This window comes from Thunnus albacares, chromosome 12 (assembly GCF_914725855.1).
Source record: "Thunnus albacares chromosome 12, fThuAlb1.1, whole genome shotgun sequence".
NCBI classification, from domain to species: domain Eukaryota; kingdom Metazoa; phylum Chordata; class Actinopteri; order Scombriformes; family Scombridae; genus Thunnus; species Thunnus albacares.
Genome location: NC_058117.1, coordinates 28,538,554 through 28,656,638, shown reverse-complemented (window position 1 = coordinate 28,656,638; position 118,085 = coordinate 28,538,554). Strand labels below are relative to the sequence as shown.

The following is a 118,085-nucleotide window of genomic DNA, read 5'->3' as shown; positions in this document are numbered from 1 at the left end:
TTATTACATACTCTAATTGGAACTTGGGCTCGAAGAAGCCAAATTTCATTGACTTCAATGTTGCCATCTGCTGTGTTGTTGAGCATGTGACAATAAAATCTCTTGAATCTTTGAATCTTGAATCCTAACACTGTTATACTACTACTACTACTAATAATAATAATAATAATAATAATAATAATAATAATAATAATAACGACTAGAAATGCATTTCCTGTGGAAATGTGTGTGAATGCTAACAGCTGAAATAATGTGCAAAGCATTGCTGCAAATACAACACACTTGTTCAGCATCCCCATCTGTACAACTCTGCAGAATTTGGTTACCATGGTATATTCCATTTAACAGATATGGCAGTTAATAAGTAGTGTGGTGTTTTATTCATGACCACAGGGTGGGGTGCCATGATTCGGTATGTCATGCAGATTCTCATGGAGAACTTGTGGGCCAAGTTTCATTTTATTAAAGACAACAGAATTGCAGAAATATCATGTTATAATGTTACTTTACTGTGGGTAGAATTACTTGTACAGTGTGGCTTTATGTACAACATTCCCAAATTTGGTTGCAATCCAATATAGCATTGAGAGTTCTGGCCCATTAAGGGCATCATCCACTCCTTCAACAATTTGCATTTAACATTGTTAGCCCTGCCCTGCTCTGTGTGTCCCACACCTGCCTTGTATCATAAATAAACCTTTGAAGAACAATAGTGTGCGTATCTTTTGAGAACCACACGGTTCTCAGGGCATGTTGACTTGGGAGTACTGGTCAGGCACCTGGGACCAGCTGCAACTAGCTGCTGCCTTCCGAGTGCCCTGGCCACCGTTCCCACACTCCCCCCAGTACCTCCCCAGAAGAAAATTGGGACCAGCTGCAGTGAACTGCTGCCTTCCCCATTTCCCCCGGGTAAGGGGTATCCTGGACCAGCTGCAGTGAACTGCCGTCTTCCGGGACCCCCCAAGTATTACTTATCAAATGCAGGGTTGCCATTAATTTACTGCAAAATGAACAGTGTCATGCTGTTGCTGAATTTAACAGTTTGTTGCTGCTTTTATAAATACAGCATAAAACTGTAAAACTCTCTACTTTTGCAGCAAAATACTGCCAAATCGCTGTTAATTTGCACTTTTCACAAGTGGCATACTTACAGATTTTTACTATAAACTGCAAAATGTACGACATACTACTCGACACACTATTGTGTAACTAACTACTAACAGTGAGGACTACAGTTTGAATATTGAATTATTGAATATATATACAATTTTGAATATTTTCTTCCACAAACCTTTTTATTTGACATAACTCGTCGACAGTATTTACAACAGTGAATAAACAGCCATTTGAATTGTGACTTAAAATGTTAAGACAAGTTATATAACTTCAAAGTGTTTCTTTCAAACCATGTCTCACTTTATTAACATTTAAATGAATGATGCTAAACATTTGTACACAATTAAAAGTAATAGAAAAAACTAAACATGGAGCTCATTCAGGTAATTAATCATTCAAAAGTCATTTAAAAATTAAATACTGAAACAAGCAGTGCAGTCTGTTCACTGACTTATACAAAACCCACTCAAAAGTCCATTAGTTTCTTTAGTAGACTTAAAACACAAGAGCTGACTGAGGTCACCTTTTTATGTATGATTTTCTGTGTCTTTGGTGACTGGACTTTGTCCCGTCCTGCCGGGGTGCCTCTCTTAGAGTTTATCCCTATGAACCACCTGAAAATTTTTTTTAAAAGTGTGTTCAAAGACGGTGTGAAAAGAGACAGCAATGGAACATTATCTAAATAAAATGAAGTCGTTTGAAGTAGTTGGCATATAAAATAAAGTAAAATGAATCTCACCGTGTAATTTGGAGCATCAGAATCACAGGTCCAGCTCCGCTCTCATAAATGTTGACTTGCCACTGAAACAAGACATTATTTTTAGCAACAGTACAGATGTAGCTAGTTAGCAAGACTGATTTCAAAACTTAATTCAAGTCCAATGCTTTTCACATTTCATCAGAATAAAATTCACTGCAGGAAAACAATTTGAGCAAAAACTCCAAATAGTCAAGATTGGTCAGTAAATCAGAAAGAATCTCAAACAATAGAACACAAGCTTAACAAAAAATATATACTAGTAAAACAATGTTTTGTTTGATGTTGTGATCAGATGGCATTGTATCAAATCATCATCATGACAAAAGCAAGGGCATGTAGCACAATTCAAATTGATGTTTCATGTAATGTTTTTTTCTCTATGCTGCCAAGCAAAGCTGCTGCCAGCTGCTGCTACAATACTGTGATTGCTTGCAGTAATCACAGTAATTATCAGCCTTGACCTACAGTATTACATACACACATGCTGACACTCACACAGTTTAAACCTGGGGATGAAAAGATTGTTTTGAGCACAATCCCAAAAGTTAAGAGACATTACAGCACCGTAATGTAAAGCTGTCCGTTCTCTTTTACTCTGAATCTATTGATCATTACTGTCTGTCTCTCACCCCTCCTCTCCCTCATTTGGTGATGCACTAATGTTCAGTTCATTTTCTTATATGAATAGATAATGATCAAAAAGCAAGTCTCTTCATTTGCATGTCATACAATTAAGACCTTTTAAAAACAATGACAAATGGAGGGAGCGGTGACATGTCAGTCAGCCTCATCAGTGAGAAGGCAAAGAGCGCATTGGTGAACCTTACTGTTTTAACGAAAAGTAATAAAACCTTCAAATGGAATTTTCTTGCTGCCATCTGGAATAACAATCACTGATACACTCCTGGACTGTGGCTCTCAAATAAAATTAGAATTCTCATAAATTTGAACTCATAACGAGGATGTGAAGCCACCGATGTACCTCTATACCCCAAAAACCTAAAAGATTTTGGGTCGAAAAGACTGTTGATGAGATAGGAAAGAAGAAAAATGAAACATTTCTGCAACCCTTTCAGGCCTTTTACAAATATTTGCTGTTTTACTATAAAATAAAATTTTATCTGTGCGGAAGCTTGGCCGGAGTGTCAAGGAAGGTGATAAGAGACAGACTCAGAGACGACCAAATGAAATCAAGCATAATCGAACTTACCTTAACACAGCTACACTGACATCCTCTTTTGTTTCTGCTCTTTCTCTAACTAACATCTCTCCCCTTAAATAGGCTCTTCAATCTATCTAGGCCGAACCATATTTCTATCAGGGGTGTCCTTTCCCTTATATCAACAACTGGTGAATGACAATGTCGCTAGTATCAGTTGACATTGTTTACACACACATCACCCACAGCATTGTTCCTTACCATAAACCAAATAAGTACAAATAACATAAATACAAAACCAAACATTTAACTAAATAAAATAAATGCCCTCATACTTGGTCTAACCCATGACATCACTGGTGATGTAAGCAAGATCTTAAAATCAGGAAGTGGTTCAGTGCCTCCCATGGATGTATAATAAGAGCTGGATAGGGCGCCGCCACTCAGCCTTGCAGCCAATTTTTCCCAGTGGCCACTTGTGGTATTGCAGCAAAAAATCCCCCTGCGGCCCATTAAGCATATTCCCCATAGACCACCATTGTAAAAGAGACGTCTGTAAAACTGTTGACAGCACATCTCAAACTGCAAACAATGTCAATTATGACTCTTTCTATTATAAATTTTTGATCCATGGAGGTTTTGTATTTGTAAAACTTTCCTTGAGCTGAGAAAAGCAACTTAAAAATCTGTGACATCATCACAATGTAAAGTCTATGGGCCGAGCAGGAACTCGTGGGGGGCCAACAAGGAAAACACTACTGCGCATATTCAATGGGCCGCACAATACGGAAGCAAACCCGGAAGCAAGAAACTTTTTTTGGCGTATGCGCCAGCCGAGCAATTCCTATGGGACTGAATGGGCGCCATTTTTAGTCCAGTATCCAGCTCTTATAAAACATCCATGGTGCCTCCCCCTTTTTGTCTCCTGGAAAGCATGGTGGGTATATGATAAGTTACAACCCAAGTTAATCTGTAACTCAAGAAACTCAGTACTTAAATCAATAAACAATAAATAATGACCCTAAACATTTTTCTGTCTCGATTAAACCATAAATGCAGATGTAAATGTAACAATAAAATGCTAAACACAAACAAAACCCAGGATAGTATGTGACTGGCTAAACAAACAAATGACAAGTATGGCAAGAAATACAAAGTGTAATGGGGACAAAATGGTGGTCTCACCCACTTTTTCACAGCCTCTAAAAGCTATTCAGTTAAAACGATCCTAGAACTACTTTCATCCTCTGATCTTAAGATCAGATACTGAAAAAGTCAAAACTTTGTTGTCCTTATAATCAGTAGGTATAATTCATAGGTAGTGAACACAGAATACTGATGATGATGATGACTCACTGACTGTGTCTACATTGTAAACCTACTGATGAGTTAGTAGGGAAGCAAATAACATATAATTTACATAATACATTAGCAACTGAATACCATATTTTGAATTTGAATCACTACTGAATAGTTAATGTTGAAATTTAAATACCATTGAACTTATCGCGCTGAAATATTTGACTTTGAAAACCATCTTTGTGAAATTCTCAGTAGTCACTTTCAAGTTACGCAGTTTCAAAAACTTTATTTCCAGTATGTATTTGTTTTAGGGTTCTCAAATTCAGATAGAAAATTCCTGTGCCTACTGTTCAAAGGCTATAGTCAAGTTGCTATATTTCAATAAACTCAATTCAGATCTAAAAATCAAAACTCTGGTTGCTCAAATATGCTCAGTAAAAATAAAATTCAAGATGTAAAATTCAGATCTGAACGTAATCGAACCTAAATGGAATCAATCTGACCTCTGGTTTCAGTATAAAATTAATAAATAAAGTATATAAATAAAATATAAATATTTTCACATCATATTTTCTGTTGTGTATCAATTTGTATCTTTTACATCAGATCAAGTATTGATTAAATCTCAAAATTTGGTATTCGGTTATTGATATTATTCAAATGACTATGGCAAGGATTTAGATTTTAAATAAGTGAAAGCAAAAAAAGGTGAGTCGAGTCGTGCGGTACCACGCAGAGGGAAAAGCGGCATTAGTAGTGCTGTTTTTAACACAACACAGTCTGTCTGCTGCACATTCACTGCTCATTCTGTGTATTTACTTCACATTCCCATAGGAAGTGAGTGGAGCTGCTCTCAGCCAATCAGAATCGCGGATCACGCTCCGACAACAAACAAAAGATCGAGGTTAGCAGAGCTGGTTATACTTTGTCCCCCAGCAACAACGACCCGCTCCTCTGTCTTTTAACTACTTTATTCCGATCCCGTGCGACAGACAGCCTTCTTCTAGTGTCTCTATTTATGGCTTTGTGTCGGCTGATGTCAACCTGAGACATTTCAGCGATCGCTTTGCCTTCGCTGGCCAAGCTAACCGCGTTAGCTGCTCGGCTAGCTGTGCTAACCCTCCTCTTCCTCTCTCCTCTCCCTCTTTAAAAACTTGACACTGACTGACACAAGTGGCGCTGGCTTGTTGCTGACAAGCCACTTTACTGAAACTCGTGTCATAGCCATGTCTGGACAGTCGTCGGGCTGTGGGTTTCTGATGTCGGTTGTTGTCCACGGAGACTCGGCTCTGAACGAGCAGGAAAAGGAGCTCAACCAGCGGCTCCGGCGGCTCTATCCAGCCGTTAATGAGAACGAGACTCCGCTTCCTCGCTCCTGGAGCCCGAAGGACAAGTTCAGCTATATCGGGCTCTCACAGAACAATCTCCGTGTTCACTATAAAGGTATGACACGAACACACAAACAATAGTTTAGCACTTTTATCAGCCCGGTGCTAACGCCAAGTTGTTAGCTTAGCTTGACGGTTAGCGGATCAACGCCAGCTGCCGTTGAGGCTAAAAACAAAGTCGGCTCGTAGCTTCATCAACAACAAGGCAGAGGACATCTTGCAACCCCGACCAGCTGGCGAGGTGTATCCACAGCCAAAAATTGACCTAACTAGCTCGCTAGCTTCCCTGCTAACTATCCTGTCAACCAGCTAAATGAACTGTCACCAATCAAGCTTTCACAGCGGATAACCCGTATATAAAAATTAACATTTCAAATGTAGAATCATCGTTTAACAAAGTCCATCAAAGGCTCGATGTGACTATCAAAACCATACCGTTTATCGTTAGCCAAAACGGATAAGGCTAGACAGCCCCCCAGGAAGGCTAATGTAGCATTATTAGGTAATTTATATGACAGGAAATACACAGTCAAATATCATGATTTGTCCCCTGATTAGTTACTCAGAGGAACAAGTGTTAGGCCTCCAGTGAAGTACTTATTGATGACAAGATAGGTATAAGTGGTACACTGCTGCTGAGGGTTTAATAAGTGTCTTGCCTGACATTCAGGTTAGACTAGTTGCTTAGCAAAGCTATCAAGAGGGTTTTTGGTGCAGGCCTACAAGAAAAGGCTACTGTAAAAAAGAAAAAGGTGTAACTATGCTTCCTGGGTGTGTTCTACTATTCTGGGTTTGACCGGCCCTCTACACACACACACACACACACACACACACACACACACACACACACACACACACTCAAACATGCTTCCTTGTTAAAACCAGAATATTCTGTCTCCCCAATACAAATCCTACTGCATCTCTTGTTGCAGGTATGCAAATGTGGAGTAACTTTACCATGCAGATGTTGGAAACTTATATGTGAACCACCTCCAGTGAGCAGAGCACTTGAAAAAGCCAGACTGTAATCCCACAGCAGTGTTAAGTAGAAAATATCAGGCGATCTATGATTACTGTGTTGAATGTTCTTAGTAATTTGGCATTCATTTGGATAGAATTTAAATAATTTTGACACAAATAGACTGAATATTGACTTAATTAAATTTTTTGGAAGATAGACCTGACCTCATCATCTATATCTATCTATCAATCATTAAATGCCTTGTTATCTAAAACCCACTGAACTGAATAATCCTTTGGTTATTTTTGCAAAAACAAATTGTCAGTTGTGTCCAAATGCCAAGGCCTGTTAAAAAAAAATCACAAGTAGAAGAGATGAAATGATTAGTTGATCGAATCAGTAACTATTTTGATAGTCATTGTAATAATCTGTTAAGTGCTTGAGTCAGCTTTTAAAGAAAAACACATAAAGTCATTCCAGCTTGCTTGAATGAAAATATTTGCTGGTTTACTATGAGAATAAACGGAATATCTTTGGTGCCGGAGCTGTTATTTGGACAAAACAAGGCATTTGAATATGTCAAGTTGTGTTTCGGGAAGTTCCAGCGAACATTTTCCTCTATTTTCTGACATTTTGTGGGTCAAACAGTTGATTAATCAGCAAAACAATCCCCAGATTAATAAATAATTATGAGTAGAGCCCCAGCAAGGATGACATCAATGCAGAATCTTGAGACGTTTGTTTAACAATGCTAGTTTATAGTGATGTCACACATCTGAACGTTTACAGTATGTTGTTTAAACATCCTGGAGCAACTAAAACATGTCACTAAAGTGAAGTAAACTGTATGGCAGAAAGTAGGAGTAAGAATTATTATGAAATGTTCAGATAACACAACACCACCCACTTGAATTTGGGAACATCGTCTTTCAAATAAACAAACAAACAAGCAAAAGGTCAAAGTAAATTAATAATGGCAGTAATGTTCCTCACTTTATCCCTGCAGGTAATTAGTAATCATCAGACTTCATGATCACCACAAAGAGCTTTTTAGTAGAGGTTGAGACAATTAGTCAATTATTAGACATGATATGAATTGAAAACCATTTTGATTATCAATCATTCAAGTCATTAATCGAGCACAAATCGTGAGAATTTGTTGCTTTCTTGTGTTTTTATGTTGTAAAATCTTTGGGTTTTGGACTGTTTGTCGAACATAAGAAACATGAAGATGTTATCTTGTATTCTGGGTAACTATGATGAGCATCTCTTTTCTTTTCTCAAACATTTTTTTTTTGTTAAATAGATGAAACAAGCATCAATTATTGAAAAAAAACCGGATTCATCAATAATGAAAAAAGTCCTTAGTGGCAGCTTTAGTTTTGATTTGGCAGCCTTTATGGGTGATAATTGTATTTCTTGTGATTTCCTTATTGGAACGGTGTATTCACATGGCAACCATTTTGTCAAGATAACAAATGAAAATGGAGGTGAAAAGTTTCATTTTAGTCAGTCTACATCAGTACATCTTCCAGATTTGAGTGTCCTAGATATTCCTGAGAAATATTACCCAGATCATCTATTAACAGACAGCTTCACAATTTCTCGAGTGTGTCTTAAAACAACAGTCAGGAGACCAAATGAACAGTAATCATTCCTCCTGTTCATACTGACCATTAGATCCCTTCATAATGCACTTACAATGGAAGTGATGAGGGCCAAAATCCACAGTCCTCCTCCTGTGCTGAAATGTATTTAAAAGTTTATCTGAAGCTAATATGAAGCTTCAGCGTCCAAATGAGTCAAATCAAGTAGATATCTTTCAACGTTACAGTCTTTTTAGTGCCAAAGTCTCTCTTTTTGTTACTATTCTTCCACCTGCAGCTCAACAGGGAAACACTGTCACACAAAGAGGCAATTTGATGCTATAAAGACTGTAAATGTGTCAGATATCCACTTGATATGACAAACTCAGACTGCTGAAGTCTCATATAAGCTTCACATCAACTTTTAAATGCGTTTTTGCACAAAAATGACTGTGTGGACACACTGTGGATTTTGAAGGGGGATCTCTTAACGGCCAGTATGAACAGGAGGAATGATTACAACAAGGAAAACCTCTTTCACTGTTCATATGTGCGCCTGACTGAAAAAAATGTGAACCTTTACTTTAAACCAATTAAACCTTCTTCTTGGAAAAGACTCATTGTAAGATGTCTTAACACTGTCAGTTAACCAGCAATCATTTAAACATCCCTTGACATAAGAAAAGCCTCCTCTCAGGGCTGAACATTTGAGGAAAATATCTGTTTTTTTTTCTACCAATATTGTGATTAACTTATTATTTCCTACAGATGAAACTATCTGACAGCATAAACGATATTTAAGCATTAAACGATGCCGTTGACAGCCGTGTATGGTAGCTGCTCGAGCTAACGTTAGCTTTAAAGACTGACAGAAAAAGCCGTTTCTCAGCCCTAAATCCTGGAGGTTTGGATTCAGAGCTTGTAAGATGATAGGCTTAAAACAGCTGAAGCATCTTGAGCTCAAGGGCATTCATAAAAATGCCATCTAATAGAACATCATCATATATTTCGGGACAACTCCTCCATTTAAACCTAGATGTGTATTTTCAAAATTTCAAAGCGGATCATTCCTCAGCAGTCTGATTCATGTGGAAATGTCAAAGTGTGGAAGAAAGGTGCAACATCACAGGCGTTTAATAAGACCCTGAGATATTCACTAAACCTAGTGGGGTGGTGATATTGTGAAAGTGGCTGCTGACGGTCAGTCGAAAGGTCAAAGGTCTGGCTGTACAATGCGGGGCCCACAGGACCTTTTTCTTTTTTTTAGACTTAGAAAACAGAGCAGCCTGCCGTGTTTTTATGCTGTTTGCTACAGGACTAGAAAATACAAAATAAATAAATAAAAATAGTACTTATCTTTATTTAATTGATACACTTTTATGTCCAATATGTCTTATCTGTTTTATTGTTTTTCTCTTTCTTTTTGTTGTTTTTTAATCTTATATTAGGGGCATTTTGTTCTGGTTTTACTGGCTAATTGTGTTACTTCCATTTTTAACCATGTGAAATACTTTAACTTCACTTACCTGAGAAAACGTGGGACTACCAGTAACTTACCCTCAGGCGGTTTTCCTTTTAGACTGTAACTTAGGTTGTAAAACTTTTATGGTGTAGAGTAACTGCAGAAGTCGCACCTCTCCCTTGATCCAATTTTACAACAACTTTGAAATTATCTGCTCAGTGTAGTATTATTAGTATCACTTCTTAAACCCGCTGTTTGATCTCGCCGTGAAGGACAGCTTCACACTTTTTAACGTCTTAAAACAACAGTCAGGAGCCCAAATTAACATTTAAAATAGGTTTTTCTTCCTGTTAATACTGGCCGTTAGAAGATCCCTTCATAATGCATTTAAAATGTAAGTGAAACTGTGCTCTAACGTTTTCAGGGTTTGGTTTTTAATCTCCTCCACAGCCACCGGTGCTAAAAAATCCACATCCTGCATTGTGCTTTGAATTAAACTTCCTATGAAATGGATGATTAATATAAAGATCTTTTATACAGAGAATCCCTCTTTATAGCCATCATTAAGCTGCTTTTTTTACACCGAACCAAACAAAGCTGGTACACGCTGCCCCCGTATGTGCCCCCCCCCTTCCACTCCGTGTCCGTACCTTTTTATACAGAAACGGTGAGGCGGAATAAAGGCGCAGCATTCCCGCCTTGAACCCTTCACGATAATGGAATGAACCAGTATCTGTTCCTACTAACCAGACCTCGTCGCTCTTGTCTCCCCTCACCTGAAGGTCATGGCAAAACCCCTAAAGATGCAGCGTCTGTACGGGCCACTCACCCAATCCCAGCCGCCTGCGGGGTCTACTACTTCGAGGTTAAGATCATCAGCAAAGGCCGAGATGGGTAAGAAAACAGAACAAGGCACCAACGTTTCAGAAAGACGACAACACCGCATTTACATTGTAATTTTAGCTGAGCTAGAAGGATGGCGGTGTCTGTCTGTCTGTCTGTTGCTCTTACGTTTTGGTAGAAAGTGAAATATCTTGACGAGTATTTAATGGACCGCCATGAAATTTGGTACAAATGTTCATGATCCCTTGAGGAGGTGTCCTAATTATTTTGGTGACCTGCTGACTTGTCATCCAGCGCCACCAGAAGGTCAGAATTTCAACTTGTCCAGCAATTCAGTTCGATAGCATGCTATGCTAACATGCAAAATATTTGTTTACATGTACTAAATGTACAATTTGCATGGTAGTTGTAATGTAAATTGTGTTGTTTTTTATATTCTGGGTCTGAGAAAAACAATATTTTTTTGGCACATTTTACGGTGTATCGATAACTTAATGGTTGAAATGACAATATAAACTTGAAATGCTACATGTCAAACGTTAGCACGTTAACATGGGGCTGTGATGTTTATCTCACACACTGGAAAACAAAATCAGTGGATGAAAAATGGGGGCGAAACCTTTTTTATCTGGTGTACAATAAAAGTGTGGCAATTACGTCAATCCTATAAATGGCATACAAACACAACTATCATAACCAATAAGCTGCTCATGTGCTGGGTGATGTACAATAACCCATTATGGATGCAAAATGGCTGCAAGGTGGGGAGCTGCTCAAAGCTTCAAAAAAAATTTGGTAACAATGAAAGTCCACACAATTGACTAGTCTAATCTGGATTTACATGAATTTTAACCCTGCAGCGCTGTGACTCACTGTAGCAGCTTGTTGTGATTAAAGACCTCATCCTGCGTCTGCATTTCAACCATATCGTCGTTCAGTTACAGCCGTATACTGAAGCGTAATAGTTGCTCTGAACGTGGACCTATTAATTGGCGAGCAGACGTAGAACTAACACAGTTTACAGTTTGTCTCCAGCAGGAAACCCTCATTTATTGATGTATTGTATTTTTGTTGCAGGTCAGAAATCCTTTTTAAAGAAAAGATGATGATAGCCTACAGGAAATTACAGTCTCTTACTATTCTCCTTCTCTTCATACCTTTTAGATTCCCATAAAGTGTGTGAGCATGCTGCCATGTCATGATCATATCAATACTTCATCTATCAAGCAAGCTCTCGGACATATTTGGTTATTTGAGGCTCCTATATGAATGCTGATTCAATGCTTTGCTAGCTGGGTAGAGCCCCAAACTGTTAACCATTATGAATCATTTGGTTACGTTCATGTATTATGATGAAGTCATTAGCATTTACTTAATACACGCCCTGTAAAGTTCATATCAGGAGACTGTATGACACACAGAAATCTGATGAAGTGAAAGCATGATTCAAGTCTTCATGAGGTCAATTCATAGTGTAAAAACCACGAGTCACATGACTTCACTGGTTATTTTCAAGCAATTGATAAGATGTCCTTGACTTTCATAGTCCAGAATAAAAAAAGACAGCTATGATACACACTTTTGAAATTGACAGATTCAAACTTCCAAGATCAATAACTCATAAGCGAAACATTGTTAAAACACAAATGATACCTCTTTCCTACTGCAGGAAAAAAATGTTTAAATCAAAAATTGAATGGAATTGTGACCTTTTTTAATATCGAAAGTCAAATCAAATTGTGGATTTGGAGAATTGTGACACCCATGGTGTCAAAGTTGGACAACTTATCAAGAGGTGCAGGGCATGTGGCATTTAAAATTCATAGCATGCTAACATGCTAACTATAAGCACCGTCGGTGATAAAGATTTAAGAATAGCAACGTTGGCCTTCTGTCTTTCATCCATTAAACATTTTTTCTTTGTCTGTAATGAGTCTTAACAGCCTCACAGGACTGTAAGTCTTTCTTTAATCTGTCAGTTAAATTGGTGATGGGCTAATAATCCTAAAATCAGTCATCAGTGATCGGCTCAACATGATCGGCGGCCGATCAATGACTCACTCTTCAGTCCATTATTATGTCTTTGTGTCTTTTTTTTTTTTCCTCTTTATGCACAACTAAACTCTCACCTGTCTGCTCCACAGGTACATGGGCATCGGCCTGTCAGCTCAGGGTGTAAACATGAACAGACTCCCCGGTAAGATGACACACTGTGTGTTTGTTTCTTGTCAGTGTTTATTTCTGCTGCTACGCTTTGGGTGCGGTGAGAAGAATTTGACGGTTGCGCCTGTCTGCGTCTTCCGTGTAGTGTCGGATCTTTTTTTGACTGTATGTGTGAGGATGTATTTTTTCTTGCCTTCGATACACTCGCTGTAGGTGTGACTGTGAGTGAGAGACTGTTCTTTTCAAAATCAGTCACTTTTACATGATTGCGTATTTACTTTTTCCTGTTGTTTGAGAGGAGGATTTCAACATGTGTGTGATAAGCGTGGAGAGGTGTAGGGGGAAAAAAAAAGTGTTAAATGTCCCACCATGTGCGTATAGATGTCCTGTAGCAGTGGGCTGCCTGCTCATTATGAGCATTTGGGTCAACTTCGTCAAAAAAAACCAAAAAAACTACTTTGAATTATAGTGAATTTCTGGAACAATGCTTTTATTTTGAAGCACATTTCCTGCTTCCTTGTTAGTTGAGGCACTACAACGTGGGACTTTACAGCACCAGTAACCTATCGAAGCCGGCTTTGCGGGTCATGTGACCCTTGCTTTGCACATCCACTGACTGTTGACGTCTTTACCGGAGACGGAGAAGAAGTTTTGATCCGCAACAGGTCGAACAAGATTGTCACAGAATATATTCAGCTCAGTTTTACTGACACTGAACACACAAATAATAAGAAAAAAAACAACTTTCCTTCCATCACTCTGAGCATTGCAGCTGTTTTATTTCCCTGTTCTTTGCATTGGAGCTGTTTACATGTTCTGCTGTAATTATGACTTTTGAATATGACTTAATTAGTTGCAACGGTTCTTGCAATGCTTCTAAAAAAACAAAACAAAAAAATCTTTCCAGGGATTCATAACCAATGAAATTACCTGTGAAATTACCCAATCAGTACATTATTCTGATTAATATCTTCTAGCAGTAGAAGTAACATCCTATCAACAAATGGAGATGTGGAGATAAGAACATTTAAAGCAGCTCTGCACAATATTAGTGGTATATCTGTGTGTGTTTTGAGGTTTGTCTCAGTAAGAGGGCTACTGGGTCAAAATATCCGAAACTTTAACCTACAAAGTGGCATCTGGAGAGAACGATAGTGATATTGATATTTTGTGGAACTCAGTAACTTAAAGATTTCAGGCGGAAACAATTCTAGGTTAAGCTAACGACACCGACTATTTAGGACAACACACACCGGCGGCTTGTGACACACATATCGGCGTATATGTCAGCTGATGTAACAAGACATCGCAGCACAGAAATGCCAAAGCTATAGTTAACTTGGACACAGTCTCACCACCACCACCGCTGTTGTTTATCTGTCAGAAAGCTCTAAGATTATTTTTCAATTTGGTCACAATTCTTTAATAAGCAAATTAAAGGGATCCTTATCAAAAATGGCAACAATATATTAGCCTTTTTTTTGTAAGTCTTCAATATTAATACAGTGTTTTGTTTTCTCTCCATCATCAACATGTTTTTGTACATGTATTACTTGAAGATACATGTTTTGTAAAATAGTGGTGTCATTTAATCATGTGGGATGAAAATAATATTAAAACTAAACTAAAACTGAACTAATACAAGTATTGGCCTCAAAAATCCAGTATCAGCCAGGCTTTAGATATTATAATGAGCAGATTTTCTTCCAGATTTTAGTGCATATATTAAAAAAGTGGTCTTTTAGTTTCTTTAGGAAAGCACATGATGAAAAATACTTCAAAGAAAATCTTCTACCACATGAAGGAATGCAGTGTGTCTAGATTAACAAGATGGGCACAGTTTCCAAACTGGTATTAACTACTTGTCAGTATGAAAACATGTTCTCTGACCCAGCAGCGCTAGCAGAAGCCGCTGAACTCCATGAAGGTTATCAGGCCTAACACTCCTTCACCAGTCCGAGAACCGGACCCACCCAGCAGCTCCTGTGTCTCCACAGAAAGATAACAAGAGGCCACCGAGCAAACCGCACCGTCCCGTCTGATGGATATATGCTAATGAAAACTCACTAATTGAAAGAACCTGATGCCAAACTGCTGCAGGGTTGAGTGCTTTCTCCCGGTGATGAACGAGGCAACCGCAGGATTAATTCTGCACCTCAGCAGTAACTCACAGGATCCCGCCACTTGGTTTTATAACGTTAAAACAACCCCGAGGCCGTCCGTCCGTCCGTGCTGCAGCAGAGACTGTTTCTTCCTTCCTCTCCATGAGAAATAACAAATGGATAAATGACTCCCATTCCACACATGGGATTGCTCGTGTGTTTACCTCTCTTAAAAGTTTACATGTCACCGATATGTTGAATGAACCTGTGGCCTTTTGGTGCTTGACAGCTGTTTGAAAGGGGTCAAATATTTCAAAAATTCATAGGAAACAAGACAAAGACAAAGGTAGGGTTAGTTTAATATTGGAACTGATCTATTTTATGCTCACCAGAGGCAATATAGATACTCAGGTTAGGTAAAAGGTGGTAAAGTGAAGAGTAATAACACCAGTCTGTAGTCTGGAGAAACTTGAATCAAAAGCCAAAGAAAGAAATGAAGGTCAAAACGCTGAAAAACCTCAAAATCTCCAATTTCTGGGAGAATTTCCAGCTTTCTGGAAAAACCGAATGAGCCGTGTCCTTCTGCGGTCAGCCAGTTGTTGTTTTTGGAAGCGTGTGTCAGTGTTTTTGGAAGACTGATTTTTCTCAGGTTCAATTCCCAGAGAGCGCCCATCAGTCATGTATCCTCGAGCAAGGCAGTAAATCCTCCTCCGCTCGCTGGCTTGTAGTCGGTTGCTCAGGTTGAGGATGTGGTGATATTCATGTTTTTAATTTAAGAAGAAGAAAAAAAAAAAAAAAAAAAAGTTAAAAATTTCAGCTTCACAGCCCTCATAAGTGACCGTTTCTAGTTGCAGGTCTCTGTTACCAAAACACACCAGTATTTACTGAAACTGTGGAATAATGACACAGCGTTTTCTATTTTTGGCTGTTTATGTTTCCAAGTTTTTTAAAAAGCAAAGCATAAATTTCTAACATGGGCTGTGTTTGCCCTTATGCACTTTTTTCTCCTCCAAAACAGAAGTTGCATAATTAAAAAAAAAAAAAAAAAAAATGAAGTGCACTTTTAGTTAAAAAGAAACGGGAATTGCAGCGTTGAGTCGCTTTGGTTGCTGTGATGTTGTCGGACATGCGATGTGATTTAGTCCAGCTGTTTTTTATTTATTTATTTTGTTTTTGTTGACTTTTTTCTTGAGGAGACTAGTTGCAACTCTTCTTCAGTATTATTTTGTTTATTCATGCATGCACATGGCCCAGACTGAAGTCCTCATCCTGAGTCTATTGGTCACAAATGTCTGGAGATTTGAAAACACAAAATGGAAAAAAAAAACAGTATTGATGTGCTGCCTTCATGCATTTTCACAGCATATTTGTTAGTATATGTGTGTGTTTTTGTTTTAATACAGTCACAGAACGAACCATCCGTTGTGTTTTTACACCTCTTCGTCGCCTGCTCGGCGTTCCTGCTCTGACGCTTTCCGCGTTTTCATCCCTCAGGTTGGGACAAGCACTCGTATGGTTACCACGGAGACGACGGCCACTCCTTCTGCTCATCCGGCACCGGGCAACCTTACGGACCCACGTTTACAACGGGAGATGTGATTGGCTGCTGCGTTAACCTCATCAACAACACCTGCTTCTACACAAAGAACGGTCACAGCCTAGGTAAGCAGCTCCGAAACCGTAGCAACAGTAATAATGTATCTGTATTTACTACTGAACTAGATCTCACACCTGAATGTGTGACCTGCACATCACTGCTGGCCCCCGTCCAGGCACTACAGATGGATGGAAATGAGCTATTAGTTATATCTGGAACAATAAATGTAGTGTGCTTTGTCCTTGTTAAATAAACAATAAAGGAACACTTGAATACAAGTGAAACACTCCTGAACCTTTGTACACTTACTGCTGGTGGATTTCATGGTTGTATATATTATATATCTGATGAAATAAACCAGCTATAAGCAAGACAGCGTGCAAATACTTCTGCTTAGAGCCACCGTGTGTTCTTACCCGGCCCACCACGCTGCTGCTTCAGCGTCCGAAGACTTCTTCATGCACATACTGGCATGTAAAAACACAGGTGGAAACATCTGGCCAAGATATATCCAGTAAAAATCAAGTCATATGAGCCAGTTTTACCCCGATCAAGGGAACCTTCATTCTGGTTTACATTACGTTTAAGAAATCTGGTTGCTGACACTAACCAGGTTACTTCAGCACATGTAAACATACTGACTGTGGCCTCCCCGGTGTGTGCAGAAATATATCGGACTCCTCTAATTCATGCTGACGCTCTTATTTCTCTCTCTCTCTGCAGGTATCGCCTTCACAGACCTACCAGTAAGTACCCACATTTTGTTCACTCCTTTTTGTTGTAATTTTTTTTTTTTTTTTAGTTTCCATAATTAATCAGGACCGTAGGGCACGGGTCTATTTATAGAAACGAAACGTTACGTATCCTGCAGAATGTCGACTCCAGTCAGAATGTTTACGCTGTGTAAAATGGATCGGAGGCTGGAAAACTTGCGCACTTCAGATGTTGATGTTCAGGGAGTTTGGGGGGGCTTTTTGGATTTATAAAAAAATAGGACATGTAGTAATCATTAGGGGGGAGAAACAAGATCTGACACACTTTAAAAGTCAGTTTAAAATGTCTGTGTTCAAAGTCTTACAACAGCTGAAGTTAAGATGAGATATTACTAATAATAATTGCTAATACTACTAATAAATAATACTAATTGGATGTGTTAGATCACATGATTTGAGTCCATATTATGCCTGGCAACAACACGTAAAGGCCTTGCAAAGTCTAAATCTTTAACACAGCTTTCTGTTTAAATCCATATTATATTTCCACACACAAATGTGTTTTAACAGATAAAGTGTAAGAGGTTGAAATGTTTATGGATGGATCGACACATTGGACGTCACTGTTAGCTGGCACGGATAAGGATGACTGATAATAAGGATCATATGAGGTGGAAGACCTTATCTCCGTCTTAATTCTGGCAATAATTAGCTTGAAGATCACCGAGGGCCTGAGTCTTTCCTCTGGTCTACTACGCCTGGTCTTATAGGCGCCGAGGTCTCAGAGAAGACAGGAAATATCAGGGAACGGTACAAACAGGGCTTGACATTAACACCCGCCCGCCTGCCAAATGCGGGTAGAATTCGGCAGTGGCGTGTAACTCAGTCACTCTTAGTAGCCACTTTGACTTTGCTTTTCCTAAAGCATCTCAGAGAGCCTCTGACCCTCTGACCCTCGCTCCTGCCCGCCTGCTGCAGCTACGAGAGCATGGCCAGGTCACTCACACACACACACACTCACACACACAATTACCGCTGCATCTACACTACACGCAGTTCACATTCACTTGTGAGGACACACACACACACACACACAGCTAGCAAGAGGAAACATTAGGAGTTTACAATTCTGTTATTTTGAATCAGGAAACAATTGAATTGATTAGATAAAAATAATTTGTTCTTTACTGCAGAGATTTCTTCTACTTTCTATTATTTACTGTTAATAAATATTTGCATAGACAATATTTTTGTCTTGCTAGGTTTATTTCAGTGTAGGTTTTATTTTTTGAATCATCTACACTCCTGCACCACTTTTATTATATGCAGTGAGAAGCTGCTCTTTTTATGTCTTTGCACGTTTTCATACAAAAGGTGTTTTACACACAACTTGATCAGAGCTGAATATTTGATGACTAATGTTATAAATTGCATGTAGTCTTGATTTGGGTGTTAACAGTGGTCATTTACATTTAAAGGGTTGTAAATCTAGTTCCTCAAATAAATTGTAGCCCACAATAGTCAACTGTAATCAAATAAAACGTCATTTCCCAACAGCAATATTGCGGTTAGTGAAAATGCTGAGTGGCTGGTGAGCAGAAGAGTTAAAGTCAGGCCCCCTTAGCTAAGATGATGAGAGTATAACACCAAAAATATGTGAATATTAGCTACCCAGACGACTGCCTGTTGACGTTCTGAGTGGAAACTGTGCCAGCCAGTGTTCTGCTTTTTTTCTACTCAGTGTAGCAACTGTTGTATTTGTTGGACCAACAAACAGCATGAATACCAGAACCTCTGCTGTTGCACTTCCTCTTTAAGGTTTTTGTGGCTGTTGAGCTTCTTTTGATGACACTTGAAGTTTCTTCTGAAGGAGAACGCCTCTCCTCTCTTTATATCTACCATTGAATGATGTTTTTTTTTTTTTGTTAGGAAAAACTGTTGTTTTGTGATGCGATGGGCTGTTGGTGCTTAGATGACTAGGGTTGCTTTGTGCTATTGTGGCTCATTTTCAGGCCAGTCTCACTCCGTAGGCTCTCATGCTTCATTATGTGAACGACTCCCACACCGAACGGACATTAATTCTAATGGGATTCATGCATGTATTAACCGCATCGAGATGTGAGGGAGACACTTGTTTTGAAGGTTTTTTTTTTTTTTTTTTTTTTTCCCCTTTTCTTGCTCTGTAGCAAATGAAAATGGGGCCGACTGTTTTTGTAGGGAGAAGAAAAATAAGAGTCTTAGCCACAACAATAATCCATTGAGCAGCAAAACAGGCTTGGCTGTGAGCCAGACATTCATGTTCCTCCAGAGTTGTGCGCTGAAGTGCGTCACCTCGGAACAGCTGACCTTTGTGGTTATTGGACCATGACAAAGACAACTCTGAGAGAGAGAGAGAGAGAGAGAGAGAGAGAAAGAGACACATGCACCCTTGTATTAATTTATGGGGACTTTGATCAGCTACATTATCCCTAATCTGTAATCCTAACTCTAATTTAAACCAGTGTATTTACACTGAAATATCAGTAAGATTTAAGACCAGATCTAGGACTAATTCCTCTAATTTGACCCTAGTTTGTCATCTAATCCACTTTTATGACTTTTTTAACTTCTTTTATGGAACTTCAGTGATACTGTCAGGTCGGTTTGGGTTTATTTTTTTCTTTCCCAATTGGACTCTTACACAGATAAAGAAACCTCTCACACACACACGGTGCGCACCTCATCTTAGTCACCACCTTCTCTGATCAAATCAAGGCTGTGATTAGGTTTGTAGGACGGTAGAACAATGTACCCACACACACACACACACACACACACACACACACACACACACACACACACACACACACCTCCTTACCTCATATTTCTGTTTATATCTCCTCATCCTGTCATCACAGATGTCATCAGGGACTTACAAAAAAAAAGAAAAAAAGAAAGCAGAATGCCTGTTCCAAAGAAAAATAAATTGACATGTACTTAACCTTCGTGCACTGGCATGCAACATGTGAAGAACTGGCTGTACTGTAACTCAATGCAAAGAATGTTTGAAACGAGTCACATCCCACAGCTGGTGTCAGGATACATTTATACTATTGCTATTAATAAGAGGAAGGGAATGAAATATGTCATTTAAATGTTCCAGAAATGAAAATACCAAGTTTTAAGGATTTCAGTGATGTTTGAGTGCAGAGTGTTCCTTTTTTTTATGTCCAAGTGTATTTTTAGGTCTTTGCTCTTCTGTGGTGTTACTACCAGCAGAGTCTGGTTGCTGTTTACACCGGCTTTGTTTACAGTTTTGTCTGACACTGTCTTAGCCTTTAAAGGGATATGGCTCATGATAGTCTGTATTTTTTTTCATTGACAACAATGAAAACCCTGGCCCTAACACTGACCCTAACCCGTGCCCTAACCCTAACCATATCCAATGAAAACACTAAAACCAACAATCACTCAATCCTACTTACAAGTATTGTGTGTGTGTACCCGAGGCCTGATATGTCTTCCTCTGTGCCATAGAGCTCTGCTGTTGCCTCAGAAACTATTAAAAGCACATCATGGAGCCACTGGATGACATGTTTCCTCATTACCATGAACACACACACACACTGTAGTTTATTTTGAGTCATTTCCAAATAGTGTAAATGAGATCGACACAGCTGTACGAGCTGTTTTTCAAGTTGACTAACGATTTAAAAAAAAAAAAAACAACAACTTTTAGCTTAATGTATTTCATTAGTGGACATGACAAATGTTAACCGCTCCCAGCAACTGTTAACCTCTTCTGTGAAAGGCGGATTAATGTCAGTCAAGACTGATCGGTCAGAGCGAAACGCCCCGGCTAATATGAAGAAAATGTTAGATTGAATTTAAAAAAAGTGATATAGAAATGGCAATTCAGTGTCATTATCAGGCAAACATACTCCATCCTGGTGCCAAAAATACTCACTAGTGCTCTCTATTGTGTCCACAGCTTCAATGCGTCCTCAACAAATACTTTATTTCTTCCTGTTATTTAAAAAGTACAGTGGTCAGCAGCTGTTTTTTTGTTTTTTGGAAATGATGAAATGACCAAGCCTTTTTTATAAAAAATAAAACTACATATTCATAGTTTTTAAATCTTCAGTAGGAAGTAATGTGCGACAGACAGGGGAGGGACTTACATATTGTTGATTTTTGGTCTTTTAATGGTATTAGCTGACAATAAGAATAATATAAAATAACAGCCTCCTTATCTTTTGTATTCAGAAGCACTGAGCAACAGAAGGAAGGGAGACGAAACTTTGATTCAGCTAAATGCTGTTCTGTTTACCTGCATCATGTACAGTATGTTACCAAGCTGGAGACAGCATTGATCCCTCATGGAGACATTTATTTGGAAGCTTAGAGGTAGTATTGACTGGGAATTTTATAAAACAGTAGATTGTAAAGCTGAGTGCCAAAATGGTACGGGCCAGAAAGTGAGTCCTGGCACCTGGCGGTATAATCACTGAGTCACTGGTACATCGATCAGACTGATAGATATCTTATTGTCATTCTGTACCATAAAAATCAAACTTATTGCCCCTTTAATGTCGCAGGAGTTGAACCCGAGCTCTCTTGTTAAAAGATGGCCCGTCAGCCTGCTACTGCAAGTTTATTGTATGATCTTTGTCTAGCTAGTAAAATTGAGTTTTATGGGGTAATTGTAGACAAAAGCTTATTTCCTGAGATTTTCTGTTTCCTGTTTTTCCTCTCATTGTTTCCTGTTTTGATTTATTGCCCAGATTACATTCCCAAACTCCCTTTTCCTCCTCATTCTTTTCCTCACCGTGTATCTCTCTCTCTCTCTCTCTCTCTCTCTCTCTGCGCCGCAGCCTAACTTGTACCCGACCGTGGGTCTCCAGACCCCAGGGGAGGTGGTGGATGCAAACTTCGGCCAGCACCCCTTCGTGTTCGACATCGAGGACTACATGCGTGAGTGGAGGACAAAGATCCAGGCCCAGATCGACCGCTTCCCCATTGGAGAGCGTGAGGGCGAGTGGCAGTCCATGATCCAGAAGTAAGAGGATTGAGGACGTTGTAAAACCGAGCTATTCTAGTTGTATGATGATATGAAACATAAGGTTTAGATGAGAGGAACAGCAGTATTCATTTCTTTAAGCCTTTTTAGAGAATGCATCTTAGTTTTAGTCACATTTTAGCAATTTGATAATTATTACTTTTAGTCATTTACAGTTTTAGTCACGTTTTCATAATTTCTGACTTCTAAGCATTGTGAGACTTCTCACCATCTTTGTGCACAGTTACCATGGATACAGGTGTCATTCTCTCTATCACAAGGCTGTATTTACTTGTTTTTTTTTTTTTTTACCAGTGTAATAGGTCACACACACACACACATCTCTTATGTCCATCTGCTCTGCAGTGATACAACAGACTGCCTCTCCTCAGTAAATCCAGTCGTCGTTACAAACTCAGGTGGTTTTAAACGGAACCGAACCCTCTCTCTGTCGTTCTCGCCGTCTCGGTTTTACCTTCGCTCTCCGCTGCAGAGCAGCTCGATCATTCAGAAGTTGTTTTCATTCAGTCACTTGTTTATTAAATACTATTCACTAGCTCCAGACAAGCAGCTAAACTGTTGATATAAGGATAAAAATCACATTAATCCTCTACTCTCTCCTACCGATATAAACGTGGCAGTAGCCGACTGAAATTAATCCGTGAATACATCCACGTCTACAGCTCTTATAAGAAGTTAGCTTTTATTAATGTCGGTGTACTGTCCTGCATTTTTTTTTTTCTCCGGGTATGTAGTTGCTGCTACTTGTCTACTTTTCAGTGGGACTGTCGGTGAATTTAGTCTAGAAATCTGTTTTTCTCTTTTCCCTCTAAGACTTTGTAACATAACTGACATTACCAGCAGAGATAGAACTTTTACCAACATGCTGCTTATTAGTGCAAAAAGTCAAGTTGTGTATTTAAATTTTATTCAGTGATGAAAACGAATGCCTTTTGCCATAATTTTAGATTTTAATGGTTACTTTTTTATTTAGTTTTAATCTTGTCTTTGTTGTGGAAAAAGGGTCGTCGTCAAATAGTTTTTATCATAGTTTTTGTTGACATTCATTTTAACATTGTATACAAGGTCACTTAAGATATGTGGAACATATGTTGAACTGGAGATACTGGATATAATAAATATTCAATTTATGATATATTTTTTTGGAACGCACCTCTTCATGGTATTTATTATCATGTCAGTGATCATCATGTTGAAGCTGATTGTTCCAAATATGGGATACTGTAGGCTAGAGATGCGCCTTTATACCGTTTTTATAACATTCTGATGGTAAAATACCGCCAATCATTTCCATTACCACCATTACCTTGATTATCACTGTTTTCAGAGGATACCATGAACGCAACACAGCTCTCCTGCCTTTACTAGCAATTTTATTTTAATAAACTACAAAAAAAACAGTCAGTTTTTTACCAGTCAAATAGTGACACAGCAGGACAGTTAAGTGAGTACCGGAGTTTTTGGTTATTTCACAACTATTAACACCCGAAAACAAATCAGAACATAGAGAACGTAAGAGATAGAGACACTGAGCCGCATTTAAAGTCATTTCCTGTCAACTGTCTTAAACTTTAAACAACCGATCTGCTTTTGTTTGTGGTGTTTTTTGATGTGCGTCCATTTGCAGCATACAGCAAAATAAAGTTGTTACATTACTATACTAATACATTGTGTAGCTTGTTTGCTTTGATTAAATTCAAGCCAATCGCGGTGTGAAGTAATTTTACTGTATAGTAGTGTTTCAGAAAAGTTTGATGATTATCGTGATGATACCGTTTACCGTGATATTTTTGGCCACAATAATCGTAGCATGAAAATTTGATCCTGGCACATCCCAACTGTAGGCGACAGGAAATGACTGCTGACATGACCGGGGGGGATCAAGGCCCAGATGGACCACTTCCCCATCAGAGAGCAGGAGCCCTGATCCAGAAGTAAAAGCTCTGGGACTGGGTTTCTCTTCATGCCATGCCCTGATGGGATTAGCTCTCTGTTGCTGTGATTACTTGTCCTGAATGGATTTAATCTCCATATGATGGGGATTGGAGTCGAGGGTGGGGTAGAGTGGAGGGAGTCTTTATCCGGAAGAGTCTCCTCACAGCCCGGGATTGAAAACAGGAAGTTTTTTTAAGCTCACGTCAGATTGGTGGATGGGAAGCGTTATTGTCTTTTATAGAGAGAAGTGGTAACATAATAATCAGGCAGCGAGAGCGAAGGATTTAGAAGCAGAAATCTCTCCGGCTGGCAACGTCATGAAAGTTTGTTTGTAGAAGTGACTACTGTGGAGAAATGACGACCGGTCAAGAAGAGGATTCCTTCTTGGGGGGAAAAAAGCACTCGTGCATACTTGTCATTTTTGTACTCTTAGGGGGGAGGATAGCTTCCATGTCATCTGCCCAGTCAAATGTCAAACACATCAGTCTGTTATCTAATACTAAAAGGATAATCCCACTTTATTACAATTTGTGTCCTACTGTAAATTCTCAAACAGCGACTCTGTTTAGCTCAGCAGGTTTATATTGGAGACAGGGTGCTTTTCTCTAATTTCCCCCCTGTTCCCTAGTTAATCCAAACTCAAAACTTCCTCCATGATGAGCTTGTTGCCTTGTTAAACTCAGTATATTGTCAATTTCCACAACACTTTTCCAACAATATAGCAGGAGTAATGTCAGGTGTTTCATTTTTGCCTTTTCTTGAAACTCAACACATCCTCCAGAATGTTCACAGTGAACGTTTTGCAGCCTTCCCTCTAATAGTTTTTTTTAAAGGATACATTCACAATTTTTCCAAGTCTGTCTTAAAACAACAAGAAGAAAGTGAAAGAGGTTTTTCCTCGCTGTAATCATTCGTCCTGTTGGCTATTAAAAGATCCCCTTCAAATGCAAAAAAAATGCATTTAACAGTTGATGTGAAGCTTATATTCAGCTTCAGCAGTCTGAGTTAGTCATATCAAGTGGATATCTGACACATTTACAGTCTTTTTAGCATCAACAACAATCAGGAGTCCAGCAAAGAAGAATATCAATACATCATTTCTGTTTTTAAAAAAAGAGAAAGCAGAGAAGTGGTGAATTAGTGCTGTGGAAATGGACACGTTACTAAATTTACCATGTTAACGGTTGTAATTCCACCCCTTCAATGTTTTTTTCCTTCTTATTTGTTCGAGCCTGGCGACGCTCCAGGCTATTGTTGAATACCGTTTATTATAGAAAGTTTTATGGTGTTTTCATAATTTTGATCATCATTTTATATCAGTAATAATAACATTGTACTTGCCAAGATAATTCCTGAGATCTGGGAACATGGCAATTATTGCTGCAAAACAAGTCCTAACCGGGCAAAAAAAAACATGAGAAGTCAGATGATGAGATAGATTGTAAACGCACCTTCGGGTGAAACGAACTTATCTGGAAGAGAAAACAAAGGTGAACAATAAAACGATTACCCCAACTGTCCTCACCACAGTTTACGGAGCAACTTCCTGCTTCAACTTTGACCTACAGTATTTATTGTAGTTTTATGCACAGTTTTCCTGTAAAAATGAGGGATTCTTACCATTTCGGGTGTAGTTTTCCCTCCAAATTTGTGGTTTAGATAATCTGTCTTGTTTACAACCCGTCTGACTGCTTGTGTTTGTTGCCTTTTTGAGACTTTGTCGTACAGTAGCAACCGTCGCCGTGTTACCATAAATGTTATCATAACTGATAAAACCCAACCAGAATTGATTGACTTAAACCGAAAGGTGCACAATCCTAATAACACCAACTATATCTGCACTCAAACACTCAAACTACAACACTACATACAGAAGTATTTCCCCTGTTTAAAATCTATCTGAGGATAGCTGTTTTTTATTTAGTCTGCACAGGAAAAGCATGTTTAAATATTATCTCTGCTTGTCCCAGTTTGACACGAATCAACACATCGTATTTACACAATGTTTTGTTTGCAGTTATGTTTTAAAGTATTGTAGCATTAAAGCACTTTCACAAACAAATCATGAGAATAGAAGTAAAGAAAATATAAAATGTACATTAAAGACCAGAAAAGACATTTTGGCTCAAGTCTCTACTAGAGATTTAAGTGTGTGTGATAAGTGTCTTTACATTTGGCTGAACAGACAATTAGTGGTTATCTAGCTATCAATAAAATCTTACAAAATCCAACAAAAACAAAATACAAACTAGTCGGATATATCTATAATGAAAGTATCATTTCCCAGTCAAATAAAGCACATCAATGATGTGTTGGTTATATTTCATAAAGACAGATGGATTGCAGCTCTGGTTAGTGGATCTGTCGTCTCTGACCAGATGAAGAGCAGATCTCGCATAACTTAACATCATCGTTTCTCCTGCTGCTGCATCTAATCGGTGTGTTTTGTTTTGTTTTGTTTTGCTCTTGTCTCATCAGGATGGTGGCTTCCTACCTTGTGCACCACAGCTATTGTGCCACAGCTGAAGCCTTTGCCAAATCCACTGACCAGGCCGTTCACGAGGAGCTGGCCTCCATCAAAAACCGACAGAGTGAGTCCTCCTGTCTCTGTTGTCTAAAAATACAGTTTCTTAACACTATGAATCTGATATTGATGCTAGGACGGCACAGAAACTACATTAAGTTAAATTAATTAATTCCAATAAGTGTTTATTTCCTGTAAACATGTTGACTGTTTGGTTTACAGAGATCCAGAAGCTGGTGTTGTCAGGTAGAATGGGCGAGGCCATCGAAACCACCCAGCAGCTCTACCCCAGCCTCCTGGAGAGGAACCCAGACCTTCTCTTCATGCTCAAGTACGACCAAAGCTTCATTTAGATGTTTTTGCAATATGAAATACATAAAATCACATATCCTCTGTTCAGGGTCCTGCATGAATCATTTTAAAATAAAGAAGAGAGTGCGGTGCCCCTTTTTGATACTTTAAAGTAGTAAAGATGCAGGTTTCTTGCTTTATTCTGAAAGGAGCTTCATTCACAGTTTGATGGTGAACTTCTAGCTAGACTCTGAGAATCCACATAGAAAGCCAGACGTGAGCGAGCTCTGTCCGTTCAGTCCACGCCGACTCTGACCGGCGTTCAGCGTCTCTGTCGACAGAAGCAGCCGTCTATCCCGACAGCGGCTGCACAGACTGCCTTCATCAGGCCGACCGACATCAGAAACGTACTCAACCAAAATAGTTTTAACGTTGGCTCCGAGAGAAGAAATGGACAGTGTTTGTATTTATTGATTCATTAATTTTTATTTCATATTCCACCCACTGTAGTGAGTGAGTGAGAGGAATCTGCCTGTAGTGAAACAGACAAGCTCATAGACAGACCGGGGGCCGATCAATCAATAGAGTTACCATGATGTAATAAATGATACGTTCAAAACATATAAACAGCAGGAGTTTTGTGTGATTTTTTTTTTTTTAAACAGCTGTCTTTACAGACACACTTCACTAAACGCGACGGGGAGTCTTGGTCTGATGGGCGTCATTCAAACGTCTCTCAGATTCAGTGTGAATTGATACATTAAAAAAAAAACCCCAGAAGTGTATCTGTTCCTTGAGATGCGTGAGTGATGAACTCTTCTAAAACCATTTTCTATGTGGATGCCCGTAAATCAGCAGATTATTCTGTTAAGTAGGTTTTATTACAGTTTTTTTATTATCAGTCGGCGTCTCGCCCACAAGTGGCAACAATCTTTGTTTTTTTTTGTTCTGCTACAGTTTTTTTTGTGGATGTCTTGATACCTTAATATTCCAATTTATTAATTATTTTTGTTCTGTTTCTTTCATTCCTTCTTTTTCTTTCTTTCTTGTTTCTGCTCCTTTTCACTTGTTCAACCATTTCCTTTCTTTACACCGTTTGTTTAATTCCTCACTTTTTTCTGTTTGTCCTTCCATGTCATATTTAATTCATATTTTCTGTATTTCTCCTTTTTCTGACTTTTAATCTTTCCCTGCTTTTTCGCTGCCTTCCTTCTACCTTTCACATGCTTTCCTCCTGTCCTGTTTTCTTGTCCTCCCTCCCCTCCTTCCGTCCGTCCTCAGGGTGAGACAGTTCATAGAGATGGTGAATGGGACGGACAGCGAGGTGAGGTGTCTCGGAGGTCGCAGCCCAAAGTCTCAGGACAGTTACCCCGGCTCCCCCCGGCCCTTCAGCAGCCCCAGCCACAAAGCCAGCAGCTCCCAGTCCTACCTCACAGGTACTGTACAGCTGTGCTCGGGTATCTTCACATCTGGAGAGTCTCATCTGAGTAAAAAAAAAAAAAAGGGGCTCCATTTTGCATCTTTTTACAGCCTCAGCATCTGTTCTTAGTATTGTCACATCCGACAGATTGACGTCTTCCTTTTAATTGGCTGAAACGTGTATTATATCTGGATGGACAGCTGTGCAGGTATTCACCGGATTAGCATTTATCTTTTAGGTGGGCTGTAAAAGTGAAGTTAACGTTGGGGTCACAGACCTGCCTCTTAATTAAAGGTTGCAACAAAAACACTGTCATCATGCCTACGAGTCTAGACATTCTGGACACCGTTTAAGTAATTATCACGTCAAACCACCAGATTAAAAAAAAAAACAAAAACATCACCGCTCCAGTTAGGTTGAGTTAATAATCAGTTTGACATGTTCTTGCTTTGCTGTGTGGAAAGAGCAGCACCCTTTTTATTTTATAAGTAGGAAAGAAAACACTTAAAACTTAATGTCATGTCCAGTTAGAGGCGAGGCAAATGGATTTGTAAAAAGGTAAAAAGAAATACAGAAAGTAATGAACAGAGACATAAACACAGGGTAGGTATAAATGTATTAATACTTGAGGTTCAGTCAAAAGCAGCACAGAACATAACAGTTTTTATCCTGGATTTAACTCTGTGCTGCACAGTAACTGAATGCTGCTTCTCCACGTTTAGTTTGCGCTCTGGCAACAGTTAACAGCTCTCTACCCGATGACCTGACAGGCCGAGAGGGTTCATACGGTAAAAGATATGCAGAAATGTATTTTGGTCCGATGCTGCTGAGACATTTATAGACAAGCAGCACTATTTTTAAACTCTATACACACTGGAAGGCGATGCAGAGACCTGGGCCTTGTTCTTCAAATACGACTCGACTAATTCAGGTTAACACGCTGCTATCGAGCTAAAATAATCCTTTATCATCCAGCTCATTTGGTTCTTTCGAAGGCGGTTTGAGGATCGATGAAGTTGTCTCGAATAACGAGGGCAAAATGAGCAGAGAGTTGAAACCATGATCGGCGTTCATAGGATTGGCTGAATGCTCATCATGTGATTGCAGTTAAATGAGGTAGATGTGTTGGGAACGCTTCCAGCATGCACTGAGGCGATAGATTTATAGACACATCTTTGTGTGTTTATGTGTGTTCCTGCTGTTGTTTTGTTCTACAATGTTTCTACTGTTTCCACACATTCATCACAGAATAAAACTGTTTTAAAAACGGTTAAAAAAAGCTGTTTACATAAACAGCTTTCAGCAAAGTGAGTCCTGCAGTTAATCATTTAATCGTTCAAATGTCTAATTAAATGTTAAATGTCGTGGCTCCGTTGGTCTTGTAACAATCAGAATCTAATAGGTGAGTTTCAGAGTTTCATGCATAAACTTTAATTTCATTGTATTCCAAGCACTTCATTGTATATTTATCAAGTCTTCATTATCTCATCTAAAATCATAAATATATCAACATTTTTTCATTATAAATCTGAAAAAGTGAGACATTTGTATCTGAAAACGAGTTCATGTATGTGGTTCACTCTCAGACGTCTCGGTCACGATCAGCTGTCGACTCCTCCGTTGTGTATGTCGCTCAGAAACAGTTAACAAAAGTCCGTCTTACTGTGTTGTTGTTGTTGTTGTTGTTGTTGTTGTTCTAGGGTTCGACAGCAACTGCTGTAACGGTGTGACGTCTAATAAGAGCCACAGCTCCTCCCCTCACAGTCATAAGCCCTGCCCTCCAGCCTCTGGCTCCATCCTCCCTGCGTCTGACATTAGCCTCAACGGGAGCCGCAGCCAACAGCCCCTAACAAGGTACTGAGAAAAACCTCAACTAACACAAACAGCATTTCATTTATTCATAAATAGACCCTGATGGCCCATAAACTGTATATCTGAGTATCATGTTATCACAGTATAGTGGTGTTTAGTTAAGTAACAAGAAACGTCAGTGCAGAAATACTAAAGATATGTTTCAGCTATGTCTCCATCACATTGTTTGTCCACTGACACAACTCAGTATGTATCTCGCTCACAATTCTTTAATAGCCAAATTTAATACTTGTTCATTTCAATTGTTTAAGAAACTAATTCCAGCTGATTTATCCTTACCAGATTTTTTTACAAAGTCTCAAATATATATATCTGCCATGAAAATCCAATATTATAGCTGGTTATAGTTATAAAGCCGGACTGATGCTGTGCTTTGTAGCTATAGGCACCGTAATATAACTGTAAATCTGTTGATTGTCCCAGCGTGTCAACAGCAGCAGATGTGTCGTGTAGTCACTATATAAATAAAGTAAATTGTGAATGAGTGATGTTTGTCTCAAGGATATGCTTTACATTCAAAGCGGTCTAGATAGATTTAAAAAAAAAAAAAAACAACAGCACCTACATGCAGCACATAAGTGTAACAACACAAGCAATAATCTGCTTCAACTCCACACAGCTGGAAAAAAAAAGCACCATATAAATAACAAGAATTTGATTGACCTTATTGCTTTGCTTAGATTTACTCCCAACTAAGCAACATAGAAAAACCGTCTTGTATTTGGCTCCATTTCACAGTATAAATTAAGCGCAAGCTCAATTTTTAAGAGGCAATACATCAGAACACTAATAGAACTTTAACTCCGACTGCAACACTTTTTGCTTTGATAATTAGGTTTCCAGCAGGCTAAGGAACCATTATTTTTCTTCATTGAATGCATCATTTAGCTACAAAATAAGAACTGTTAATTACAACAGTCACTTGTGCGAATAAGTCAGTAATTATTAACTGATCAAATCACATATTTAGGAAATTAACCATTATCTGGACACAAAGTCAAATCGATTTTATAAATACTGTCAGTTTTTCTCAGGGACTGAGTGTTTTACATCAGAGAATACTGTTTCTCGTTTCAACATCCTTCATTCGCTGAGTATGAATAACTCACACGTTTCCTCCCGTCTCCCCTCAGTAACGACGTGGACATGGAGGTCGACCACTTCACCAATGGAGTGACAGAATCGTCCTCCAATGGTTTCCTCAACGGCAGCTCCAAACACACCGCCGAGCCCGACGACTGCGACGCAGACATGGGTACGTTCAGTGTTTGTGTGTGTGTGAGATAGTAGTGAATTGAACAAGCATTTATCAGTGTGGCAACGTATCTCCGGTTGCCTTTAAACACATTAGTGCCCTGGTTGATGAGCAGCCTCTTTGACAGGAGTCCTGCTAATAGCCTGTAGATAAAGATGGACGTAGCGAGGTGTGACGTCACCCGTTGGTTTCATCGGAGCCCAGAGTTGCAGCTTATGGTCGGCGCCGTCTTTTCCGTTTGGAGCCAGGACCTTCCAAATAAAGGAGTGCTGGGTGTTGCCTTTTCACGCTCTGGAAACACGTCCCGCTACCTCGGACCCAAGCTAACGCTAGCTTACTGGGAACACAGAGTGATGTTACTTTGGCTAAATTGTACTAACAGGGCAGGTATTGTAATTAAGTAACATTAAACTTAGTGAAATAATCCAACAATAGTCCGATTCAGTGTCAATCAAGGCCCACATGGCAGACATCAAAGCTACAATAAGAAATCTTATTAATGCAGCAATAATTTCAAAAATGACCGCAGGCACACTTAGTGGAGGGCCTGAATTGAGCAATTGAGACCATAATGACGTAGCATTTCTAGACAGAAGTCGAGGCTTTTTGAATGAGAGTCAGTTGGAGCATCTCATGGCTGTTGGTGGCACTTTAAGGTGCTTCCACATTGGCTTCAGCCTCAAGCTGTGGTAGTTGCTGCTCTTTTCTAAAATCTAGTGGGCTGCGAGAACTCTGGGATGAAGCATTGGTGAGCAGCTTAAGACTTTCTGCCCTTTCTTTTCTGTTAGAAAAAACAAAAACAAAACACTGACAGTATTGTATAAAAGTTCTTGTTTTGAACTCTTTGTGGTAATCAAAGCTCGGAGGCTTATTCAGCTGTTGCTGTGGTTGTAAGTCACCGGGTAAGTGCTTCAGATAAATATTGTAAATTTGTTATCATATTCAGTCTACATTAAAACATGTTCATTTTGCATGCTGAACCGGCCGCGGCTCTGCAGAGGTGGAGTCTGCTCAGTCCAAGAGGCAGCTGTGCGGCGGGAGCCAGGCGGCCATCGAGAGAATGATCCATTTCGGCAGGGAGCTCCAGAGCATGAGCGAACACCTCCGCCGCGAGTGTGGCAAGAACTCAGCCAACAAGAAGATGCTCAAGGTAACAAAGTATCCACAAAGCTTACCGGACCCACAATGTGTTTAACTTATTGTTTTACAGTGCTGAAACATGAACTTCAGTATTTTACTTATTTAAATGACAGATTTTTTTGTTGAAAAAGTAGCTAATTAAATTAATAACAGAGGTTATTTTTATGTTTGTCCATGTTATTATATAAGTACAATATTATGAAGCCAGTTAGGAGTACTCCAGCACTTTAGTACTTTACTTCTGTAAAGTTGGGGGACTCATAAGATACTGATTTAAAGAAAAGAAGAGTAATGAAAATAAATTCACAATATCCAAGAGCACAAAGTGAAGTCGTCACATGTCTTGTTTTGTCCAAAACTGTTTATATTCCATTTACTTTAATGTAAGACCAAGAAAAGGAGCAAATTCTGATATTTAAGAACCTGAATCCATCAAATCTTCTGTACTTTTGCTTGAAAAATAACTGAAATGATGATAAATGTATTATTAAGAGTTGCCAATTAATTGTCTGTTGATCGACTAATTGATTAAGATAAGACTTAATCGTCCCAGAGGGAAATTTGCCTTTGACACACACTGCTGCTGCCGTGCAGTAACACATAATTCACCAGTACTAAACATCATACATCTCATAAATACCATGATAAAAAGTAGATTAAATTACTCAGGATAAAAACTAATAATCAATAAATACTCAGAATTCTGAATTAGATTAATCAACTAATCGTTGCAGTTTTAATGAAAATTGAAGCAGCAGAGGCTCTAACACCATTACTGGATCCTACAAATCCCACAATGCAACTCAACCAAGTCTTTTTTGTTAAAGTCTTTCCTAAATCCCTCGTCATTCAAACTCCACACATCCAGTTTATAACGCAGGTTTTCTGTAAAATGTTTGTCATCTTAAAGCTCAGGCTAAGATTTCCTCAGACTTAACAAAACTCCTCCAGATATCCAGAAGATATTAAACAAACACTGAGGAGGACTAACCATGACTAGCAAACTGATTGTGATGTGTAAAATTGGAGTTCACCATTAACTGTGAAACGCTACAAGTACACTTATAACTTGTGATGCTGGCATCTGCTGAACTCAGCATCATTGACGGACTGATGAGAATAAGAACGTGTGCACATTGTGCTGTAGTGTGATCGGTATCTGTTTGTGTTGGTCTCCTGCTGCAGGATGCGTTCAGCCTGCTTGCCTACTCAGACCCCTGGAACAGCCCCGTCGGCTACCAGCTGGACTCCATTCAGAGAGAGCCGGTCTGCTCCACTCTCAACAGTGCAATATTAGGTAGGTCAGCTGACGGTTCTGTCCAACAAAAAATATTATCATAGACTGTATTTTGCTGCAGGCTTCCAATAATATGGATTTAAAGTAGTTTTGTAAGGAAGCTGTTGGTATTAAATATCTTTTAATGATGTGTTTAAATTGTATCCAATGACATATTGGTATTGACACCATAACTGAGCGACTGTTACTTGAGCAGCCTCTACATGTTGAGCCACCTGGTTTTGGGGTTTGGAGCATAGACTGTAAAAAAATGGACGTAGCCACAGTGACGTTATCGGTTTGTAGACTCCAGTTTTGAAGCCTCGGGTTTGGATTTCTATCGTTGCCATCTTGGATTTTTGGAGCCAGAAGACACCATATTTAGGCGAGATGGTGGAGCTAACCCTAACACTAGATGCTAGCTGAACATCTGACTTCTAAGAGGGTCTTTTAGTGCAAACAAATGCTGAACAAGCCTTGTTTTAGGCAACCAAAATGTTACGATTAACTTACATGAACTGAAAACTGAAATAGTGATGGCTATGCCTGTACTCACAGGATCTGGGGTTATGCCATGGTTACATTATCTAATCAGTGTTGTCGTTGTGGTAGCTACTTGTCAATCACAACTTAGCCACGCCCTAAGGCAAACCCTGCTTTATCGCCTGTTTTACTCTAAATGGGACCATAATTTATAAAATGAACATCATTACGTATTAGAGAGGACTAGAAACTAGCGATTGAGACTCATTGGGAAACTGTTTACTGAGGTAATAAATTAAGTGACAAGTCGGGTCATTTTCTCATAGACTTCTGTATAATCTGACTTCTTTTTGGAGCCAGTGGTCGATAAGGAGACAGAAGATCACTCACCACATGGTCAAAGCTGTTAGTGAATTATCTCAGTTTCACTCAGGTGTTAGACGCAGATACCCATGGCAGGAAAACAAAACCCTACTCAACCGGTTAGACTGAGTGTTATTTGGACCAGATCTGATTCAGGTCCCCGGTTGAGTCATGGTTCCTCAGAGCTGAGTTGACCCATGAAATGTTTTCTTTGGGACTGTTTTGTTGTTAAAGAGAAGTTTTAGTTGAAGAACAATCTGTTCACAGTGAGGTAGATTATTCAGAGTAACTGGGACATTGTTTCCAGAAAAAAAAATCCGCTGTTGAGTTTTTAAAATGTAATTTTTTGCTGTTTGGCACCAAAAATGAAACTTCACTTTCCTCTATTAGGTTGGTAACAGAAATCTAGGTTTATGTGTAGAAGTGTCTTGGTTTTAATTTGGGGGAAGTGACCCTTTTTTAAAGAAAACACTCCAGTTCTTTGCTGTCTGCAGTCCTGATGTTGTTCCTCCTCTTCTTCCTTCTTCTCTCCAGAGACTCACAACCTGCCGAAGCAGCCCCCTCTGGCCCAGGCCGTGGGCCAGGCCGCCCAGTGCCTCGCCATCATGGCACGGACTGGCAGCGGCTCCTGCGCCTTTGCCTCTGTGGACGATTACCTGCACTAGCCCCGTATAAATACACACACACGCACACACATATATACATATATATATATATATACACACACACACACATTCTCTGAAGACCTGTCCAGAATCGACTCCTTCCACCTCCTCCATCAGTGTAGTCTTATTAGCTGAGGAGACGCTCCTCTGCACGATTATAAGTAGTAGAAAATTAACCATCTCACTCGCTTCCTGTTCAGCTTTTACAGACACGAACACCAAGGGGTCAGGAGTCATTTCTGGGCAGAGCTTTAGAACCGCTAACACACACACACACACACACACACACACACACCACATACATTTAAATAAGCAGACAAACACACACACACACACACACACACACACACACACGCCACTTCCCTTTCCATCGTAAATATTAAAATAATGCCTCCACCTTGGTTGGCTTGCAAACCCCCCCCACCTCCAGACCATCGAGGCCGCGTCTGCATCACTCTGACAGCGGGGCGGGGGAGACGCCAACCAAGAGTAGCCAACTTGAAAATACTCGGAGAGCCGAACTCGTGTGGATCCACAGCCCCTGTGTGTACCATGGGGGGGGGGGCGGGGGCGGGGGTGGGGGGGCCCTCTAACTGGGGGCGGACAGACTGGCAACCCCTTCCCTTCTCCCCCCTCCTCCCCCGGGTCAAAGAAAAATGTAAAAACCGGAAAAAACAACAAAAAAAAAAAAAAAAAAAGAAAAAGACGAGTGACCGCCATGGCTGACCACCCTTTAACGTGGTCCCTGTAATCCTGGCTTACCAGGCAAACGCGCGCACACACACACAACACATATAACACACACGCAAGCAAGCGAACACGGAGGCAAGTGTGACGCTGAAAACAAGGATTGAAAAAAAAAAAATCCATCTCCTTCACCGAGGCTTGCTGAGTGCTCAAACTCCAGCCAACGCAAAGGCTCCGTTACAGACAGCCTACCCTCCCCTCCACCGACCCCGTCCCCCCTGTCCCCTCAACCCCCTCACCCTCACTTCCCCCCCTTGCCCTCCACTGACTTCAGGACATTGGCGGAGATGTGTGTGACGCATGTGGACTCGGGACTTCGAAGAAGCCAGAGAGGATCTACAGTCTCGACTCAACGTTCCCTATTTTTAAAAAAAAAAAACAACTTTTCTTTTTTTTTTTTTTTTTTTTTTTTTGTTTTGTTTTTGTTTTTGATGGGAAAAGTAGGGGGGGGGAGTGGGGGAGGCGTGGTTACCTGGCTCTTATTTTATTTTTAGTTTTTCCAGGTTTACAAGGCATGGTGCAGACGACAATGATGATTATTATTCTAATTATTATTCTAATTATCATTCTATTAATTATTGTTACTTGCATTCACAGTATATTTGTTGAGCGCCAGCAAGAGCAAGTTCCACCAACTTATTATTATTATTATAATAAAGGTCCCGATTCCACCGATTACCAGTGACAAGAGTGTGTACATGTTAACGTTTATATATGAATTTAACAAAATGGAATTATATCAATAGAGCGAGATATTTAGTTATCAAATGAAAGGAAATCATTGAGAAAAAAAAAACAAAAAAACAAAAAACAATCCTTTTAGTTCTTTGTACTGACACCAGTGACTGCTGAAGCGTGCTGGTTGTTCCCAGTCTGTACACGTTTTTTTTTTTTTTTTCTATGTTTCTCCTTTTGTTGACTCCGGGGTTCCTACACAGGTGGAAAGCCGATTAAATCTGACCGTTTCCAGGTCTGTAAAATGTTGGAAAACTGCTCTTCAGTCGTGAAACACTGAGTTTTAGAACTTAAAAATTGACACATGGTGGTACTTGATGTTAAGTAATGTGTGAGCTTACATTTGTTGATTGTCGGCGTCAAACTGAAAAGATCCTTCTGGACAAAGTCTGGAACTTCTGACATTGAAACCCTGTTTAGGAACCCTGTGATGGTCCTTGATCCTCTTTTTACTTGTAACCCTCCCAGACCCCCCAGCTGCACAGCAGGTTTGATGCAAACATTGTTAATCTTTATTTTCGTATCGATGTCTATGCTAATCCTTAACCCACAAAGAACTCAGGAGCCAAAATGTCCCTTTGTTCCTCCGTTTCGGTTTAGAATAGTAAAGTCCAACCGAGCGGCGACTGACCCCAGGCCTCGATTTACAAGTTGTTGTTTTGGTTTTTTTTGTTGTTTTTTTTTTTTTTTTTTTTTTGGAGTGGCACAGGCTTTTCAGACTCGAACACGGAGCAGAAAACAGAGCTGGTATAAAGTCGACCTCTAAATAAACTGTGCGTTTAATTTAAAGTCGAACTTAAATTCAAACTCTCCTCACTTTTTGTGTAAGGAAATAAACTATAATACTGCAGATATTGTGCATATTTTTCCCTTTTTTTTTTTAAAAGTGGATGCAACAGTTTTTTTTAACATATTTGTGGAAACATCGTCTTCGCCTCGAGCCTTTTGAGTTGGTGTTTCCTCTGGCGGCGGTCGAGTGACGACAGAGAGCCGGTGTGACTACGAGACACGCTGTCAACTTTGTGGCTTTAACGCTACGTGGTTTTGAAACAGGACGTTTTATTCCCACTTTTCAAGCGCACATGTTTGTGCGGTTAAAAGTTTGTATTGCAATCAGAAAATGAAAGCTAGTTAGCCTAGCTTGGTAATGCTAGGCTTGTGCCGACCGGCGATTAGATCGTATATCAATGATTGAAGGGATGATTGACGATTGGTTTTTCCCACTAACTTACCATCAGAACTAAAATGTTATAAAATAATCTCTAGAATCTGCACTCTGCTGTGCATTTAGAGACGTTTCTGGTGGATTGGCATGTCCGCCCGTTAAACCCCGCTAATCAGCACGAGTACATTTCTAAATCCTTAATTACAAACCAGTTTGCCGCCACCTAGCGATGTTGAGTTACCACGATTAGACAATATGAAAATAGAAACGATCCTTAATTCCCACAAGATGCTACTTTTTCGTTCATGTTGTTTCCGAGTGATCGGCAGCTCCGGCACACTTTAGTGCTGTGTTCGTCCCGCGTTCTACAAATGAAGGGTTGAGCTAGCGTTGCTTTCAGAGGTCCAGGTGTGGCGATGACGATGACCACCAGACCCACAGTAATGATAGATAGTAACCTCAGCACCTCCTGTGTTACTGATTCGAACCACGACAGGGAGAGTAAATATATGAAGGGCTCAAATAAGAGATGGAGAGTAAACCAGTGGTTCCCAAACTTTTTATTTAAGCCACGGCGCCCCTTCATAGTCATTTTTCTATAACATTCTCATGAAAAGCGAAGTAGCTTTCACTGTACAGATTTTTGTTGGGTCTTTTTGGTTTTTTGTTTTTGGGAGGGGTCGGCTCAGGTTCTGTTTGTCTCAGCAAATCTGGCAGCACCTTTTGGTTTGTCCTTAAAGATCCCCTCTAGATATGTATTAAGATATATGAAAATACTCTGCTTGGAACAATAATGTGTGTCTGATTGTTTTTTTTTCCACCAAAAAAAGAAGTATAATTACAATGTTCAAATTCTTAAAATGACTTCTAGTCCTTCTCCCTCTTTACAAAATCCAGAATCTATGAATATGCAAATATATTTCATTTCAGAAGTTGAACTGTTGGACACTGTAAAGTCTGAGTGTCTCTTACTTTCCTCCTTCAGCAGATGAATATAAAAATTAACTCTGCACAGTGAAACTCAAACATCCAACTGAAGGAACAAGAAAAACAGATTTTTGATTTTTTTTTTTTTTGTTGTTGTTTTTTTTGGAGGGGGGCTTTAACGTTTACCTGCCTGTGCTGCCATTGATAATGAACTTTTAATTTAAGTGGCCGCCCCTCTCAAAACATTTCCTCTTTTTTTTGGCAACTACAATTCTGATCGAATAAGCACACAAGTCAAGTCAAACCAGGAAGATAACACGCTGATTTCTTAGCAAAAAAAAAAAAAAAAAATTAGTTCGACTTTAATATTGGGTAGCGGAAGTCAAATTTATTGCTAGTTTTGTTTTAACCTTTGACCGATCATTAACCCCAAACTGCTGCGGTTGAAAGCGCATTCAGGTATGAAAAGCCCTCAAAGTCTGCCGGTCTCTAAGCAACCATGTCTACCCATCATCCCTCAGAGGTGAACTTCCTGTACTCACGAGGTTTCAGTTATGTTCACCAGATCCGTCTCTTGCCTCTTACTTTTCTTAGTGCTCAAAGCATTGACGGGGAGAAAATAAGAAAAACAAAACACAAAAAAAAGAAATAAAAACAAAAAAAATTATCCAGTATTGTCAACTGCACTGTGGCTACCACATCTACAAAAAAAAAACAAAGAACCAAATACTTTAGGAAGACAACATTGTAGCTGTGTTTTGAAGCCTGTGTGTTCGTGTTCGCCCACTTGCAGAGAAACAGGAATGCCGAGGCTTTTCGCTAGACACCACATCCGATCTTTTTCCCTCTAGATTTTTTTCCCCAGGGGTCCGGAGTTGACATTTCTCTTCACGGTGGAACCGAGCTTTTCTGTACCTTTGGTTTGTTTCTCTCTTTTTTTTTCGGATCGCAAAGCAGTCACGGCATCGTTTAGAAAACTTCTTAGACAAAGTGTCTGTTGTCTCTTTTATGAGTAAAAGGTCTGAAACCTATGCATGCCATAGTAAAGTGGTGGTAAGATCAAGTTAGATGTCTCTTATTTTATTCTTTTTTTTTGTTTTTGTTTCTCCTTCTTTTAGCCAGTTCACGGTGTATAAGGAAGATGTCAACCAGTAAGTTGTCCACTGCTGACCTGTGTGTCCATTTGGAGACAAAAAAAAAAAAAAAAAAAAAAATGTGCAATTTGTGTGAGGGTGAAAAAGATTTATATTAAAAATGACAAATGATGATAGTACTTGTCTGGATGCTGCATGACACCCGGAGCTGAAGTCTCCTGCCTCCAACCAGTTCTGTCCTGCTTTCCAGAGACCAGTCGAGGCTGCACAGAGTTCAGTTTAATCCTAAATGACGTGTTGTCCAAAGATAATCCTCCTCATGTTTGTTTGTTTTTTCCTTTCTCAACACATTCACACACACACACGAAACCTGAAAGGAAGAAGTCCACCTTAAAACTACTGCTGTAGTTTCTGGGCCTTTTTAAGTTGTCAGGTTTTTTTATTATTATTATTATTATTATTCATGACGCTTTCTATGAATATTCAGCCAAACACAGATAATGTAGAGCTGCAGCTATTTTCATAACTGATTCATCTTTTGGCCTGTAATGTGAAGAAATGGTGAAAGATGCTCATTACAACTTTTATTTTCCTTCCAAAACAGGATTTATGAGGCCAAAATTCATGTTTGGTGTCTTAAAGAAACAATCTCTATTTTTTATTTATTATTAAATACACAAAGCACCCTTAAGTTGCTTAATCTTGCCAAAATATGTACTAAACAGGAAGTTTTACAGTAAACTAAACATGTCAGTGCCCTCTGGTGGACAAACTGAGTAATTGCGACAGTTTTTAAATAACTGTAAACAGATCTTTGGTTTGGATGTTGACGTCACAAGCCAAACATGTTGAGAATGATTGATCGATTAGGTCCAGATGTTTCCGACAGGTACAACAGAGTCTGAAAGCAGAGAAAATGTTTCAAACAAATAGCGTTAAATTGATCCAATCCTTCATAGTCTTCCTCAGCAGACTGAAATAGCTATGAAGTGGACCTTGAGTCAAGATATCTTTGATAAACTACTGCTTCCGTGATCAAGATTGAACTTCTACCATTAATATTTTAAATGTTCTTTGCTATCAGACTTCATACCATTTGCTGGAAATATCTGAATGTAATTTATCATTGACAAAGTGCTGAGTTGAGCAGTTTAATATACAGAGAAGAAAACCGTCTCACCGTAAGGTCTGATTGCAGTAAAGCTTTTTAAGAGGGTGAAAACTCAGTCCTGGTTTTGTTTTTAAGGATATTTAAAAAGAACAGATGTGAGAACAAGCATTTATTAATAATAATTTTACAGAAAAATAACAGTTTGTCTGATTTACAGATCTCAGCTCATTATTTTAACAGTATATTTACATATTCTGCTGCTTGAGAACACAGTCCAGTCCCTCCGTGTGTCTGAATCTCCTTTTTTAAAAAGACATTTCAACAACAAATGAACTGCCAGGTTTCTAACAGCTCTTTTCCACTGCAGGAATTTTAACAAAACATGATGTAATGTGAACCAATTGTTGTGTTTTATGCTTTTTTTTTTTTGTTTCCACTGTTCTTCATCCACTTTGAGGGAAGGGTTCCTGCAACTAATTTTTGCTAAAGATTTGATACTAATCCAGGGGTCTCAAACCCCAAATTCCTTCAGGCCTCTTAAATATTTTGTTTTTCTTGTCATTGAGACAAGAACAAATTCTTCTTCCCTCTCCTCTCTCGTACTTCTCGGATGTTCAGAGGAGTGTTGCTGCTTCAGATTGTATTACTGGACAACTGCAGCTTTCTGCTGGCAGATGAGACATGGAGCAGATGCATTAAAGAGAAATTGGGCATGAAGAGTAAAAACGCTCATGGTAAGACATTTTTGACCTAATGAGTCGAAATGAATTAAATATGAGATTATAACTTCTAAAATAAGCCTCAAAATATTGAGTCAGTATATCTTTTTCAAACATTTTTCATGTATTTTATTTCTTTTCTTGGCAGAAATGGGCTTTAATACTTAATGCCTTTTGAAGGACATTTTGGTGTCGGCTGAATAATAAAAAGGCGGGGAAATTAATTTGTTGGCGAGTCGGATAAATTAAAAATCTAAGCAGGTGGGGAGTTTGTGACGTTGTCTCATGGGCCAGCAGTAGAGACTCCAGCACTGGGCAGGGAAACATTTTAATGAATAGAAACCAGTCCCTCCAGGAAATTGTGATTTTGTGAGCACGATAATTAGCGCAAACTCAAGAAATCTGCGACAGTTTGCAATTTTGTCTTTTTCACATGAAATGACCAAATCAACGGATCGCTTGTGATTTCAACCAATTGTCACATTTCGTGTTCTGGTAACTTGTGTAATTACAGTGCAAACGAAGTGATTAAATATGACTCTTCATTGGTAGCTCGCAATTTTAATGCAAAGTGTACAAAACGTTGCAAACTGTGGCGCAATTTTTGAAAAAAGGCGCAGCAAAATCAAACGTTTTTGGCCGCAATAATCACAAAAAAAACTCAACAAAATCGTGGAGGGACTGAGAAACATAAAAAATCAAAATATATGCAGTGCAGCAAATGGAAAATCTACAAAGTAGCTTGACAAACTTTTGTCAGCAGGGATCTGGATTCTCCGTTGGCCAATAAAGTTGTGTTTCATGTTCACGAATCAATAACAATATCAGCTACACGTCCTCTATCGTCTGTCCCACAACTGTTTACGTCACTCATCCACCAAACATTGCATAAAAATGATGTAGTCCTTCCTTCCTGCTGTCGTCTTTTTAATGATGTACGTCAGAAACACTATGTAGACACTGGAAACATGAGGAAGAACCTTACAAGCTTCATAAAAAGGTCAGATTATGAGAAACCGCAGCTAACAGGTTGTTCAGTTCCTGAAGTGGAAAAGAGCTTTAATTCAGTCCATCTGTTTTAGGATTTTTACTGTGGCCTTCAAATGCACATTTCCCTCCTCAACATTTCCATCTTTTGCCTGAATCTCTGTGATGAAATGAAGGATTCAGTTTGATTTAAGCCCGGAGCTTTAAACAACACCTTCGCCCATGTTTCTGACGCTCGGCCCTGATTGGTGTCCATTTAAAGTCAGTGTGAGCGGCTGCTGCTCAGGCTGGTGCAGAGGAGGTCCGCTGGCCCGGCTGGAGGTTTTCAGAGACGTCCGATCAGCAGGAAGGAACCTGCTGCTTGTGGATCCACCTCTTATTCAGCTTCTCTGCTTTAGCTTTTTCCTTAGAGGCTGAAAGACCAAACAGAAGACATGAATGTGAGTGATTAGTGATGCTCAATTCTTAAAGCCAACAACAATATTTGATGTGTATTGAGTGAGACGTTGTACATTTGAAAAATGAACATATCCATGCTCTCTGGTGGAAAAACAATGGAATGAAAAGTTTCTAAATAACCTCAGACATGTCTTGTTACCCGTCCAACAACATATGTGCTGATTGTGAAATCTGTAATAAGCTGAAGAGAAGAAGAGGAGGGGATCACAACATCTTCCTTCATTTGACAACCTTTCTTTAGCTTCAGTGTTAGCATAACATTTAAGTCACAGTGATTAAGCATCCGTATTTTTGGGAATTACCTGGTGATGTTTTAAAAACCCATTAGCAACACTTTCTGCTGTTCTGAAAGTTTTTCCAGGAACCTGCTCAAAGAACCTGCTGACTGTCTGGATGAATAAATATTACATCTGTTTCCTGATTAAGGTTGTCACCATACTAGAATTTTACATACAATACTAATATAAAAAAAAGAAAAAGATACTCGATACCTCTTTTGATACCACGGCAAAAAGAAAAGAAAAATTATAAACACACAAAATAGGATAGAATATATATTATATATATAGTTTGTTTGACTGGTGGGTCACATGGTGGGTTGCTGGAGCTGCAGGTTGAGGACCGGTTGATTTTCTTCCCTGTTGTTTAATCTTTGCAGTTTAGGGTTGAAAATCTGATAATAGATCTGTTTTTTTTTCTTTTATAGCTTTGGTACTTTTGATACTGTGAATGTAAAATTAATAAAGACACATGGTATCAAAAAAGTATAGAGTAATGATACTAACCCCAATAAAACTTTCTTTTTTCTCAAGTTTTCTATCCAGGTAACTACCAGCTACCTTTTTTGGTTGGATTAGGAAACAGAGAAACACGTTAAAAATTATTATTATTGTTTAAATCACGCTGCAGCCTTTCTGTCTTAACACAGAACTTCTCTCCTGAGACTGAAAACATGATCGCTGTTATTAGTCTTTGGAGCCATTTCTAAACAAACTAATGTGACCAAACTCTTCATAATAAAGGAAAATGTCTCTCAGTGCAGAGACTCATTGACATGTTTTAATAGTTTTTGGACAACAACATCAGGCTTTGATTGCACACACAATACCTGGAAGGAAAGTTTTGGCAATTTTCCAGTATGCAAACACAACTTATTCAAACCTGTTGAGCTGGACCAGATGATAAAATATCAAGTATCAACAATCAAAAGTCTGTTTATTCTACTGAACTTACCCCAGTCTTTCTTAACAAACTGCACCGCTGCACTTTTAGTCGTCCCTTTCTTGTTCTGGAGGGAGAGCAGCTCGTTACCTAAAAGCAGAAAGACACGAAGAGTTTAAATACGTTCAGCTGGACGACTGGCGTGAAAATTGAAACTGAAAAGCTGTTAATGTAGCCGTCGTCTCCGCAGCAGGAGTCCCAGGAGAGCGGACACCTCAGTGGGACGAGGCGGCGTGTCACTGTAGCAAAGCTCAAATTGAGACAGATCATCGTCTTTACAGACTACTGCCACAGAGTGTAGCCTGCAGGGATTTTTTTATATTAAATATTGAAAGCAAACAGCAGCTTTAACTGAAAGGGGTTCAGGTTTCCACAACAAATATCATTCCATTATATGTAAAAATATTAAAAGCTTAAAGCTGGTGTTACTCTATATTTTTATTTCAAAAAATTCCATGAAAAGACCAAAACCAACTCTGTCTCTCAATACTTTTTGACTTCTCTACTGTGTCCACTGGTTCCTACTGAAGATGTAACTCTTTCAAAACATCACAAAATATATAGTAGCTGTAAAGTTGGGCATTTTAACATGGGGGTCTATGGGGATTGACTCGCTTTTAGAGCCTCAAGTGGCCGTTCAAGGAACTGCAGTTTTTGGCACTTCTGCATTGGCTTCATTTTACAGCCCCGGAGGTTGCTGCTTGGGTCTAAATCTGGTTCCAGGGAGACTGTTTTACCCCCCCAAAAAAGTCCCTGCTGGGGGTTTTACTTTCCAAAAATACAGGAACTTTGTGGGCTGAGTTTGTATGAATGACTGTTGCTGATTGGTCAAACACACACTGAGCAGCTGCTTGTGTACCGCTTCATTCATAAAACAGGAAAGTACTCTAGTATTGATTTAGGACGAGGGGAGAACATTTCTTTCCATTTGTTTATGTTAAAAGTAAAGTTCGGCTTTGTTGTTGACTTACAAAAAAAGAGAAAAAGAGATAAGGTGGTGGTCGAGCGAGCTAGAGACTGAATGAAGAGAGGGAGCGGAGACACGGAGAATAAATCCAGTAAAAGAGAGAAATAAATTATTTTCTGATTGTTTCTTTTACGTTCTAAAGCAGAAATAAAACCATCAAACACTCTGCAAATGATTCACTGTGGAGACAGACAAAATTAAAGTGTTGAGAAAACTGATTTTACAAACTACAGAGTGAATCAATTCACTTTTGATTTTTGGGTCACTTTTGAGTGAGTTCAGCAAATATGGCGCCACATTATATTTACTTCCTATTTCTCAGAAACAAAGTGGAAATAATTTAAAACTGGTGGTCAGAATATAAACCTGCAGGATCGTCCTGGGTTTCTATTTTCAGTAACATTGACGATGTTTTTTACAGAGAATTCTGATATAAGAATACAGAACGGGCAAAAACACTTCTGCGGCTCCTCACACAGTCTTTTCATGTGATTCGTCGACTAGACAGATTGATAGAATTTCTATTGACCATTCATTTAGACAGAATCTCCATTGAAAATGTTCATGCAACAAGATTATATGTATTGGTTTTCCTTCCATGTTAATGTAGATCAGATTAAATGGCTCTTAAATCATCAAATACAATTAGCTGGAAAGCCTCATTCTACCATCACCACATATCTGAGCTGCAGCGGGAACGCCGCCCTCTTACTTGTGGTCCGGCAGCTTCCTGGTCCGTACAGTCTGGACTGGATGAAATCCTCGGCCATCTGCTGCTGGAAGGACGCTGACGCTCGCTCCTTCACTGTCGTCACCGTGTATTTTCCCTTCAGACTGACAGACAGGAAGCAGAAGAGTTCACGCTTGAATCAAAACCTCTCGTTGACATTTCAGTTACTGGTTGGTTAAATCTGGAGACGGTATTTCTCATTTAATGCCATCTTTCCCGTCAGTTATCCTAAAGCACAATATGGCCAAAAGTATGTGGCCACCTGAACGTACACCCATATTTGTTTATTGAACATGTGATTCCAAAGCTTTGTCATGATAAAAACAGGAAAGGACTTTCCCCACGTTGGAAGCACACCATTTAAAATACAATTATATACCGTAGAACTAAGATTTACCTTCATTGGAACTAAGAGTCTTTGATTAAACCATGAAAAACAGCCCCAGACCAAAAGTATACACACAAGTGTCCACATACTTTTGGCCACGTATTGTATTTTACTCATCTGTGGAGTCCAACAAGGCAGGAACACAAACCAGTGATCACAATTATATGTTATCATTTTAACTGCTGATAATTAATCTACAGTCTTTAAAACCCTAAAATAACAAAATGAACCCTGACTAGAACTCATCTAACTATTATTTTCATTATCGATTGATTGATTCATGGATCGTTTGTGTGTTTAAAACATGAAAAAAAAAGACAAAATTGAATTCCTAGAGCCCGTGGTGATGTCATCAAATATCCTTTTTTATACTTTCAGCAGTCACAAACATCAGGAAATTAAATTTACTGTGATGTAAGACGAAGAAAAGCACCACATACAATATTTTGTTAATGTGACCCATCAAATATCTGGCACTGTTGTTGACCTAAACAATTAATCGATTATTGAAATTGAAACTCTTCATAAATATTCTGTCTATCGACTTATACCATGTGTTTAAATTCTAACCCAAAAACAATCAACTCAAGGTCCACTTACTAACATTTTAAACATTTTTTCGGCTTCCTCTGTTAGACGAGATCGTGAGATACAGTTGAAAGCTCTGTAAAAAGCTAGTAAGTAAGTAAGTAAATACACTTAATTGTTGTTAAACTACTATTTCCAAGATCATGAATGTACTTGAGCTAGATCTGGGCGTGTTTTGTACCAAAGCGGGAGGTAAAATATGAGCTGCTTGAGAAAAACCACTTATGTAAAGCAGCCAGTGTATCGATAGCTGCCATAAAATAATTATAATTGCTGACAAAAAAAAAAAAAAGTGTATTTACATACGTTCGCTTATGTGCCGATTTCCCACTCCTCTTCTTTTTCTTCTTATTCCTCTCATCCTCTCCTTCCATTTCCTCTCCTTCTTCTTCCTCCTGCTGCTCCTCCTCCTCTTCAGCTGAGTGAAGACAGGTTGAATTGGAAAAAAACAAACAAACAAAAAAAAACCAACATCAGCCATGTCTGTAGTTCTGGACATCAGATAAATATTTCAGATCTGACAGAAGGAGCGGAAGTTTATTTACCTTCATCTTCAGACTGTTTCTGCTTCCTGTAACACAGAATTAAAGTCTGAGTTCGTGTTGGCTGAGCAGAGATGGAGCAGAAAACGTTTGATATGACAGAGCTGCAGAATGAGTCCGACCGGCAAACTTACTTTGACGGAGCTGAACCGATTTCCTCCAACACTTCAGCTGGCAAGAGTTTCCTTTTCTGTGAGAAAAAAGAAATAGCACACACAGCTTTATTTAACAGTGAAAACAAATGGAAATCATGACTGGCTGCTGCATTCAGTCAGTTTGGTTTGTTTGAAAATGGAAGAAGTTGAATCAAAAACTTTTTTAAATACAGCTGTATTTATCCCGGCAGACGTATGCAAACATTTGCCGATTCCAGCTTGTAAAATCTGAGAATTTACTGCTTTTCTCATGCAACATAGTAAATCGATGACAGCACGTTGGGCTCTGTGATGAACAGTTTAAACATGTTTTCTGATGTACTGTAGATCCTACGATTAATAAGGAAAACTTCCAAGAAGACTATTAAAAGTCCAATTGAGACTGCAATAGCCTATTTATAGTTGCAGTAAGTGAAATCACAGTTCTGTAATCATTATGTAGTTGCAATGAACTGCACCAAACTAATATGTGGACATTCACGAGGGACTAGGATGTAACAGTCTTACTAAACGTTATAACAAACACACACAAACAGACAGACCTTCTGTTCCTGGAAAAGCTCTTGTCTCCTCCTTCTCTTCTCTTTCAGCAGCTCCTTCTCTCTGCAAACATGAAAAATGTTTCGTTACCTAATATGGCTTTTATCCTGGTTTAAAAGGACAGGTTCACAATTGTTCAAATGTGTCTTGAAACAGCAGTCAGGTGTCCATATGAACACTGAAAGAGGTTTTCCTGGCTGTAATCATTCCTCCTGTTCATACTGGCTATTAAAAGATCAAGATCCTTCAAATGTGCTTTCAATGTAAGTGATGGAGGCAAAAATCCACAGTTTGTCCACACAGTCATTTAAAAGTTGATGTGAAGCTTATATGAGGCTTCATCAGTCTGAGTTAGTCATATCAAGTGGATATCTGACACATTTACAGTCTTTTTGACATCAAATTCCCTCTTTGTGTTTCCTCGGACAGTGTTTCCCTGTTGAGCTGCGGTGGAAGTATAGTAACTTTGGCTCTAAAAAGACTTTAACATTGAAAGATATCTAGTTAATTTGACTCATTTGGATGCTGAAGCTTCATATTAGCTTCAGATAAACTTTTAAATACAATTTTGCACAGAGGGAGGACTGTGGATTTTGTCCTCCATCACTTCCATTGTAAGTACATTATGAAGGGATCTTCTAATGGTCAGTATGAACAGGAGGAATGATTACAGCAAGAAAAACATGTTTCAATGTTCATTTGGGCTCCTGACTGTTGTTTTAAGACAGACTTAAAAAACTGTGAGCCTATCCTTTAATATTAAAATGTTTGAGACGTTGTGGCAACAGGCAGCTTTCTCGGACATAGTGTCACACCAAATTCAATTTAACAAATTATGATATGCGGCGTTTCTTTACTTATACACAAACATGCATGTCCCAAAATTTGACATTATATAAATTAAGAATTGTTGCAAAACACTCTTTATATCAGCATTGATATAGTCCAAAAACAACTCATGCACACACGTTGTTGTAGATAGCCAGCGGTGTTGTGAACCATTTTCAATTACTCATAACGTTATTTTGTTGTATTAATAGCTGGTCAAGGCTCAATAAGCATGCCGAGGAGAAATGTGCCACAGCAGGAATCAGAATATGCGATGAATAACTCGCTGTGGTGTATTTATTCATTCTATTAGCACGAAAACACCTGAACACAGAGTATCCTGAACGGACTTTGGTTAACCTCGTTAGCTAGCTGTTAGCTACCTTCTGGCCGTGTCCAGCGCCTGTTTCATGCTCCGTAAAGCCTGAGTCTTGGAGTCTTCAAAGGTCACCTCTTCGGGCGCTTCATCGTCGCTGGACTCAAGCGCTAAGCTGAAATTCTCCATCGGTTTTTCACTGTCCGCCGCTTTTAACGACGACGCCGTTTTCCCACGTTGTTTCTTCACCACCATGTTGGCTGGTTTGGAGACGTCATCATCCCGCGCAGGCGCAGCATGGCGCCATCTGATGGCAGAGAGGAGAATTACAATTAAAGAAATAATCAATTACAAATTCTGTATTGATCCTCGAGAGGAAATTGGTTACAGTTGCTCAATTCAAGAAGAGAAATATATACAAGCATAGAGAAATTATAAGAACAATAGAAATAGGAAATGTGTAAAATACGTGTATTATACTACAACATGTAACAACAATATATATATATATAAACAATATAGTTAAATGTTTGAGCTTCACTGTGCAGAATGATGTATGTGCCGAGTTTGTTTTCATATTCATCTTCTGAAGGCGGAAAGTTTGAATACAGATGTGGAGGGCTTTAATACAGGTGTGGAGGGGACTTTAATTTCTGGCAAAAAAAAATAAAAACAAATAAATAAAATTAAATTAAATTAAAAGTTGAAAGCGTCATTCAAGCTTTTATTTTGAAACCCAGAACCGGAAACCCTTCTACGTGTGACTGTAGCTTGTCTGCAGCAGGTGCGGCCCGTTATCAACAACAACACCAGTACCGGTTAACGGGACTCCGGTATATCCAAAACGCCATGCACCGACTGTTGTTCGTGCTCCTGGCCGCTGCCGGGGCGTCTGCTCTCGGCCTCCCAAGGCTGGATGCCTTCCAACCGGCTGCCGGGCCCTGCCTCGCCCCGCTGCAGTGGGAGGGCAGGTGGGTCCTGTATGACCATAGCACCGGGAGGAACAGCCGAGCCGCCGTCTCCTACGACGGCCAGAACCAGAGGATCCGAGTCCTGCAGCAGCACAAGAAACACACGCCCTGTCAGAGGTAAGACCACTGGGCTTTTGACTGCCCAATACGCCCAGATTTACTGTAAAAGTGTGTGAAATAAATAATAAATAATAATGCTGTAGGAAACAACAACAACAACAGCAATGAAGGTTCCACTTTCTAGTAAGGCACCTTTTATCCAGAGTTTATAAAGGCTTTATGGTAATTAAATCATTTACAGATGCTTTATGGATCCTAAAAGCCATTACTGAGAACTACTTTGTAAGGTTGTCCAAATGACTGACTGAACAACATGACCACTTACTTTCTGGAAAAGGGCCAAAAATAAATTTATTAGCAATTAACTTATTAAGCATTTATTAAAGCTCTAATATGTAACTATTCCGCATTAAAATGCTATTTTATATGTTTTGTTGAGTTGTGTACTTACATTAACCTAAATGTTTCCAACAATTTTCAAACCCAGAGAAATCTGTAATTTTAATCAAGGTAACGGTCCGTTTCATTTTGTCGCCTGTCAATGGCGTCATACCCCCTCTACCAAAGAGTATGTGCGCACAAGATGCATGCTTAGGCACTGTGTTTGTCCACTACAATTGCGTAAGAGTATACAACTACAAGATAATACATTGGTGTTGTGGTTGTTTGACAGAAACTGTCATAAATTTACTTTTATTCAGTTTTAAGTGACATTTTTATGATAAACTTTTTAGATCTTGGTGGTTTTCAACCATGTATTTTAACCAGATGAAGGATTTTAGTCATCGGACATCTGGATCTTAAGTTATCAGAGAAAGGAGCTGAGCAAATGTTAGCAGCAGCTCAGCTAGCAGTCCCTCCCATACGTTCAGTGCCAGCTGAACAGTGTCAGAGAAACACTGATTTTTTTTTACATGAAACTGTTTTATTCAGTGTTTTCACCTGTTTTAATCACCAGGCGTCTTTGTTCTGGAGAGGAGGAGACCTCTGCGGATAATTCGGCTCTTGGTAAAAACCTTCTGAATGTCTGTATCTTAAGAAACAAGCTGAGCAAATGTTAGCAGCAGCTCGGCTCGCAGCCCCTACTGGACGTCCTGTCCCTGATGCATGTCCATCCTGAACGATGAACGCTGGAGTAATCCTACCCTGGAGAAGCTGGTTGTTTAACAATGAAGAAAACAACTCCCATGATCCCATGCTACTTCACACCGTCATCACACTCCGTCTTTTGTTATTGTTTTGATTGAGAGACCCCTAGTGGCTGAAATTACATATTGTGCGTTTAACGGATCGCCAACATTTATAATTGCGTTATTACCAAGCAGAAAGGATGAACACCAACCAAATGGATTTTTCACAACCTGGAAGATCCAAAAAGTGTTTTTATTATAGGCTTATAACTCATCTATTATTACTTATTATCCATTTATAGAGCCCTTATTAACTCTTTATAAAGGGAGCCTAATTAGAAAGTAGAGCTGCAGCAATTACTTAATTAAACGGTTGACAGAAAACTATTTGATAACTGATTAATCATTTTTGTTAATTTTTTATAAGGAACATTTCCAAATATTTGCTGCTTGTAGATTATGAGATGCGAGGCTTTGAAACTTTTCTGTGTCATACATGACATTAAACTGAATATCGTTGGGTTTGCACAGTTAATCAGACAAAACAAGATATTTGAAGATGTCAGAAATTATAACTGTCATTTTTATACTTTTTTCTGACAATGTGAGTAAGAAACTATATGCTATAAAATGTAACTATTTAATTAACTCTGCTTTAATAGCTTGTAATATCCCTGCAGCACACTTTGTTAGCTGCACACTGAGGTGTGTTGACTGCAGCAGTGTTGCAAGAATAAACCAACACAGAGTCTTTGCCAGGACTGAAGTCCGGAGTTGAGAAATAATCTCTGACTGGTAAACAACAACAAATCCTGTTGATAGACTGGTTTGTTGAGCTTGCAGTATGGTTTTAGCTCTGCGTCATGTTTCACACAATGCAAAATACAGTATCTGTACATACTATATTGTACTATACTATACTATATATGTGATATATGTTGCCTGCTGCTTTCTCTCCACCTGCTCCAGGTTCTTTGAATACATCTACTTGTACCCGAGCATGGTGATGTTCCAGATCGACCAGAAGACCAAGGAGTGTTCAAAGATCGCTCTGACGGAGGCCTGGGATCCCTTCGACATCCCAAACAACTCCACCTTCGAGGACCAGTACGTCATCGGAGGCCCCGGGGACAACGTGGAGGTTCAGGAGTGGTCAGACAGGAAGCCGGCACGCCAACGTAAGTCTGGTTTTTAATGCAAAGGCTTTGTGCATAGAGGTAGGTTTTTTATGTGCTAATAAACAAAGAAGTAGATTAGAGCTGCAACGATTAGTCGATCAAACGATTAGGTGTCAACTATTAAATTGATTGCCAACTTTTTTGATAATCAATTAATCATTTTGGCTCATTTTTAAAGAAGAAAATGTCCAAATTCTCTGATTCTAGTTTTTTTTTTGTCTTCTACAACAGTAAACTGAATATCTTTGGGTTATGAACTGTTGGATGGGACAAAACAAGACATTTGAAGACATAACCTGGGACTCTGGGAAACTGTGATTGACATTTTTCACAATTTTCTGCATTTTATGGACCAAACAGCTAATTAATTAATCAAGAAAATAATCAACAGATTATTAGATAATGAAAATAATCGTTAGTTGCAGCCCTACACAGTATTTTGATCACTGTCAATAAAAAAAATAAAAAAGTGCCCATTGTGTGGCAGTTAATTTGTGGTAATTTATCTGATTAATATAAACTTAAATGGAAATTGCCTTATGTGCATTTAACCTCATCTTTAGGCCCTGTCTTATAGAGGGACCATGTGTAAAAACTCTAGTTTACATATGTTTAATATTCTGGTTGATATTATGCTTACATGGTTCTTATTATTAAAGAAATTTACATGTAATCAATAAATATATACTTTGGTAGTATGGTTATTAAACCCATTTTTTGCTTTCCTTGCTTCCAGCGAGGTTCCTTCTCTCAATGCCAGACAGGTTTTACCAGATTTGAATACCATTTGTTGGTGGAATAAAACCCTTCAGTTCTTCTGTAAACTGAGTCTGTCATTAATCAGTTATAATATTACATTCATGTCTCCACCAGATGAGACCTGGGTGGGCGTTTACACCCTCAAGGACTGCTACCCGGTGCAGGAGACCTACACCAGGAACAGCAGCGTCACCACCTCCACCCGCTTCTTCAACCTCCAGCTCGGCATCAGCGACCCCAGTGTCTTCACCCCGCCCAGCACCTGTCAATCAGCCAGGCCCGAGAGGATGGCTGAGTCCGACTGCTGAGGCCCCACAGGATTCTGAGTCAAGTGATTTTATTTTAATCAGCTGTGTGTTTGTTAATTTGCTGCTAATTTGCTAAAATTGGTAGTTATCAGGATCAACGAGTCCTGCTAACTGCAAATTAACAAACTAGATTACAGCTAATGGTACCAACTGGTTATATTGGGTTTACTAAATGATTTGCTTAATGCTGTTGTTGGTGCTCTTTATTGCAACCAGTTGATAAAATTAACCTCCAAGCTACCAACCTAGCTTACAGCAATGAAGTACTGTGACTAAACGCTAATGAGTGTCATGATAAACATGAGTGGACACAATAGTATGAAGTCAAGCTCACAAGTTTTAAGTTATTTCAGAAGCAGACAGATTTTTCTCAGAAATGCAGGGATCTGTTTTAGTTAATAGTTGTGTTTCCTGTTAAGCTGGTAGAAATTCATTGCCATAATGTCAGGATAGCTTATATTTAGACATTTTCACTATTTAGCAATTAAGCGACTTGCAAGGAATTAGTAAAATTACTGTCCTTGCATTTCCACAATTTTTTTTTTTTTACCTAACAGACTACACAAAAGTAGCTCTACAGGCAGTGAGAAATGACCTGTGTGTGTCCCAAACCAACATCTGGTGACAGGGGTTAAAAGGACTGAAGCTCCCCCTCACACATATTAAAAATATATTTAATTCCTGCCTTTTATTTGCAGCACAAGTTAAGAGCACAGAACTGCCATTCAATCATTCTGGTTATTATATTTGTTATATAAGACTGTAAGAATGCCCTCCAGTTTACCATCAGAACATACTAGACACTGTGTATGCAGACAACCAAAGCTTCACTCATAAGAAACTGTCAGGATCATGAAAAATATACTCTGAACACCATTTCCACCTCAATCAGCTGTCACCAGGTGACAAACTGATCACCAAAGTATTGATCATAGAGCCTGATAAGTGCTCGGACAATCCACGGACATTTCTGTGCAAAACTATCCTCCACCTTTTTAAAATCAAGAGGTTCTTACAAGATCGCTACATGCTAACAGCTAATTCTGCTCTCTGAACTGAAATGGAAGTCTCCTTCTTGGGATACTGAACATTCACCACCTTTTAATTTTGTGATTTTGTGCAGTTTTTGGCACAAAAACAAGTCCTCATGGCCATCACACCGTAAACTTTTTTGCGATTGATAATTATGGACCAAGACCCATATTTATCAATCACATCAGAGAAGAATGATTGCTCTCATTGGTCCAAAATTCACATATTCGGTCTTAGAGTAAAGTAGTGAAGGCATTTTATTGACTTTCTTAACCAAGAATGTTCAACCAGGATTTAGTTCCAGGTCTAAAAATGCCCTCAAAAAGCAAACTATATAACAAACCTGCATACGCAATGTAACTGTGGAAATTGGAGAGTAGAAAGAATGTACAAACTGGATTAAAACATCTTGCAAACTTTTGACAAAATCAATTTATCACATTATCGCAGGTAAAATTACTGCAGTATGCACAGTAAACAAATATTTGTATTTTAATGCCAACACAATAATGCTGCATTCACTCAAATGGGATGAAGCAGAGAAATACTTGACATCAAAAAGCAACAAGATGTTCAGACTACTTTGATTTCAACACACCATAATAAATCTTTGGTGGAGAGTTATGTTTTTCCTAAAAACCCAGTGAGTGACACGGTTTTTACAAATGCACACTGGATGTCAAGAACAACTGAAAATGTGGATCCTGTTGATTTCTGTCAGGGTATCTCTATCATCTTTCCCATTTGACTTGAAAGCAGCATCAGTATCTCCTTTTAGTTTGACAAGGCATTGTGGGATTTGTGAATAAAATGACAAAGAGTGATATTACAGGCTGCACTGAATCTCTCTTTACTGCTTATTTGAAGCGAGCAAAGGCCCAGTAAAAGTTTCTACATGTCTTCCTGCAGTGAACATCACAGCAGGTTAACAACTGAAATCTGAAAACTGATGCATGACAGAAGAGGGCGCCTTCATCCTGCTAACCAGGGATGTAGTGGAAAGCTCCTCAACTCAGTTTGTCTACAGTTTTACTTAACGACATGTTTTAGGGCGATAACATGTTGGTATGAAATTGCTGCAGGTCATTAGGAATGCATATATGCATATGCATGAAGTTAAATAAAGTGCAGAAATGATTGCTTTTCTTCTGGTTTTGTTATTTTTGTTTTAGTTTATGTTAAAAGATGTTCCTGTTAATTTTTTGCAAGTTTTTGTTTGTGCTCACAGCTACTGGAGTTCAGTTTATCGTGGTGTGTTTGGGTTGTTTTTATGAGAAAGTTTCTCTTTACAAAGATGCTTTTGTGTGGAAAAATTGTCTTGACACTGATCAATAAAACTTAGATCCTTCACTGATGTGATGAGAAGTCATTTCAGTCTCCAGTTTAACTGCAGAACCAAAAAATCTGATGAGTTCATGTCCGGTGGGATTCAGAGCTGCAATAACAACTTACTTTTTGTATTTTTAGATCTAACATTAGAATATATCTTCTAGTTAATTATCTTAAACCAGTTCCCAGTTGAAAATAATCAGAGGATTTATGTCTAACATTTGATTAGATTTCAAAAAATTCAGTATTTCATGATCGTTCTTTATCTGTTGTGTTTGAAATGTAATTAAGAAAAAGTTGAATTGAGCTGGATTTTAGGAGAATACAGGAATTCAGATAAATGGACATTTTTATGATTACTTTACCACCAGATAGCAGGTGACCAGTGTTTTCAAATGAGACGTGAGCCTCATTGTAAATAAAGGATTAAATACAGTATCTCTCTCAAACTGCTCCTCTTCCTGGAATGAATCATAGCTTGATAACTCCTCCCTCTTCTTCCTGCTCTCAAACACAACAAGCTCCAGTCTGTCCACATATTTCCTTGTTCCCTCCCCTTCAGATCTACAGTTTGAAGATGGGTGTAACCAACATGTAAAAGAGCTGCAGCCTCCATTCACTGCAGAAACACATGCTGTTTAGATCAGAGCTCAAACTACTTTAAGCTTTAGGAAAATCAAACTCAGACAGTTATTTCCACTGAGAGGTGAAATGGCGCAGCAAGGAGCTCAGCTGGACGGAGAAAAATTCTGCTGTTCGATCTGTCTGGATCTACTGAAGGATCCGGTGACTATTCCCTGTGGACACAGCTACTGCATGAGCTGTATTAAAAGCTTTTGGGATGAAGAGGATGAGAAGAAAAGCCACAGCTGCCCTCAGTGCAGACAGACCTTCACACCGAGGCCTGTCCTGGTGAAAAACACCATGTTAGCAGATTTAATGGAGGAGCTGAAGAAGACTGGACTCCAAGCTGCTCCTGCTGATCACTGCTATGCTGGACCTGAAGATGTGGCCTGTGATGTCTGCACTGGGAGGAAGCTGAAAGCCCTCAAGTCCTGTCTGGTATGTCTCGTCTCTTATTGTCAGAAACACCTCCAGCTTCATTATGAATCTGCTGCATTTGAAAAACACAAGCTGGTCAACCCCTCCAAGAAGCTCCAGGAGAACATCTGCTCTCGTCATGATGAGGTGATGAAGATGTTCTGTCGTACTGATCAGCAGAGTATCTGTTATCTCTGCTCTGTGGATGAACATAAAGGCCACGACACAGTCTCAGCTGCAGCAGAAAGGACTGAGAGGCAGAGAGAGCTCGAGGTGAGTCGACAAAACATCCAGCAAAGAATCCAGGACAGAGAGAAAGATGTGAAGCTGCTTCAACAGGAGGTGGAGGCCGTCAGTCGCTCTGCTGATAAAGCAGTGGAGGACAGTGAGAGGGTTTTCACTGAGCTGATCCGTCTCATCCAGAAAAGAAGCTCTGATGTGAAGCGGCAGATCAGATCCCAGCAGGAAACTGAAGTGAGTCGAGTCGAAGATCTTCAGGAGAAGCTGGAGCAGGAGATCACTGAGCTGAAGAGGAAAGACGCTGAACTGAAGCAGCTCTCACACACAGAGGATCACAACCAGTTTCTACACAACTACCCCTCACTGTCACAACTCAGTGAACCTACAGACTCATCCAGCATCAATATCCATCCTCTGAGCTACTTTGAGGATGTGACAGCAGCTGCATCAGAGCTCAGAGATCAACTACAGGACATCCTGAGGGAGAAATGGACAAACATCTCATCACGACAACATCACATTTCGCTGCCACAAGCAGAGCCCAAGACAAGAGCTGAATTCTTAAAATATGCGCGTGAAATTACACTGGATCCAAACACGGCAAACACATGTGTGTTATTATCTGAAGGGAACAGAAAAGCAGCACTAACAAGTCCACAATCTTATTCTAGTCACCCAGACAGATTCACTGGATATTTGCAGGTCATGAGTAGAGAGAGTCTGACTGGACGTTGTTACTGGGAGGTGGAGTGGAGAGGAGGAGGAGTTTATGTAGCAGTTGCATACAAGAATATAAGAAGAGCAGGGAGGTCAGATGAATGTGGATTTGGACACAATGAGAAATCTTGGGCTTTAGATTGTTACACTGATGGTTATAATTTTGTGTTCAACAGTGTCTCAACTCTTGTCTCAGATCCTTGTTCCTCCAGAGTAGGAGTGTACCTGGATCACAGTGCAGGTACTCTGTCCTTCTACAGCGTCTCTGAAACCATGACTCTCCTCCACAGAGTCCAGACCACATTCACTCAGCCTCTCTATGCTGGACTTTGGGTTTATTATATTGGAACCACAGCTGAGTTCTGTAAACTCAAATAGACAGAAGTCATTTTAGACTTAATGTGTCAGATTCTGTGTCGTAATTCTTCATTTTGTTTGTCTCCATTGTTTCTGAGAGCTCGTTGCTGTGGTGTTTCTGAACTGCACAGAGATCAGCTGTCAATCAAACTGAGATTGTCAACGCTTTTTTTCTCTTCTTTATTTTTTTCTGATGATGTTTTGTGTTTCACCAAATTCTGCTTTCTTCTGTGTATTTTTATCCATGGAGGCTATCACTGCTCATGACAATTTTTTTAACCTTTAATCACATTTCTTGATATGAAAATGTAAACTTCTCTTTGTTCTAAATGTTAGTTTAATATTTGTATTGATATATTTGCATGTTGTCGATCATTTAGTCAATAAAGTAGATTTGTTAAGCAGGCTGGAAAATCTGGTAAAATAGTAAGAATTAATTTCTTTAAATTTGGGTGTGAAGACGTTTTGTTGAGTCCTGACTGTGTAGTTGTGAATAGGAGGATATTTCATTCATGTTTGAGTTGATTTTCATGAAGATGAAAGTTCAGAATGAGGCTGTCATGTTGGTTCAGTGTTTAGCTCTGTCACCTCACAGTCAGACGCTTCTGGGTTGTAAAATTTGAATCCAGACTTGATTCAAACTTCTTGTGACTCATTTTGTTCGGGGTTTAATCTCTCAATCCACAAAACTGCCTGCTGTGCTGAAGAGTTTCTGTTATTTATGCTTAATAAGCAACAAACAAATGCATTTAAAACTGTCATGATTAGTGTTTCTGACAACTGTGATTGATTTATTGCACCATCACAGGTAAAGTTACTCCACCTTTTCTAGTGCAGATGTAATTTAGGAATCATTTTATCATAATAACACACAAATGAAAAGCGGCATTCAGTCTAATCAGAATAATTTGACATGTTCATTCTAGTTTTATGTCATTAAGAGTTCATAACACACGTTTGGTGAATATTATGTTGTTTCTAAGTTTATTCAGTCGTCACTAAAACTCAGTTTTGACAAAAAAGACCCTAATATTTTAACAGCAAATGAAACCTGTTTAAACTCTATCAGGACTGGTCATTAAATTATTGAATCTGAAATTTGATGCTCAACACAAGAGGGCGCCTTCATCCTGCTAACCAGGGATGTAGTGGAGGTTAAAGCTCCTCAACTCTGTCTACAGTTTCAGTTAACATGTTTTATACTACACACAAATGATAAAAATGCATTGTGTAGCACATCATAGCTAATAGTGACAAATGTTGAAGGGGCACTAGCATTTTTTAAGTAAAAAAAAAAATTACATGAATACAATTCATAGATATTTCAAAACACTGTGTACATTGTCTTTCTGCCATATTTCATTCACTGTTTTCCAATAAATGTTTAAATATATACCTGATCGTGATCACAATAAAATTCCAGATGTTTAACATGTATCTTTCATTATAATACAAGAAAGGATTTTAAAGACTCAAACGATTTTCCAGGTTCAAGTCATCTAATATAGCATTTACTTTGCTCACGAACACAATAGACAATTTTATAAATAGTGTAAAGACAGCAGAGGAAGCAGCACTTTAGTGAGAGTGATGTGGCTCTGAAAAGAGCCGTTATTGGTTTGTGGAGCAGCAGACAGTTTAAGCTCTCTCTCCACGGATACGACGGGCCAGCTGGATGTCTTTGGGCATGATGGTGACCCTCTTGGCGTGGATGGCGCACAGGTTGGTGTCCTCGAACAGGCCGACCAGGTAAGCCTCGCTGGCCTCCTGCAGAGCCATGACAGCTGAGCTCTGGAAGCGCAGGTCGGTCTTGAAATCCTGAGCGATTTCTCTGACCAGGCGCTGGAAGGGCAGCTTGCGGATCAGCAGCTCGGTAGATTTCTGGTAGCGACGGATCTCTCTGAGAGCCACGGTACCGGGCCTGTAACGGTGAGGCTTCTTGACGCCGCCGGTTGCCGGGGCGCTCTTACGAGCAGCCTTGGTAGCCAGCTGCTTTCTGGGGGCTTTGCCTCCGGTGGATTTACGGGCGGTCTGCTTGGTTCTTGCCATCTCGTCTTCTTTCTCTGATCAGGAGAAAATAGTAGCGAGAAAGGAGACACGCTGCTCTTAAAGTGTCGGAGCGGCTGTGTAAGTGTGACGCTGCTTCAGACCTCCGGGTCCTGATTGGTGAGCGGCTCCTCCTGGAGCTCAGCACCGCCTACAGGAGCCTGAACCTCCGCTGCTTATTGGACATGAGTCGTTTGAAAAAGTCCGCCAAAATGAGAGCGAGTCTCCTTCTGCTGGAGCCTCTTTTCTGGTGGGTGGAGACATCAGCCCTCCTGCCTGCCCGCGGAGATATAAAGGAGGGTTTGCTATATTTTGGCCACACTTTCTTTGAGTCCGCACTCTAGAAAATAACCGAAAAATGAGTGGAAGAGGCAAAACCGGAGGCAAAGCCCGCGCTAAGGCAAAGACCCGCTCTTCTCGTGCCGGGCTCCAGTTCCCAGTCGGCCGTGTTCACAGGCTGCTGCGCAAAGGCAACTATGCGGAGCGTGTGGGTGCCGGCGCCCCCGTCTACCTGGCGGCTGTGCTGGAGTACCTGACCGCTGAAATCCTGGAGCTGGCTGGAAACGCTGCCCGCGACAACAAGAAGACCAGGATCATCCCCCGTCACCTGCAGCTGGCTGTCCGCAACGACGAGGAGCTCAACAAACTGCTGGGCGGAGTAACCATCGCTCAGGGCGGCGTGTTGCCCAACATCCAGGCTGTCCTGCTGCCCAAGAAGACCGAGAAGCCCGCCAAGAAGTAAACCTGGTGCCCGGCTGACTGCTGGAAACCAAGCAAAGGCTCTTTTAAGAGCCACACACTCCTGATAAAGAGAACAGATCCTCATGTTTCTATCATACACCGTAGTTAAGACACAAATTACGTTCACAATGTATCAAACATTGATTGTCAATGTTACAATATGTGATAACTGCATTGAAGTCATAGTGACTGTTGCTGGTTGTGTTGCCTAAAATATCAGCAATCAACATTTAAAAGTACATAATCTTGTTTTTAGGTGTAGGAATCACACATATATGGTTAGTCTATATATTGACCTATATGAAATGTTATTTTAAGCCAATTAAACTAGTTATCATTCCTTATAGTTACCAGTAATTATTAACCTGGAGATTTGCAGACTACTGGTAAATTAATTTATTTATTTTAGAAAGGAGGAGGTAGTTGTACAGTCATAGATGTCATATTCATGTTAAACATTTTGAGGGGCTCTACTGTAAGACACATTAAGAGGAAATCTTTGATTTGTTTCCACATCGAGAGAATGACTATGAACTGATAACATTAACAACTGCAGCCACTAATCATTTTCAAACATAACTTCCTATAAGAGGTACTGGGAGGAACAAAGGAGATCCCTCTCCCACTAAACTAACTTCATGTTCATATTTTATCTCTAACATAAGTTTACTTTGTTGAATAAAAAAAAAAAGTCACTTTCTTCAATTCATGCAGGTTATGAGAAACACTGTATAGTTCAAACATATTATAATTAGGATTATGCTCTTAAGTTAAAGATGTGTGGCTCTGAAAAGAGCCTTTGATCAGGTTGAGATGTTGAGACTGATGACAGCTCACTTCTTCTTGGGTGCTGCCTTCTTGGCTTTGGGTTTGGCCACCTTCTTGGCGGGGGCTTTCTTGGCTGCAGGGGCCTTTTTGGCCACTTTCTTGGGACTCTTGGTGGCCTTCTTGGGGCTCTTGGCTGCTTTCTTGGCCGCTGCGGGCTTCTTGACCTTCTTGGGGGATTTCTTAGCAGCTGCTGTCTTCTTGGCTGCCGCTGTCTTGGGCTTCTTAGCCGCTGCGGGTTTCTTGGCGGCGGGCTTCTTGGCTTTAGGAGCGGCTTTCTTTACGGGCTTCTTGGCCTTGGTTTCAACCTTCTTGTTCATCTTGAAGGAGCCGGAGGCCCCGGTCCCCTTGGTCTGGACCAGAGTCCCCTTGGCCACCAGGCTCTTGATGGCGGTCTTGACGCGGGCCTTGTTCTTCTCCACATCGTAACCTCCGGCAGCCAGAGCCTTTTTGAGGGCGGCTGCAGACACGCCGCTCCGCTCCTTGGATGCGGCCACAGCCTTAACAATGAGCTCACTGACGCTGGGGCCAGTCTTCTTCGGCTTGGAAACCTTCTTCTTGGCGGCTTTAGCCGGGGCGGCGGCGGGAGCTGGAGCTACTTCTGCCATTGTTTTCTACAAGATTTGATCCGACACGGAACAGAGTCTGAGTAGACTGATGGACGGTCAGAAGCAGGAGGCTGCACTTAAACACACCATGAGAACCGTGGAGACTCAGTCCAGCTGCTGCCTCCTCTGTGCAGTGTGAGTGTCTGACACTTGTGTTTTCTCTTAGTAATAAAAGAGTGAAAACTGAGTGTGTGACAAGTGCTAAGGGCTGACAGTGAAGGCAGCAGATAGCGGACTTGTGTCTCTTCATATTGAAGTCATGTAGAGCTCTGATGTTCTCTGATTTTTCTTTGTGGAGCAAACAAACCTCACCTGTTCACCGTCGTCAACAGCACTGCTCAGCGGCTTTTCTCTCTCATTTCTCTCCTAAAATGCTGTAAAATACATCAGAGCTCCACCAAAAGCACTTTTCCAGCTGGTTTACATGTTTGTTCACAGACTCAAAGTAAAAACATTCACCTGTTGGTGATCAGTTTGTAATAATATGAAGTGATTCTGGTCGCAGCAAACACACTGATGAGGCTCATGATGCAGTTAAGCCAGACTCCCTGTTAGAGCTTCTCTGTGACTGTGAACATTTCTAATGTTATTCTGAGCACTATTTAATATAAATAATAAATAAATAATCTGCAACACTGTTCCCACCAGCCGCAGACGCAGCAGAGGAAAGAAAAGAAAAGAAAAGAAAAGAAAAGAAAAGAAAAGAGACTAAGCGAAAAACGGCACAAGGAACTGACACCTGGAGAGCTTAAAATGATAGAGAAAGAGAAGGATGAGATTAATACAAAAAAGGCAAAATATGGGCAGTTAATATACTGAGAGACTTTCTCTACCACAACCAATAGAACATTGATTTGGATACAAACTCTGCGGTTGTGCTTAATGACACTTTACGTGAATTTTATGTCTCGGTTCAGGCTGGCGGCGAGTACAGTGTGGCAAGTTGTCACGACAACGATAAACTGCTGCTTCATAACCTTTCGATTTTGAGGGGACAAACTCTCACCAAAAGTCTGCAAATGCTTTTATTTCATATTGTTGGCAAATTACCATACTACATACATACAATTACCAGTACTGAATGTACTAATTAAAAATATATACATTCATCTTCTGTCTGTGGGAGTGTGATAAAAAGTGCATTATTACACTGATTGAAGAAAATAAGTATGGTTCAGTTTTGCTTTGCTGCAGTATTTCAGTTACAGTTATTTTGTCTGTTCTGCTGACGGATTTTCACTGACATTCAGGTTACGACTTCTTCAGAGTTAAAAGAAGCCTTTTTACAGAGAAAAACAAAATGGCATTGACATCCATATAAAACCTTTTGATTAGAAAAAAACGTGTAATATTAAAAGCTTTCTTGAGGACAGTGGACAAAATAACATATGGGCCTCAGGCCCTATGAGATTAAACAGGGGACATACATTAAGTGAATTTTAATAAAGCAGCACTGTTTATATGTTGATATAAGTTATATATATATATATATATATATATATATATATATACTAATTAGAAGCTTTAAGATTTTTCTTTTTAGTGTTGATGTGATTCAGACGACTAGGGAGATTAATTTAGTTCCTCTGCTGGAAAAAACAAAAACAAAAGTCATTAGTTCTGTTCAGGACTGTCTCATCCCTAACAGTACTGTTAGTGTCTGACACTGACTTATTTATTTGTTCATTAGCAATGATTAACTGAGTTGTTGTTCTGCTGACATGCAGGATTGACATGTTTATATAAAAACATAATAAAATGACTAAATAAATATAAATTCAATCCATAGCTCCTTTAGTGTTACTTTTCCTATTGTTGAGTCATATTCAAGACTTTGTGGAGCTGTGAACTACAGACTCCACTCTGCTCTCAATCATCTATTCAGAGCATTTAGAATAATAAATCCTGTAAAACATGGGATTTATATTTGATTATAAATTCAACATTGACATGACAAATCTGAATCATTGTTGCTCACTTGTTTATAGCGTTGAAATCTAGAATCAGATGTGCAACCAGAGAAATAAAGGACTCAAATCCATCCAATGAACTCAGCCTTCAAAGCATTTCATCATCATTGACCTAATGTTTTTTTGTGTCTCTTTACTGATAGACTATTATAACAACGTGGTTGTTGCAAGCTGTATATTTATCAACATTTAACATTTTAACATTTAAGATATATCCATTCTAAAACATTGAAGCACATTTGATTACTGGATGTAGAAGCTCTTTTAGAGTAAGTGTACGGCCCTTAAAAGGAACTTTGGTTTGTTGTAATGATCAGATGAAGTTAACCTCTGAAGCTGTACAGGTTGCATCTCTGCCTCTTCAGACCATACACCTTTGGTAGTTGTTTGTCAGGAAATGTGTCTTAATGGACACAAAATATAGTGTCAAATTCAGCTTCTTTTCATGTGCAGCAAGAACAATACAAATACTACAGCTGAGGGTCTGTTTCCAACCAACAGCAGAATGTTAGCTGTCAGGTTAACCTGCCAAATATCTCAGAAAAAGATACAAAATGGAGCAAAAACAATCAAAAAGGAGGGAAGAGATCAGCCTGCTTTGGAAAAACGAGGTGGGCTGAGCTGCTGAATTTGGCACCGCCCAGCAAATTTCGCGCCAACAATCCTCTTTTACGTCCGCAGACAGGCTTTAAAAATAGAAGCACTGACCATTTTTCTCACATTCGACTTTAACTTGTTTAAAGGAAGAACAGTAAAAATGAGTGGTAGAGGCAAAGGCGGTAAGGGACTCGGTAAAGGAGGCGCTAAGCGTCACCGTAAAGTTCTCCGTGATAACATCCAGGGAATCACCAAGCCCGCCATCCGCCGTCTGGCTCGCCGTGGCGGTGTGAAGCGTATCTCCGGTCTGATCTACGAGGAGACCCGCGGAGTGTTGAAGGTGTTCCTGGAGAATGTGATCCGTGATGCCGTCACCTACACCGAGCATGCCAAGAGAAAGACCGTGACCGCCATGGATGTGGTTTATGCTCTGAAGAGGCAGGGACGCACTCTGTACGGCTTCGGAGGTTAAATCTGATCTTGACCTGCTGATCTCCAAACACAAAGGCTCTTTTAAGAGCCACCCACCTCCTCTTAAGAGCTATCCTTATATTGATGTCACTTGATAACTGGTATATTGTCACGAATATTCAAGCTACTATGTCTGTAAAATGATGTAAAAGTTTTCCCTTATGTTTTCAAGCTACATCTCATGGTAATGAGGGATACTATATAAGAATTATGGGCTTAATAATTACTTATTAATGCTTTGCCTATAATTATAAGCCAATAATGGGGTCATAGCAAAATTCTGCTACACATTTGTACTTTTGGACTTTGTAACATCTGAACCCAATGTTTAGGTCTTAAACAAGAATTGTATCTCAAACTTAAGGTAAGCAAATAACTTGGCATACATGTGGAGTAAAAGCACAATATTCACATGATAAACACAATAGTAGCATTAAAGGAAAATATTGAATAAGTACTTCACAATTGTGTTAAAGTACACTAATGTATTTACTTTAATGTAGTGACTTTCTATCTCTGAGAATAGGGCTAGACATATATATGTCATATATTAGTATAATATTAGTATATTATACATATAACTAGCTAGTCTGTTTATGAAATGATTAGAACAATGCTTCCTTCAACTTGTGTTAAAAGTTTCAGCTCACAATAAAGATAAGACACATTTCATAAACATTAATGGTTATTATTATCATTTACTGATGCTTTGTACATCATTTATAAGAAAGACTGAAGGAATCACTGTTATTCTTTTGTGGAGCAGAGAAACATGATCTTCATGTGTCAGTTGGGTCCAAACATGGGAGAATCAGTAAAACTCATATTAACATCATTTTTGAAAGGTATTGTTATTTTAGAAGGAATAGCACACAAATTGCGGATTAAAGATTGATTAAATAAATCCATGGATTGTTTTAATGTTTTATCATAGATCAGTAAAACATATCAGCTTGTGGAATGCTAAATCTAAATACAATATGTTTATTTCTCTATAGTTATGGATTTTTGGACAGTATGTTATATTATAAACAGTGGAGACTCTTCAGATGAGGTGGGCGACTAAGTAAAAAGGCGGTCAGATTGTTCATCAAAATTTGAGCGGCGTTTGTGTTGCGCATGCTCAGTCTCACTAACAAGAATTCAACCAATCCTGTGTGAGCAACAGCGCACTTAAATTTGCATCAGATGGATATATAGAGGCTGTTTGGCTCTGTGAGAATTATTCGTTTGAGAAAATCCAGCGAACTAACCATGCCTGATCCAGTGAAGGCCCCGAAGAAAGGCTCCAAGAAGGCCGTGTCTAAAGCCACCAAGACCGGCAAGAAGAAGAGAAAGACTAGGAAGGAGAGCTACGCCATCTACGTGTACAAAGTGCTGAAGCAGGTCCACCCCGATACCGGCATCTCCTCCAAGGCCATGGGCATCATGAACTCCTTTGTTGGGGACATCTTTGAGCGCATCGCTGGTGAGGCTTCCCGCCTTGCTCACTACAACAAGCGCTCCACCATCACCTCCAGGGAGATCCAGACCGCCGTCCGCCTGCTGCTGCCCGGTGAGCTGGCCAAACACGCCGTGTCTGAGGGCACCAAGGCCGTCACCAAGTACACCAGCTCCAAGTAAATCTGCTGTCTGTACCAACAACTCAAAGGTCCTTTTCAGGACCACCCACACCTTCACCTGAGAGCTTGATTCCTTCATAATGTGTCACATTTTCTCATACTTCATATTGATTGTGTTGTTTCTATTGAAAGACTTAAAGATAATTCATGTTTAAATTTAAAGGTTACAATTCCTTCCCATATTATTAGTTGAACATTACGAGAACGTGTTGTCTACTATAGTTAATTATTTTAAGTGTTAAAATATAAATCTGCAATTAAATCTCCCACTGACAACAGTAACGAGGGTCAATGAAAACACAAAAGAGAGACTGACTTTCATCCCCTACCGGAGTTTATTGACCTAAATACGATTGCACTGTATATTTTGGCCACAAGGCGTCACTGCTGCTACATTAAAGTTTGCATGTAATACTCCAGAGGTTCTCCTGACAAATACTCATAATAATCCACGTTGATATTTACAGCACAATGAATATACAATAAATACATTGAGACTGAGTGAAGGTATGAGTTTAATTTCTACCTTAAAATCTGATTTACTGTCTAAAATGTTTTAATTTAAGAAGCAAATGTTCCCTTATATATATTAGTTCACATGTTTAAAACACACTGAAACATTAATCACAACAGTTTTAGATGCATTTCTTTGTTGCCAATTAAGCATGAATACCAAAAACTCTTCAGCACAGCAGGCAGTTTTGTGGATTGAGGACTTTCTTAGAAACTTCTAGGGAAGTTTCTAAGGAAGTGAAACTAGTTTGAGCTCTGATCTAAACAGCATGTGTTTCTACAGCTCTTGCACTTCATGTGTTGGTTACACCCATCTTCAAACTGTAGATCTGAAGGGGAGGGAACAAGGAAATATGTGGACAGAGTGGAGCTTGTTGTGTTTGAGAGCAGGATGACGAAGGAGTCATCAAGCTATGATTCATTCCAAGAAGAGGAGCAGTTTGAGAGAGATACTATGTGTTCAACCCTTTTTTAATAATAAAGGTCATGTCTCATTTGAAAACACTTGTGACTTACTTTCTGGTGGCAAAGTAATCTTGGGACTTTGGGAACGATCTACAGGTGGCTCCTCATTTCTCTGAATTCCTGTATTCTCCTAAAATCCAGCTCAATTCAACTTTTTCTTAAATACAAAATTTTTAACACAACAGATAAAGAATGAAGACATCAAACACTGTTGTAAAATACTAAAATTCCCAAAATGTGACCAAATAATATTTGCTTTAAGACCTTTTAACATTTTAAATTCTGAACTGTTTTAGGATAATTAAATAGAAGCTATATTCAAATGTTAGACTTAAAAAAATACAAAAAGTAAGTTATGTTGTTGCAGCTCTGAATCCCACAGGACATGAATTCATCAGATTATTTGGTTCTGCAGTTAGAGTGGAGACTGTAATGACTTCTCATCACATCAGTAAAGGATCTAAGTTTAATTAATCAATGTCAAGAATTTTTTTTACAGAAAAGCATCTTTGTAAAGGGAAACTCTCTCATAAAAACAACCCAAACAAATCATGGTAAACTGAAGTTCAGTAGCTGGAACCAATACTGGCAAACAGTCTATATAAGAGAAGTTTTTCTTAATGTTTCCCTGAATATATTTTTTAATCGTTACCACAGTATTTCCTTAACATCAATCTCAAGAGTTTCACAACAGAGGCCATGTTATTCTCTCATTGTAAATTATTTTGCTATGTGGGCCTATCTGATTTAGAACAGGTGAATTACCACAGGCGTCTGGTCAGAGATGAGAATATAGTGAACTAGTGCAGTGCCCATTCAAAATGTGCCTGTTCAGAACGGGATGCTTTCTCGATACCTAGAGAGAGTTGTGCCTGTCCCCTAAATGCCTCTCATGCAGACTATTGGTAGACGCTACGATTTACCAATGCTCCCTAAACGCCTGAGATACAGGCTATCAGTAGACTCTACAATTTATCAATGTTCCCTAAATGCTTCACCTGCAGGCTATCGTTAGACGCTACAATTTACCGATGTTCCATAAACACCTCACACGCAGAATATCTGGAGATTAAAATTTTGAGTTGAACTGAAGTTCAACAACAAAACGTGCCTGAGAGATCCTGCACTATGTCTTGAACATACATACAATGTTCCCGCGCATAAGTAACAAGAATATAAACTTTTTCAATGAATTCTCTACATGGATGTATAAAGAGAACTGGATACAGCGTCGGAGGCGGGGCCCCGTTCATTCTTATGAAAGTTGCTCAATGGCGCATGAAGCCAAAAAAAATCGACTTCCCGGTATGAAAGTACCCGGAACAGCATATCTACATATCTTACAACACACACATCAGTAGCACACCACACCTACTACAACTATTACTACCACCACTGTTCTAAACACAATAACAATAAATTAGACATGTTGTCCAAACTGTACATGAAGACATTAACACACGGCAAGGACAAAGTACTGACATCATCAATCAATTAAGGAGGAAACCGCACTGGTGACACCAAGTAACCAGAAAACTACCAAAACAGCTTAAAGTGAAATTGAGACATATAATAACTATTAGCTGTAACGGTAGATTTTACAAGAATATGGTATTTAATTTTACTAATAAAGATAACATGCACACTAAGCCTTTATTGGTAACACTTGCATGTCGTACAGCTCCTTGCCTCACCATTCACCACATCATAATAGTTTTGTGCAATCATGGCAATTAACAGCAAATCAGTTCCAATAACTTCATTATATACATAAAAGTACTTCCAAATCTGTAGCTACCAAAACATTGTGATTTAAAGACGATCAAAAGCTTACAGCGACTGTGTTTACTTAAACTGGTAATTAATAACTTTTCTCTCTCAAACTCTATAAACAGAAATAACAGAAAGACTATTTATCACCTACTTTTGTTGTACTCAAACAATGAAATACCAACAATAAAATTTGGCAACTTAAGTCCCAAAGCAAAGGGGTAACCGATAAATGTCAACTTTTGATAAATAAGTTTCCAGGTAAGAGATTAAGACATGACAGAAGAGCAGCGTGACTGACAAAACAGGAAGTGGAGTAAGAAAACATTTTACCTTTTAAATATCAAATAATATAATGAGATAAATGCACATCTTGCTTTTCAGTCCAGAGTGAAATTAAATAATTGATGACAATATCAATCTGATGGGTTGTAAAGTTAGTGCACTCATTTTAGTCATGCAAGTGTTTTATACAATAAATTGTTATTTTAGACTGACTTTTACAACTTGATGTTTAATTCAGAGTGATTGTTGTACAATTTCTTATGACCTTTTTGTGCTTTTCATGCCTGTGCTTCTGTTTTGCAAGTTTATATTTGTTTCTAAATTTCTATAAACATTAAAGGTGCAACAAACCACAATCAGCCTCACTTAATGTCAGTAAACAACCATTTGCTATGTAAAGATATAGTGAGTTAATTGCGACCTGAGCAGAGAATGAAGTCACACTCCCTCTGTGTGTGTTGTTGTTTGAGCTTCTCTGTTCTTTGTTTTGATAGCTGGCCCGGCCGCATGTGTGAGTCCCTCCATGTCCATTTCTAAGATGGAGGCCGTGTTACAAATTTTCTCAAATAACAGATAAACAGTAAACTGAAATATGTTTATGAAAACATTTGAGGCGAGAAATGGGTAATGCAGTACCAGAATCTTGATTCATATTTAATCAGCACTGCCTCATTTGACAGTTTGATCTGAGTTTCGTAAGCTGTCAGTTCAAGGACCGCTTTCCTTTTTTTTCTCCAACTTTATTGAGTGAACAACACGCACATTTGTTTTGGTCTGACATGTTGGTGCTATAATGCGACATCTAAATTGGCTATTTTATATTTGCTAAAAGGTCAATTATTACTGTGGATGTAAAAAAAGGGTGTGTTTGGGTGTTTTTTATGAGACAGCTTGTAATTACAAAATAAGTGAAGTCAGGGAAATTGTCATCTAAAATGAGAAATTATCGATAGCAATATAATCTTAGAGATAGGATAAAATTATAACTACATCACATTTTATCCTCACATTCCCAAATTTTATTTACCTGCTGAAAGCTGATGTGAATAAAATTTGTAAACTGGAAATTCTTTAATTTTAATCGATTTATTGAACAGGACAGTGTGCAGTATTAAGCATAAATGATGCACTGCACCAGATTTAGCTTGAAGCTAATTTGCATCTGTAGTCCATCTTCCCATCTTCCCCATGTGGCCTGAATGCAGCATCGGTGTTACAGGGTGTCACTTCTATGAACAAACTGACACAGTATGATATTGTATATATTTGAATCTCTCTTTATTGATATTGTTTGAAGCTGCCAAAGGCTCAGTGAAGTTTTTACATGTCTTCCTGCAGTGAACATCACAGCCGGTTAACAAGTGAAATCTGAAAACTGATGCACGACACAAGAGGGCCCCTTCATCCTGCTGACCAGGGATGTAATGGAGGTTAAAGCTCCTCAACTCAGTTTGTCTACAGTTTTAGTGAAGAACATGTTTTCAGGACGATAAGATGCTGGTATGAAATTGCTACAGGTCATTAGGAATGAATATTTTAAGTGCAAGTGCAGCAAATTATACTAGTGGGTTTAAATTGGCTATTTTATATTTGCTAAAAAAAAAAAAGAGTGTTCAGGCTTATTTTCCACAAATTTTTGTTTGTGCCACCAGCTACTAAAATTCACTTTACCAGGGTGTCTTTGGGTGGTATTTATGAGAAAGTTTCTCTTTACAAAGATGCTTTTGTGTAAAATAAATTGTCTTGACATTGATTAATTAAACTTAGATCCTTTACTGGTATAATGAGAAGTCATTACAGTCTCCAGTTTAACTGCAGAACCAAATAATCTGATGAATTCATGTCCTGTGGGATTCAGAGCTGCAACAACATAACTTACTTTTTGTATTCTTTAAATCTAACATTAGAATATATCTTCTAGTTAATTATCTTAAAACAGTGCTTAATTAAAAATACCAAAATGACTTATGTCAAATATTATTTAATTACATTTTGGGGGTTCTATTATTTTACAATATTGTTCCATGTCTTCATTCTTTATCTGTTGTGTTTGAAATGTTTTTGAGTTGGATTTTAGGAAAATATAGGAATTCATAGAAATGAGGAGCCTTCTGTAGATTTCTCCCAAATTCCCAAGATTACTTTGTCACCAGAAAGCAGGTGACCAGTGTTTTCAAATGAGACATGAATTTCATTGTGAATAAAGGGTTGAACACACAGTATCTCTCTCAAACAGCTCCTCTTCTTGGAATGAATCTGCTTGATAACTCCTCCCTCTTCTTCTCTCAAAACCAACAAGCTCCACTCTGTCAACATATTTCCTTGTTCCCTCCCCTTCAGATCTACAGTTTGAAGATGGGTGTAACCAACATGTGGTGAAGTGCAAGAGCGGCCAGTCTCCATTTACTGCAGAAACACATGCTATTTAGATCAGAGCTCAAACTAGTTATATTTCTAATGAAGTGAAACTCAGACCGTCATTGCCACTGAGAGCTAAAATGGCGCAGCAAGGAGCTCAGCTGGACCAGGAAACAATCTCTTGTTCGATCTGTCTGGATCTACTGAAGGATCCGGTGACTATTCCCTGTGGACACAGCTACTGCATGAGCTGTATTAAAACACACTGGAATGGAAAGGATCAGAGGAAGATCTACAGCTGCCCTCAGTGCAGACAGACCTTCACACCGAGGCCTGTCCTGGTAAAAAGCACCATGTTAGCAGATTTAGTGGAGCAACTGAAGAAGACTGGACTCCAAGCTGCTCCTGCTGATCACTGCTATGCTGGACCTGAAGATGTGGCCTGTGATGTCTGCACTGAGAGGAAGCTGAAAGCTCTCAAGTCCTGTCTGGTGTGTCTGGTTTCTTATTGTGAGAAACACCTCCAACCTCATTATGAATCTGTTGCATTTGAAAAACACAAGCTGGTCGACCCCCTGGAGAAGCTCCAGGAGAACATCTGCTGTCGCCATGGTGAGGTGATGAAGATGTTCTGCCGTACTGATCAGCAGAGTATCTGTTATCTCTGCTCTGTGGATGAACATAAAGGCCACGACACAGTCTCAGCTGCAGCAGAAAGGACTGAGAGGCAGAGAGAGCTCGAGGTGAGTCGACAAAACATCCATCAGAGAATCCAGGACAGAGAGGAAGATGTGAAGCTGCTTCAACAGGAGGTGGAGGCCGTCAGTCGCTCTGCTGATAAAGCAGTGGAGGACAGTGAGAGGATCTTCACTGAGCTGATCCGTCTCATCCAGAAAAGAAGCTCTGATGTGAAGCAGCAGATCAGATCCCAGCAGGAAACTGAAGTGAGTCGAGTCAAAGAGCTTCAGGAGAAGCTGGAGCAGGAGATCACTGAGCTGAAGAGGAAAGACGCTGAACTGAAGCAGTTTTCACACACAGAGGATCACAACCAGTTTCTACACAACTACCCCTCACTGTCACAACTCAGTGAACCTACAGACTCATCCAGCATCAATATCCGTCCTCTGAGCTACTTTGAGGATGTGACAGCAGCTGTGTCAGAGCTCAGAGATCAATTACAGGACATCCTGAGGGAGAAATGGACAAACATCTCATTGGCAGGGACTGAAGTGGATGTTTTACTGTCACAGCCAGAACCTAAGACCAGAGCTGAGTTCTTTAAATATTCATGTGAAATCACACTGGATCCAAACACAGCAAACACAAAAATGTTATTATCTGAGGGGAACAGAAAAACAAAACTAAAGAGTCAACAACAATCGTATTCTAGTCACCCAGACAGATTCACTGTATGGCGTCAGGTCCTGAGTAGACAGAGTCTGACTGGACGTTGTTACTGGGAGGTGGAGTGGAGCGGGAGAGGAGTTTATGTAGCAGTCGCATACAAGAATATCAGCAGAGCAGGAGACTCAAATGAATGTAAATTTGGACACAATGACAAATCTTGGGCTTTAAGATGTTACCCTAAAAGTTATACATTTTGGTTCAACAAAGTCTCAACTCTCGTCTCAGGTCCTGGTTCCTCCAGAGTAGGAGTGTACCTGGATCACAGTGCAGGTATTCTGTCCTTCTACAGCGTCTCTGAAACCATGACTCTCCTCCACAGAGTCCAGACCACATTCACTCAGCCTCTCTATGCTGGACTTTGGCTTTGTTATTTAAGAGACACAGCTGAGTTCTGTAAACTCAAATAGACAGAAGTCATTTTAGACTTTATGTGTCAGATTCTGTTGTAAATCTTCATTTTGTTTGTCTCCATTGTTTCTGAGAGCTCGTTGCTGTGGTGTTTCTGAACTGCACAGAGATCAGCTGTCAATCAAACTGAGACTGTCAACACTTTTTTTCTCTTCTTTATTTTTTTCTGATGATGTTTTGTGTTTCACCAAATTCTGCTTTTCTGTGTATTTTTATCCATGGAGGCTATCACTGCTCATGACAATTTTTTTAACCTTTACTCACATTTCTTGATATGAAAATGTAAACTTCTCTTTGTTCTAAATGTTAGTTTAATATTTGTATTGATATATTTGCATGTTGTCGACCATTTAGTCAATAAAGTAGATTTGTTAGGCAGGCTGGAAAATCTGGTAAAATGGTAAGAATTAATTTCTTTAAGTTTGGGTGTGAAGACGTTTTGTTGAGTCCTGACTGTGTAGTTGTGAATAGGAGGATATTTCATTCATGTTTGAGTTGATTTTCATGAAGATGAAACTTCAGAATGAGGCTGTCATGTTGGTTCAGTGTTTAGCTCTGTCACCTCACAGTCAGACGCTTCTGGGTTGTAAAGTTTTAATCCAGACATGATTAAAACTTCTTGTGACTCATTTTGTCTGTTGTGTAATCTCTCAATCCACAAAACTGCCTGCTGTGCTGAAGAGTTTCTGTTATTTATGCTTAATAAGCAACAAACAAATGCATCTAAAACTGTCATGATTCGTGTTTCTGACAACCGTGGTTGATTTATTGCACCATCACACGTGAAGTTACTCCACCTTTTCTAGTGCAGAGGTAATTTAGGAATCATTTCATCATAATACTAACACACAAATGAAAAGCGGCATTCAGTATATATATGTATGTATGTGTATGTACTTTTTTTCAACAACATCAACAGCAAATGAAATGCGTGTAAGCTCTATCAGGTCCAGTCATGATATTATTTAATCATGAAATAAATTAATCATTATTTACATCTTTAAGTATTTCCTTGTTGGTCAATCAGATTTCAACGTGTCTATAGTCTCAAATCTCAGATTCCCAAGTATTTACAACCTGAAAACTGATGTGACTGCACACAAACACTGCAGCTCCAACTGTAACTATCCCTGTCATGTTTGAATTAAGTGCACAGCAGCTGATCTGTTTTCTCTGGAAGATTCGTGTTTTAGTGCCACATCATCACATTTGATTTGTTGTTGCTGATCATATTCTGGTTCCTAAATGAAAAGTTGAGTCAATAACAAGCTGCCAGAATGTTTAATAAAAGAAGTGAATTTAGCTTTGAGCTTCTACAATAAGATTTAATGAAAGCAGAGTTTGGTATTAATGGACTTTATAGTCTTGTAGTTTTTTTAGCTGCAACGCTGCCATCTGCTGGACGTAGGTACAAAATGTTGTGCTGTATCCAACATAATACAGGGCAGCTGTGATTCTGACCTACTATCTACTCATAGACTGTATTTCTGTTATGAGTCTATATCAGCACAAACATTGTGTGACTGCTGTCAGCACCTTATATACTGTATATGTGTATCCCTGCATCCATCCAGCTGTCCATCATATCACAGCTGTTATATTCCACAGTGAGTGTACTCTGGGTTATGACTTATAGTCTGAGGACACTTACACTGATGATGTGCAGAGATGAACGGTGACTAAGTCTGCTTTAAAATAAATTGAACCTCTTTATATATGTAATCTGTAACTCTGTTGGCTTCATTGCTTTGTGAAGATGAAAGCTTTCTGACTTTCAAAGAATGTTGAGGACTGTGCAAACAAGATGGAGGACAGGTAGGATGATAGAGTCACAGTGATATGCAGCATTGATCTGTGTCTGCAGCTTTATGTTTGTAGTGTTAACCTTTGCTGCTTCAGCGTCCGTGATCGGGAAGCACAGAGGAGACGTTGTGTAATATTCCAGGGCCGAAGTCACCACTGACTTCAGGGTTTAACTCCCTCCACTATTATCAACAGGTGACAAGCAAGAAACAGGAACTCGGCTTCAATCTTGAGGAGTTGCAGCATTTATTCGCTGACAAAACAGCTCAAATTGTACATACACTATATTGTGTGTATTGTGTATTACAGATAGACAGACCTTTAACCTTTAATAATTGATGATTATAGTTAAATAATAATTTATTGTGACCTATAATGACAATAAAATGTTTTTCATATTAAATGAATGCGCTGTTCTTCATTTTCAAATACTCAGTTGGTGCATAAAGTAATGCTACAGCGTTTTATTGTATTGTCGGTTCATTTGCAGCTGAGTGACCATAACACATTATGTCTATTTTGTAAATGAAAGCACTTTAGTAAGTTTTCCTCGGGATGTACTGTGGATAGTAAAATCTGTTCTCATAATTAGAAATATCAGTGTCACAGAACCAACAAGCATGCCAAAAGTAGTTAGACTGACCAGCAGATGTCGCACTGTGTGAACCCTCTCAATATGTTTATACACTCAATGTCTCAAAAAATACATAGAAATGTGGAGATGTTGACAGCTAGACAAAAACAAAATAAAGCAAAACAGATGGGCGTCTATATAGAGGCGTTTATGCAGTGAATAATCTACAGAGACAGTGAGCATCATATGAAACCTCAACTATTGTGCAGTAAATCTGTTAAGTATAAATGTAGTCTGCTTAAGTAGACATGAAAACTGGGAGGTTCTTTTTACTTGAACATATGCGGTAGGATAAATCTCTAACCAGTCTGCAGAATTATACTGAGTGTGTTTTGGCTCCTTGTGATCACAGCTGATGGAGGCAACAGTCCAGTGAGATCTTGAGTCTAACTGATACTACCAAACAGATTTTATTTAAATAGATGAAGAACAATACAAATACTATAGTTGAGGGTCTGTTTCCAACCAACAGCAGAATGTTAGCTGTCAGGTTAACCTGCCGAATATCTCAGAAAAAGATACAAAATGGAGCAAAAACAATCAAAAAGGAGGGAAGAGATCAGCCTGCTTTGGAAAAACGAGGTGGGCTGAGCTGCTGAATTTGGCACCGCCCAGCAAATTTCGCGCCAACAGTCCTCTTCTACGTCCGCAGACACGCTTTAAATGAAGAAGCACTGACAATTTTTCTCACATTCGACTTTAACTTGTTTAAAGGAAGAACAGTGAAAATGAGTGGTAGAGGCAAAGGCGGTAAGGGACTCGGTAAAGGAGGCGCTAAGCGTCACCGTAAAGTCCTTCGTGATAACATCCAGGGAATCACCAAGCCCGCCATCCGTCGTCTGGCTCGCCGTGGCGGTGTGAAGCGTATCTCCGGTCTGATTTACGAAGAGACTCGCGGAGTGTTGAAGGTGTTCCTGGAGAATGTGATCCGTGATGCCGTCACCTACACCGAGCATGCCAAGAGAAAGACCGTGACCGCCATGGATGTGGTTTATGCTCTGAAGAGGCAGGGACGCACTCTGTACGGCTTCGGAGGTTAAACGTGATCCTGACCTGCTGATCTCCAAACACAAAGGCTCTTTTAAGAGCCACCCAACTCCTCTCAAGAGCTATTCTGTTGTACGATAAGGTGTATATTGAAATACATTAATATGTTAAACAAACACTCAAACTACTCTTTCTATGGAAATACTTAAATGTTTAATTTTAATTAGTTTTCAAGTTACATCTAATGATGATAAGGGACACTATATAAGAACTATTAGCTAGTTAATCATTCACTAATACTTTGAATATAAGTATAAACTAATTATGGGATTAGAAGTTCTGCTACACACTTGTGTTTATTTTTGGACTTGATCACATCTTTGCTTATTTGACACAAGCATGCTGCATACATGTTGTGGAGTTAAAGAATATTTACATGATAAACACAATAGTAGCATAAAAGGAAATTATTGAATATAAGTACCTCAAAATTGTGTGAAAGTACACTAATGCATTTAATATAGTTATTTTCCATCACTGAGAATGGGGCTACAAATCATAAGTTATATATTAGTATGTTATGCATATATATAAACACATGAGCTAGTCTGTGTATAAAATGATTTGAACAACACTTCCTTCAACTAAGATAAAACACAGTTTATAAGTATTATTGGTTATTATTATCATTTACTGATGCTTTGTACATCATTTAAAAGAAAGACTGAAGGAATCACTGTTATTCTTTTTGTGGAGCAGAGAAACATGATCTTAATGTGTAAGCTGGGTTCAGCATGGGAGAATCAATAAAGTTCATATTAACATTAGTTTTGAAAAGTATTGTTATTTCAGAAGAAATAGCATCAAAAACTGTGGATTAATTATTGATCAAATAAAACCTATCTATGCATTTTTTAATGTTTTATCATTGGTCAATAAAACATATCAGCTTGTGGAATGCTAAATCTAAATACAATATGTTTATTTCTCTATAATTATGGATTTTTGGACAGTATATTATATTATAAACAGTGGAGACTCTTCAGATGAGGTGGGCAGCTCTCCAAGTAAAAAGGCGGTCAGATTGTTCATCAAAGGTTGGGCGGTGTTTTATGTTGCGCATGCTCAGTCTCACTAACAAGAATTCAACCAATCCTGTGTGAGCAACGGCGCAGTGAAGTTTGCATCAGATGGCTATATAGAGGCTGTTTGGCTCTGTGAGAGATATTCGTTTGAGAAAATCCAGCGAATTAACCATGCCTGATCCAGTTAAGGCCCCGAAGAAAGGCTCCAAGAAGGCCGTGTCTAAAGCCACCAAGACCGGCAAGAAGAAGAGAAAGACCAGGAAGGAGAGCTACGCCATCTACGTGTACAAGGTGCTGAAGCAGGTCCACCCCGACACCGGTATCTCCTCCAAGGCCATGGGCATCATGAACTCCTTTGTTGGGGACATCTTTGAGCGCATCGCCGGTGAGGCTTCCCGCCTTGCTCACTACAACAAGCGCTCCACCATCACCTCCAGGGAGATCCAGACCGCCGTCCGCCTGCTGCTGCCTGGTGAGCTGGCCAAACACGCCGTGTCTGAGGGCACCAAGGCCGTCACCAAGTACACCAGCTCCAAGTAAATCTGCTGTTTGTACCAACAACTCAAAGGTCCTTTTCAGGACCACCCACACCTTCACCTGAGAGCTTGATTCCTTCGAAATGTCACATTTTCTCATACTTCATATATTGTGTTGCTTCTATTGAAAGACTTAAAGATAATTCATGTTTAAGTTAAAGGTTACAGTTCCTTCCCATATTATTAGAGCATTACGAGAACGTGTTGTCTACTATAAAGGTCATTGACAGTTAATTATTTTAAGCGCTAAAAAGTATAAATCTCCCACTGACAACAGTTAGCGAGGGTCAATGAAAACAAAGGAGGGACTGACTTTCATTTTCTACCGGAGTTCATTGAACTAAATATAATTGCACTGTACATTTTGGCCACAAGGTGTCGCTGCTGCACTAAAGTTTGCACGTAATACTTCAAAGGTTCTCCTGACAAATACTCACAATAATCCACGTTGATATTTTCAGGACAATGAATAAATAAATACATTGAGACTGAGTGAAGGTATGAGTTTAATTTCTACCTTTAAAATCTGATTTACTGGCTAAAATGTTTTAATTTAAGAAGCAAATGTTCCCTTACATATATCAGTTCACATGTTTAATACACAGTTTAGATCATATAAATAAATAGTAATAATAATGATACAATATAAACTAATGTGCTTGGTTCACAGTGAGCATGCAGCCACAGTAGCCACATCCACAGCTGACCTGCACAATCAAATGATGTCATGACAAAGATACAAGCTGGAAAGTATTTTGATGATGAGGCCATACAGGTCATATCAGGCTCAAATCCAGGCAGCAGCTTCTGTCGGATATAAAAATCTGAAAAATACCTGTGATGGTTCAATAAATCAATCACAGTTGTCAGAAACACTAATCATGACAGTTTTAGATGCATTTGTTTGTTGCTTATTAAGCATAAATAACAGAAAGTCTTCAGCACAGCAGGCGGTTTTGTGGATTGAGAGATTAAACCCCGAACAAAATGAGTCACAAGAAGTTTGAATCATGTCTGGATTGGACTGACTGTGAGGTGACAGAGCTAAACACTGAACCAACATGACAGCCTCATTCTGAACTTTCATCTTCATGAAAATCAACTTAAAAAATAATTATTCAGGCCTGTTGCTTTTAACAATCTCAGTTTGTTAAAAGCAACAAGTGATAGAAAACTCTGCTCATTTCTCTGTGATGAAGCTGTTTTAGTGCAGAAAGCTGAAAGTACAGAGACTGACTCACAAACGTTCTGCTCTGAACATGAACTCTGTACTTTGTGGTGTTTCAGGAGGAAAATTGCCTCAAATAAACTCCCATATTAGTTTCACATTTTCTCCAGAAGCTTTCAATGAGATCCTGAGATAAAGACAGAAGAAAATACTTTGTTCAATCTTGAAATAAAACAACTTTATTGATGATATAAAGCTTCAGATTGTTCACACATCCAATCAGTAAAGTCTGTTAAATGACTCTTGTTTAATGATTTCATGTTCAGATTCACTTCATCCACACAATCAGTTAGTTTAACCCAGAATGGCAGCTATGTACAAGAACATAATAAATGATCTCCTTATTGATTATTATCATTATAATTACAGTTTTATAACATATTGCTTTAAAAATTTACGAAGTGATGAGAACAAAATATCTACAATAAATTGAAGTCTGGTGTTTTCTCTTTTTAAGATGCTGAAGTGGAAGAGAAACAACAACAAACACATCAATGGAAACATTAAGCTAAGATTTAGAACAAAGAGAAGTTCACATTTTCATCTGAAGAAATGTCAGTAAAGGTTAAAAACATCGTCATGAGCAGTGATAGCCTCCATAGGTCAAAATAAACAGGAAAAAGTGAGATTTAAAGAAACTCAAAACATCAACAGTAAAACTAATGAAGAGAAAAAAAAGTGTTGACAATCAAAGTCTGATTGACAGCTGATCTCTGTGCAGTTCAGAAACACCACAGCAACGAGCTCTCAGAAACAATGGAGACAAACAAAATGAAGAATTACAACAGAATCTCACACACTAAGTCTTAAATGACTTTGGTCTATTTGAGTTTACAGAACTCAGCTGTGTCTCCAAACTGACCAAACCAAAGTCCAGCATAGAGAGGCTGAGTGAATGTGGTCTGGACTCTGTGGAGGAGAGTCATGGTTTCAGAGACGCTGTAGAAGGACAGAATACCTGCACTGTGATCCAGGTATACTCCTAGTCTGGAGGAACAAGGATCTGAGACACGAGTTGCGATGTTGTTGAACCAAAAGTCATAAATGTTATTGCCACATCTTGAAGCCCAAGATTTGTCATTGCGTCCAAATTCACATTCATCAAACCTCCCTGCTCTGCTGATATTCTTGTATGCGACTGCTACATAAACTCCTCCCCCTCTACTTTCCACCTCCCAGTAACAACGTCCAGTCAGACTCTCTCTACTCAGGACCTGACACGTATCAATGAATCTGTCTGGGTGACTAGAATAAGAAAGTGGACTTGTTAGTTTTGCTTTTCTGTTCCCCTCAGATAATAACAAACGTGTGTTTGCTGTGTTTGGATCCAGTGTGATTTCACATGAATATTTAAAGAACTCAGCTCTGGTCTTGGGTTCTTCTTCTGACAGTAAAACATCCACTTCAGTCACTGTCAGTGAGATGTTTGTCCATTTCTCCATCAGGATGTCCTGTAGTTGATCTCTGAGCTCTGACACAGCTGCTGTCACATCCTCAAAGTAGATCAAGTAGCTCATGCTGGATGAGTCTATAGATGCACTGAGTTGTGACAGTGAGGGGTAGTTGTGTAGAAACTGGTTGTGATCCTCTGTGTGTGAGAGCTGCTTCAGTTCAGCGTCTTTCCTCTTCAGCTCAGTGATCTCCTGCTCCAGCTTCTCCTGAAGCTCTTTGACTCGACTCACTTCAGTTTCCTGCTGGGATCTGATCTGCTGCTTCACATCAGAGCTTCTTTTCTGGATGAGACGGATCAGCTCAGTGAAGATCTTCTCACTGTCCTCCACTGCTTTATCAGCAGAGCGACTGATGTCTTCCACCTCTTGTTGAAACAGCGTCATATCTTCCTCTTTGTCCTGGATTCTCTGCTGGATTTGTTGCCGACTCACCTCGAGCTCTCTCTGCCTCTCAGTCCTTTCTGCTGCAGCTGAGACTGTGTCGTGGCCTTTATGTTCATCCACAGAGCAGAGATAACAGATACTCTGCTGATCAGTACGGCAGAACATCTTCATCACCTCACCATGACGACAGCAGATGTTCTCCTGGAGCTTCTTGGAGGGGTCGACCAGCTTGTGTTTTTTGAATGTAGGTGATTCATAATGAGGTTGGAGGTGTTTCTCACAGTAAGAAGCCAGACACACCAGACATGACTTGAGGGCTTTCAGCTTCCTCCCAGTGCAGACATCACAGGCCACATCTTCAGGTCCAGCATAGCAGTGATCAGCAGGAGCAGCTTGGAGTCCAGTCTTCTTCAGTTGCTCCACTAAATCTGCTAACATGGTGCTTTTCACCAGGACAGGCCTCGGTGTGAAGGCCTGTCTGCACTGAGGGCAGCTGTAGATTTTCTTCTCATCCTCTCCATCCCAGAAACCTTTAATACAGCTCATGCAGTAGCTGTGTCCACAGGGAATAGTCACCGGATCCTTCGGTAGATCCAGACAGATCGAACAAAAGATTGTTTCCTGGTCCAGCTGAGCTCCTTGCTGCGCCATTTCAGCTCTCAGTGACAACGACTGTCTGAGATTTTCTTTCTGAAAAGTGAAACTAGTTTGAGCTCTGATCTAAACAGCATGTGTTTCTGCAGTGAATGGAGGCTGCAGCTCTTTTACATGTTGGTTACACCCATCTTCAAACTGTAGATCTGAAGGGGATGGAATAAGGAAATATGTGGACAGACTGGAGCTTGTTGTGTTTGAGAGCAGGAAGAAGAGGGGGGAGTTATCAAGCTATGATTCATTGCAGGACGAGGAGCGGTTTGAGATATTGTGTGTTTAACCCTTTATTAATAACAAAGGTCATGTCTCATTTGAAAACACTGATCACCTGCTTTCTGGTATATATATATATATATGTGTATGTATGTATGTATGTATGTATGTATGTATGTATGTATGTATGTATGTATGTATACATACATATGTATATGTGTGTGTGTGTGTATATATATATATATATATATATATATATATATATATAAACGTGCCTGAGACACTAAACACAAAGTTTTGAACGTGCATGCCCGCTGCACGCTGTCTGTATTTCAGCTCGTTGACTCAGAAGAAGAAGCCAATCAACGTTATCAACGTTATTTATGAGGTATTTTTATATATTTCTCGAGAACCACTCATCCAAACAACTTCACACATCGACGTTGCACTTCCCCGTTCCCCCACAATTTACCTGCTAGGTATGAAGTAGATCGGATGAACGGTTCTCGAGATGTGTGAAGGACAAATTTACATACAAACATACATACATACATACAGAGAGATAGAGGGATTATGATTCGGTGGGTTTATTGATTAACGGCCACCAATCAGCGTACACTCCTGTTATGCGCTTCTAAAGGAAATGACAGAAAACATGAGAGAATACATTCACATTGTGTATTGTAGTCACTTATTATTCCGTAATAACAAGCAGACCTTATGGGTAAATGAGGATTACAATTATTTCCATAATAACATCAAACCAAAGGATGTGATGCATTATATCTACATATCTTACAACACACACTTCAATAGCACACCACACCTACTAGAACTGTTACTACTACCACTGTTCTAAACACTTCTTACACAGAGATCAATAACCAGAACTTAGACATGTTGACCAAACTGTACATGAAGACTATGACACACGACAAAGTGCAGACATTATCAGTCAATTAAGGAGGAAACCGCACTGGTGACACCAATTAACCAGGGAACTACTAAAACAGCTTCATTATCTAAATAAACTGGTCAGTTTCTTCTTTAACTTGCAAACACATGACACTAAACTGCAGCTTCATCACTTTTCTGAGCAGCTGTGGTCCTCGCTCTTCCCCTCTGACTTCTACTGTGCAGGTTAAGTGACACTGCCCACCAGAAGACGCCCTTTCAACATTTATCACATGGACTTTCACATAATTGATTCAATTAAGCGTTATATCAAATATGATGTAATTTGATCCGATCTCAGAGATTATATAATCAGTGATTTCTCACTTTTGATGACAGTTTTAGATTTTGCCATCCCTGACTTCACTTATATTGTCATTAAAACCTTTCAGTTTTAGCTGCCACTTGAAAATACCATTAATGTGAATATATTGGAGTGAAGCGTAGCATGGTGTACCCTAGCAGGCTCTGTAACCACAATTAATTTCAAGTTAAAATTGTATGTTTATGACAGCACCAAAACATGATACAGAGCAAATTGGAATCGATGCATAAAAATAAAATAAAATGTTGATGGTGTAAAGACAGCAGAGGAAGCAGCACTTTAGTGAGAGTGATGTGGCTCTGAAAAGAGCCGTTGTTGGTTAGTGGAGCAGCAGACAGTTTAAGCTCTCTCTCCACGGATACGACGGGCCAGCTGGATGTCTTTGGGCATGATGGTGACCCTCTTGGCGTGGATGGCGCACAGGTTGGTGTCCTCGAACAGGCCGACCAGGTAAGCCTCGCTGGCCTCCTGCAGAGCCATGACAGCGGAGCTCTGGAAGCGCAGGTCGGTCTTGAAATCCTGAGCGATTTCTCTGACCAGGCGCTGGAAGGGCAGCTTGCGGATCAGCAGCTCGGTGGATTTCTGGTAGCGACGGATCTCTCTGAGAGCCACGGTACCGGGCCTGTAACGGTGAGGCTTCTTGACGCCGCCGGTGGCCGGGGCGCTCTTACGGGCAGCCTTGGTGGCCAGCTGCTTTCTGGGGGCTTTGCCTCCGGTAGATTTACGGGCGGTCTGCTTGGTTCTTGCCATATCTTCTTCGTTCTCTGATCAGGAGAAAATAGTAGCGAGAAGTGGAGACACGCTGCTCTTAAAGTGTCGGAGCGGCTGTGTGAGTGTGACGCTGCTTCAGACCTCCGGGTCCTGATTGGTGAGCGGCTCCTCCTGGAGCTCAGCACCGCCTACAGGAGCCCGAACCTCCGCTGCTTATTGGACATGAGTCGTTTGAAAAAGTCCGCCAAAATGAGAGCGAGTCTCCTTCTGCTGCTGTACTGGAAGCTTCCCGCTTCGTGGACATATAAAGGAGGGTTTGGTGAGTTTGCTCCACAGATTCTTGAGAACAGACTCTAGAAAGTGATCGTAATTATGAGTGGACGCGGCAAAACCGGAGGCAAAGCCCGCGCTAAGGCAAAGACCCGCTCTTCTCGTGCCGGGCTCCAGTTCCCAGTCGGCCGTGTTCACAGGCTGCTGCGCAAAGGCAACTATGCGGAGCGTGTGGGTGCCGGCGCCCCCGTCTACCTGGCGGCTGTGCTGGAGTACCTGACCGCTGAGATCCTGGAGTTGGCTGGAAACGCTGCTCGCGACAACAAGAAGACCAGGATCATCCCCCGTCACCTGCAGCTGGCTGTCCGCAACGACGAGGAGCTCAACAAACTGCTGGGCGGAGTGACCATCGCTCAGGGCGGCGTGTTGCCCAACATCCAGGCTGTCCTGCTGCCCAAGAAGACCGAGAAGCCCGCCAAGAAGTAAACCTGGAGCCTGGCTGACTGCTGGAAACCAAGCAAAGGCTCTTTTAAGAGCCACACACTCCTGATAAAGAGCACAGATCCTCATATCTCTATCATACACTATAGTTAAGACATGAATTATGTACATAATGTATCCAACATATTTATATTCAGTGTTACAATATATGATAACTGCATTCAAATCATAATGGCTGTTCGTTGTGTTGCCAAGAATATCAACATTTAAAAGAAGATAGTCTAGTCTGTAGTAATTTATAACACTGGTTGTCTATATATATTAACCTATATGAATTGTACACTATTTTAAACTGAACTAATTATAAATATCAACCTGTGGAATACATTTACAGTTCAATGTCATCCTAAGAGATTTGCTGTATTTGGTGCTGCTCAGTGCAGACCATGACACAGACTGAGTTAACAGAATATGCAGGATCCAGTAACATTTTCCCCCAACTGGCCCACTTGGCCAACAAATCAGTTTTTTTTAGCCTGACAGCCAAAAATGAGATTAACTCTTCCCCCCCCCCCATAATTTTGGTGATTTATTCTGTGTTTCACATATTCATAATACATGAAACAGTGAAGTTCCCTTTAGATTTGGTTTGGTTTTGGATATGTAATGTTGATATATTACACAAATATGCAAAATATTTAAGTTAAGTTTATAAGAGTGGATGAGAACAGGAAATGATTTTTAGAAGAATGGCTATTTCATATTTGAAATTATATTTCTAAAAACATGACTATGAATTGATATATTTATAACTGCAGTCACCATTTTTACATATAACTGCCTACTAAGCGAGGTACTGAGAGGAACAAGGGAGCTCCTTCTCCCACTAATCTGACTTCATTTTCATATTTTATCTCTAACATAAGTTTACTTTGCTGAATAAAAAGGCCACTGTGTTATCAATTAGTGTGAAAACACTATATAGTTAAAACATATTATAATTAGGATTATGCTCTTTAGTTAAAGATGTGTGGCTCTGAAAAGAGCCTTTGATCAGGTTGAGATGTTGAGACTGATGACAGCTCACTTCTTCTTGGGTGCTGCCTTCTTGGCTTTGGGTTTGGCCACCTTCTTTGCAGGGGCTTTCTTGGCTGCAGGGGCCTTTTTGGCCACTTTCTTGGGACTCTTGGTGGCCTTCTTGGGGCTCTTGGCTGCTTTCTTGGCCGCTGCGGGCTTCTTGACCTTCTTGGGGGATTTCTTAGCAGCTGCTGTCTTCTTGGCTGCCGCTGTCTTGGGCTTCTTAGCCGCTGCGGGTTTCTTGGCGGCGGGCTTCTTGGCTTTAGGAGCGGCTTTCTTTACGGGCTTCTTGGCCTTGGTTTCAACCTTCTTGTTCATCTTGAAGGAGCCGGAGGCCCCGGTCCCCTTGGTCTGGACTAGAGTCCCCTTGGCCACCAGGCTCTTGATGGCGGTCTTGACGCGGGCCTTGTTCTTCTCCACATCGTAACCTCCGGCAGCCAGAGCCTTTTTGAGGGCGGCTGCAGACACGCCGCTCCGCTCCTTGGATGCGGCCACAGCCTTAACAATGAGCTCACTGACGCTGGGGCCAGTCTTCTTCGGCTTGGAAACCTTCTTCTTGGCGGCTTTAGCCGGGGCGGCGGCGGGAGCTGGAGCTACTTCTGCCATTGTTTTCTACAAGTTTTGATCCGACACGGAACAAACAGAGTCTGAGTAGATTGATGGAAAGTCAGAGGCAGGAGGCTGCACTTAAACACACCATGAGAACCGTGGAGACTCAGTCCAGCTGCTGCCTCCTCTGTGCAGTGTGAGTTTCTGACACTTGTGTTTTCTCTTAGTGATAAAAGAGTGAAAACTGAGTGTGTGACAAGTGCTAAGGGCTGACAGTGAAGGCAGCAGATAGCGGACTTGTGTCTCTTCATATTGAAGTCATGTAGAGCTCTGATGTTCTCTGATTTTTCTTTGTGGAGCAAACAAACCTCACCTGTTCACCGTCGTCAACAGCACTGCTCAGCGGCTTTTCTCTCTCATTTCTCTCCTAAAATGCTGTAAAATACATCAGAGCTCCACCAAAAGTAGTTTTCCAGCTGGTTTACATGTTTGTTCACAAACTCAAAGTAAAAACATCCATCTGTTGCTGATCAGTTTGTAATAATATGAAGCGATTCTGGTCGTAGCAAACACACTGATGAGGCTCATGATGCAGTTCAGCCTGACTTCCTGTCAGAGCTTTTCTATGGCTGTGAACATTTCTTCTTTCATTCTGAGAACTATTTTTAATATAAATAATACATAATAAATACTGTGCAACACTATTCCTTCCAGCTGCAGACTGCGTGCAGCAGTGGGAAATTGAGAAGAAAAGACAGAAACCAAGCGAAAAACGGTACAAGGAACTGACACCTGGAGAGCTTAAAATGATAGAGGAAGAGAAGGATGAGATTAATACAAAAAAGGCAAAATATGGGCAGTTAATATACTGAGAGACTTTCTCTACCAAAACAAAAGGAACACGGATTTGGAAACAAACTCCGCGGTTTTGCTTAATGACACTTTACGTGAATTTTATGTCTCGGTTCAGGCTGGCGGCGAGTACAGTTTGGCAAGTTGTCATGACAACGGTAAACTGCTGCTTCATAACCGATTTTCAGTTAAAAATTTTCACCCAAAATTTGCGAATGCTTTTATTTTATATTATATTATATATATATATATATTTACATATTATATTTCAGTTTGTGCTTTGCTGCAGTATTTCGGTTACAGTTATTCTGTGTGTTCTGCTGACGGACTTTCACTTTCACAGGTTACGACTTCCTCAGAGTTAAAAGAAGCCTTTTTAAAGAAAAAAAAAGGCATCCATATAAAACCATTTGATTAGAAAAAAACGTGTAATAATAAAGGCTTTCCCTGGGCCAGTGCACAAAATCAGGCCCTATAAGAGTAAACAGTGGACATACATTAGGTGAATTTTAATAAAGCATCACTGTTGATATTTTCATATATGTAAAAATATATATTCCCATTTTATTAGACATGTCAATAATATTACTTTAAAAAAATAGCGCAAAACCTCCTAAACTCCTTCAGACATTATTTTCTCCATTAATTAGATGTTTTGAGAATATTTTTTCTTAGTGTTGACGTGATTCAGACGACTAGAGAGATTAATTTAGTTCCTCTGCTGGAAGAAACAAAAAACAAAAGTCACTAGTTCTGTTCAGGACTGTCTCATCCCTAACAGTACTGTTAGTGTCTGACACTGACTTATTTATTTGTTCATTAGCAATGATTAACTGAGTTGTTGTTCTGCTGACATAAATATTTATATTTATTCAGTCATTTTATTATGTTATTATATAAACATGTCAATCCTGCATGTCAGCAGAACAACAACTCAGTTAATCATTGCTAATGATAATCAATCCATAGCTCCTTTAGTGCTACTTTTCCTATTGTTGAGTCATATTCAAGACTTTGTGGAGCTGTGAACTACAGACGCCACTCTGCTCCCAATCATCTATTCAGAGCATTTAGAATAATAAATCCACTAAAACATGGTATTATAAATTCAACATTGACATGACGAATCTAAATCACTGCTGCTCACTTGTTTATAGAGTTGAAATCTAGAATCAGATGTGCAACCAGAGAAATAAAGGACTCAAATCCATCCAATGAACTCAGCCTTCAAAGCATTTCATCATCTCCAGTGATTATTACAGTAACTTTGATATTATGATCATTTTCACATGAAAAGCAAGTCAGGTTTTTACTGTGATGTGTGCAGCTCTGCAGTGTAACTTCCAGAAACAAAGGATTTTGATCTATCAGTGTGGTTTTAGGACCAAATGTTATTTTGTGTATCTGTATCAATAGACTATTATAACAACATGGTTCTTGTAGTCTGTATATTTATCAACATTTTAACATTTTAACCTTTAAGATATATCCATTTTAAAACACATTTGAAGCACATTTGATTACTGGATGTAAAAGCTCTTTTAGAGTAAGTGTACGGCCCTTAAAAGGAACTTTGGTTTGTTGTAATGATCAGATGAAGTTAACCTCTGAAGCTGTACAGGTTGCATCTCTGCCTCTTCAGACCATACACCTTTGGTAGTTGTTTGTCAGGAAATTGACACAAAGCATTTCTTCAATAAACACCATGGATGGATTACTGAATGGACCTAAAGAGCTCAAGAGGAATCCAGAGCCTCTGTTTGAACAGTTAAAGGAAGAGTTCACAGTTTCCTCGCTGTTCATTCCTCCTGTTCATACTGGCTGTTAAAAGATCAAAATGATGGAGGCCAAAATCCACAGCATGTAGGTTTGCCTTTATGGTTGTCTACAATCATTTGTATAGCAAACTATATTATATAGTATGATATGAGAGGATCGTCACATTCAGTTTCTTTTCATGTCCAGCAAGAACAATACAAATACTACAGCTGAGGGTCTGTTTCCAACCAACAGCAGAATGTTAGCTGTCAGGTTAACCTGCCGAATATCTCAGAAAAAGATACAAAATGGAGCAAAAACAATCAAAAAGGAGGGAAGAGATCAGCCTGCTTTGGAAAAACGAGGTGGGCTGAGCTGCTGAATTTGGCACCGCCCAGCAAAATCCGCGCCAACAGTCCTCTTTTACGTCCGCAGACACGCTTTAAATTAAGAAGCTCTAACTATGTGTCTCGACTTTTAACTTGTTTAAAGGAAGAACAGTGAAAATGAGTGGTAGAGGCAAAGGCGGTAAGGGACTTGGTAAAGGAGGCGCTAAGCGTCACCGTAAAGTCCTTCGTGATAACATCCAGGGAATCACCAAGCCCGCCATCCGCCGTCTGGCTCGCCGTGGCGGTGTGAAGCGTATCTCCGGTCTGATCTACGAAGAGACCCGCGGAGTGTTGAAGGTGTTCCTGGAGAATGTGATCCGTGATGCCGTCACCTACACCGAGCATGCCAAGAGAAAGACCGTGACCGCCATGGATGTGGTTTATGCTCTGAAGAGGCAGGGACGCACTCTGTACGGCTTCGGAGGTTAAACGTGATCCTGACCTGCTGATCTCCAAACACAAAGGCTCTTTTAAGAGCCACCCACCTCCTCTTAAGAGCTATTCTGTGGTACGATAAGATGTACATTGAAATACATTAATATGTTAAACAAACACTCAAACTACTCTATGAAAATACTTAAATGTTAAATTTTAATTAGTTTCCAAGTTACATCTAATGATGAGGGACACTATATAAGAACTACTAGCTAATTAATCATTCACTAATGCTTTGAATATAAGTATAAGCTAATTATGGGATTAGAAGTTCTGCTACACACTTGTGTTTATTTTTGGACTTGATCACATCTTTGCTTATTTGACACAAGCATGTTGCATACATGTTGTGGAGTAAAAGAATATTTACATGATAAACACAATAGTAGCATAAAAGGAAATTATTGAATGTAAGTACCTCAAAATTGTGTGAAAGTACACTAATGCATTTAATGTAGTTATTTTCCATCACTGAGAATGGGGCTACAAATCATAAGTTATATATTAGTATGTTATGCATATACATAAACACATGAGCTAGTCTGTGTATAAAATGATTTGAACAACACTTCCTTCAACTAAGATAAAACACAGTTTATAAGTATTATTGGTTATTATTATCATTTACTGATGCTTTGTACATCATTTAAAAGAAAGACTGAAGGAATCACTGTTATTCTTTTTGTGGAGCAGAGAAACATGATCTTAATGTGTAAACTGGGTTCAGCATGGGAGAATCAATAAAGTTCATATTAACATTAGTTTTGAAAAGTATTGTTATTTCAGAAGAAATAGCATCAAAAACTGTGGATTAATTATTGATAAAATAAAACCTATCAATGCATTTTTTAATGTTTTATCATTGGTCAATAAAACATATCAGCTTGTGGAATGCTAAATCTAAATGCAATATGTTTATTTCTCTATAGTTATGGATTTTTGGACAGTATATTATATTATAAACAATGGAGACTCTTCAGATGAGGTGGGCGACTAAGTAAAAAGGCGGTCAGATTGTTCATCAAAGGTTGGGCGGTGTATGTATTGCGCATGCTCAGTCTCACTAACAAGAATTCAACCAATCCTGTATGAGCAACGGCGCAGTGAAGTTTGCATCAGATGGATATATAGAGACCGTTTGGCCCTGTGAGAGTTATTCGTTTGAGAAAATTCAGCAAACTAACCATGCCTGATCCAGTTAAGGCCCCGAAGAAAGGCTCCAAGAAGGCCGTGTCTAAAGCCACCAAGACCGGCAAGAAGAAGAGAAAGACCAGGAAGGAGAGCTACGCCATCTACGTGTACAAGGTGCTGAAGCAGGTCCACCCCGACACCGGCATCTCCTCCAAGGCTATGGGCATCATGAACTCCTTCGTGGGGGACATCTTTGAGCGCATCGCCGGTGAGGCTTCCCGCCTTGCTCACTACAACAAGCGCTCCACCATCACCTCCAGGGAGATCCAGACCGCCGTCCGCCTGCTGCTGCCTGGTGAGCTGGCCAAACACGCCGTGTCTGAGGGCACCAAGGCTGTCACAAAGTACACCAGCTCCAAGTAAATCTGCTGTCTGTACCAACAACTCAAAGGTCCTTTTCAGGACCACCCACACCTTCAACTGAGAGCTTGATTCCTTCGAAATGTCACATTTTCTCATACTTCATATATTGTGTTGCTTCTATTTAAAGACTAGATAATTCATGTTTAAATTAAAGGTTACAGTTCCTTCCCATATTATTAGTTGAGCATTACGAGAACGTGTTGTCTACTATAAAGGTCATTAACCGTTAGTTACTTTAAGCGCTAAAAAGTATAAATCTCCCACTGACAACAGTAGCGAGGGTCAATGAAAACAAAGGAGGGACTGACTTTCATTCTCTACCGGAGTTCATTGAACTAAATATAATTGCACTGTACATTTTGGCCACAAGGTGTCGCTGCTGCACTAAAGTTTGCACGTAATACTTCAAAGGTTCTCCTGACAAATACTCACAATCCACGTTGATATTTTCAGGACAATGAATAAATAAATACATTGAGACTGAGTGAAGGTATGAGTTTAATTTCTACCTTAAAATCTGATTTACTGGCTAAAATGTTTTAATATAAGAAGCAAATGTTCCCTTACATATATCAGTTCACATGTTGTTTAATACACAGCTTAGATCATATAACTAAATAATAATAATACAATATAAACTAATGTGTTTGGTTCAGACTGAGCATGCAGTCACAGTAGCCACATCCACAGCTGACCTGCACAATCAAATAATGTCATGACAAAGATACAAGCTGGAAAGTCTTTTGATGATGAGGCCATACAGGTCATGTTATGTCAACATTACTGTGTCTAAGCCTTGTGCTTGTGTTTCTGTGAATGTTAATGATCGGAGAAATGTTTTAAACAATACAAAAAGATAGAAAAGTAACAAAAGTAACAAAACAAGAGAGGGAATAAAAACTGAGGCAAAGACACCAGAAACAAGACATGAACATACTTTAGAAATAAAAAGGAGCAAAGGTATAATTAAATATATTAAATATAAATATACAAGAGACAAGATAAAATATATTTTGATATATAAACATACAATATGTTTTTTGTTCATCGTTGATATACATTTTAAAATCAACAAGGATAAATACATTTTAAGGGACTACTGGACTACAGTAAAATAATCAAATGAATAAGAATGTAATTTTTTTTTTTTTCTTGTGACAAAAAAGCAAAGATTATTAAAAGTTCAAAAATAAAAACAAACCTCCAGCAGAACCTCTTCCTAACCCAATTAATCATCTCACCTCAGATTTATTTTGAGAGAAAGAAGGATATTTTCACAACCCGGTCGCCTAAAAATTAAGCTGAACAATGGCTTATAATTATGTTCAAAGCATTAATAAATTATTTTTAACCATGAATTAAACCCTTAATGATTATAAACCGTGCCTTTTCTTTATGATGACGTGGAGCTTCAACACAAATTGCAGGAGACATAAATCACTTTATACACAAAGTAGTGTGTTGACGATAATATACTAATATATTCTAATATACAACTATTACTACAAACTGTACAATAGGACAGCTCTTAAAAGAGCCTTTGTGTTTTAGTATCAGCATATCAAGATCAAGTTTAACCTCCAAAGCCGTACAGAGTGTGTCCCTGCCTCTTCAGAGCATACACCACATCCATGGCGGTCACAGTCTTCCTCTTGGCGTGCTCAGTGAAGGTGATGGCATCACAGATCACATTTTCCAGGATGCATGTCAGCAGAACAACAATTCAGTTAAACATAGCTACACTTTAATTTTTCAGTAAAATCATCAAATCAGTTCAAATCAAAAATCAGTTGAGTCAATGGCTCAATTTACCCCCAAAAATTATTTTCTGATATTTTAGAGACTAGAGACATTGTTCATGTTAATGATCGATCCCTGTTACAAGTGTTGCAATGTTGATGAATAAATACCTAATTGTTGACTAATGTTAAGTTTAAACCACACACAAACATGCTGTACATACAGACGGGTGACAAATTAAAGGAAAAACCAACATAAAGTGTCTTAGTAAGATATTTGGCCACCACGTGCCACCAGAACAGCTTCAATGTGCCTCGGCATTGATTCTACAGTCTCTGGACTCTTCTGGAGGGATGAATGCCATTCTTCACAAAGATATTTCCTCATTTGGTGTTTTGATGGTGGTGGTCGAGAGCGCTCGTCCAAAATGTCAGTCCAAAATCTCCCATAGGTGTTCAATTTGTGTTGAGATCTGGTGACTGTGAAGGTCATAGCATATGATTCACATCATTTTCATGCTCATCAAACCATTCAGTGACCCTTTGTGCCCTATGGATGGGGGCATTGGCATCTGGAAGAGACCACTCCCATCAGGATAGAAATGTTTCATCATAGGATAAAGGTGATCACTTAGAACAACTTTGTATTGATTTGCAGTGACCCTTTCCTCTAAGGGGACAAGTGGACCCAAACCATGCCAGAAAAATGCCCCCCACAGCATAACGGAGCCCCAGAATCTCCCATCTTTCCCATGTGACCTGAATGCAGCATCAATGTTACAGAGTGTGACTTCTATGAACAAACTGACACAGTATGATATTGTATATATTTGAATCTCTCTTTACTGATATTGTTTGAAGCTGCCAAATGCTCAGTGAAGTTTTTACATGTCTTCCTGCTTTGAACATCATGGCAGGTTAACAACTGAAATCTGAAAACTGATGCAGGACACAAGAGGGGTCAACAGAGTCCTGTTGACCAGGGATGTAGCGGAGGTTAAAGCTCCTCAACTCAGTTTGTCTACAGTTTTCTTGAAGAATTTGTTTTCAAGACGATAAGATGAAGATGGTGGTGTGAAACTGCTGCAGGTAATTAGGAATGAATATTTTAAGTGTAAGTGCAGACAATTATGCTGTTTTTTTGGTTTAAGTTACTGAAAGACCGATGGGTTTAATTGGCTACTTACTGTATTTGTAAAAGACCAGTTATTACTGTGGATGTAAAAAAGAAAAAAGAAAAAAAAAACCTTTTAAAAGACTGTTCAGGCTTATTTTCCACAAATTTTTGTTTGAGCTACCAGCTACTAAAATTCACTTTACCAGGGTGTGTTTGGGCTGTTTTTATGAGAATTTTTCTGTTTACAAAGATGCTTTTGTGTAAAATAATTTTATTTTGACACTCTTGTCTGACATTCTTTATCTGTTGTGTTTGAAATGTCTCTCAGAAAAAGTTTAATTGAGCTGGATTTTAGGAGAATACAGGAATTCAGAGAAATGAGGAGCCATGTGTAGATCTCCCAAATTCCCAAGATTACTTTGCCACCAGAAAGCAGGTGACCAGTGTTTTCAAATGACACATGAACTTCATTGTGAATAAAAGGTTAAACACATAGTAACTCTCTCAAACTGCTCCTCTTCCTGGAATGACCATAGCTTGATAACTCCTCCCTCTTCTTCCTGCTCTCAAACACAACAAGCTCCACTCTGTCCACGTATTTCCTTATTCCGTCCCCTTCAGATCTACAGTTTGAAGATGGGTGTAACCAACATGTAAAAGAGCTGCAGCCTCCATTCACTGCAGAAACACATGCTGTTTAGATCAGAGCGCAAACTAGTTTCACTTCTCAGAAAGTGAAACTCAGACAGTCGTTGTCACTGAGAGCTAAAATGGCGCAGCAAGGAGCTCAGCTGGACGGAGCAAAATTCTGCTGTTCGATCTGTCTGGATCTACTGAAGGATCCGGTGACTATTCCCTGTGGACACAGTTACTGCATGAGCTGTATTAAAAGTTTCTGGGATGGAGAGAATGAGAAGAAAATCTACAGCTGCCCTCAGTGCAGACAGACCTTCACACCGAGGCCTGTCCTGGTGAAAAACACCATGTTAGCAGATTTAGTGGAGGAGCTGAAGAAGACTGGACTCCAAGTTGCTCCTGCTGATCACTGCTATGCTGGATCTGAAGATGTGGCCTGTGATTTCTGCACTGGGAGAAAGCTGAAAGCTCTCAAGTCTTGTATGGTGTGTCTCGCCTCTTATTGTGAGAAACACCTCCAACCTCATTATGAATCACCTACATTCAAAAAACACAAGCTGGTCGACCCTTCCAAGAAGCTCCAGGAGAACATCTGCTCTCGTCATGATGAGGTGATGAAGATGTTCTGCCGTACTGATCAGCAGAGTATCTGTTATCTCTGCTCTGTGGATGAACATAAAGGCCACGACACAGTCTCAGCTGCAGCAGAAAGGACTGAGAGGCAGAGAGAGCTCGAGGTGAGTCGACAAAACATCCAGCAGAGAATCCAGGACAGAGAGAAAGATGTGAAGCTGCTTCAACAGGAGGTGGAGGCCGTCAGTCGCTCTGCTGATAAAGCAGTGGAGGACAGTGAGAAGATCTTCACTGAGCTGATCCATCTCATCCAGAAAAGAAGCTCTGATGTGAAGCAGCAAATCAGATCCCAGCAGGAAACTGAAGTGAGTCGAGTCAAAGAGCTTCAGGAGAAGTTGGAGCAGGAGATCACTGAGCTGAAGAGGAAAGACGCTGAACTGGAGCAGTTCTCACACACAGAGGATCATAACCAGTTTCTACACAACTACCCCTCACTGTCACAACTCAGTGAACCTGCAGACTCATCCAGCATCAATATCCGTCCTCTGAGCTACCTTGAGGATGTGACAGCAGCTGTGTCAGTGCTCAGAGATCAACTACAGGACATCCTGAGGGAGAAATGGACAAACATCTCACTGACAGGGACTGAAGAGGATGTTTTGCTAGCACAACAAGAACCCAAGACCAGAGCTGAGTTCTTAAAATATTCATGTGAAATCACACTGGATCCAAACACAGTAAACACACGTTTGTTATTATCTGAGGGGAACAGAAAAGCAAAACTAACAAGTCCAGTTTCTTATTCTAGTCACCCAGACAGATTTATTAGATGGTGTCAGGTCCTGAGTAAAGAGAGTTTGACTGGACGTTGTTACTGGGAGGTGGAGTGGAGAGGGGGAGGAGTTTATGTAGCAGTTGCATACAAGAATATCAGCAGAGCAGGGCGGTATGATGAATGTAGATTTGGACACAATGACAAATCTTGGGCTTTATATTGTGACACTAAGAGTTATACTTTTGTGTTCAACAATGTCTCAACTCCCGTATCAGGTCCTCGTTCCTCCAGAGTAGGACTGTATCTGGATCACAGCGCAGGTATTCTGTCCTTCTACAGTGTCTCTGAAACCATGACTCTCCTCCACAGAGTCCAGACCACATTCACTCAGCCTCTCTATGCTGGACTTTGGCTTTGCTATTTTTATGGAGACACAGCTGAGTTCTGTAAACTCAAATAGACAGAAGTCATTTCAGATTTCATGTGTCAGATTCTGTTGTAATTCATTTTGTTTATCTCCATTATTTCTGAGAGCTTGTTGCTATGTTTCTGAACTGCACAGAGATCAGCTGTCAATCAAACTGAGATTGTCAACATTTTTCTTCTCCTCATTAGTTTTTCTATTGATGTTTTGTGTTTCTCCAAATTCTGCTTTCTCCTCTGTATTTTTAGTCATGGAGATTATAACTGCTCATGACGATGTTTTTAACCTTTACTCACATCTCTTCAGATGAAAGTTTAAACTTCTCTTTGTTCTAAATGTTAGTTTCATGTTTGTATTGATGTATTTGTGAGCTGTTGTTTCTCTTCCACTTCAGCGTCTTAAACACCAGACCTTCCTTTATCACAGATATTTTGCTCTCATCACTCTGTAAATGTGTAAAGAAATGTGTTATAAAACTATAATTATCGGATAAGGAGATCATTTATTATGTTCTTGTACATAGCTGACATTCTGGGTTAAACTAATTGATTGTGTGGAAGAAGTGAATTTGAACATGAAATCATTGAACAAGAGTCATTTAACAGACTTTACTGATTGGATATGTGAACAAACTGAAGCTTTACAGAATAAATAAAGCAGTTTTCTTTCAAGAATGAACAAAGTATTTTCTTCTGTCTTTATTTCAGGATCTCATTCAAAGCTTCTGGAGAAAATGTGAAACTAATATGAGAGTTTATTTGAGGCAGTTTTCCTCCTGAAACACCACAAAGTACAGAGTTCATGTTCAGAGCAGAAGAACGTTTGTGAGTCAGTCTCTGTACTTTCAGCTTTCTTCACTAAAACAGCTTCATCACAGAGAAATGAGCAGAGCTTTCTATCACTTGTTGCTTTTAACAAACTGAGATTTGATTTAGTCTATTTAGTTTTGTTTAGTCCTGACACACATAAGACAACAGATATTTCTGAGATGTAAGGTTTTAATCCAGACTTGATTAAAATTTCTTTTGACTAATTTTGTCCAGGGTCTAATCTGTCAATCCACAAAACTGCCTGCTGTGCTGAAAACGTTTTTGTTATTTATGCTTAATTGGCAACAAAGAAATGCATCTAAAACTGTCATGATTAGTGTTACTGACAACTGTGATTGATTTATTGCACCGTCACAGATAAAGTTATCTTTTCTAGTACAGAGGTAATTTAGGAATCATTTTATGATAATGCTAATACATATGAAAAATGAATCAACATCAGGAGAACATTACTCAACCTCAGTTTTGATAATAAAATAAAATAAAAAAATTACATATATATATATATATATATATATATATATATATATATATATATATTCCCAATAACAAATTGTATTGTAAAAACAATAATAATAAAAATAATGTTTTTAAATCGTAAATTTCATAACTGTTTTTTGGTCAGACCGCCTTTTATTTTAAAAGGCGTCAGAACTGTGTTCCAGGCCGGATTCTCGCATCAGAAGTCGATGCGCTAGGCTGGAGTTTCACTTTCTTCTATCATCGTGGCAGAGACTTGTCTCCATCTAAACGTAATGTAACCGACAGCTTTCGGTATTTTACACTTAAATTGCTCTTTGTTCATGTCGTTAGCGCTAATTGCTGTTAGCTTGGCTCTTCCAGAAACAGCAGAAATCTGCCGTTTGGTTATTAAAAGTGTAGTTTGGAACTAACGGTGAACTGATAACGGGCGGGGACACATTTCCCCCATTTTGTAGTTCGGAGTTTAAAGTGTTGAGTAGCTGCAATAGAGTTCGTCCTCCGTAGTTGAAAACGGTGTTGTTAATACTGTGTACCATCACTTACTGATGTGACGATTGACGGCTGGTTTTCCTGCCTGAATTAGCCTGTGGAGGAGGCGGAGATGAGCTGCTGCTCTCCCCGCTGTCCGAGACACGAAATGCGGCTCCGCTCGGCTGGACAGCTGCTGGAGAAAAGTTTTCTGTCGGTGAATGGTCTATCTTTATATTTACACTACAGAACTGAGTAGACAGTATGGGTGCCAGAAGGGGGAACCATGGGGGGAACACGGGTTTGAACAGGGCTGTAGTGGTAGATAAAAACGTGGATAAACCGTACTTAATACCTCAGCCACTATATTGCGGATTCATTGCGGAACATCATGGACAGATGGACCAATCAATCTCTGTCTTAAAAATAAACCGCGATTCTCACACCGTCTATAGTCTCATTAATATAGATCAATGTTTGGAATATAACAAAACTGATTTATGGGGAATTAATTTGCTCAAACTTACAGCCAAATCAAGACAATAGTTTGACTTGATAAATCAGCATTTGGTGCTTCCTAATAACTGAAACTATCCGTCAATTTTGGTCTTGTGCTTACAACAGTTACTGAGGTCAACAACCTTTTAACAACTTAAGAAAACATTAGGCTAAAACAGGTTTCAATCTTGTGCCTTGAGTTTTGGTTGGGATGTCCTTTAGTTTACGTTTGTTTAATTGGGTTCACTGTATCTAGTTTTAGGACGTATGAAAATCTGATCACATTTTAGGTCATATTTATTCAGAAATAGAGCAAATTCTAAAGGGTTCACAAACTTTCAAGCACCACGCCGTCCTACATTTTTCATCACACTGTCCTTTCATGGTGACTTGGACAAAATCACAGAATGTAGTGAAGTTAAGAGAAATATTTTTCAAACTTACAGACAGCTCTGAAAGTATAAATCTTTTGCTCAAGTCAGACATGAAACCTTAAGTAGCTTCTCTCTTAGAAAGTTCTGTTGAAAATGAATGTCATGGTTTTACAACACAAACTGTAAAATTAAATGAACGATGATCCTGAAGTTTTTCTCAGTAGTTCCGTTATTCGTTCAAAACACTGGCAGATTTATGTACAATTTGATGCAGTGAAAACCAAAATAGAAATACAGAAAATAGTGTCAGTGTGATAAACTAGTTAAATATCTGTACAAACTTGCTCTGCTTTTTAAATGATCTTCCACCAGTTGAATATATTTGGTCGCCTATTTATTTTTGTATTCAATGTAAGACAAAGCAACTTTATTCATATAGCAGCTTTTAAACAACAAAGTGTTTTATAAAAGACATATGAATGCATTAAGAAAAGATATAAAAGAAAAACAAAGAATTATAAAAAGAAACATAGGATTTTAAAAGTGTAAAGTAAAATAGAAGTTAAAATGGAATAAAACAGATTAAATAGGAGAATAAAAATGGCAGTGCAGCACAAGATATGAATCAATCACCCCAAATTTAATTGAATTAAAGGCAGTGACAAGTTTTGAGCCTTGATTTAAAAGAAGTGAGAGTTGAAGACCTCCAGTTTTCTGAGAGTTCATTCAGATATATGGAGCATAAAAAACGAGTACTGCTTCTTCATGTTTAGAAAAGAACTAAAAGAAGTCCTAAGTGAATGTGATGTGGCTGTAATAAATCATTTAGCTCTTTCTCTGACTCACATTATTATTACATAATCGATAAGTCAATGAAATGTGAACAAATTCCCAGAGCTGGATGTTTTCAATCTACTTTTTTAGTTTGAACAACAGTTTAAAGAGATTCAGTTCATACTGAGATGAAACAGAGAAAAGTGATGAATCTGTTTTCATTCAGTTCAGTGATAATTGTTGTGATGTTATGAGCTCTGCTGCCTGTGTTTCCTTTCCAGATGAAGGTAGAAAGTGTGTGTAACTGATGTGGATGTGACTTCAGCAGCATGCATCAGTGTGAGGACACAGAGGAGGGAGTTCCTCCCTCTGAAAGCTCTCTGTGTGGGGAACATGACAGCCAGACCAAAGCTCAGAGGTGAGATGAGGATCTCTGTCTATGACTGTTCTTCATTCAAATCACTTCACCATCATTATTCACATTCAAGGCTCTGTGTGTGTTGTGTTGAAGCCCAGCACAGCAGCACAGACCAGACTCTGCTGGACCTGGACCCAGCTGTGTGTCCTTCAAGAGTGACCAGTCAATGGATGATATTATTCATTTTAAAGGACAACCTCCTGCTGCAAAGAGGTAAACTGTAGCTATTTTTTTAAATGTAACTAACTCAGTTTTATTTGGAGAATATGACAGTCAAACCAAAACTCAAATGTGAGATGAGGATCTCTAACTGTCTATGACTGTTCTTCACTCAAATCACGCCACTATCATTATTCACACTCAAAGCTCTGTGTGTGTTGTGTTGAAGCCCAGCACAGCAGCACAGACCAGACTCTGCTGGACCTGGACCCAGCTGTGTGTCCTTCAAGAGTGACCAGTCAATGGATGATATTATTCATTTTAAAGGACAACCTCCTGCTGCAAAGAGGTAAGCTGTAGCTAAATTTTAAATGTAACTAACTCAGTTTTATTTGGGGAACATGACAGTCAAACCAAAGCTCAGAAGTGAGATGATGATCTCTAACTGTCTATGACTGCCCTGCACTCAAATCACTTTACCATCATTATTCACACTCAAAGCTCTGTGTTGTTTGAAGCCCAGCACAGCAGCACAGACCAGACTCTGCTGGACTTGGACCTGGACCTGGACCCATTGTGTGTCCTGCAAGAGCGACCAGTCAATGGTTGATAGCAGATGGCTTTAGATGTTAAATTTGAAATTTTCTCTGGATAAACAGTAGGGATTCCTGGCAGGAGCATCCAGAAGCTCCAATACATTCAGAACAGCACTGCCAGGATGCTGATGAGAGTGCAAAAATATGAACACATAACACCAGTTCTGTTTTCATTGCACTGGCTCCCTGTCTCCTTCAGGATTGACTACAAAGTCCTGCTACTCACGTACAAATCCATCAAGGGACATTCGCCTCCCTGCCTACATGAACAGACCCTAGTCTCTTTTAAAAAAGGCTTAAAAACCTTTCCATTCAGGAGGGCTTTTTCATCTTAACTCTTTACTTTCTTTATGTTGTATGTTTTATGTTTTTTAAAGCTGTAGCATGTAGCACTTTGGGATTAACTGCAAATGAAAAGTGTGATACAAATTAAATGTATTATTATTTATTATTACACAACTCCCAGTGTTCTGACCCTCAACCATGACATCATGCAGTTGGTGGGTCAGCAGTGGTGGTCAAATCATTGCCCATCTGCTCTTGACTACCAGCTACTCTCTTCTCACATACTCCATATCCATCAAGAATCTCTGTCTTCTTCCTCCGCCAATCAATCAATCAATCAATCAATCTTTATTTATATAGCGCCATATCACAACAGAAGTCATCTCAAGGCACTTTTCACATAGAGCAGGTCAAGACCGTACTCTTTAATTTACAGAGACCCAACAGTTCCCCCATGAGCAAGCACTTGGCGACAGCGGTAAGGAAAAACTCCCCTTTAACGGGTAGAAACCTCAAGCAGACCCCGGCTCTTGGTGGGCGGCCATCTGCTTTGACCGGTTGGGTTGAGAGAGAGAAAGAGAGAGGGGAAGGGGGAGGGGGGACAGCAGAAAAACAAAGACAACAACAAACAACAACAAGCACAAGCATCAACAGACAGGGAAGGATGCCATCAGGACTGTGAAGGACCGCGAAGGTTCGGCCCGGGAGTCAGGTTTTCCTGTGAGATGAGAAAGCACAAAAAACTCCGGGGAAGAAGCAAAGTTAGTGACATGCATTGCTGTTACATGAATGCATACAGATGGAGAGGAGGAGGAGGAGAGAGGAGCTCAGTGCATCATGGGAAGTCCCCCAGTAGTCTAGGCCTATAGCAGCATAACTAAGGGCTGATCCAAGGCGAGCCTGGTTGGCCCTAACTATAAGCTTTATCAAAAAGGAAAGTTTTAAGCCTACTCTTAAACATAGAGAGGGTGTCTGCACCCCGGACTGAATCCGGTAGATGGTTCCAAAGAAGAGGAGCCTGATAGCTGAAGGCTCTGCCTCCCATTCTACTTTTAAAGACTGTAGGGACCACCAGTAAGCCTGCATACTGGGAGCGCAGTGTTCTAGTGGGGTAATACGGTATTATGAGCTCTTCAAGATATGATGGTGCCTGACCATTAAGGGCTTTGTAAGTTAGGAGAAGGATTTTAAATTCTATTCTAGATTTTACAGGAAGCCAATGTAGTGAAGCTAAAATGGGAGAAATGTGATCTCTTTTTCTAGTTTTAGTCAATACACGTGCAGCTGCGTTCTGGACCAGCTGGAGAGTCTTTAGAGACTTGTTAGGGCAGCCTGATAATAAGGAATTGCAATAATCCAGCCTAGAAGTAACAAATGCGTGAACTAGTTTTTCTGCATCTTTTAGGGACAGGATGTGCCTGATTTTTGAGATATTACGTAAGTGAAAAAAGGCAGTCCTTGAAATTTGATTTATGTGGGAGTTAAAGGACATATCCTGATCAAAGATAACTCCCAGATTCCTTACGGTGGTGCTGGAGGCCAGGGTAATGCCATCCAGAGCAGCTTTATCATTAGATAATGTGTTTCTAAGGTGTTTAGGGCCAAGCACAATAACTTCAGTTTTATCTGAATTTAGTAGTAGAAAATTGCAGGTCATCCAGGTCTTTATGTCGTTAAGGCATGTTTGGAGTTTGTTTAACTGATTGGGTTCATCTGGCTTCATTGATAAATATAATTGGGTATCGTCTGCGTAACAATGAAAATTTATGGAGTGTTTCCTAATAATATTACCTAAAGGAAGCATATATAAGGTGAATAGAATTGGTCCAAGTACAGAACCTTGTGGAACTCCGTGTCTAACTTTTGCCTTCACGGAGGATTCATCATTAACATGTACAAACTGAAATCGGTCTGATAAATAAGACTTAAACCAGCTTAATGCAGTTCCTTTAATGCCAATTAAATGTTCCAGTCTCTGCAAAAGGATTTGATGGTCAATTGTGTCAAATGCAGCACTAAGATCTAACAGGACAAGTATAGAGACAAATCCTTTGTCTGATGCAGTTAGGAGGTCATTTGTGACTTTCACCAGTGCTGTTTCTGTGCTATGATGCGCTCTAAATCCTGACTGAAAATCCTCAAATAAACTATTGTTATGTAGAAAGTCACATAACTGATTAGAGACTGCTTTCTCAAGGATCTTGGATAGAAATGGAAGGTTAGATATAGGTCTATAATTGGCTAAAACACCTGAATCCAGAGTAGGCTTTTTAAGAAGAGGTTTAATTACAGCTACTTTAAAGGACTGTGGTACATAGCCTGTTACTAAAGACAGATTGATCATATCTAGTAAAGAAGTGCTCACTAAGGGTAAGGCTTCCTTAAGCAGCCTAGTTGGGATGGGATCTAAGAGACAGGTTGATGGTTTAGCTGAACAAATCATTGAAGTTAGTTCAGACAAGTCTACTGGAGAAAAACAGTCCAAATATATGTCTGGATTTACTGCCGTTACCAAGGTTCCTGTGTTTGGGGAGAGAACGGTGCCTGTTGAGGGCAGGAGATGGTTAATTTTGTCTCTAATAGTTATAATTTTATCATTAAAGAAGCTCATAAAGTCGTTACTACTGAGAGCTATAGGAATACATGGATCAGTAGAGTTATGACTCTTTGTCAGCCTGGCCAAAGTGCTGAAAAGGAACCTAGGGCAGTTTTTATTCTCTTCTATTAATGCTGAGTAATAGGCGGCTCTGGCATTACAGAGGGCCTTCCTATATGTTTTAAGACTATCTTGCCAGACTAAGCGAGAATCTTCTACTTTGGTGGAACGCCAAATCCTTTCCAATTTTCGCGATGTTTGCTTTAATTTGCGGGTTTGGGAGTTATACCATGGAGCTAACCTCTTACGTTTTATCATCTTCTTTTTTAAGGGGGCGATGGAGTCGAGTGTTTGTCTTAGTGAGCCTGCAGCACTATCAATAAGATTATCAATTTGGGAGGGACTAAAGTTAACATAAGAGTCCTCTGTAGTATTCAGACATGGCAGTGAATTCAGTATTGACGGAATTGCTTCCTTAAATTTATCTACAACACTATCAGATAGACATCTAGTGAGGACATTTTTATCTAATGGTGTGTAATCCAGTAATAGGAATTCAAAAGTTATTAAAAAATGATCTGATAAAATAGGATTTTGTGGAAAAATTATTAAATGTTCAATTTCAATCCCATAAATTAGAACAAGGTCTAGGGTGTGGTTAAAACGGTGAGTGGGATTATTTACACACTGAGAGAAGCCAATTGAGTCTAATAATGAGAGAAATGCAGTGCTGAGACTGTCATTATCAACGTCCACATGAATATTAAAATCACCTACTATAATTACTTTATCTGTACTAAGGACTAAATACGACAAAAACTCTGAGAATTCAGATAGGAATTCAGAGTACGGGCCAGGAGGACGGTACACTATAACAAATAGAGCTGGCTGTCAAGTTTTCCAGGTTGGCTGGGAGAGACTAAGAACAAGGCTTTCGAATGAGTTATAATTAAATTTAGGTCTAGGGTTGATGATTAGGCTTGAGTTGAAAATGGCTGCAACTCCTCCTCCTCGGCCAGTGTCTCGAGGAATATGAGTATTAATATGACTGGGGGGAGTGGATTCATTAAGGCTGACATATTCTTCATGACACAGCCAGGTTTCAGTGAGACAAAATAAATCAATACGATGATCTGAAATTAAATCGTTTACTAAAACTGCTTTAGATGAAAGAGATCTAATGTTCAAGAGTCCACATTTAATTATCTTATTTTGTTGTACTATTGCAGTAGTGGTTTTAATTTTTACTAGATTTTCATGAATGACTCTTCTTTTATATACTTTGGATTTAATTGATTTATGTGGTCGGGGGACAGACACAGTCTCTATGTGGTTTTGGGTGGGTAACTGCTCTAATGGAAGCGCAGAGAAGCGTGTAGGACTGCAGCTCTGCCTCCTGGTCTCAACTCTGGGTTGTCATGGTTTTGGTTTACTAATAAACTTGGCCATATTTCTGGATATCAGAGCAGCTCCATCCAAAGTGGGATGTATGCCGTCTCTCCTAATCAGACCAGGTCTTCCCCAGAAAGTCTGCCAATTATCTATGAAGCCCACATCGTTTGCTGGACACCACCTCGACAACCAGCGGTTGAATTGTGACATGCGGCTATACATGTCATCACTGGTCAGATTAGGCAGCGGTCCAGAGAAAATTACAGAGTCCGACATTGTTTTAGCAAATGTACACACCGACTCAACATTAATTTTGGTGACTTCTGATTGGCGTAATCGGGAGTTAGCCAATCACTAAGCCACATCCTCATCCCTTTCTGTTGACAACCAGAGCAGTCAGGAATCACAAGACAGAATTTTCAGGGAAGCCTCTGCAACCAAACTCAACAAGGAATAGCCATGCTCACCATCCTTTGTCTCTGCAATCCTGCACTAGAGGTTGATGTTTTTAGGTTTTCCTCTCATGCGCTCTCTTTGCATTTGAACCATGACCTTGCTGGTGACTTTCGCCTTCCTGACTACCATTCACAAGGACTTCCTGGCCTTAAAGGTCATCCTTGCCTATGTTGTGAAATTGTCCAGGGTTAAAACCTATCTGGCATGTACTTGAGTCTCAGTTGTTACTGTTTCATCCATGAAACCATGAGTGTCAGGCTCCAGAATGCCAGACTCAAGAATTGGGCCACAGATGACATCTGCTGCTTCTGAGATAATGATGGTTACACCAATAATGAACACAATGGGGGACATAGTGCAGCTTGATTAAAATAATTTTGCCATGGCATTTTAAACTGTCCAGTTGAGAAGCATAGATTGAGCCCTACCAGGCAGCTAGAAACCATATCTTGAATGGACTGCGGGATATGGTAGTGGTCCAGACTTGCCTGAATGAGGTTGTATGGTACCGTTTATTTTCTTTGACCTTATGGATCAGCTGGCTTATGATCAAAGCGTCCTCTAGAAAATCTGGAATTCCTCCTTAGATAGATAGATCTCACTCTCGTGTCTCCTTCCATTCCATGTTGAGTTAGAAAGATGTTTTTTCTGGTGTGCAAATGAATAAATTATTTCCCTGTCCATGCTTCAATTAGTTGGTTGATATGTTCATGTACAACCAAATTCTCATTGAATAATCGCAGTATTATTTTCATAAGGAGAAAAGTGCTACATCAGTAGCCTTCCAGGATTAATCCATTATTTAATGCGGCGGGAGGGACAGACTAACAAATTAACTGGTGTATTCAAAACACCCCTGTTGTTTTAACAACTTTGAACTCGCCAAACCTATTGGAGACTTCAAGGTCTAACTATAGGTCTGACTGTACTCAATGTTTACTGAGCTTTTACTGAATGTACTGAATGTTTACTGAATCAGTGTCTCTTTTTAATGCCATAAATAAAGCCAAATATCCATTCATTCGAAAATCAATAGCATTTGAGAGCCTCTGTGCAGCACTATTCCGAAACGTGAGTCAACCTCTGTGTCATTGCCTGGGAAGTTTTGGTAGCATAGCTCCGTTAAGGAATCACAGCTGTGATAACCAAGTGCTGCCAGGTGCATTCTGCCTAGTGACTCTGGGACAAGAGTAGTATAATAGACCAGCTCAATTTGCCTGTGTGGGTTTCCTTAAGGTGGCCCTCATCTTTTTACTTCAAGGAAAAGGCACCACCCTGTTGATCAAGGGTAATGATTTAAAACTGATATTGAAAGCAAAATTCAATTATTTGATTTTGTTAGACTCTGAGATTTAAGATTTTTAAACTTTTACTGAGTCAAATGAAGTTCTCTGAGCACTGCATTTTTTCAGCAGCACTCTGCCTCACACTCAAGACAGTCAAACACATTCACACTGGGAGCTGCCCATTACAACCGGTACACGGGCCCTAGCTTCCTTGCTCTAGGGCACTTCAGCAGTTTGCAGTGAGGGAGGGAGAGCTTTATGAAGGGTTGGTGAGAGCTGTTGGGAATAAACCACACTGACTGATGAAGCAAAAGTCTGCACTGAAAGCTACAAACAGACTGTACTGTTGATTCTCAGTGGGAACAGCAGGAATAGTAAAGTTTTACCACTACAAGGAGTCATCTGATTCTTTGTTCACATCCAAATATAAATTCATTGACCTTTAGCTTGTGTTTGTCTCGGTGCGGACAAAGATAATGTGAGCGCATTCTTCATGATTCCTCCACAGAGTGGACCAGGACACCTCAGAAGTTCCCAGTCATCAGTCTGCCCAGCAGCATCAAACACACCTGGACTCCATATTTATGGTCTGTACATGTACAACAATTACTTTTACATCTATTCTGTTAAACAATCATCTCTATGCTGCACTTTGTTGACCAGTGAATCGTCAGTCTATCCAACATTGATCTGATGTTTCCTTCCATGATTTTAGGCTAATTGTGTCATTCATACTGTATTATTCTGTTCCAGCTGCTGGAAGAGAATATTGTCACTTTTGTGAAGAGTGAGCTGAAGAAGATGCAGGGCATTTTGAGTTCAGATTACCCAGAGGGTCATCATGAGGATGATGAGGGATTGGACAGTGAGGAGAAAGAGCTGAGGAAGAGCAGCAGAGAGGCATTTCTGAAGATCACACTGCACTTCCTGAGGATAATGAAGCAGGAGGAGCTGGCTGACAGTCTGCAGAGTAGTAAGAAGCTTTGTATAAAGATTCAACATGCTGGATAAATGGACATTTACACTCACCAAGCACTTTGTTAAGAACACTTGTGCAATGTAATACAATCCGATATAACCGCTCTGCCATAAATTCAGTAAATTCAGTTTTTGTTGACATTGTCAGACAGATGATAGTTCTACTTAATTTTTATTATTGAGGTCGTAGTGGTTGGTGGTTGTGTATCGGGGTGCATTATATTAAAAATGTTCCTAATATAAAATAAACATAAGGAGAATCGCCACTTTTCTGACAATGTCAACAAAAACTGAAAATGTATAAGCTTCTTAAAGTAGAATTTATGGCAGAGCTGTTGTATTGGATTGCATTAGATTGCACAGGTGTTCATAATAAAGTGCTCAGTGAGTGTACTAATGTCTCAAGAGATGGAGGAAAATTGGTTCAACATGTTCATTCTTTAGGGGAATTAAATTGTCACATTTTCTTTATAAATCAATTTTTGATCGTATTTGTTGTTTGTTCATTCAGAAACTCCTGCTCCAATTTGTCAGCCTAAACTCAAATCTAATCTGAAGAGGAAGTTTCAGTGTGTGTTTGAGGGGATTGCTAAAGCAGGAAACCCAACCTTTCTCAATCAGATCTACACAGAGCTCTACATCACAGAGGGAGGGACTGCAGAAGTCAATGATGAACATGAGGTCAGACAGATTGAAACAGCATCCAGGAAACCAGTCAGACCAGAAACAACAATCAGACATGAAGACATCTTTAAAGCCCCACCTGGAAGAGCTCAACCAATCAGAACAGTGATGACAAAGGGAGTGGCTGGTATTGGAAAAACAGTCTTAACACAGAAGTTCACTCTGGACTGGGCTGAAGACAAAGCCAACAAGGACATACAGTTCACATTTCCATTCACTTTCAGAGAGCTGAATGTGCTGAAAGAGAAAAAGTACAGCTTGGTGGAACTTGTTCATCACTTCTTTACTGAAACCAAAGAAGCAGGAATCTGCAGGTTTGAAGAGTTCCAGGTTGCGTTCATCTTTGACGGTCTGGATGAGTGTCGACTTCCTCTGGACTTTCACAACAATGAGATCCTGACTGATGTTACAGAGTCCACCTCAGTGGATGTGCTGCTGACAAACCTCATCAGGGGGGAACTGCTTCCCTCTGCTCGCCTTTGGATAACCACACGACCCGCAGCAGCCAATCAGATCCCGTCTAAGTGTGTTGACATGGTGACAGAGGTCAGAGGGTTCACTGACCCACAGAAGGAGGAGTACTTCAGGAAGAAATTCAGAGATAAGAAGCAGGCCAGCACCATCATCTCCCACATCAAGACATCCCGAAGCCTCCACATCATGTGCCACATCCCAGTATTCTGCTGGATCACTGCTACAGTTCTGGGGGATGTGTTGAAAATCAGAGAGGGTGGAGAGCTGCCCAAGACCCTGACTGAGATGTACATCCACTTCCTGGTTGTTCAGTCCAAACTGAAGAACATCAAGTATGATGGAGGAGCTGAGACAGATCCACACTGGACTCCAGAGAGCAGCAAGATGATTGTCTCTCTGGGAAAACTGGCTTTTGAGCAGCTGCAGAAAGGCAACCTGATCTTCTATGAATCAGACCTGGCAGAGTGTGGCATCGACATCAGAGCAGCCTCAGTGTACTCAGGGGTGTTCACACAGATCTTTAAAGAGGAGATAGGGCTTTACCATGACAAGGTGTTCTGCTTTGTCCATCTGAGCGTTCAAGAGTTTCTGGCCGCTCTTCATGTCCATCTGACATTCATCAACTCTGGAGTCAATGTGCTGTCAGAAGATCAAACAATATCTCAGAAGTCTGAAACTAAGCAAGAATCCGCAGATACACATCTCTACCAGAGTGCTGTGGACAAGGCCTTACAGAGTCCAAATGGACACCTGGACTTGTTCCTCCGCTTTCTCTTGGGTCTTTCACTGCAGACCAATCAGACTCTCCTACAAGGTCTGCTGACACAGACAGGAAGTAGCTCACAGACCAATCATGAAACAGCCGAGTACATCAAGAAGAAGATTGAGGAGAATCTGTCTGCAGAGAAAAGCATCAATCTGTTCCACTGTCTGAGTGGAATAAATATACTGCTATCTTTTTAACAGGAGGGGAAAATAGATAACTTCTTATTTGTTTTTCCTCTGTGTTTCCTCCTCAGCCTGAGTGGCTGTAACCTCTCAGAGAGAAGCTGTGCAGCTCTGTCCTCACTTCTCAGCTCCCAGTCCTCTAGTCTGAGAGAGCTGGAACTCAGTAACAACAGCCTGCATGATTCAGGAGTGAAGCTACTGTCTGCTGGACTGAAGAATCCACAATGTAGACTGGAAACTCTCAGGTCATGATTCATCAACCTGTTCAACAAATGACTGTTCAATTTTTAACTATATTAGAGGATAAACATTAAATCTGTGTACACTTGTCTTTGTTGATATGATTTGTCAAACCATTGTTACTATACTATTACTTTCCATGCTGATTATTCATAATTTCCTTTTGCTTTTGTTGTTGAATTATTAAATACCACAGATGTTTTCTTCTATATTTGGCTAAAAAACATTGTACCTGGACAATCAAGTATTCACAGGGGGTTCAAGTACCAGTTGCAGGCTAAAGAGAAGACTAGTTGCCTTTGTCCATTGGATACTTCTATGAACCACTGTGAAGTCACATTTTATGGCAGGAGGCTCCTTGATTTTGTGTAGTTTAAAAATGCTACATGTCTTTATTCTTTTGCCAAAAGCTTCACAATTGATGAAGACATTTGGAAGTTTTTTTTTTTAACATTGAGATCACAATGACTGGATGCTCAACTTTCTGGAACATCCTGATTCAGTTCATCGTTTGTTTGGAGAGTTTGTTCTTGTACTTGACTGTACACAGCAATATAATCTCAGCCTGTCTGACATATGTATTGGTTTGTGTTTTGCAGTCTATCAGGCTGTCTGATCACAGAGGAAGGCTGTGCTTCTCTGGCCTCAGCTCTGAGCTCTAATCCCTCTCATCTGAGAGAGCTGGATCTGAGCTACAATCAACCAGGAGACTCAGGAGTGAAGCTGCTGTCGGCTGTACTGGAGGAGCCACACTGGGGACTAGACACTCTCAGGTATGGGGAACAATGTCTGATAGAAGAGGAAGAGCTGGAAACCTTTTCTCTGTCAAAGATCTCTATGGAAGCATATTGCATTCACCAAAGAAAACAACCTTATCTCATAATAATGACTTCAGCAACACATTATGACTTACTATTTCATAATTACCAGATCAGGTATTACACCGTGACATCTATCCTGATCTCATATGAGATCAGGATCTCTTAAGTCCATCTATCCATCCATCCATTTTCTGCCTCTTATCCGGGTCATGGTGGCAGCAGCCTGAGTAAGGTCAACCAGACATCCTTATCCCCAAGAACATCCTCCAGCTCCTCCTGGGGATCACAAGGTGTTCCCTCACCAGAAGAGATATATATAATCCCTCTAGCAGCTCTCCTATCAGTTGTATGCCATTGACCCTACTACAGATGAGGCTTTCTCTTCCAAACCATTGATGTTCCCACACATATCCATGCTCTAAATGGAGAACTAATTGACACAGTGCAGCATTATAAATATTTAGGACCTTGGTTAGACAGCAGATTGTCCTACATAACTCATGTTGAATATCTCGCTCAATAACCAAAATTCAGATTGGATTCTTGTAGCAGAACAGAGCTTGTTTCTCTTTTCGAAGCATGTTCGCAATTGTCATTTCATAATGCATACAGACCAGCGGACCTTCAGCCTACATAAGCGTCTCGATTCTTATCTCCTAAGATTCTGAATCAATTCACAACTGTCAAATTGATCTTCTAAATGTTAGTTAATAACGTGATGTTGACGGAACGAAAAAGGTGAAACTCAATTGTGAGGGCAGTGCAGCACCCAGACAGTCTACAGTGCATACACGCTAGAGTTATCTTGTCAATACATCCATGTATCTTGTAGTTCATCTTCACAAAGGGTAGCAGTAGAAAGCATATTTTGATTTAATAACTAAATAATTACCTTTACGAGAACAACGTGAAATATATTGTAAACTTTCTACGCCGTCACTCAGAGACTAACATTAGCAGAGTGGAGCAGCTACCTCTAGCAGTAACAAATGAGACTGGCTGACAAACACACACTGCAGCATTAAACACTATAAACCAACTCTGAGGTGAAGAAAATAACCTGGTGCTCAATCTGTTTCACTTTAAAAACCCTGGGCCCACTTACCGTCTTGTTCATCGATGACATTCCCCAGAGCTAACGGTACAGCAGAGAGGCTGCTCTGCACTGCTGGAGACATGATGTTAATAATAACATAGCTGAGCACTCCGCCCAGGGGCAGATTTAGTTATTAGAGGGCCCAAGGCAAACTCTGCTTTGCTTTATTTTCACCCTTTCTCTAACTGGGAATGTTGGTATTGGCAGTGGTAGAAGGACTCACAACTCTTTCTGAAGTAAAACCATTAATACCACACAGTAAAACTCAGCATTCAAATTTTTACTTAAAAGTGAAGAGTGAAACAGGTATTATCAGCACAGTGTACATACATGTACTTAACTTGTGTTCAAGGTGGGGCTTTGAATTCTTATATAATGCTGGATAGTTTAATGAATAATAATGCATCATATTTATTTGTTATATTTCCTGAATAAAATCTGAATCTGCAACATACCCAGTAACATTTATCTGTCAGGTAAATGTAGTGGTACAATGTTTCCTCTGAAGTAGAAGTCTATAGTTGTATATTTTTTAAGTGCTTTTGGGGCCTTTTGTAAGTTATTTCGGGGTACAATGAGTTAAAATAGTAACATAATTTACTATTTTTCATATCTAAAAATCTAATCATAGCTTTTAGCTGGGGGCCTCAGGCAGTTGCCTACCTTCCTTAATGGTAAAGTTCATGTCTGACTCTGCCTCCCCCTCATTTTGTTATTCTCATACAGGCAGGAGATTGTAAGATGCACCCACCACCACTAGTAAATTATCAACTTGTGGGACACACTGGACAGTGATGAACAGTCCTGTGATCCTGTGTATATGTAACCCGCTCTCAGGTCTCTCTTGCAAAAGATATCTTGATCTCAGTAATATTTCCTGAATAAATAAAGCTTAACATCTCAGGGCGAATCTCATCTACACCTGGTGCCTTGTCACTGAGGAGCTTCTTAACTACCTCAGACGACCCCTGTCAGGAATATGGGTAAGGGTTCCCTCTAGTCATCCAACTCTTCCTCCTCAACAGAGGGCTTCCCCCTCCTGAGTCATCTGACAGTTTTCCAGAACTTCTTCGAGGTCAACTCAGTCCTTCCCCATGGCTTCTTCAAACTCCTCCCACACCCAGGTTTTTGCTTCAGCAACCACTGAAGCTGCCACCCTTCTGGCCATCCAGTGCCTGTCTGCTGCTTCAGGAGATCCTTTCAGCTTGAGGACTTCTTTCATCCCAGGTGTCCACCAATGGTTTCTAAGGTTGCTCCCTCGACAAGCATTAATGACCTTCTGGCAACAACTCCAAGCAGCTGTCTCCACAATTGAGGTCCTGAACATGGCCTACTCATATTCCGTGTCCCAAACCTACCACTACACGTTTGGGTTTACCAGGTCTGTCCAGCAGATTCCCCCGCCACCTGATCAACTCACCACCAGGTGGTGAACAGCTCTGCTCATCTCTTCACCCTTCAGTGTCCATGACACACAGCCACAGATCTAATGACACAGTTACGCTTAAGAACCACCTTATGCTCAAACATGGTGTATGTTATGGCCACTAGCAGAGAAGTCTAATAACAAAGCACCACTCAGGTTCAGATCAAACAGAGCGTTCCTCCTAGTCATCCCCCTCCAGGCTTCTCTTTCATTGCCCATGTGAGTGTTAAAGTTCCCTAGCAGAACTATGAAATCACCCGGCTGCATCCCATTTAGGGCTGGACTGAGGTTTGGAGCATACGCACAAAGAACAGTCAGAGCCTTCCTCCCAACACACAGTCACAAGAAGGCAACCCTTTCACACTGCAGGAGAACTCCAACACTGTGGTGCTCAGCCAGGGGCTAATGAGTATCCCATCACAAAACTGGCATCACTCACCCAGTGCGCTTGATTTTACTGTAACTGTGGTAACTGGGTGGAAATAAGCCTCTTGAATTTGCACCCAAAATGCTGTCAAAACTTCCGTTTACAATTTCCACCAAAGCCTCCATGATCATCGACTGGGAAAGAGGTAGAAAAAAGGCACATAGAGGGAAAGTGCACCCCAAATAACCATCACTGTGAGAAAACATCCAATGCAAAGTAGCAAACAAGAGACATCCGCAGAGTGAAACAGATGAAATAGTTAGAATTAAACTAAGTTCTCTTTCAAATCAAACATCCCAAGATAGGACTGGAAAGTATTGTTCTTGCAACTGTGTTCATAACCTTTTTTTTCACTCAAACATAGCTTAACCATGTCATTTGATATGCTACTTCAGTACACTTTACAGGAATTTCATTAAGGGGTGGCATTGTGACTTCCTGTTATCTGGAGTGAGATTTATTTGGGTGGCATGAAAGCGAGAGACAGAGCCTGAAAGCAAGAATCTCACCCCAAAAAACAAATTAACAAGCACAAGTTGTTTTTTAATTAATGACACCTTCTAGGCTCTGTATGATTACAAGATAAGGCCTCCAGTTTTTTTTTCTTTGGTGAATGTTCTTGTGTAGATCTCAACTGAATCTCTGAGTTTTTATTTGTAACTGACGTTTTCTTGTAAATGTTGAAAGTTAAACCTGATTAGATTCAATCAGGGTTTCAGAAGGATTAGGAGATTGAGTTTGGATGAAAGTCTATCAACCCCACATTTGAACAGAATAATAAAACAGCAGATGATGTAATGTCCATGTTTGTATGCTGAAAGAGAACGTGCTGCTCTGGCCCCCCTCCTCCTTTCAGAGTGCAGCCTGCTGGAGTTCAGTGGTTGACACCAGGTCTGAAGAAGTGTAAGTGTGTTTTTCTTTGTGACATCGATCATTCAAATCCTACTGAGGATGAAGATGATGTTATCATCAAACAGATGATAGATCAATAACTGCAGCTGTATTGTGTCTCGTTCTCTTCATCAGATTTCTGTGAACTCACACTGGATCCAAACTCAGTAAACACAAAACTGAAACTGTCTGACAACAACAGGAAGGTGACATATGTGGAGGAGGATCAGTCATATCCTGATCATCCAGACAGATTTGACTTCTGGCCTCAGTTGCTGTGTAGAAATGGTCTAACTGGTCGCTGTTACTGGGAGGTCGAGTGGAACGGAGGAGTTTTTATATCAGTGACTTACAGAGGAATTAGAAGGAGAGGGCGTAGTAATGACTGTGTGTTTGGAAGGAATGATCAGTCCTGGAGTCTGTACTGCTCTGCTGAATATAACTCTGTCTGGCACAATAACAGAGGAATCGTCATCTCTCCCCCCTCCTCCTCCTCCTCCTCCTCCTCCTCCTCCTCCTCCGTCTCTTCTGTCTCTAACAGAATAGCAGTGTATGTGGACTGCCCTGCTGGCACTCTGTCCTTCTACAGAGTCTCCTCTGACACACTGATCCACCTCCACACCTTCAACACCACATTCACTCAACCTCTTTATCCTGTGTTTGGGTTCTGGTTTGGCAGGATTGGGTCCTCAGTGTCTCTGTGTTCTCTGTAAGATGGAGACTGTCCTCTTGTTTGAGAAACATTCTCATGTCATTAAGAGAACAATAGTGAACTATGTGTGTACAGATGACTGAGGAGGCCGTACCTATCTGCTGAAATTATAATAATGGACTGTTCAGAGCATGACTTTGTACTTTACCTAATACAGCTAACTGTACAGTGTCTCTTGCATGTTTGTACCCGCTTGCAAGTGTAATATTAAACCCAGAAAGACATTCTCTGGTTTGTGAGTCTTTTATTACAGAAACTGCCACCACAGTTGTTATGATCTATACTATACATACACATACTGTACATAACTGTATGTAATATCAACAGTTTGTATCATCAGTATAAAAATATATGAAT

General features: G+C 39.7%; 19 protein-coding genes across 19 annotated transcripts; 13 read left to right on the top strand and 6 right to left on the bottom strand.

Moving 5' to 3' along the window:
• The first annotated feature begins 5,188 nt into the window (after positions 1 to 5,188).
• ranbp9 (RAN binding protein 9) lies at positions 5,189 to 40,242 on the top strand. The gene is made up of 14 exons (XM_044368198.1): positions 5,189 to 5,780; positions 10,517 to 10,628; positions 12,722 to 12,774; positions 16,337 to 16,504; positions 17,163 to 17,185; positions 22,006 to 22,190; positions 26,625 to 26,737; positions 26,893 to 27,001; positions 28,243 to 28,397; positions 30,082 to 30,235; positions 31,387 to 31,508; positions 32,507 to 32,658; positions 33,834 to 33,945; positions 35,305 to 40,242. The coding sequence occupies exons 1-14, from the start codon at positions 5,564 to 5,566 to the stop codon at positions 35,433 to 35,435; spliced, it is 1,806 nt and encodes a 601-aa protein (XP_044224133.1). The 5' UTR covers positions 5,189 to 5,563; the 3' UTR covers positions 35,436 to 40,242.
• A 1,128-nt stretch (positions 40,243 to 41,370) lies between these two features.
• On the bottom strand, positions 41,371 to 49,962 carry nol7 (nucleolar protein 7). Its single transcript, XM_044368200.1, has 8 exons — positions 49,722 to 49,962; positions 48,513 to 48,573; positions 47,950 to 48,005; positions 47,819 to 47,844; positions 47,580 to 47,691; positions 46,280 to 46,401; positions 44,613 to 44,690; positions 41,371 to 43,333 (listed from the first exon to the last, which is right to left on the bottom strand). Exons 1-8 carry the CDS (start codon positions 49,907 to 49,909, stop codon positions 43,260 to 43,262), a joined length of 717 nt encoding a protein of 238 aa, XP_044224135.1. The 5' UTR covers positions 49,910 to 49,962; the 3' UTR covers positions 41,371 to 43,259.
• A 428-nt stretch (positions 49,963 to 50,390) lies between these two features.
• On the top strand, positions 50,391 to 56,440 carry epdr1 (ependymin related 1). The gene is made up of 3 exons (XM_044368201.1): positions 50,391 to 50,742; positions 52,785 to 52,993; positions 53,867 to 56,440. The coding sequence occupies exons 1-3, from the start codon at positions 50,504 to 50,506 to the stop codon at positions 54,058 to 54,060; spliced, it is 642 nt and encodes a 213-aa protein (XP_044224136.1). The 5' UTR covers positions 50,391 to 50,503; the 3' UTR covers positions 54,061 to 56,440.
• A 539-nt stretch (positions 56,441 to 56,979) lies between these two features.
• Positions 56,980 to 58,840, top strand: LOC122993780 (tripartite motif-containing protein 16-like). Its single transcript, XM_044368199.1, has one exon. It carries the CDS (start codon positions 57,133 to 57,135, stop codon positions 58,795 to 58,797), a length of 1,665 nt encoding a protein of 554 aa, XP_044224134.1. The 5' UTR covers positions 56,980 to 57,132; the 3' UTR covers positions 58,798 to 58,840.
• A 578-nt stretch (positions 58,841 to 59,418) lies between these two features.
• Positions 59,419 to 60,831, bottom strand: LOC122994704 (histone H3). The gene has a single exon (XM_044369523.1). It carries the CDS (start codon positions 60,823 to 60,825, stop codon positions 60,415 to 60,417), a length of 411 nt encoding a protein of 136 aa, XP_044225458.1. The 5' UTR covers positions 60,826 to 60,831; the 3' UTR covers positions 59,419 to 60,414.
• A 57-nt stretch (positions 60,832 to 60,888) lies between these two features.
• Positions 60,889 to 61,648, top strand: LOC122994691 (histone H2A-like). Its single transcript, XM_044369507.1, has one exon. The coding sequence runs from the start codon at positions 61,181 to 61,183 to the stop codon at positions 61,562 to 61,564; it is 384 nt and encodes a 127-aa protein (XP_044225442.1). The 5' UTR covers positions 60,889 to 61,180; the 3' UTR covers positions 61,565 to 61,648.
• A 694-nt stretch (positions 61,649 to 62,342) lies between these two features.
• LOC122994679 (histone H1-like) lies at positions 62,343 to 63,091 on the bottom strand. The gene has a single exon (XM_044369495.1). It carries the CDS (start codon positions 62,994 to 62,996, stop codon positions 62,397 to 62,399), a length of 600 nt encoding a protein of 199 aa, XP_044225430.1. The 5' UTR covers positions 62,997 to 63,091; the 3' UTR covers positions 62,343 to 62,396.
• Positions 63,092 to 65,681: 2,590 nt separating this feature from the next.
• Positions 65,682 to 66,088, top strand: LOC122994701 (histone H4). The gene has a single exon (XM_044369520.1). The coding sequence runs from the start codon at positions 65,724 to 65,726 to the stop codon at positions 66,033 to 66,035; it is 312 nt and encodes a 103-aa protein (XP_044225455.1). The 5' UTR covers positions 65,682 to 65,723; the 3' UTR covers positions 66,036 to 66,088.
• A 1,185-nt stretch (positions 66,089 to 67,273) lies between these two features.
• Positions 67,274 to 67,703, top strand: LOC122994697 (histone H2B 3-like). The gene has a single exon (XM_044369515.1). It carries the CDS (start codon positions 67,289 to 67,291, stop codon positions 67,655 to 67,657), a length of 369 nt encoding a protein of 122 aa, XP_044225450.1. The 5' UTR covers positions 67,274 to 67,288; the 3' UTR covers positions 67,658 to 67,703.
• A 5,367-nt stretch (positions 67,704 to 73,070) lies between these two features.
• LOC122994676 (tripartite motif-containing protein 16-like) lies at positions 73,071 to 74,910 on the top strand. Its single transcript, XM_044369491.1, has one exon. It carries the CDS (start codon positions 73,188 to 73,190, stop codon positions 74,859 to 74,861), a length of 1,674 nt encoding a protein of 557 aa, XP_044225426.1. The 5' UTR covers positions 73,071 to 73,187; the 3' UTR covers positions 74,862 to 74,910.
• Positions 74,911 to 77,791: 2,881 nt separating this feature from the next.
• LOC122994703 (histone H4) lies at positions 77,792 to 78,392 on the top strand. The gene has a single exon (XM_044369522.1). It carries the CDS (start codon positions 78,028 to 78,030, stop codon positions 78,337 to 78,339), a length of 312 nt encoding a protein of 103 aa, XP_044225457.1. The 5' UTR covers positions 77,792 to 78,027; the 3' UTR covers positions 78,340 to 78,392.
• Positions 78,393 to 79,506: 1,114 nt separating this feature from the next.
• On the top strand, positions 79,507 to 79,957 carry LOC122994696 (histone H2B 3-like). Its single transcript, XM_044369514.1, has one exon. It carries the CDS (start codon positions 79,543 to 79,545, stop codon positions 79,909 to 79,911), a length of 369 nt encoding a protein of 122 aa, XP_044225449.1. The 5' UTR covers positions 79,507 to 79,542; the 3' UTR covers positions 79,912 to 79,957.
• A 614-nt stretch (positions 79,958 to 80,571) lies between these two features.
• Positions 80,572 to 83,832, bottom strand: LOC122993414 (E3 ubiquitin/ISG15 ligase TRIM25-like). Its single transcript, XM_044367562.1, has 2 exons — positions 82,570 to 83,832; positions 80,572 to 80,614 (listed from the first exon to the last, which is right to left on the bottom strand). Exons 1-2 carry the CDS (start codon positions 83,619 to 83,621, stop codon positions 80,572 to 80,574), a joined length of 1,095 nt encoding a protein of 364 aa, XP_044223497.1. The 5' UTR covers positions 83,622 to 83,832.
• Positions 83,833 to 85,408: 1,576 nt separating this feature from the next.
• LOC122994684 (histone H3) lies at positions 85,409 to 85,905 on the bottom strand. The gene has a single exon (XM_044369499.1). It carries the CDS (start codon positions 85,864 to 85,866, stop codon positions 85,456 to 85,458), a length of 411 nt encoding a protein of 136 aa, XP_044225434.1. The 5' UTR covers positions 85,867 to 85,905; the 3' UTR covers positions 85,409 to 85,455.
• Positions 85,906 to 85,994: 89 nt separating this feature from the next.
• LOC122994688 (histone H2A-like) lies at positions 85,995 to 86,811 on the top strand. The gene has a single exon (XM_044369504.1). It carries the CDS (start codon positions 86,200 to 86,202, stop codon positions 86,581 to 86,583), a length of 384 nt encoding a protein of 127 aa, XP_044225439.1. The 5' UTR covers positions 85,995 to 86,199; the 3' UTR covers positions 86,584 to 86,811.
• A 756-nt stretch (positions 86,812 to 87,567) lies between these two features.
• LOC122994680 (histone H1-like) lies at positions 87,568 to 88,242 on the bottom strand. Its single transcript, XM_044369496.1, has one exon. The coding sequence runs from the start codon at positions 88,219 to 88,221 to the stop codon at positions 87,622 to 87,624; it is 600 nt and encodes a 199-aa protein (XP_044225431.1). The 5' UTR covers positions 88,222 to 88,242; the 3' UTR covers positions 87,568 to 87,621.
• A 3,023-nt stretch (positions 88,243 to 91,265) lies between these two features.
• LOC122994702 (histone H4) lies at positions 91,266 to 91,645 on the top strand. The gene has a single exon (XM_044369521.1). The coding sequence runs from the start codon at positions 91,281 to 91,283 to the stop codon at positions 91,590 to 91,592; it is 312 nt and encodes a 103-aa protein (XP_044225456.1). The 5' UTR covers positions 91,266 to 91,280; the 3' UTR covers positions 91,593 to 91,645.
• A 1,130-nt stretch (positions 91,646 to 92,775) lies between these two features.
• LOC122994694 (histone H2B 3-like) lies at positions 92,776 to 93,225 on the top strand. Its single transcript, XM_044369512.1, has one exon. The coding sequence runs from the start codon at positions 92,784 to 92,786 to the stop codon at positions 93,150 to 93,152; it is 369 nt and encodes a 122-aa protein (XP_044225447.1). The 5' UTR covers positions 92,776 to 92,783; the 3' UTR covers positions 93,153 to 93,225.
• A 2,976-nt stretch (positions 93,226 to 96,201) lies between these two features.
• LOC122994675 (tripartite motif-containing protein 16-like) lies at positions 96,202 to 117,770 on the top strand. Its single transcript, XM_044369489.1, has 2 exons — positions 96,202 to 97,993; positions 117,223 to 117,770. Exons 1-2 carry the CDS (start codon positions 96,779 to 96,781, stop codon positions 117,727 to 117,729), a joined length of 1,722 nt encoding a protein of 573 aa, XP_044225424.1. The 5' UTR covers positions 96,202 to 96,778; the 3' UTR covers positions 117,730 to 117,770.
• The last annotated feature ends 315 nt before the right edge of the window (positions 117,771 to 118,085 follow it).

Excerpts from the sequence above, each read along its gene's own strand:
- LOC122994704 (XM_044369523.1), bottom strand. The coding sequence starts at position 60,825 with ATGGCAAGAACCAAGCAGACCGCCCGTAAATCCACCGGAGGCAAAGCC.
- nol7 (XM_044368200.1), bottom strand. The coding sequence starts at position 49,909 with ATGGTGGTGAAGAAACAACGTGGGAAAACGGCGTCGTCGTTAAAAGCG. Across the intron at positions 46,402-47,579 it reads AAATCGGCACATAAGCGAAC|TCTGAAGGGAAAATACACGG; the intron begins GTATGTAAATAC and ends CCTGTCTGTCAG. Across the intron at positions 44,691-46,279 it reads AGGAAGCTGCCGGACCACAA|GTAACGAGCTGCTCTCCCTC; the intron begins GTAAGAGGGCGG and ends TTCTGCTTTTAG.
- LOC122994696 (XM_044369514.1), top strand. The coding sequence starts at position 79,543 with ATGCCTGATCCAGTTAAGGCCCCGAAGAAAGGCTCCAAGAAGGCCGTG.
- ranbp9 (XM_044368198.1), top strand. The coding sequence starts at position 5,564 with ATGTCTGGACAGTCGTCGGGCTGTGGGTTTCTGATGTCGGTTGTTGTC. Across the intron at positions 28,398-30,081 it reads CTCCCAGTCCTACCTCACAG|GGTTCGACAGCAACTGCTGT; the intron begins GTACTGTACAGC and ends TTGTTGTTCTAG. Across the intron at positions 30,236-31,386 it reads AGCCAACAGCCCCTAACAAG|TAACGACGTGGACATGGAGG; the intron begins GTACTGAGAAAA and ends GTCTCCCCTCAG.
- LOC122994688 (XM_044369504.1), top strand. The coding sequence starts at position 86,200 with ATGAGTGGACGCGGCAAAACCGGAGGCAAAGCCCGCGCTAAGGCAAAG.
- LOC122994694 (XM_044369512.1), top strand. The coding sequence starts at position 92,784 with ATGCCTGATCCAGTTAAGGCCCCGAAGAAAGGCTCCAAGAAGGCCGTG.
- LOC122994691 (XM_044369507.1), top strand. The coding sequence starts at position 61,181 with ATGAGTGGAAGAGGCAAAACCGGAGGCAAAGCCCGCGCTAAGGCAAAG.
- LOC122994701 (XM_044369520.1), top strand. The coding sequence starts at position 65,724 with ATGAGTGGTAGAGGCAAAGGCGGTAAGGGACTCGGTAAAGGAGGCGCT.
- LOC122994676 (XM_044369491.1), top strand. The coding sequence starts at position 73,188 with ATGGCGCAGCAAGGAGCTCAGCTGGACCAGGAAACAATCTCTTGTTCG.
- epdr1 (XM_044368201.1), top strand. The coding sequence starts at position 50,504 with ATGCACCGACTGTTGTTCGTGCTCCTGGCCGCTGCCGGGGCGTCTGCT. Across the intron at positions 50,743-52,784 it reads AAACACACGCCCTGTCAGAG|GTTCTTTGAATACATCTACT; the intron begins GTAAGACCACTG and ends CACCTGCTCCAG. Across the intron at positions 52,994-53,866 it reads CAGGAAGCCGGCACGCCAAC|ATGAGACCTGGGTGGGCGTT; the intron begins GTAAGTCTGGTT and ends TGTCTCCACCAG.
- LOC122994697 (XM_044369515.1), top strand. The coding sequence starts at position 67,289 with ATGCCTGATCCAGTGAAGGCCCCGAAGAAAGGCTCCAAGAAGGCCGTG.
- LOC122994680 (XM_044369496.1), bottom strand. The coding sequence starts at position 88,221 with ATGGCAGAAGTAGCTCCAGCTCCCGCCGCCGCCCCGGCTAAAGCCGCC.
- LOC122993414 (XM_044367562.1), bottom strand. The coding sequence starts at position 83,621 with ATGGCGCAGCAAGGAGCTCAGCTGGACCAGGAAACAATCTTTTGTTCG. Across the intron at positions 80,615-82,569 it reads CAGGACATCCTGATGGAGAA|GTCAGCTGTGGATGTGGCTA; the intron begins ATGGACAAACAT and ends TTGATTGTGCAG.
- LOC122994684 (XM_044369499.1), bottom strand. The coding sequence starts at position 85,866 with ATGGCAAGAACCAAGCAGACCGCCCGTAAATCTACCGGAGGCAAAGCC.
- LOC122994702 (XM_044369521.1), top strand. The coding sequence starts at position 91,281 with ATGAGTGGTAGAGGCAAAGGCGGTAAGGGACTTGGTAAAGGAGGCGCT.
- LOC122994679 (XM_044369495.1), bottom strand. The coding sequence starts at position 62,996 with ATGGCAGAAGTAGCTCCAGCTCCCGCCGCCGCCCCGGCTAAAGCCGCC.
- LOC122994703 (XM_044369522.1), top strand. The coding sequence starts at position 78,028 with ATGAGTGGTAGAGGCAAAGGCGGTAAGGGACTCGGTAAAGGAGGCGCT.
- LOC122994675 (XM_044369489.1), top strand. The coding sequence starts at position 96,779 with ATGGCGCAGCAAGGAGCTCAGCTGGACGGAGCAAAATTCTGCTGTTCG. Across the intron at positions 97,994-117,222 it reads TATCTGAGGGGAACAGAAAA|GTGACATATGTGGAGGAGGA; the intron begins GCAAAACTAACA and ends AACAACAGGAAG.
- LOC122993780 (XM_044368199.1), top strand. The coding sequence starts at position 57,133 with ATGGCGCAGCAAGGAGCTCAGCTGGACGGAGAAAAATTCTGCTGTTCG.